This window comes from Raphanus sativus, chromosome 7 (assembly GCF_000801105.2).
Source record: "Raphanus sativus cultivar WK10039 chromosome 7, ASM80110v3, whole genome shotgun sequence".
NCBI lineage: Eukaryota > Viridiplantae > Streptophyta > Magnoliopsida > Brassicales > Brassicaceae > Raphanus > Raphanus sativus.
In genome coordinates, this window is record NC_079517.1 from 19,910,014 (window position 1) to 20,054,192 (window position 144,179).

General features: G+C 35.4%; 13 protein-coding genes, 2 long non-coding RNA genes and 1 pseudogene across 18 annotated transcripts; 8 read left to right on the forward strand and 8 right to left on the reverse strand.

The window, feature by feature from the left end:
- The first annotated feature begins 31,545 nt into the window (after positions 1-31,545).
- Positions 31,546-32,611, forward strand: LOC130498073 (zinc finger BED domain-containing protein DAYSLEEPER-like). Its single transcript, XM_056991418.1, has 3 exons — positions 31,546-32,031; positions 32,117-32,444; positions 32,529-32,611. Exons 1-3 carry the CDS (start codon positions 31,546-31,548, stop codon positions 32,609-32,611), a joined length of 897 nt encoding a protein of 298 aa, XP_056847398.1.
- A 669-nt stretch (positions 32,612-33,280) lies between these two features.
- Positions 33,281-36,245, forward strand: LOC108814810 (glycerol-3-phosphate dehydrogenase [NAD(+)] 1, chloroplastic). 2 transcript variants are annotated; one of them, XM_056990148.1, is made up of 11 exons: positions 33,281-33,686; positions 33,761-33,837; positions 33,926-33,998; positions 34,080-34,297; positions 34,381-34,488; positions 34,573-34,674; positions 34,755-34,875; positions 34,985-35,039; positions 35,128-35,176; positions 35,273-35,431; positions 35,904-36,245. In XM_056990148.1, exons 1-10 carry the CDS (start codon positions 33,482-33,484, stop codon positions 35,417-35,419), a joined length of 1,155 nt encoding a protein of 384 aa, XP_056846128.1. In that variant the 5' UTR covers positions 33,281-33,481; the 3' UTR covers positions 35,420-35,431; positions 35,904-36,245. The 2 variants fall into 2 exon arrangements, with proteins under 2 accessions (XP_056846128.1, XP_018442944.1); XM_018587442.2 differs by lacking the exon at positions 35,904-36,245 and having other exon boundaries at positions 35,273-35,668.
- A 357-nt stretch (positions 36,246-36,602) lies between these two features.
- On the forward strand, positions 36,603-37,507 carry LOC108816625 (protein VACUOLELESS GAMETOPHYTES). Its single transcript, XM_018589189.2, has one exon. The coding sequence runs from the start codon at positions 36,638-36,640 to the stop codon at positions 37,337-37,339; it is 702 nt and encodes a 233-aa protein (XP_018444691.1). The 5' UTR covers positions 36,603-36,637; the 3' UTR covers positions 37,340-37,507.
- Positions 37,508-41,731: 4,224 nt separating this feature from the next.
- LOC108815998 (probable transcription factor At1g11510) lies at positions 41,732-43,323 on the reverse strand. The gene has a single exon (XM_018588551.2). It carries the CDS (start codon positions 43,236-43,238, stop codon positions 41,967-41,969), a length of 1,272 nt encoding a protein of 423 aa, XP_018444053.1. The 5' UTR covers positions 43,239-43,323; the 3' UTR covers positions 41,732-41,966.
- A 2,518-nt stretch (positions 43,324-45,841) lies between these two features.
- LOC130498074 (uncharacterized) lies at positions 45,842-47,055 on the reverse strand. Its single transcript, XM_056991419.1, has 3 exons — positions 46,246-47,055; positions 46,041-46,135; positions 45,842-45,956 (listed from the first exon to the last, which is right to left on the reverse strand). Exons 1-3 carry the CDS (start codon positions 47,053-47,055, stop codon positions 45,842-45,844), a joined length of 1,020 nt encoding a protein of 339 aa, XP_056847399.1.
- A 4,140-nt stretch (positions 47,056-51,195) lies between these two features.
- LOC108831162 (uncharacterized) lies at positions 51,196-53,352 on the forward strand. Its single transcript, XM_018604724.1, has one exon. It carries the CDS (start codon positions 51,196-51,198, stop codon positions 53,350-53,352), a length of 2,157 nt encoding a protein of 718 aa, XP_018460226.1.
- Positions 53,353-54,658: 1,306 nt separating this feature from the next.
- LOC108831163 (uncharacterized) lies at positions 54,659-55,949 on the reverse strand. Its single transcript, XM_018604725.2, has 3 exons — positions 55,681-55,949; positions 55,535-55,616; positions 54,659-55,455 (listed from the first exon to the last, which is right to left on the reverse strand). The coding sequence occupies exons 1-3, from the start codon at positions 55,932-55,934 to the stop codon at positions 54,775-54,777; spliced, it is 1,017 nt and encodes a 338-aa protein (XP_018460227.2). The 5' UTR covers positions 55,935-55,949; the 3' UTR covers positions 54,659-54,774.
- Positions 55,950-56,054: 105 nt separating this feature from the next.
- On the reverse strand, positions 56,055-57,872 carry LOC108816324 (uncharacterized). Its single transcript, XM_056991258.1, has 2 exons — positions 57,024-57,872; positions 56,055-56,946 (listed from the first exon to the last, which is right to left on the reverse strand). The coding sequence occupies exons 1-2, from the start codon at positions 57,870-57,872 to the stop codon at positions 56,254-56,256; spliced, it is 1,542 nt and encodes a 513-aa protein (XP_056847238.1). The 3' UTR covers positions 56,055-56,253.
- A 2,829-nt stretch (positions 57,873-60,701) lies between these two features.
- On the forward strand, positions 60,702-62,183 carry LOC130497641 (uncharacterized). 2 transcript variants are annotated; one of them, XR_008936638.1, is made up of 3 exons: positions 60,702-60,901; positions 61,287-61,747; positions 61,828-62,183. It is a non-coding gene; the product is annotated as an uncharacterized LOC130497641 (long non-coding RNA). The 2 variants fall into 2 exon arrangements; XR_008936637.1 differs by having other exon boundaries at positions 60,704-60,901; positions 61,879-62,183.
- A 9,040-nt stretch (positions 62,184-71,223) lies between these two features.
- LOC130497642 (uncharacterized) lies at positions 71,224-73,523 on the forward strand. Its single transcript, XR_008936639.1, has 5 exons — positions 71,224-72,606; positions 72,715-72,836; positions 72,932-73,021; positions 73,116-73,201; positions 73,295-73,523. It is a non-coding gene; the product is annotated as an uncharacterized LOC130497642 (long non-coding RNA).
- A 21,417-nt stretch (positions 73,524-94,940) lies between these two features.
- Positions 94,941-97,148, forward strand: LOC108831164 (uncharacterized). Its single transcript, XM_018604726.2, has 10 exons — positions 94,941-94,967; positions 95,061-95,325; positions 95,415-95,514; positions 95,607-95,728; positions 95,819-95,903; positions 95,973-96,132; positions 96,204-96,400; positions 96,475-96,598; positions 96,678-96,887; positions 96,975-97,148. The coding sequence occupies exons 1-10, from the start codon at positions 94,941-94,943 to the stop codon at positions 97,146-97,148; spliced, it is 1,464 nt and encodes a 487-aa protein (XP_018460228.2).
- Positions 97,149-104,107: 6,959 nt separating this feature from the next.
- Positions 104,108-104,617, forward strand: LOC108808017 (zinc finger protein AZF1-like; annotated as a pseudogene).
- Positions 104,618-105,892: 1,275 nt separating this feature from the next.
- LOC108836288 (uncharacterized) lies at positions 105,893-107,070 on the reverse strand. The gene is made up of 5 exons (XM_018609463.2): positions 106,850-107,070; positions 106,538-106,635; positions 106,284-106,451; positions 106,153-106,195; positions 105,893-106,050 (listed from the first exon to the last, which is right to left on the reverse strand). The coding sequence occupies exons 1-5, from the start codon at positions 107,068-107,070 to the stop codon at positions 105,966-105,968; spliced, it is 615 nt and encodes a 204-aa protein (XP_018464965.1). The 3' UTR covers positions 105,893-105,965.
- A 101-nt stretch (positions 107,071-107,171) lies between these two features.
- LOC108818150 (putative pentatricopeptide repeat-containing protein At2g01510) lies at positions 107,172-109,908 on the reverse strand. The gene has a single exon (XM_018591036.2). It carries the CDS (start codon positions 109,794-109,796, stop codon positions 107,355-107,357), a length of 2,442 nt encoding a protein of 813 aa, XP_018446538.1. The 5' UTR covers positions 109,797-109,908; the 3' UTR covers positions 107,172-107,354.
- Positions 109,909-110,157: 249 nt separating this feature from the next.
- On the reverse strand, positions 110,158-111,786 carry LOC108818152 (probable ribosome biogenesis protein RLP24). 2 transcript variants are annotated; one of them, XM_018591040.2, is made up of 5 exons: positions 111,629-111,786; positions 111,411-111,514; positions 110,902-111,015; positions 110,659-110,795; positions 110,158-110,579 (listed from the first exon to the last, which is right to left on the reverse strand). In XM_018591040.2, the coding sequence occupies exons 2-5, from the start codon at positions 111,489-111,491 to the stop codon at positions 110,417-110,419; spliced, it is 495 nt and encodes a 164-aa protein (XP_018446542.1). In that variant the 5' UTR covers positions 111,492-111,514; positions 111,629-111,786; the 3' UTR covers positions 110,158-110,416. The 2 variants fall into 2 exon arrangements, with proteins under 2 accessions (XP_018446542.1, XP_018446543.1); XM_018591041.2 differs by having other exon boundaries at positions 111,651-111,765.
- Positions 111,787-133,633: 21,847 nt separating this feature from the next.
- On the reverse strand, positions 133,634-134,716 carry LOC108815685 (uncharacterized). The gene has a single exon (XM_018588210.1). It carries the CDS (start codon positions 134,714-134,716, stop codon positions 133,634-133,636), a length of 1,083 nt encoding a protein of 360 aa, XP_018443712.1.
- Positions 134,717-144,179: the final 9,463 nt, after the last annotated feature.

Sequence of the window (144,179 nt, forward strand, 5' to 3'; positions counted from 1 at the left end):
ACATATAGAAAGACATATATGAATAATACTAATGGGTTTCATTCCATTCTTGGTAGTAAGTTGTATATATTTTTCCTTATAGGGAGAGTTTGTGAATATCTAAAATATTAATACTGAAGTACAAATAACTCTGTCCCCTTAATTTTGCACAAATATTACCACTCCATGCCACTACCATCAAAACATAGTAGTTTTGTCTTAAATAGTTTCAATTATAATGACCAAAAAATCGTGGCCTTTAACTCCTTAACACCTTTTGTGGGCTTTAAATCAAAGACATGGCCCAGACTATTAAACCAATCTATTGAAAATATCAAAACTACTAAACCATTCAATTCACATATATAAATTAAACATCCAGCTAAATGATAACGAAAATTATTATTCATATTGAAACATACCTATAGAACTATATTAACATATTGTATTGCTTTTGGTGGAAATTATTTTAACTTTTAGTTATGATTCACTTTTGGTTTTGTTTCTAATGGTTTATATTTCGGTTTGTTGGTGAGAAAAACAAAAATTGGTTTGCAATATAAACCCAAAACGAAACAAAAATTGGTTTGCCAAATAAACCGCTTTAAATGTCATTAATGTACATTAATTAAACATTCCCAAACCAGTCCTAAATTTACAAAAAAATTTAAAAACAAATCGACATTCTACCTGTTTTCCTAATATTACGCTGCCTTAATCTACTGCATATTTTTCATTAATATACATTAATGACATTTAAAGCGATTTTAATTGCAAAGCACTCAAAGATTTTCCTAATTCTACAATATCAGAATATAACTATTCAAATATATTCCTAATTCTACGCTATCAGAATCAGAATATCTATCCCACTAATAAATGTATATTTAATTAATTTGAATATCTTTTGTCTTTGATTCTGATTTTAAATTGTAACTACCTAAAATAAACGATAGAACTTATTGACTTTTAACCTAATCTACGCCATTTTTCTCCACCAGTATATATAGGTCTTCATCTATTCTCCAAAATCATATTAAAAAAAACGCAAAACCAATAGCATGTCGAAGATAACAACTTTTGTTCCTTTCACAAAACTGAGACCATTCAAAGACAACTGGCGTGAGACCATTCAAAGACTATTTGTGTGGATGGGCTTTCATATAACAATTTTCATAACAACTTTTTTGACCCATATCCATTAGTTGTAATTTTTAAAAATCCTGTAATTAAAAATTATATTTAAACTTACATAAACAACTTATAATAAAATTGAGTCAACAAAACCCACAATAATATATTGATTCTAATAAAAATGGATATTTAATATTTTAAAAAAAATTGACCAAAAAAAAATTTAATTTTAAAATTTTATAATCAGATACTCAACAAACCGAACAAAATACACCAATATCAAAAATCAACAAATATGAAAACCATCAAATTTATGTTTAACATTTAATCATTCCAAACATACATCCGCGCGGGCGCGCGGATCCAAAATCTAGTATTTCTTTTTCTCGAAAGGACTTTTATAAAAATAAAAATATATATAGAAGAAACAGGAAATAAATAAATAGTTCAGAATTTTAGGTGTGAGCTCTTTCCTTTAAACTAAGAGATAATGCACAAACAAGGCAACAAGCCTTTCTTCTTTCTTCAACAATAAAAACATGGCTTACAACACCAGACCAGACCCTGCAAAAAAAAAGAGAAGAAAACGTGACCTTCCCATCCATGTAGAGAGAGAGAGAGAGAGAGAGAGAGAGAGAGAGAGAGAGAGAGAGAGAGAGAGAGAGAGAGAGAGAGAGAGAGAGAGAGAGAGAGAGAGAGAGAGAGAGAGAGAGAGAGGAGAGAGATTTAGTGTTTAGTGTATATCCAAGAATTTAGGGTTTAGTGTTTGGATTTTTACCCATGGGTTTAAGCTTTGTCCATGGTTTAGGATATAGTGTTTAGTGTTTATGATTTAATTTTTTGTGACGGTTTTAAAGTTGTTAAAAAATTTCATCTTTTTGCAGCTAATAATGTTTTTCTTTTATTTTAAAAACTTAACACAAATTATTATTATTTTATTTATTATATTTAAAAAATTGTACATTAATTCGCAAACTATGATTAGTTGGTAATTCACCCAAGAAAAATTCATGATAAAATATTAAACTAGGAAACATTTCCATATAAATAAAAATTGTGGTAGTTAAAAGATAATCGATAAATTAAAAGAATGTTTACATTTTTATATTTTTCAAAAAAAAAAGGTTTACGATGAAGGGGATACCAAGAGAGAGAGAGAGAGAGAGAGAGAGAGAGAGAGAGAGAGAGAGAGAGAGAGAGAGAGAGAGAGAGAGAGAGAAAACTACGATCCACTTACGCACTTATAATAATAACGTAACATGTAGTATATGAATTAGACATAATGATACATAGAGATTGAGAAAGAATTACAATATACTTATATTTATACTAATATATATAAAGGGGTAATATATGAATCATATGAATGCCCGCACGCATGATATGATCGTAATTACCTTTTTATCTTTTTCAAAAAACTAAAAGGTTTATGATGAGAGAGGGAGAGACTTATATGTGGATAAACCTAAATGAGTAAGATACAAAGATACAACGAGAGTGAAATATAATTACGATCCACTTATGCACTAATAATAATAGCTATACATGCAATATATAAATCATATCGATGCCTGCACATGCATGATTATTATTTCATATTTCAAAGTATATGATAATAATTTAAACCTCAAAGTTAAGTTGGTTGTGTAATGTCTAAAAGGCTTATAGTTTTGAACCACAAAGACTGAATGGAGAACAAATTTAGTTTTAGTAATACATAAAACATATGAATCGTATTTGAATAATACATATTTATATGAATAACTAGGGTCGGCCCGCCCTACGGGCGGGATATTATTATTGTGTAATATTATAAATGTATTATCGTATATTTTCATTGCAATTTGTATGTTTATATTCCTAAAATTTATTATTTAATGTTTACAAATTGATGAGTTTTGTTTTGGATTATATGTATTTTGGAGTATACGTAACTTATTAGTTACGTGGTTGTCCTTTTCTAGTTGTTATCTTCATTTGTCATTAAATTCTTTATTGTGTTTCAATATATTATTTTTTATTATTTATCTTAAGTATAAATGATATTGTTTTACTTTTGTATGAAGTGTTATTTTGTAATATCTTTTAAGATTCTTTTATCATTTTTCCCGTTGACTTCTTTTGTTGTAAAAAAATCAAATTTACTTTCTTTGCAGTTTTACTTTCTTTGCAGTTTTACTTTTATTTTTTTCGTTGATCTCTTTTATTTTAAAATAATTAAATTTATTTTTTTGGAGTTAACTAAACTTTTTAATATGATTTTTGCGATGATCAATTTAGGTATGTTCTACTTTTTTATTATGTCGGTATATATAATTTGATTTGTTTGTTTTAAGTTAACTAATTTCATTATGTTATTTTTGTTTGTTATTGAGTTATTTTACATTATGTTTTTGTGAGACTATGCAAGAATATATATTTTAAGTCTATCAAAATTGTTGATTTGAATTTTTTTGTTAAAATATTTTTTATCGATAATCTATTGTAACTATTATATTTTTTTTGGCTTTGTGTTTATTCGATTAATGAAAACATAATCGTATTAATTTTTATGCGGTCTGCCATTTTATTGACCATTTTGTCAATACAACAGTTGAAGCAAAAGTAATATATGTTTTATTGGTATTTTCTATTTGATTTATTTGGGAATCTCGTTATTTTCTTCTCATGTGGGTCTATATATGTAGATTGTAAATTTTTTAACTATGCTGATTTGTATGAATTTTATTTAATATGTCTATTATGTTGATTTGTTGAGCGTGCAAGTCGGTTGGTTTTAGATATTGGAATGAATACACAATATTCTTAAACTTTTACCTAATACCATGAATACAAAATATTCATTTATATATAGTGATAATATTAGATTTGAGTGATCGTCGCAGAGGAGTCACATTTTTGCGGTAACATCTTTCTTCCCTTTCTTTCGATAATCGTTGTACTATAACATTGGTCTTAAGTAATTGTAATCAGATAGATTTATCAATATAGTCATCAGAAATTTATAGACCTAGATAATCTTTTTTTTTTTTTGAAACTAAACCTAGATAATATTTGTCTTTGATAAAAAAAAAGATAACATTTGTCTTTATATAAATGGTATCCCTTACGTACTTTGTTATAATACCACAATCGTAGTGTAACATAAGTTAAATGCTGAGCATTAGACATACTAATTTACTTTTGATGTTACATTGTTACATGCCTCAATAGTTTTTTCATAGAGTCCAAGTTTTTTTTTGTTGATGAAGATTTTATTATAGAAATGTTAGATGACTGAATGCAGTTTAAAGATAAAGGCTTATAATACGTTAGTTATTTTACAATATTTAAAGAGTCTGCATTTTCACTGTTTATTGTTACAGTAATAATACAGTGATTAGTGCCTTAGTGTAAGGCTTAATGTTAGTTTTTCTTCTTCAAAATGTCCTAACGTAAATGTGTAGTGCCTAGCACACTCTCTCATGCCTTTTTGTGTTGGTTAGACTATGTGTCTATGAAAATATTGAAAGTTAGTGTTATTTCAGTCGAGGGTAAAATATACCTTTTTAAATGTTAAACTAAAATTTAAATAGTTCCTTCTCAGCGGTAATATGAACTTTAAATAATATTTTATAAGGAAAAGGTTTATCTTTCCAGTAAGAAAAGAAAAATAGAAACATAAGAATAATCAATCGCTAAGATAAACTTAACCCGTACGTTTAAATATTTCTTATATATGATCTTTTAACAGTTTATTTAATTACTCATTTATAGTTAAATTAGTAATTAACAGAAATAGAAACATAAGAACAAACAATCGCATATAGTTAAATTATAGCTATGAAGAAATGCACATAATCTACTTAAACACCATTGAAACATAAGAATAATCGCCAGTTTCAATAAATTATTGATTTATAAACTCACTTGTACACAGATGATACTCATAATTAACCTTATGCATAAACTCGGACAGAAGAAGCCATTGTTGATCTTCCAAACGATAACCAATCAGTTTAACTAAGCACGGGTGACTTAACTGCCCCAAGCAGTTGATCTCTGTCCGACCTCACAAGTCACAACAAATCACACAAACGGGTCATAGAATCAATCAATGAAAGTTTGAGATTGGAGTGACATAATAAAAGAACAAAGTTATGTGTACCAGCCATTCTTGGTGACCATGAAATCCATCAGAGATAAGACGCTTGACAACAACTATAATATCAATGCTGGATTTAGAGTAGTCTCATCGATCAATCCTTTAGTCAGAACAAAACCGCCTTCTCGGACAACCCAGTTTGTTCTGAAGTTCCTGGTTGCAAGTATGAGTTCGTTGAAGGTGTACGTAAAGCTCCTATCGTGCACTTTGCTAAGTATCTCTCCTTCTCCCTTATGTGCTGCTGCTGATGATAATTGATCACTCTAAAGATGAAGGTAGTAGAGACTATTGCTCTTATCTGCACAAACACACACAAAGGTTGACTAAAGTCGAAACGAAGGACAACTGAAAAAGGTGGAGACTTTTTTATTTAGATCACCTGAAGATTCTCACAAAGTTCATTCCTTTTCTGAGAACCATCATTAATAAACTGTAAAAAGATCATATTTGCAGAACACTAACAACAGAGAGAGCAACTTCATCCGCCCCTTGATCAAGCACCTCCTTCGTACAACATACATGGCTAAACACTGTGTATAAGGCATTCGAAAGCTCAGCATAATAAAATCAGGGATTACATTTGATCAAGAAGCTGCAAAATTAAGTAACTATTGCCAAATGTGGGGATGTAGTGGGGAGCATTAGAAGCTCGAGAATGAAACGATAGCTCATGTATATGACCGTTTCATCATTGATACACTTTCAATCTACTGCGTCATTTTTTACCCTTTCTTTCACACTTAATGGACGTAGACGAACCGGGCATTTGATCCTCTCTTGTAGCCATCTTCATCCCTCACATTTCGTACATCACCTGATCTTATCCCTAAAGAAATCATGATGAAAAAACAGCGACGCAGAGGAAGTACACAGAGGCGAAGTAGAGTCCGCCGTGATCTTGAATAGCAATGTCGTCATGAGCTGCGATCAGAGAACTTGACTTCCTCGAAGTCGGAACTCAAGCTAGAGCAATGGTAGCTGAGAATTGAATACCACATTGATTTAACACCACTACAGAGGAGAGCTGAGCAATGGAGGCGACTAAGAGCTTGATTTCAACGACGGAACAACTCAATCGAAACCCTAGGTGTGACCCGATGTCGGACGGCGGAGGAGGATAAAGGTTCGAGCATGTCAACGTACCTTTTTTAAGCTGGGCTTTACGAAGCTTTACACGGAATCAAAAGCCCAAACGAAGCTATAACCTAGTTAAATGAAACGATGAGTTTCGATAAAGAGGACAGGTGTCGTGCTGAGGATAAACGACTTGATGACGTGTCTCAACCAGGAGGGAGAGAACATTTTTATATATATATAGATACATAAAACATCTGAAGAACAAATTTACATTTAATAATACATAAAACATTTGATTAGATATTAGTAATATTTATACATAAAACATAAGAATCGTATTAATGCCCGGGCATTAATACGATTCGTATGTTTAAAATAAAAATATGTTAAAATCTTAATCTTATTTTTTTAAACATTCATCAATACTGATAAAATCTGAGAGAGAGAGAGAGAGAGAGAGAGAGAGAGAGAGAGAGAGAGAGAGAGAGAGAGAGAGAGAGAGAGAGAGAGAGAGAGAAAGATAAACAAAATGAGTTCGAGAGTAAGATGCAAATAAAGAAATATAGAACAAGTTTGATTACACAAAAAATTTACGTACATAATAATTTGATTATATATTAATAATATTTATACATAAAACCTATGCAAAGAAATATATAAGTGTGATTACACAAATATTTACGTACATATAATTTGATTAGATATTAATAATATTTATCTTACTCGAATTAGATATTATACACAAAATCAGTTCTTCTTACATGGTTCAACAAATACAGCCAAGTTCTGTGGAATCCTTACATGTTTGAAGTCAATGACCTACGAGGAAGGTATGTTATTATACAAAAATCATGCATATGAAAATCAAATTGTATAATAATAATTATATCTTTATACGCAAGTTCTTGCAAATGAATCAGAGTAAGATAAATCACACCAGTGATATGTATAAACTATTGAGACTATGGAAAAGGAAGTTTATGGACAAGCTTTTCAAACCTCAACAGTTAAGGATTTGTATAGACATCGAGCCATTCTCACTCCTACAAATGATGAAGTGGATAAAATAAATGATTACATGCTTTCGCAGTTGCCAGGTAACATGTTTTGTGTTTACTCTTATGTTCCAGTAAATTTTTACATGTCACTAAAATAAAGGATTTACATATGTTTCTATCTCAGTGACGTCTATGCCGTAAAATCAGCACCACCGAGATTAAACACCAAAAAAAAAACACACAAAACCCAAATTCCAAACTATATATATATATACTTTCTAATATTTTCAAAAAATTACTGATCTAACCATCTCATCCCGCGCAAGGCGCGGGTTACTACCTAGTGTTTATATATATCATAAAAACAAAAACCAGCCCAATATCTATGTGGATGCGCGAATCAGCCTCTAATATTATTTACCACAATAAGCTAAAGTAGTAAAGATGTACCCATTAACCTTTTGTTTTTCAAGATTTTATATATAATAAAAATAAAGACCCGCCCATTTGGGCGGGTTAAGATCTAGTTACTGTTATTGTTATGGAACTTATCTACTAGTTGGGTTCATGATTATTTGCGTTAAAATCTAATTTATTTGAGTTCATGATTAATTGTTCTGTTATTGTTGTTGTAACTATAATATGCATTTTCATGTATGAGTTCAGGATAAATCGTACATCTCTAAATCACTAAGGGGTTAAACCCTAAACTCTAAATTAGATAGGGTTCAAACCTATACCCTAAATCATATATGGTTAAAATCCTATACTCTAAATCACATAAAGAGAGAATAAGAGTTTTGTGTTTAACAAGTTAAAATTTAGTATGTAAAAAGTCGATTTGAGTGAATAATAAGTTATAGTTTTTGACTTAAACTTATACAAATTAGTGATTAATAAGCTAACATAAATGTCTATACTCTAAACCACTAAAATTGACTTGTTAAATACTACATCCTAAAACATGAAATCTACTTCTTACAAGTAAAAGTTTAAGTCCAAACTATAGCTTATTAATCACTCATTATGATCAGCTTAAGTTTATAATTTATTACTTATTGTTTGATTTCTTTGTTTTTGAAGCTACGTACCTTCAGTTTACAGTAGAATGGAAAGAGTCAACAAGTCTAAAACCAGTAATTATGGTCTAAATCCAGTAACTATTGCAAACTGATAACATATCTAAAACCAGTAACAATTCCAGAGTGATATAAAGTCTTAGTTGCAGTAACCAACACAATATTAAAAAAAAAAAAACAAATGAAAGCATTGCTAAATAGATCTTTCACATGTAGCCCTGTTACCTCTTTTTCTCTTGAGCTCCTTGCAATAAACATATCTTGTCTGCAACTGTCTGATATCTGCATTTTCTTCTCCTTCCTGCTCCTCTTCTTGTTTTCGAAGGTAGCACATTAGCATTTCCAACATCATCTGGAACAACTCAACTATCCTCATGAACACCTATTGGATTGATGTCTTCTTGATAAATTGTTCTTCATGAGGAAGTAGTGTGCATGTCATCCGTAAGTGAGTGTGGGTTTTGGCCTACTGTTAAAACAGTCTTAACGGCATGCTACATGGAATTTTTAGCACGTTGTATCTCCCACATAAGCAAGTTCTTCTATCCAAATCAACCATGCAGTTGATTGTATCTCCACGAACCAAAAATCGATGCTCATTAACTGACTGGACAAGAAATGTTTGTCCCTTGTTTATTCGCCTATCTATCTTCTGCTTGATGGAAATAGTTAAGGGTTGTGTAGGCTTCCTTTTTATTGCTCTACGTTCAAAGAACCAACGGGTCAGAATTTCTCTGATGCTATCCAACAAAGGATTGATTGGATACTCTCTTGGTGTGCGCAAATCAGAGTTTATTGATTCAGCCGAGTTTGTCGTCCTCATGTCATACCTTAATCCTTGAAACTGACAGCGAGCCCACTTTGTAATATCTGCATCTCTTAAATATTTTCCAATTGATGGACTGATATTGCACACAGCTTGGAATTGTTTCTGAAAATCGAAGACTTTATAAGCTTTAGAAGCTTTTGAAATCAATCCAACCATTCTTTTTTCTCTGTAATATGTGACAACATTATTCAACAAATGGTTAATGCAAATTCCATGTTGAAAAAGAGGGTAAACGTACTCAAGTGCCTTACCAATCGAGCTATTTATGTCTGACACAAAAGCTAGAGAACGCTTTTCCGCAACAACAACGTTTAGTTGTCTCATAAACCAATCGCATGAACGATCATTTCTGAGTCCACAACCGCAAATGCAATAGGATACAAGTTAGAGTTTCCATCTAATGTTGTCGTAACAAGTAATACCCCTTTTGTATTAGTTCTTCAAAAATGTTTTCGAATGGCTGTGTGAAAACCTCAAACTGATTGCCCAAACGAAACGAAGAGAAATCAGAATTCCCATCTACATCAGTTTCATAACACGTATGTGTTCATGGATTAACTTCTCTCAGCATGTGCAAATATTTCAGAATTTTTCCAAAACTCTTCTCAGGAATACTTCTAACAACATTAATTGCAAACTTGCGAGCATCCCATGCTAAGGATTTAAATATCTCGCATCCATGATCCATTCTCATAATCTGTATGGCATTATTAGCTTTAAGACCTTCTTTACACCATCATACATATGCATTATTAGACTGCCTATAGTTTTCGCAGAAGCTTTCCGACCACCATTTTTCATACTTGATACAACAAATGTATGATCTGCCACATATTTTTTAATGATGAAATATGTGGATCATGATAACCCCTCAACATGAACACTCCAAATATATGTTGTCAATATATTGGATATACCAAAGTTTTCTATCTGATTTCACAACTTTGTAATTGAACTGATGCTTCATTGCTGAGATTTTGACTGCTTCTTCCAACATCGATTTGTTTTGAAATGTTTCACCCGTCTTCACAACATCAATCAAAGAAAACCGAATACTTTTTCCCATGTTGTCTTCTTTTGCACCTAGACGACATCATCTTCTTCTTCACAGTCGTCTGAGTTACAATTGTCTTCAGCATGATTATCCAATTCAGATGAACTACCAATGCCATCTCGAGGTGAAAAAGAGGAAGGTTCACCTTGCTCTCTGAAACACGATTCAGATGCCTCACTATCAAGTTCAATGTTGTCCATGTTTCGATTGATAGGTGAAGTAGACAAATACAACCTTGTTGAAGCTTTTCCACTTGCATATGTAAAAAAAAATAACTTGCCGATCATTCCGATGATAACTAGGAGACAGTCTATCGTACTGATTAACTCCATAGGTAAGTAGCTTAACTCAAGCCCGACCAGGTTTTGGTCAATTCCATAATACTCAAAAGCCATATTATGTAGGTCTTTAAAGGAACTTGTCGATTCCACAACCAGTACTCTACTTCGTTTTTCTTTATCAACAGCAAATATGCATCCTTTACGGGGATCAAATTTCCACAATCCACAAAAGGCATAAATATGCATCTTCTCCAACAAGAAATTCAAATTTTTTTGGTGGATTCAAAAAAATAAAAGTAAAGATCATGTGATGAACAAGAAGAATACTATTAAAAATATTAACTTAAGAAACAAAAAAATTTAGTAAATTATAAATTTAGAATATATTCTTTTAACAGATTTTGGAGAGATTTAGGGAAATATACATTGCGAATTTGAGAGAACATACATTATGTTGCCATAAAAAGTAGATATCATGGTAGATTGTGTAACCCGGCTGTGGTAGGGTGGAGTATTTTGGTAGATATACCAAACATACTTTCGTAGAGTATTGGTCCATAGGCAGATTTTGTGATTTCGTGTTTGTAGATATATTAAGAAATAATAGTTAATGAAATCTACCGTAGTTCAGAAATTAGGAAAAATGGCAGCTGATTTATACTACGAAGGTAGAATGTGTAATCATTGGTAGATATTATGTTCTACGAGCTAGTAAACAGTAGATTATGTTTTCTGCAATCCGTAGATCAAAAAATGAAATTATTTTCTACTGATATTTAGTCAACCAAAATATTTTTCATATGATTTTTTTTGTTTATGTACATTTTGAATATTTTTCCATTTTTTGAAACTTAAAATAATTTATATGAATTTTCAAAGATGGCCAAGGGTTTCTTAGTCCAAAACAGATCAAAAAGGTTTATGGCAAATTGACAATATCATTATTTTTTTGTTCCGTTTTAGCAATTTTCTCAGTATTTTTTGAGAAGTTATGTAATTCGATAATCGGTTTGTCTTATTCATTCATGACCTCAAGGTCTTCTTTATATACAAGTCACGATCTCCTACTTCTAAGGACAAAAGGAAATCTAATACAATCGAAATAAGGAAATATGCCAAAAGATAAACATGATCGAGATATATGGAAATATAGCTTAATACCCCCCTCAAGTTGGAGCATACAAGTTTCGAATGCCCAACTTGTAATGAAAAATGTCGAACTCCTTTCGTCCTTGTGCCTTGGTAATAATATCTGCGAGCTGGTCTTTAGAGACGACATGTTTCGTTTCGATTGTGCCATTCTTGATATGATCACGGATAAAATGACACTCTGCTTCTATATGTTTTGTTCTTTCACGAAAAACTGGATTTCGAGTTAAGTAGATCGCGGACTGGTTATCACACATAAGTGTCATTGGTCGAGTGTGTCGGATGCCGAAGTCTAGAAGAAGCCCTTTAATCCATTTGAACTCGCGAACAAGCTCAGTCATTGCTCTATATTCGGCTTCGGTAGAGGAGAGAGCGACGGTATCCTGTTTCTGTGTTTTCCAAGAGATAACAGAGGTACCCATTTGCACGATCCATCCTGTCAAAGAGCGTCGAGTTAATGGGCAACCTTCCCAATCAGAGTCGGACCAGCCAGTTAGATGGATCGGAGGAGCTGCACATAAGAGTATTCCTTGGCCAAGTGTGCCTTTCAAATATCTTATAACGTGCACAGCAGCTTCCCAATGTGCTTCTTGTGGTTCCTGCATAAACTGCGTAAGGATGTGAATAGAGTAAGCTAGATCTGGTCGTGTCGCAGATAGATATACCAAACGTCCCACCAGGCGACGATAACGCACAGGCTCGGAAAGTAGTGGAGTCTTCGCCACTGCCAGACCATGTTTCTGATAAATGGGAAAACCAGCGGGTTTGCATCCAAGCATCCCGACTTCAGTAACAACATCAGTGCAGTACTTTCGTTGACATAAATAGAATCCTTCTGGACTGCGAGCAACTTCAAGACCAAGAAAATATTTCAGAGAACCGAGGTCTTTCATGTGAAAAAAAGCGGAGATATAGGATTTAAAATCTTGAATGGCTGAAGTTGAGTTGCCTGCAATGACTAGATCGTCAACATAAACTAGGACACGAATAGTAGAACCATTCTTCGTTGACACAAAAAACGAGTAGTCGCTGCGTGACTGAGTAAAACCGAAGGCACACAGAGCATAGGTTAGTTTGGCAAACCAACAACGAGGCGCCTGTTTCAATCCATAGAGAGATTTGCGCAGTCTACAGACTCGGTTGTCAGAATCAGATTGAAAACCAGGTGGTAACTTCATGTAAACTTCTTCGTCTAGGTCTCCGTGAAGGAAAGCATTGTGTACGTCCATCTGATGAACTTCATAATCTTGTTTGGCAGATACATCAAGGAAAATTCGAAATGTAGTCATCTTAGCCACCGGTGCGAAAGTCTCGCCGTAGTCGATACCTTCAATTTGTTTGTTTCCCAGTACAACAAGTCTTGCTTTATACCTCTCAAGTGTTCCATCAGCTTTGAGCTTGATCCGAAACACCCACTTGCAACCGAGTGCTATCTTTCCAGGAGGTAGTTCAACCAAGTCCCAAGTCTTGTTTAACTCTAACGCGTCGATTTCGAACCGCATCGCTTTCTTCCACACATCAAGTAACACTGCCTCTTTGTAAGAATGAGGCTCAACCATGAGAGTAAGAGCCGATAAATAGTTGCAGTGTGATTCGGAAAAACGAGCAGTTGTATAATAAGCTGAGAGAGGATAGACCATACCTGAGGACTGTGATGTAGAGAGAGCGGCGAGAGGAGTAAGGGTGACTGTATTTACTACGAAGTCTGCGAGGCGTGTTGATGGTTGCTTAGTTCGCAAGCCACGTCCTAATGCCGGAGTAGCTGTAGTAGTCGATGGATCATTGGATTCGGGTTGTGGCGAAGTTGGAGCCGAGATCATAGTCCAGGTCAAAGGTATATCAATCGTTGTGGAGGAAGGATTAGTGTCTTCATCTTCATCAGTCGGTATTGTAGGTAACGTTTCCATCGTTTGTGTGATAGGAGATGTTGTCGTGGTTTTTGATTTTCTTTCTAGGAATGGAAAAACTGTTTCTTGAAACAAGACATCTCTTGACGTAAAACATTCTTCTTTTTCCAGGTCGTAAAGTCTCCATCCCTTTTTGCCATAGGGATATCCCAAAAATACGCACCATCGGCTTCGAGATGCAAATTTATCTCCATGATGGTTTTGGTTATGTGCATAACATAAGCAACCAAATACGTGAAGCTGGTCGAATGCTGGTTTTCTCTTGTAGAGCATCTCGTATGGGGTTTTGTCGTTCAGGAGTTTAGAAAGTGTACGATTAATCAAGTAACAAGCTGTTAAAGCACACTCTGCCCAAAATTCAATAGGTAAGCCGGCTTGGAAGCGAAGTGCGCGTGCCACATTTAGAATATGTCGATGCTTTCGCTCCACCCGTCCGTTCTGTTGTGGAGTCCCGACGCAGGAGGTCTCGTGGATTATGCCATGTTCACGAAAATACTTGGTAAGGCACATAAATTCGGTGCCATTATCGCTTCGAATCGTCTTGATCTTTTGATTGTGTTGTCGTTGAACCAAGGCAACGAACTTTTGTAGTCTGGCGGAGACGTTGACCTTATCAGGCAGGAGATAGAGCCAGACTGCTCTTGAGTAATCATCGACGATGGTTAGAAAATATCGAGAGCCACAAAACGCGGAAGTCCGGTAGGGTCCCCAGAGATCACAATGAATTAACTCAAAAGAACAAGATGCTTTATTATAACTATTAGAAAACGAGTTTCGTGTTTGTTTGGACCGAAGACAAACATCACAACTAGATAGAGAAAGCGCAAGACTAGTAGATTTAAGCTTAACATCAGGTAGTAAGTTGACGACACAGGAAGATGGATGCCCGAGACGTTGATGCCACAAAACACCTTCGTCACTTGTTGTAGTATTGAAAGCTGCTGCAGTCTCTAAGCCTCGGAATAAATACAGTCCATCTCCCTCTCGTTCACCCACTCCAATCAGTGTTCTCGTAGTGCGGTCCTGCAAAATTACAAGTCTATCAGTGACTTGACCAATAAGAAAGTTATCGGTAAGAAGCTGTCCAAAGGAAATCAAATTCATATGGAAGCCTTCCACATAATACACATTCTTCAAGTGTATATGGGAAGTAAGTCGTATAGTTCCTCTCTGTGTAGTAATAACATTTGCGCCAGCCGGTAATTTGACTGAGAGAGGGGAAACTAGATGTATATCATGAAGTAAGTCGAGACGACCAGTCATGTGATGAGTGGCGCCTGTATCAAGGATCCAAACGGGATCATTGCTCTTACCGCTTAGACGATTTCCATCTGTGGTCCCTTTTGTCGGATTAAGAAGCTTCACTAACGTTTGCCACTGTGTATCAGAAAAGCCAGAGAGGCCTTGTCTATCGTTGTCGATTAGAGTCAGGTTGGCTGCTGCCGTGTTCGTTGAATCAACAATCTGAGAGGTGTTTGCACGTGGAGCTGTGTTTTGACCAGTCGTTGCTGCAGCTCCTTGTCCTCCTTGATAGTTGATCCTGTTTCGGGGTCGTGTTCCCCACCACTCCGGGAATCCAATAACACGGAAGCAGGAGGTAGCACGATGCCCTATTCTTCCACAGCTAGTACATGTAGTATTAGCGTTGAGGTTCGGAGGGCGTTGATAATTATTGTTCTGTCGAGATGTCGAGAAAGATCTGGTGTTCTCCGTTGAGTGTTGTTGTTGCTGCGATGGCGCTTGAGCAGCAAAACTTAACACAGCTGGAGTGTCAGTTTTAGCATTGAGCTGGACGGTTTCATTCTGGACGATCGTTTGATACACAGTATTGAGATCAGTGATTGGAATTTGTGCACAAATCTGAGATCTCACGGAGCTGTGAACATCATCTAGTCCATAGAGAAAATCGTGAACTCGAATGATTTCACGTTCTTTTTCATGAGCAGTCTGCAGGTCGCATTCACACTTGCCGCAGTTGCAGACTTTAGTTGATAGGCACTCAGCCATCGAATCCCATATTTTCGTGAGTCGTCCAAAATAATCTTCGACGGTAGATCCTACTTGGCGGTAGGTTGCTAGAGACGCACGAAGTTGCTGATAACGTGCACCGCTTTTGAGAGCAAACCTTTTCTTGATGTGATCCCATAGGTCTTTAGCATTGTCTTTGTGAGAAATATTGGATCGTAGTTTTGATTCGATTGTTTGTTTGATCCAGGTCACGAGAAGATGATTATTTGCCATCCAGTCTTCAAAGTCGGGGGAGTCACTCGGTGGTTTCGATATAGTGCCGTCGATGAAGGCGAATTTCTTTCGTGCACTTAGGGCAACACGAAAATTTTGCGCCCATTCATCATAGTTTCTTCCATTGAGCAGAGGCTGAGAAATAACTGCTCCAAGATTATCGTTTGTTGACAAGTCGTATGGAGAGATTGTTCGTCGTGTTGAGCTTGTGGTCGCAAGAGGTCCTGTCATCGTCAAGTTCGAAGTTCGTGAGTTTCTTGTTCGGGAGTCGGAGCTTTAGTTCAAGCGAGGTCGTGATCGAGGATCGTAGTAATCACTGGTTCGAGAAGAAAAATAATCGATGTCTCAAAGTCGTGGCTCTGATACCATGAGAAGTTATGTAATTCGATAATCGGTTTGTCTTATTCATTCATGACCTCAAGGTCTTCTTTATATACAAGTCACGATCACCTACTTCTAAGGACAAAAGAAAATCTAATACAATCGAAATAAGGAAATATGCCAAAAGATAAACATGATCGAGATATATGGAAATATAGCTTAATATTTTTAGCTTGAAATTATGTGATATTAAAAGTGTGATATGTTTTAATTTTGTTAGGGATGATGAAGTTATATCAACTGTTATTTTATTATTAATTTTCTCTGTAATAAGTATAACTTGTTTTCATCATTAGTATAAACAACACAAAATTAATAAAAGAACAATTTCCCTTTAAGTTGCACAATTATAGTTATAATAAATCATTTACGATGAAGACAAAAGCTTACAAGAATTTGAAGAAACCAACAAAGCAATATATATATATATATATAAATAGAGTAGAGAAAAAGTGGATGAATTGATTCCAGCATTATAAACAAGGGTCTCTCCATATGTTTATCCAACAGATAAAAGTGAAACATGATTAGAAATTCCATTGTCCAAAATATTCAAGAGCATCTTTTATAGAAGATTTCTTCGAGAAGTCTGCTAATACATAACATCTTAGCCGATTTCTCATAAAAATCTTCGAACCATAATGGGGAAACTAAATATTTTCAATGAAAGTTGACAGCTAATTAGAATTCTAATTCTCTGTCAAATATCATTAAAAACTTTAATTTTCCGCTTAAGTATTAATTTGGCAGACATCTTCATAGTTTTCTCGAGAAGTCTACTATTGAAATCCAATATATAGTTCTCAGATTTGAAAAACATGTATATCCAAAAATGTTTAAAATAATATCAAAAAAAAAAAAATAGAAAATATACATTTTAAGCTTAATAAGAAATTTATTTTTACAATTTAACATATTTATTTATTTATATCTAAAACATAAAAATTTACTCTATATTATTTCAAACTATATTTTCACAAATAAAATAATAAAACATATAATCACAATGAATTTGAGTTTTTATATTTTGTGTGTTTAAAATACATAAAAAACAAATAAATATATAAAAGATTTATAGATTTGTATCTTACTTTTTAGAGAGAAAGATAAACTAAAAAAATACACTTTAAGTTAAAATATTAAGAAAATAATCACATTAAACTGAATTTATGACATTATTCAGATGTAACACACAAAAACATAAATTTGCAAAGCAGAAGTCTGCTAGTGCGTTACAGCTTAGCAGACTACTAGAGCAGTATGAAGTCTTCTACTGAAGTCCTCGTACGAGATACTTCATATCTAAAAAACTTGCATATCTAAAATCATTAAAACAATTTCAAAACAGAGAAAAACTTTAAAATATAGTTTTAAATGGTAAAAAGAAACGAAACAACCACATTAGGTTGAATATATAGTTTTATTCGAATATAATACATGAAATGCACAAAAATATGTATCTAATTTATTTAGATCTCCCTTGTTAGGAGAGGAAGATGAAAACTAAGGAATGGAAAACCTGCAAAAATAAGATTAAGAAGTGAGAAAGATACATGAGATAAAAAGATGAGAAATTGATAGAAAGTTTAGTTTTTTCAAACTCAAGGAGATTAGAGAGAAATTAGAGAGTTTACAAGATAGAGACATTACAATTTTTGTTGAGGCAATTTAAGAGAAAAAGAAGGAATGTGTAAACTATAATGTATAAGGATAACATAATTATAACTAATTAAAAATTGGGGAGAAGATTTCTCAATAATTCTGCTAATGCATTATAGTTTAGCAGATTGCTTCAGAAGTCTTTTAGTGCATTACAGTTTAGCAGATTTCTCAATAAGTTTCCTAACACTAAATTTACTTTGTGTTCTAGAAGAATTTTAAAGAAATCTGCTAGTGCATAATTTCTTGTCAGATTTTCTACCTCTAAACCCTAAAATCAAATAGTTTAACTAGAGACTAACACTTCATTAAATATAAAATCAACTTATAAAATGTAATATATACAAAACTAAACTGTCATAAAAATAAACACTTCGTTAAACATAAAATCAGGAAAACAATATTTTAATATTCTAATATTTAACCCTAAAAATATCAACTTTACTTGAACATATGTAAACTCATGACTTATGGTCTATATTCATTCATCTATATAAATTTTATAATTTTATTTAATTTAAATTTACATGATTTAGAATTATTTATAATTAAATTATTTCATTTTATTTTCCATCAAAAATTTTAAAATTTTATAAATTAATTTTAAAATTAAATATGAGTAGATTTCCGAGAAAATTATCGTAGAAACATTTATTGTATCGAGAAGATTTCTCATAGTTATAACCGTAAAGTCTCTATTTTGTATTTAGTCGTTAGAGAATAATTATAATTTCACTATTATTGTCGGTCATTTTTGTATTCGATTAAATTTAAAGTATAAGTTTACATTCAAACTGAAGTATTGAGTTTTTTTAGCAAATAGTGTTTATTCGTTAGAGAATAATATAATTTCACTATTATTGTAGGTCATTTTGTATTCGATTAAATTTGAAGTATAAGTTTACATTCAAACTGAAGTATTGAGTTTTTTTTAGCAAATTGCCCTTCAATTTGTGTGTATCTTCTTTTTAAAAGACACGTTCAACAGGTATATTGTATGGGAACCGGATGTTAAAAATTCAAATATATCTTACTGTTATAGGGAAAAAAGATACGTTTTCACCACACATGTTTCTAGATGATACATGACTGGACTATATTCATCCATTTTCTAATATCTTCATCATTTTCTTTACTTAAAACATTGAAGTTTATTTACCCAGACAGTTATTCCACTATATATGTTTTCAATTTTGGTTGGCAACAGTGAACGTGTCAAAAGTTTAAAACATAACTCTTGCCTAAGCTACACATATAGGTCAAATTTAATATAAAAAAAGATTCCAAAATCTAACCCTAAAATACAAAAATATTATAAAATATGTTACCAAACCCTAAACCAAAGAATATCATGACTCACATGTGTTAAAAAAATTCAGTTTTATTAGATCTTCATTTATATCACTTACAAATGTTTATGATTACATATTTTCAATTTTTATGAATGATCTTCATTTATATCATTTACAAATGTTTATGATTACATATTTTCAACTTTTTTCCCATAAAACATTTTTTGATAAAATTTATAAATTATTTTTAAGATATACAATATGAGAAGACTTGCAGGGTGTCTTCTCACAGAAGACTTACAAAATCATATAAGACTTCCCAGTGTTATATTTTATAAAAAACATATTTTTTCTTTCTGTTTGGTCATAAATGGTTGGTTGTAACTTCACTATACTTTTGAGTTATTTTTGCATTTAATTGAAGTTAGTGTATACTTTTGCATTTAAAATCAAGTTTTATGTTATTTTTGGTAAATTCTCCAAAATTAAATAAGTAAATTGATGGAATTTTTTAAAGTTGTATTGATAAATAAATATATATATATATATATATTTTTTTGTTTAAAATAAAATATTTTTAGCTAACTAAATCACTAATATGGAAACAGTGTGCATAGCATGTCATTGAATACTCTACTTACATTCTATTTGAGTAGTTTCTAAATTTACATTAGTGGATACAATTATCTATTTTTATTTCATAGTTCATTTCATAAAATAATTATACTAATAATTAAGTAACTGTTAGTTTATATTTTTAATATTATGTTTATGTATGATTTTATGTCTTCATAAATATCTTTATAGGCTATCAATTATAATAAGGGAATTTTGCAAATATGACATAAAACTTGAAGTCAAATGCAAAAGTAATTTGTTTTTTGTTTACTGGAATTTTAATTTTTCATATTCACCCTAGAAGTTCAAGTTATTAACAAAAATACAGTTATTTTCTGTCTTTTTCAAAATAGTTGTGTTATTCTATCATCATTATCTTCCTCTTTTAGTTACAACATTGCCAATTTCATCAATATTTCAACCACCACGAACAACCAATATTAAGCTCTAAATGCACCTAAAATTGACATCTAAATCTTCGTATCCTTGTTTTTTACTCACACAAACCATTTCCCTTTCACTTTCTCTCTCATTTCATTCCAAAATCCAAAATTTTTATTTCAGAACTTATAAGCTTATTTGAGTTACTCAATCATGTTTTTGGTCAAGAATGAGTGGGTAACTTTCGTTTAGAAGTTTTGTGTACTTGGAGTAACTAAACATGAATCTTACCCGATATAAGAATGATGTTTGATTTTTTTTCAGATCTGTTTCACGAAGAAGACTTCTAGAGTGAATCATGCTAAATTAATTTTGTAGTTGACTATTTTGTGTGTACTTCGTAGAAGACTTCTCTTCTAACCTTTCTTTGTAACCAAAAAATATAGATAAAACTTCTATAGAAGTCATCTCTAATAAGCAGATTAGTTTTTCAGCTGGCCAAAGTATTCCAGATATTTGATTTTCCAAAATAGACTTCCGAAAAAGTCTTCTTGGGAAACCTTCTATAGTAGTCTTCTTACCATCACATTAAGTCTTCGAAGTGTCGAAAAAAGTCTGTGTGGGTTAGTTTTGCAATTGACAATAAATAATTAACATTTAGTATTAATCAGAAGACTTTATTTCGAAGTCTTCCTTGGTTTTATTTTGATATTCCGGTAAAACATGTTGTTTTGAAAGAAGTGTTTTCTTAAAAACTCAAACATGGTCAATTGCAAAACTAATCTACATAAACTTTTTGCGACACTTCGAAGACTTCTATAGAAAAGTGAAATATCTGCAAAATTCAGTCAATTGCAAAACTAACATGCTTATTAGAAAGATTTATCTGGTATTATCGAGAAATTAAAAAAAAAACAAAAGTAAGCCAACATTTACAAATGAAGACTTCTCTAGAAGTCTGCTCTATAAAACTTTGAAATTAAAAAGTTTGTAGTTTGGAATGAAATGAGATAGAAGGTAAAAGAGAAATTGTTTGTGCATGTAAGAAATACTAGAGTTTGACCATGCGCCCGCATAGGTATTTATTTTTTGTTCTTATATATTCTAATGTTTGATAATTTTACCAGCTTGATTTTTTTTTGCGTTCATGTTGTAGATTAATATGTTATTTATTTTTGATATTTGTGTGTCTTGTTCAATGCGTTTAGCTTCCGAATTATAAGAAATTTTGTTTTTTTCGTTCTGCGAGCTTCTATTCAATTTATTTTGATATATCAAACAATAAATGTAAATATTGTAAATTTAAATATACTTTTAAGATTTATTAAATTATTTTCTAAACATTTTGATTTAAATTTATATATAAAGCTCATATAGAGTTTAAATAAATACATGTATAGAGCTTGATATCCGCGCCGGTGCGGCTGTTTGTTTTAACTTGTATAATCATTGTTATCTTATAAACCATTGGTAGTTACTATATTTTATTAATTGAGATCAAACGTTATAGATTATTGTTTGATTATTATCGTATTGAATGTATTTGTATCACGAATAAATGATTACTAATACATCCAAGCACTAATATTTTTTTGTTTCTACTAATTTTATATTGTGCTCAAACCCTAATATTTAAAAGAGCAATTCTCTCAATAACATTTTTAAGTTTTTGTCACCAAAATATCTTCAAAAATTATTTAAAATATTTGAGAGAATATTATTAAAGGCATGTGATATATTTTTGATCAAAGTGGGATAAGATTAATAAAAAACCTTAAAGATAGCACCGGAACGTCACCGGAACCTCACAAAGCTACCGGATAGATAAGTGATCATGCAAGTTTTGAAAACAGAATATGAATATAGCGTTAATAAGATTGTTATGGTTAGTTATGATTATTGCTTTAAAATAGGAAAATATTTTGGAATTTTATTGATTTTAATTATGTACGTACTGAATTATTAGTTTAGATTTGGTGCACCGAAAATATCTTTTTTATACAAACTGACCAAATAAAATATTATAAATATATTTTGCATATTATACAAACAATACAGTTGTTCATACAAAATAGTTTCTACATAGTTTGAAGAACAACAGAAAATTAGAAAAATGTATTACACAAACCATACAACTGTTCACAAGAATAGTTTGTAAATTATTTGAAGAACAATCAAAAATCAAACAAAAAAAGAACAATTTATTAAAATAATACTTAGATGATAAAAAGTCCATGTATAATCACATACTTGAATGATCATGATTTGGTTGAATTATCATGATATGTATTGGATCGATTTTGTGGTAGGTGTCGCACAATTGGTATATAATCGTAGACTCGTAGTTAAATGAATTTTGATAAATTTGGATTTACTTTGGCAGACAATACCAACCATTACTAACCGCTAAATAATTGGTTTTCAGCACGTTAGTTTACGTTGGTCTTTGTTTAATATGTGGCTTAAATTTAGCTGGTTTATTAATATTCTAACATCTTGATATTAAAGATCAGTGACATTCAATTGTAATTGTTAAGGAAAATTTATGGTTAAATACTATTTGTATTTCAATTTTAATAGTTTAGATAGATGACTATGAAGATATAGATCTGGATTTAAGGTGCATTTGGAACTTAAAATTGATTATTTATAGTGGTTGATGTATTGAAACTGAGTTATCCTCTGTTTATCATTTGAGTATCATTTAAAAAGATGTAACATTATATTTTGTATTAGTTACATTTTAATCTTACTGAGTTGCCAACACTTCTTTACGTTACTTATGTGGCAACTTTATAATTAGTTTTGACAAACTTGGACCAACTTTTTATCCTCTAAATTTGTTAACGAGAGATAAAGTAATTGCTCATCTATCTTTATGGCTAGCAATTTATCAAAAAAAATTGCCAGCACTAAAAAGTATTTTTACACAGCTTGGTAAGATTTATATTTACGAACCACTGCCATATCCCTTATACTGAACCATAATATTAATTTTATGTTGATATAAGTCATGAAGAAATTTCAAAAAGAAGTCATGAAAAAATTCATAATACAACATTGTTCTGTTGTAAATTTTGTACTAAACTACCATATCTCTTATACTAAACTATTATAATAGTTGTCTGCATTGTTTTGTTAAGTTATAAGTTGTAATGCTCAAAACAAATTTGTTTCTAACTGTTTTATTATTCTGTAAGTTCTAATGTCATGTACAGAACAATATTTTTTTGGTTGAATTGCCTGTCAGTGCATGTCCAAAACATATATGCATGTCCAAAACATGTATGTTTAAATATAAGGATGATGGTGCAACGCCAAAACATGTATACATGTAGTTGGTTCATCAATTTTTGTTAATTATTCAACTATTTTTTATACTGGACTAGATAAAAATAATGGTCTCTCGATTTATTAGAAGATAATTAATTTTTATTAACTTAATGAGAAAATGTATACCAAGTAAAAAATCAATATACGTGACATACAAAATTGACTTCAATTTTGTATTTGGCTATTTGGCAATATATAACTCATATGTATTAAATAAAAATATCTTTCTTACTATCTTTGTGCCAAATTATATATAATTCAAAAGATATATTGTCATAACTAGATCCTAAAATGTAAGAAAAAAAATCAGTACATTTATGGCAAATATGAAAGTATATATATTCCAAAGATATTATTCTTTGGAGAAACTATATCAAACATTATACATTATGTTTGGTTTAGTACTTTGAAAGATGAGATCTATTTTTGTAACCTATATTTAGGTTTAACTATAAAACTAGATCATGACCCGCCCGAACGGGCGGGCTTTTTATTGTTTTGCAAATTCAGATTGTGTTTTTTTTATTGTAACGTAAGTTTTGCTATAAAACTTGTGTTTCGAATTTTTTGTATATTATGAAGCTAAATTATTGAAAATAATTATACATAATTTCTTAGTGAGTTTTATTTTATTTTGACATCTAATATATTTTCTGTAATGGTTCAAAACAATCTGTTATTTATATTAATGAATTGTCGGGTGATATTGTCCAGAAGCGGCTACAACTTGAAAAGTGTCAATAGTTTTCCACTCTCCAACTGGTAAGTCGCGCTGAAGACGGAAAATTTGATTCTTTTTGTAAGATGCTGCAATCTTTACACTGTACATAACAACAACAACTAAATTATATGATGAATACTATAAGATGATTACTGTATTCTTGTTCGTTTGGTATAGTCGACTGGTTGAAAATAATTTTGTGTATATATTCTAAAATTGGATCTGATCTCAGTATCGTTATAAGACACAATCAACAGTCATAATATAATCAAAGTATATAGTTTGTGTATATAACAGTCATCGCTAGAATATTAAAATTGGAGCATGTATAATGTATTCTTGTTAGTTTGTTATAGTTGACTGGTTGAAAATAATTTTGTGTATATATTCTAAAATTGGATCTGATTTTAGTATTGTTATAAGACACAGTCAACAGTCATAATATAATCAAAGTGTATAGTTTGTGTATATAAGAGTCCATAATCACACATAAGATGACCGATAAATTAGACAGAAAAGTGTATAGTTTGTGTATATAACAGTCCAAATATATATGATTTAGTATGTATGATAATTATTAAGATAATGACCACATGCTTGTCTAGTATGTGGTCATTATCTTAATAAGATGCATTTAGTATGTATATTTGGTATGTAATATTTGGTATGTATATATGATTTAGTATGTATATTTGGTATGTAATAACTACCACATTTAATAAGATGCATTTAGTATGTAATAACTACAGGTTCGTCTAATATAAGTTATGGTACGGTAGGTTAAATATGAAATAAATAGATTAGGCGTTAGTTAAGTTAAGGCATTTAATAAGATATTAGATTCTGACCCGCCTTTCAAAAGGGCGGGTATATTTTTGTTGAAAAATTATTTAACATAATGAAAATTATGATTTTTGATAAACTATATATTTTGAGATTTTTATGAAAATTATATTAATTTTATATGACTTATTTTTGTTATTTAAAATATAATTAAATTTTTGAAAACTTGAGATAATTCTGACCCGTATTATGATTTTGTTTATTTAAAACGTTGTTAAACTTATTTCACAGTAATTTTATTATTATTATTTTAAATTAAATAGATTGTTTTCATTTTTAACATGTTTAATATTGATTTTTGTTTGTAATCATATTACAACATTTAACAATAAGAAGTCACCACATATTTCTTTTTTATATTTTTTAGATATTTAATTTTTATATTTGTGTTTTTAGTTATTTATGTATTTCATTGTATAATATATATATTAAATGATTAATTATATTGAAATTTTCATTCAGAATCTATTTATATAATTTAATTTTCTGACTTTATATTTTCTGAGCGTAAATACATATAATAAAACACGTTAAAATGATTGCGAACTTTTTTTTTTGTAAACTAAATGATTGCGAAATTTTTAGAACTCATTTATGAAATCCTCACAGAAGCCATAATATTCTACTCATAGAGGGCTTGTATTGATATAATTGAAGATATGGTTCCAGTTGTTTTGAAAAAAACGTTATGGTTCGTATATGTTACTTCACACTTTTAAATAGTATTGATGCAACTGTTTATTTTATTTTGTATATATGAAAGTAGTTTTCTGAAAAAAAAATATGGAAGTGATGGGTCCCGATATTATAGGAGGAAATGAGAAGTTATAGAATACCATAGTCGTTCTTGGTAATATATCAAATGGCAACTGTTAATTTATTAAAGTAGTTCCAGATTTAAAAAAAAATGTTAAGTTGGACATAACTCATATCAATTGGACATGTTGAAGAATTAATAGTATTGATATATGAGGTCCATATTAAAAATTCCACCTAGCAAAAGTCACTATGTTTCTGTTTTAATAAGATAGATACAACAACACATTGATTATATTAGTACGAGTTTTTACAAGAAACACTTTTGCAAACTATGTATGATTTAGTACTTTGAAGTATGGGTGTTCAATTCAGTAAAAATCAAATCGAAATAGAGAAAGTGATTTGGATTTGGTAATACTATAAATTTAAATAGATGTTATTTTTAAAAACAGTGGTACATAAATATGGTTCAATATATTAATCGACCAAACCAAATAAACGGATTAATTAAAATATAGTAATATAATATGTGTATTTTATTTTATTGATATGATCTTGATATTTAAGAAATTAATTTGAATAATTTGTTATTTTTAAGTAAAGACTTTCCATTGACATACATTTCTGCTAAAATTTAGTTATTTAATAATAACATATATATTATTTGAAAATTTTAAAAGTTTAGATATGTTTTTTATGATAAAATAATCGAATATGAATTAAACATATTGTGAAATGTTGTGTATGAAATAACCGTTTTAAGACATACTAGGATGTGCGGGTATTAATTTTTACATTTTTATACATCGATATTCATTTTTAATAATTAGTGCTATACAATGTTGTAATGTAATATAACTAATTATATTCAAAAGATCTGGATCGAATCGGGTAATATAGTTATTTTGATACACTATCCGGACCCGTTTTAGGCATATTGGTTATTTAGATACTTTAGGTTTTTATACATCAAAACCAAACTTATCCAGATCTGAAAGGATCCAACTCAAAACCCATACATAAATTTATAATATTGAAACAGACCTAATTTAAAACAAAAAAAAACAATACTCGAAAGGAACAACTTGTACCTAAATTAATAACCAATTTTCATGCTTAATTGATTTTAATAAAAAAAATTATTTCTATGTGTTCGGCTGAATTAAGTGAAAATTTAAGTGACAGTAAAAATAGCACATTTTTATTATTTTAATTTTAAGTTATTATTTTGTTCACAAAAATGTCTTTGAATTATATTTTTGACTACGTAATTTTCAACGAATTGAAACTAAAATAAAAAGATGTTTTAATAAAACAAATTAAACCGAATTCTTTTAACCATATATAAAATCTAATTATTTATATTTTTGATTTTATAATTGGCACCAGTTTATATTGATTAATTAATAAATAAAAAATTCACTATTATTATTGTGGTAATATAATTAATGATGTGAATTATTGTTAAAGTAATATAATTAATGAAATTGTTAAACTAATTAAAATATAGAAATACAATTAATGTAATATTGGTATCCACGTTTCCAAATAATTTTAGTTTAGACTACTATTCATGTTTCCAAACAATTTCAACGAATACTACAGTTTTGATAATATAGATGACACCATTCAGTTATGAATTTTATGTTACAATATATAGATGGAAATATCATTACCAAAATTCTAACTCGTAACCAGGCCCGGCTCATATGCATGATGGACCATGTACGTCAGTTGTACATCACTTGGTTTTTGAGGGCCTTTTTTCTCTAAAAATGGACCTTAAATATAAAGGAAATTTTTGGTAAAAAAAATGGACACTGCTGGTAACCATTAAAGAAATATGCATGAAAATGAATAAATTAGAAAAAAATATATTTATTTTTTATTTTGATAAAGAATAATTGTAGTCTATTATTTTTAAAATGTTAAGAAATGTAAATGAATCATAGATAAAAAATATTCCTTGTAGATGATGCAAATTGTAAGCAATTCACTATTTTTCTCATTCCATTGGTCACAATTTAGAGCCTAAATAAAAATATTCTCCATTGGAAATTAATCCCAAACGAAAAAAAAGTTTTTATTTTATTTTTGGTAAACATCCATACTAGGAATGGCAAAAGAACCTGCGGCCCGCGGGCCGAGCCCAAAATAACTTGTGGTGGGGCGGGTTTGGGCCGTGATTTTGTCAACCCGCATTGTAGCGGGCCTCGCGGTACAAGACTTTTGCGGTATGGGCTTTTCGCGGTTTGGGCCCAAGAAGACCGCGGGTTAACCTAGTGTCCCGCAGCTTCTTCTCTCCTCATTTCGCTGCCGCCTGAAAAAGAAAAGAGAGAGATAGCGTGAGTGAGAGAGTGAGAGAGACGAGTCGGCACCGAGTGAAAGGGAGCTCCGGCGACGGCGAGAAGCTCCGATACTCTTATCTCGGGTTGTCAACTTCACAGATCAAGCTTGCATGTTCCGGAGAGAAGTTCTTGTTTCAAACTGTCAAAGAACTCCGTTTCCACCGTAAATCAAGATCCATCTCCGGCGAAGGCTTCTTCTGCGACGGTGACGACATGCATCTCACAGGTAATGAAAGATCGTTTTTATCTATATAGTTACTCGTTTTTATCTGATGCTAAAGTAAAAGCTTATATGACATGTTCTATTTGTTTGTTATTATGTAGATTCTGAACCAGAAAGCTATGTAAGACCGGTTCTAGAGATAAGGACATGGGACATTGTAGAGATGAAACTGGTAAGTTTCTTGTTCTTGGCGTTGAGATCATATTTTTTTCTCGGATTGTACTCTAACAGTTTTATTTGTTTGCACTTTTCAGGTGGTGAAATGTGGATGGTGTGACACCATTGGTGTCTATTAGGTTAGTTAAAACCAGTGTCCTAATGTGTTTTGTTTATGTTTTTGTTCTTGTTTTGTATTTGTCTCTGTTATGTTCAGTATCTGATTAGTGTTTTGTTTTTGCAGGTGAAAAGAATATATGATTGTAAACAAGTAGGCGGATGGTGGCGACGGTAAAAGCTGCTGTAGGCTCAAAACGATAGAGAAGGTGTTCACTTGATGTATGTTTTGGTCGTACACCAGCTTGGACCGTCGCCACCACCTGCCTCCTTGTTTAGTGAAAAAGATTTCAACACCGAGCTGCAAAGATCACCGAGCTGCAAAGATTGTAAGGTGTTACCACTCTGAAACTTTAAGCTTCTTGAATTATATAATAGGTTGATCCTTATTTGATGTCATTTTTTTTTCTCTGATATGTCTTTTCTTTTTGTAGGTGAAGAAGGAGGAAGCTCGTAATGACCGTGAAGGCTGGTGTAGGCTCAAAACGATATAGCATGTTAAGCTTCATGTTAACTTGATGTATGTGTTGAGCGCACACCAGCTTGTCCGGTTATTACAAGCTGACACCTCCTTGTTCAAGAGAAGAAAATACAAAAGAGATTTGAAAGCTGTGTAAGTTGTCTATAATTCTTAGTTTCATTTAAACTATCCTTGATTCACTCTCTGATTTGTGTTTTTATTTTGTATATGTCGAGATGATGAGTGATGGTGAACAAGGAAGGAGACTTATGGAGTTATGGTGAGCAAGGAGATGATGAGTGATGGTGAACAAGGAAGGAGGAGACCAGTACATACAGCAGCTGCTCCAGTATAGCCGCTTTAAGGACCTCAGGTTAGTAAGCTCTTTGTCTCTTAAACGTGTACGTGTGTTAGATAGATAGAACAATCTTGTTTAGCTGGATTTGCTTAGGTTATCGGATCACTGTCTTGTTGAGCATAGATAGATAGAACACACTCTTGTTTAGCTGGCTTGCATAGTTTTGCTGTGATCACTGCATTTGTTTGTCACTTGATGTATATAGGAATGTATATCGTAGTAGAAAGTGATTGGTTTTGGTGCTTGTCCTCAAGCAAGTTTAAATAAAATATTATCTAAATTTTAAAAACCCTAATAGGCTAAGTTTTAATTATATTATAATTAATTTAAAACTTTCCAAAATATTAAAAACCCTAATAGGCTAATAGTCCCACGTTCACACGACTTCATCTCCAAAAAAAAAACCTAACGCAAAACTTCAGAGAGACAGAGACCATGGGATCAAGGAGCGATTCAGAAGAGCAGTTCACGATGGATACTAACTACACTCCACCATCAACATTGGACTTCGCGAGTCAAGCTACTCTAGATGCTATTGCTGCGCTTGAAGGGAGCTCTGATCCAAGGGGAGAAGGTGGTGTAACTTCTAATGCTATTGGTGCAAAGATGCAAGCAAGCAAAAGAAAGGTGATGAGCCTTGACGATGAGACTGATGATTCTGATGTTGAAATCACTCCACCACCCCAAAAAAACATGGCTCGCAGAAAGAGCAGATTTGGAACAGCCACGGGGAAACCCATGTTGCAGTCCACAATAGATGGTGGCATAGGCTCGTCCTCACAGGCGTGTAGAAAGAAGAAGCCTGTACCTGTGAAATCAGTGATTCGGGGAGGGAGAAGGAAGCCATTGACTCAGTCGCAAAAGGGCAAAGCCAAGGCTACCACTCCGCAAAAGAAGAAGAAGGTCGAGGAGATACCAGACTTTGATGACTCATTGGAGGAAGAGGAGTTGGATGAAGAAGAGGAGTTGAATGAAGAAGAAATCGAAATGGACAATAGGCAAATATCAGATGTGTGGCCTGATTTCACGGTGGTCCACAAACCGAATGGGACGATGAAAGCTCAATGCAATCATTGCAGGAATGAGTATGCTTGGCATTCCCACTCGCATGGAACCAGTAGGCTGAGAAGGCATCGTTTTAGATGTAAGGTGTATCAAAGGAAAAATAGAAATCAGCAGAAGATCAATTTCGAGGGGAAGCTACACTCTGGCAAGTATGATCATACCGTCTTTCAGCAGATGGTAGCTAAGACGATAGTCCAGCATGATCTACCATACTCGTACGTAGAGTATGAGAAAGTGCGAGAAACTTGGACGTATTTGAATCCTGATGTGCAGACCATTTGTCGAAACACGGCTAGATCAGATGTATATCGACTATATGAAAGCGAGAGAGACGCATTGAGGAGAGACTTAGCTACACTTCATGGTCGAGTATCATTGACATCTGACTTGTGGACGTCAATAAAACGTGAAGGGTACATGTGTGTGACTGCACATTACATTGATCGGAACTGGAAGTTGAACAGCAAGATCATCACGTTTTGTGCTCTAGCGCCACCACACACTGGTATGAATGTTGCTATGCAGCTTCTTGAGTCGATGAAAGAGTGGGGAATTGAAATTTTTTTTTCTCAGTCACATTGGATAATGCTACAAGTAATGACTCGATGCAAGATATTGTGAAGTCCCAGCTAATGTTGACTGATGACTTGGTGTGTGGAGGAGAATTTTTCCATGTAAGATGTGCAGCTCACATACTTAACCTTATAGTGCAAGATGGGTTAAAGGTTATTAAAGGCGCTTTGCACAAAGTAAGAGAGAGTGTGAAGTATGTGTTATCATCTACATCGCGGGAGGTGTTGTTCGGAAAAGCAGTGGTTGCTGCGAATGTAAAAGAAACTCGGGGGCTGATATTGGATGTCTCGACCAGATGGAACTCCACTTACTATATGCTGCAAATTGCAGTAAATTACCGTAAGGCATTTGAGAAGTTTGAGTCATTTGACAAGTGAGGTTTTACAATGGCGCCCACAGCTGAAGAATGGACAAGAGCAAGTAATATCTGCAATTTTCTGGGGCCGTTTGCTGTGATCACAAAGATGATGTCTGGCACTAATTACCCGACATCTAATTTGTATTTCTATCAAGTCTGGATGATCCATAATTGGCTCCGGAATAATGAGGAAAGCGATGATGAGGTTGTCAGATTCATGGTGCCACCAATGAAGGAGAAGTTTGACAAATATTGGGATGATGTCAGTGGTCTTTTTGCAATGGCAGCAGTCTTTGATCCGCGATTTAAGCTATCAATTGTTGACCATTGTTTAGGGAAGCTTGACATGAGAACAAAAGATGTTAAGGTGAAGAACTTGCGTGAGAGGCTCAGCATTCTCTTTGAGTCTTATGACAAAAAATCGAAGGCAAACTCCCCTTCTACGGAGCCACGTGAGACGGTTCCACCCAAAACATGTGAGCCAGTGTCCACTGAAATGTTTGAGAACTACACTGTGAGTGTTCCTTTTACAAGTAACTAGTATGTTTATTATTTTTCATAATTGCAGGTCTTAGATATTTTTCTAAAAACTTTTATAGGATTTTTTTGCATTTCGCAAAGTCAGTGGTGTTGGGAGTGGGAAGACACCTCTAGAAGCATATCTTGATGAACCACCATTGGAAGTTTCCAATTTTAAGAGCTTGAATATTCTTGACTTCTGGAAAGATAATGCTCATCACTATGGTGATTTGGCTGGTATGGCTTGTGATCTATTAAGTATTCCAATCACAACAGTTGCTTCCAAGTCTTCTTTCAGTATTGGATCAAGAGTCCTCAACAAATACAGGAGCCGTCTACTCCCAAAAAATGTGCAGGCTCTGATATGCACTAGGAATTGGATCAGGGGATATGAATCATATCAAAATGGTAATTAATCTAGATTATCAAGCATATATATTTTTTTTTATGAATCAAAATGGCTTTTACTAACTTCAATATTAATACTTGCAGAAGAAGAAGTATTTGGTGAAGAAGATAAACCCCCATCAATTGAATCAGCTGTTGGAGATGAAGTGGAAGTTGCAAAAGTGTGATTTGAGTTGTTGTTTATTTGACTTACTGTTTCTTTTCATTTGGTGTTTTCAGTTGCTGTTTTTTTAATGACATTGTTTTAGTACTAGCAGCTTTGAATTGGTGTTAGGTTTTAATTTTATAAACTCAGAAAACAATAGCATTTGGTTTTTTATGAAATTATGAGTTATGTTTTCATTGCTTCAAAAATAATTGTGTCTTGACTACATTTGTTACTAGGGAAAATATTTGATACGGTGCATTATGTTTTATATTCATGGGAGTCAAGAAAATATTAAATTTAGTTCATATTAGATACGGTGTGGGAGTTAGATACAAGTTAGAAAGTTTTGTTTGATCATTTACAGCCTCTTACGAACTTATGTCCAAACATATTGCTGCAGAAATGGCAAAAGAACTTGCGGCCCGCGGGCCGAGCCCAAAACAATGCAGATTGAAGATAGCCCGCGGGACAGCCCGTTTGGTTCAAGACTTTAGGCGGGACGGGATTGGGCCGGGGTTTAGGAGTACCGCAGCCCGCGCGGGACTGGACCGCAATGTACCGCAACTCGATGAGCCCGCTCGGTTCGGGACGGGACGGGACGGGACGGGACGACCTGTTTGACATTCCTAATCCATACACCCCAAAAAAAATAAATTTTAGTAAGAAAATTGTAAATTAGGAAAACATAAATAATTATTGAAAGAAAAAAAAAAGAGAGAGAGGAAGAAGATGGGAACATAGAGGAGATCGCCAAAGATCCAACCATTCAATTCCAAAACATGGCGGCTTATAGCAATGAAGAAGGCATAACAGTTACTACACGTACCCTTCTCTCTCTCTCTCTCTGTAACGTACGTGTCCTCTCAAATCGGGTCGGGTCCTATCTTCAATGCGAATACGTTCCTCATTCTTCTCTATCTTCCTCCGTTCCTCCTCTTCTTCTCGTTTCTCCTCCTCTCTCTCCTCCGCTATGTCTCCAGGCGCTAATGGTGATCTGATGAAATCTAGGGTTACGGTCGTGGGCAGTGGCAATTGGGGAAGCGTTGCTGCTAAGCTCATCGCTTCTAATGCCCTCAAGCTTCCTTCTTTCCATGGTATTAAAATTGGAATCTTTGACAAAAGTTTAATTAATCTTTTTTTTTTATTAAAAAAACCAAATACGTTTCAGATGAAGTTAGGATGTGGGTGTTTGAGGAAGTTCTCCCAAATGGTGAGAAGCTCACTGATGTAATCAACAAGACCAATGTAAGCAAATAAAAACAAAAAAGGAATGATCTTGTTCTTGTTCTGTTCTTGATCGGTTCTGTAGTTAATTTCTTGTTTTCTTGATTAGGAAAATGTCAAGTATCTCCCTGGGATTAAGTTAGGAAGAAATGTTGTTGCAGATCCTGACCTTGAAAACGCAGGTCAGTGATAATGATGAGCTTTTACCCCCTTTATTACACGATGTTATGTTCTATTTTACATATTCTTGAAATCTGATGCAGTGAAGGAAGCAAACATGTTGGTTTTTGTTACACCGCATCAATTCATGGGTGGTATATGCAAGAAGCTTAAGGGTAAAGTAACAGGAGAGGTTGAGGCTATATCTCTTGTTAAAGGGATGGAAGTCAAGAAGGAAGGTCCCTGCATGATCTCTACTCTCATCTCCAAGGAACTTGGTATCAACTGTTGTGTTCTTATGGGCGCTAACATCGCCAACGAGGTTTCTTTTTTACATCGAATTTTACACGATCCAATGCATTATTATTGGTTGTGTGTAACTAATATTGTGTAGTAACAATGCAGATTGCTGTGGAGAAGTTTAGCGAAGCAACGGTTGGATACAGAGAGAGTAAAGAAATAGCTGACACTTGGGTTCAGTTGTTTAGTACTCCCTATTTTATGGTCACACCGGTAAGAAACTTTCATTCGTCTCCTAGTGTCCTGACATTCTCGGTTGTTTGAATGGCGGTAACAACTGTAAGGCTTTGTGTTAAGGTTCATGATGTTGAAGGAGTAGAGTTGTGTGGGACCTTGAAGAATGTTGTGGCTATTGCAGCGGGTTTCGTTGATGGTTTGGATATGGGTAATAACACAAAGGTAAGTAGTAGTACTTCAAACTCAAGCTTTTAGAGATCTCAAGGTATTTGCTTTTAAAACAACTCTCTCTCTCTATCTAGGCTGCAATCATGAGGATTGGTTTAAGAGAGATGAGAGCACTCTCGAAGCTTCTGTTTCCATCTGTTAAAGACAGTACTTTCTTCGAGAGCTGTGGTGTAGCAGATGTCATAACAACTTGCTGTAAGGACTGAAAACAAAAAACAATGACGAGTTATCTTTTTTACTGTTTTTTTTTGTCCATTGGTAAAAGTGATTGCTCTTTTGACTACTCGTTCACTGACTATTACAGTAGGAGGAAGAAACAGAAGAGTAGCAGAAGCATTTGCCCAAAGTGGAGGAAAAAGGTGTAAACCTTTTTGTTAATCAAATCGTCCAGTTTAACTACTTTTGTAGTTAGTGTTTTGATTGTTTTTTGTGGTGTAAACAACTCAGGTCTTTTGATGAGCTTGAAGCAGAGATGCTACAAGGGCAAAAGCTACAGGTAAACCACCAAATATTCTAAAGAAGAACCCTTTACTCTTTAGTTTAATCCTAAATATGGAAGCGGTTTCTCTTTGTTTGATTGCTTATATTGAAGGGTGTTTCCACGGCAAGAGAGGTCTACGAGGTCTTGAACCACTGTGGATGGATGGAGATGTTTCCGCTGTTTTCAACGGTTCACCAAATCTGCACAGATCGTCTTAAACCTGAAGCCATTGTTCATTACCGTGACCACAAAGCCTGATCACTCTTGATGGTACCATTCATCTGCAATGAATATTCTGGTGTGTTGATGTAGAAGTTTAACGTTTTTGTTTCTTTGAGAATGTTTTCTGGTGAGTTGGACCTTCTAGCTGGTTTAGAGGATCCTGTTTATTTAAAGTTTTTGGTCCAATTGAAATTTAATTTGCTTGGATCGAACACAGTCATGTGCTCAATGATGTAATCACTGAGTACTGAATTCGTTTATTAAATTTGAAAGATTCACGAACAATCGTTTCTAAGTTCTTTGTAAGAAAAAAAAAATTTCATAAGCTCTCCATCATGTGTTCTAAGTATGTTGCACAAATCATCTAAGCTGTCATTTAACAGTGATTCTCATCAGAAGGCTCTCTACACATTTAAATTTGCGTGAGCTTTGATATCATCCGTAGTATCAAATGATGAGATGCTTTTTCTTTATGCTATAGCAGCAGAACTGGACCAAACTTTTTTTTGGGTTATTACAGGGGATCAAGTAGCAGGGCTCGTCCCTAGAAGAGAGGATCCGGCACAATGTTGACTAGCTAACCAACATGCAGCAGCAAGTTAAGAAACTCCACATCCACATGCGCATGCACACTAATAAAGTTATTGGTTTCTCTATATAAACTTTTGGCTTTTAATATTTGAGCGTTAAACTAGTTTTAGAATATTTAGTTCCAGAATCCTACAAATAGGATCAAAGGTTTTTTTTTTTTGAAGTTAAGAGTTTGATTGTAGTGAAATCTTCATTTTGAGTTATGTTATTTGTCGTAGGAGTGAAGCATTGTAAATAATTTGACAATTAATCATAGCCGTCACCATGTCAACGTTATTGTATTTATCCCCAACTTGATAATGAAAAATCGACCGACTCCAAATCTTTAGTTCAATTGGTTAACTTAAAACATATAATAAACACTAAGATGCGTGAATGAGTTCGGAAAATAGCTCCATGCACATATAATGCATCTCTTGACTTTGAATCCCACAATGTGAACCATCTTTAGTTCTTGACTTATATTTATATATTGCATGTTATGTTAGTCTCCTAATTGGTATGTTAACCACTATAAACTACAACTTGGTCTTATAGTCAAATCCCAAACCACGACTCATTATCACTAAGTCTTCTCCCGCTTTCGTTATAAATAGTTCGAAACCCTAAGGTAGTTTCAACCACAAAACACCTCAATAACAAATCAAAACCACCAAAGTTATAATGTCTTCTCGACAATCGGTGAGGCATCCAAGTCACAACCATCCATTGCGCAGTCACAAATGCGAAGCAAAAGACGAAATCATCTGTTCAGGTTGCGATCTCGATCTGATTGGTGCAGCTTTCAAATGCTCAAAATCATCAGACTGCGATTACTTCTTGCACAAGTCATGTTTTGCCCTTCCACGTGAAACCAACCACAAATCTCACCAGCCCCATTGTTTAACTTTACTCTATTCCCCAAAGTCGACGTATACGTGTCAGGCCTGCGGTGAGTACGGATCAAGTTTCACCTACAACTGTTCGATCTGTCAGTACGATGTACATGTCGGTTGTGTTTCAATGCCTGAAACCGTGAGGCGTGAAGATCACGCGCATCCACTCACTCTTCTTTACAGTTCTCCTTATACCGAACCCGGTTTAGTTTTCACCTGCGATGTTTGTAAAGAAACCGTACCGGATAATCTCTGGGCGTACTACTGCATGGAATGTGATTACGGTACACATTTACACTCATGTGCGAGAGAGGAAGAAGAGGCAAAGAAAGGAGAAGGAGAAGGAAGCAAAAGCTCGGCGAATCAAGAGTTAGCTGCAATGCTCGAAGCTCAAAGAGAGATGGAGAATATGCAGATTGAGATTCATTTGGCCATGCAGAGTGCTTTGTTCGCGAAAAAAGCGAATAAGGCAGCTATCAGTTATATCTAGTTTTAAGAATTTGTGATCCATTTGGTATTATCTTCACTTTTCCAATTTACTCGTAATTTTGAATTTTTTTTTACTTGCTGTTTGCTTTTCCTTGATTTCGTGTTTCCAAGCTTTCATGTTGTTGTCCTTTTTATTTGTAATTAATAAAAGCGAAAAGTGTTGTTGCTTCCTCAACCCTTGGCCATGTGATATAAACATGTGATATCTTTTTCATACACTTATATATCTATACTTTAGAAACTAAAACACTGTATAAACCTTTGCTCAAAAAAAAAAAAGAAAACACTGTATAAACCATGCCATGATGATAATCTAATATTTCGAAATCATTAATTTAAAGTTAGGAGTTTCATTAGAGGGCTATATTCCATTTCCAGTTTTATACAACTCTGCCTTAAGAGTCAAAAAGCATCTGTAACTCTCCAACGTTGTAGTTTTTACCCTCCATCTTGAAACTGAAATTTGAATTTCAAGAATCTTTAGTTTCGGATGGTTAGAACTTTGCTATACATAATAAAAATTCAGATGTAACAAAAATTAAATAAAAAAAAACACCTTAATAATTATCCAACAAAATAAGAACACAACTTTGCTATATATCATTTCATGTACTTGTATATAAAGCACCATCATGTACATTGTTCATTAAGTTAATGAGAATATGAGTTTAAGTTCTTGAGCCCTTCTCACACCTTAATAATTATCCAACAAAAAAAAATTGAATTCCAAGCATTTTTCCTTGTAGAAGAGATACGATATTGATGATTTTTTTTCCTGTAAAGTAACTGCCATGACAAGTTAAGTCTGTTGTTTACATCTCATTTCACAAGAACAGTTACCGGAGCATGAGAACTGAAGCAAATAAAACATGAAGTGAACATTGTTGGCTAAAGGACAAAGCCTGAAAAGCATATGTCTTTATAACAAAATAAAACATATGAACAAGAGAAGCTCATTAAAGTTACTACCAAAGCTTGGGGAGTGTTATCAGAGATTAGTTGGACAAATTCATTTGGATGAATCTACTGTTGAGATTATCCTCTGAAGTTGCCTTGAAACGTGAGTCACATCTTCAACAGTCTGCAGTATAGTGCAGTATGATTTGTTCATGATTAGGCATTGTCTCCAAGAAATACTTGATCTTCTTACTCTGGCTCCCCATGTTACCATAGTATCACCAAACCTACATATCTTTAAAATCTTCACCCTACTTGACGATAGGCAACTAAAAATCTCCTATTCCTGAACAAAAAGTTTGCACGAGCACAAATAACCACTCATGATTTGCAATTTATAGTTAACTCAAATCATAAAGCAAGAACGATAAAGAGTAATGAAATACAAACCTCAAGAGTGTCAGCATATAGATAAAAGATATGCACACTGCATATTCCCATGATGAAATCTGTTGCGTTACCGACCATGATCTCGTTAGCCTCGGAGTAATGTATAGTACATCTGAAAAGCTAGCCTCATCTAAAAAGTGTGCCTTTCCATGCTGCTCGTCTGACATTCGAAGACAGATACGTGCTTCAACAAGCGAACATAGATTCACCTTTCGGATACTCTTCGGCAATTGTATCAGTAAAATTGAAGTAGACAATATTGGGAGTATCAATTGACACACTCTTTGCACTAGTTCCTCAACCATGTGACAACCGGAAAGTAGCTTAGTAAGCCCAATACCATGATTTTCATAACCTGCCTGGAGAAACAGAGTCTTAAGCTATGGGGAGGATATACATCATGGTTGTCATCAAGTTTTATGGTGGCGTTGATGTTAGGAGTTTTGAGGCTTCTAAGTCAAATGATAGTATAGTGGTAGTAAGTTGTCGAACCAGTTCTGAGGGATTTAAATGCAGAGAGAATGCAAGTATTTGCCTAATCTAAGTGCAATCAGTGATATGATGATTTCTAAAATAATGATTAAAGCTAATGCAAAGCAATAAAAATGATACTTTTAAGCTATTGGAAAGGAGAACTCATGGGTATAGGGATTTAGACTTTGGGTGATCAGGTTTCGAATTAAGGAATGTAAATGATGAATCAAACTATCAACCTTAAGCCTAGACACAATTCTAAGCAAGCTCTATGTCTAGATGAATGCTCATTTGCTAACATGTCTCAAACATCAAATGTCTTTGGTTGAATAACATGCAAGCAATCATTACTAACAAGTCTATTAGCTATCTTAGCATCTTTAACAACAAATCTCTTTGGCAAAGTACACTAAAAGCCTAGGAGAGTTGACTCAGACATTTCATCAAACACCTTTTGGGTGGGAAATGCCTAGAGATCACCCTTTGAGTGGCCTACTCAAATGATGCATTAAGATCACTCTACTATGCAAGGAACAAGTATGATCTACACTTAAAACATCCTAGAACTAACCTAATCACCCTAAATCTCCCTAACCCATGAATCCAAAAGTGGATTACTCACTAATCTCCATGATTCCTCTTAAACCCATGATGGATTTCAGATGAATCATATAGAGATGTAGAAAGAAAATTACAAGAACACAAGAACAATCAAAGCCAAAAGAGAACTTTTCTTCTTGAGAGAGTTTGTGTTCTTCAATAGATAAAAGATAATCTGCCAATGGTGGCTACAAAGAGAACTTAAACATTAGGTTTTTTAGTGCAAAAACGTGCACAATAAATTGCAAAAAGGTCCTTGAAAATAATAAAAATCGTGCACTGATAACGCGGAGCGACCTCGGCCAGTCGCTCCGAGAGGTCGCTCTGGGTTTCGGGAGCGACTTCGGGTGGTCGCTCTGCGGGGTCGCTCCAGGGTGATTTACGGATGTCCGAAGCGATAAAAAGGCGAGCGACTTCATGGCGTCGCTCTGATATTGAGCCTTGAGGTCGCTCCGGCTGGAGCGATGTCGCCTAGTCGCTCCGAGGTGGTCGCTCCGGTCGGCTTTGTCCAAAGATCAACTCTTATTCTTCTTTTGAGCTCCAAATGCATCCAAATGTCTCCAATAACCTCATGAGGTGCTCCAATACCTGATAGAGACATATGTATGCATAATGCAACCTAAACATGTCTAAATCCTATTCTATATGATGAAAATGCTTATGAATGAATGGTTAAAACAATGCAAATATGCAAGACATCAGGCGCCATATCCAGACATTAGTTTAAGCGTAACTAATGTCTCGCTCAAGAAAATCTTTGAAGGAAGCATAGATTCCTATGTAAGTGATGATGGGCCAAAGCCAAAGACTTTGCTAAGCATGACAGCCCAACAGGAGACACAAGGCAACAAGATAAGCCTAGAGCTAAAAGACAAATCAAGTGCTCTGCAATTAGTCTCCAACGGTAAAGTAGCAGCACCAACCTCATGCCGTACGAACCTCAACACAGCTCAGCAAGTCCAGCTATTCAATAGATTTGATACTCTTATGTGTTGACGTGTTGTGTAGTGTTTAACCTAGTTGTCTTATGTATATAAGAGCAGCTAAGGATATGATGTATCTCTTGAGTTGAATAAGATACAAAAGTTTATTTTCTCTCCAAGCTTCTCTAAAGCTTTTATGGTATCAGAGCCCATGGTGAAAGCCCAGCAGATGATTTCCCATATAAATAGTTGTCTACCTATGTAGCCTATAAAAATGGCCCATCTTGCTGTGGTATGTTCGAGATGTTGGGCTTGGGCTGTTTCCGTTGGACCGTTTCCCACCCACATCTCGAGAGGGGCTATTAGATGTGTCCCACATCATTTAAACACGAGGTCTTTGGGCAATATATAAGTGTGTGGTTACATCCTATTGCAAATCCATGAACAGAGTAAGATCCGTGACACCACGTCACAACACATAGAGAATCCAGTAAAATATGTAGATTGGATCATGGCTCTTAACCAGTTTTTACCAGATCTTGACTCTCAAGTCGTAACGAATGTTTACCAAATCTTTCACCTATTCTTACTAAACTTTATATATTAAGATGACTGAACAAAAACTTGATATTTTTTCAAACGTCAAGGTCTGGAGTCTCGTAAGAAGGAAAACATAAATTCTGATGGAGGTAAATGATGTAAACCTTTTACGAGTGCCGCCTCCATTAACAAAGACCTTCTCAATGCAAAATGAATAATTAAGGTGCTTTAGCCTAACAAAACTATGAATTTATTTGTTCCATTTTGTAGATTTTATTTTGTACTTTTGTTGAAATGACTTTTTATTAGCAATCTTCATTACTATTTTGAAGTTCACAACTCCAATGAAATGAGAATGTCTTTGGAATCTAGTATATATATATAAAACTAATTTTAGCTTGACAATGTGGAAAGTTTGGGACTTGAAGGAATCAACTATTTTGTCCATTGTAGAAAGAAACTAAACTAATTAATCAAATCTTTGCTAAGTCAACTCTTAGTTTAATCGTACAACTTGTTATTTTTTTATTGCCCTCCAACTTCATTCAGCAAGTGGATTGCAGGCTTAATTTCCGATTCTTTAATAATAATTTAAAATTTGATAGTCAACAAATGTTTCACCTATCATTATCCATAAAACCAAATCCCCCACCCCTCCCAAAACCAAATGTGAAATTATTCACCAAAGTACGAAAGATAAATTAAAAAGGCACACTCACATGAACCAATTTTAGAATAATAAATCTAATGGTCTCGTTGAGAAGCTTCAGCCATCTTTGTCACCGCATCATGAATAAAACGACTCTTCCGCGAGTAGAACCTGAGTTCTTCAAGCTGCAATGCTTCCCATTCCACCTCAAGTCTCTTCTTATCCTCCAACGAAAGCTTGCTCCAACCTTTTTTAGCAAAAAGATTATCCACACCGAAACGAGCCAATGCCTCAACAATAGAAACACCAAACTCTTGCTTCTTCACAGCAGCAGGCGCAACAAGCTTCAACACGGGAGGCTCAACTTCAATGGCATTAGACATGATACCATCACCTCCCCAGACAAACTTTGACAAACGAAAAGTCTCGAGATCGTGAGGTTTAGAAAACGCAGGCGCTTCTCCTCTCTTCTTCTCTTTTCCACGGTTGTTTTCAAACTTCTTTTTCAACGACCTGATCTTCTCCGAGAACTGGGTTTTAGTAGGAGTGAAGCTGAGAGATTGCTTCAAGAGCTCATATAAAGCATTCCTGTCATCAAAAGCGCTTGACCCGGTTTCATTTTGGTAGTCGATAATCCCTTGCAAAACCGTAATCTCGTCTTCCTCTGTCCAAACCCTTTGGAAATAGTTTTTCTTGGTTTCTTGAAAAACTGTAATCTTTTTGTCATCATCGTCTCCTCCTGAATCTGTCTTGATCCTCTTTGCTTCTCCTCCTTCATCCATCGTCTCAATAGATCTCTTCTTGGTGGTTTCAACCTTGTTGGAATCTGTGGGAGGTTTCACAGCTGGGGAATCAGCTTCTACTTCCGTGGTCTCGAGCTTTGGAGAAGTCTCCACCGGATCGGTTTCCGATTCAGAATCTGTCTCTTCTTCTTCTTCCTCAGACGAAGAATTTGCCGTGGGCACAGGAACCTTGCTGCTGGAATCTGGGGGAGGTTTCACAGCTTCTACTTCTTCCTGCTCGGTTTCGGATTCAGAATCTGTTTCTTCTTCTTCTTCTTCCGACGAAGAATTTGCAGTGTTAATGGGAGCTTCAACCTTGTTGCTGGAATCAGGTTTCACAACCGGAGAATCTGACAAAGAGTTTGCCGTGATTTTGGGCTTCGAGCCATCTTTGGAATCATGGACCGGCTCGGTTTCCGATTCAGAATCGGTTTCTTCTTCTTCTTCTTCGGACGAAGAAGAATTAGCGGTGGTCACAGGCAAGGAAGCTTTCACAACTGGGGAATCAGTTTCTTCTTCTTCCGACGAGGAAGAGTCATCTTCGTAGCTGGAAGATGAAGCAGTGGGCTCAAGATTCATTGTCATCACTTTAGGTTTGGGGTTTTTGTCTCGGGATTTTTTGAGGGTTTGAAACAGTGTGTTTTGGCTTCCTCACTCTTTTTTTTTTTATATAGAGTGAATACAAAAGGCGTCTCTCTGGTTTCCGTCGATTCGTCTTTACCGACCAAAAAAAACAGATGAAATTTACTGCAATATTTTCATTTAATTTATATTTTTTGAGAAATATAAAATTTTTGAACTAACCAAAATATTAATAGAAAGAGTTCACGAAAACAATATTTTAATAAATACATATATGCATTATATTGTCACCAAAAATATACATTGTTATGTAATAATTAGTTAAATTTGATTTTGAAAAATAGAAGAACTAGAGGAAAACATTAAATAATTTGAACATATATCCGTTATCGAAGTCAATGCTTTTATTTCTCTCAAAACTAATATGTTCCTTTTCCAAAAAAAAAGATAAAGAAAAAAACTTTAAATGAGAATGTTGACCAAGAGAAAAGCCTACAAAAACTATTTCAACTCTAATTATACTATTTTATATTAGTTAAATTATTAAAAGTTTATTTAAATTTAGTTACTCATCAGATTAATCAACAATGTGATTCTCAGTTTAACATATTTTAACCCTAAAACAGACAAAATCTCAAATTTATTAGAATATATATATATATATATATAAAATTCAATGATAAATTTTACATATTTAAATAAATAATTATTAAATATAATATAATATAACTAAAAATATTTTTATAAAATGAAATTTTAACTTTATTAAAATTTAAAATAAAATAAAATTGAAATAGTAAAACTAAATAAAAATAATATTTTATGATTTTTTTCGAACTGTTGAAGTGAAAATATTAAAATAATAATGTTCAAATTAATTAACTTTTTCTGTTGAAATAAAAATATTGTATCTAAAATTATTATTTATCTGCATTGCGCAGGAAAATTCATAGTGGTGTTGTAACTAGTAGGTTTGAACATTTTATTCGGATCCGGAAAAAACTGAACCGAAACCAATCCATAAATATCTGATTTGAAACTGGACTGAAAATTTATAAGTACTTAATTGGATCCAATGTTTCTATGGCCGAAATAATCGAAAACGATAAGAACCGACCTTAATAGACTAGGACCCAAAAATAACCGATACAAATTGATCCAACCCGATAAAATTGATTTATACCTACCTAAAAATGAATATCCAAAACTATGAATTTATTTGTTCCATTTTATAGATTTTAGTTTATACTTTTGTTGAAATGACTTTATATTAGCAATCTTCATTTTTGTAAGATTTTCAAAAACTTTAAATTTCAAATTAGGAGTTTAAACATGTTTAATTTAAGGGTAATTAATATTTTACTAGATTTTGGTTTCTGTCTATTCAGTTTCAGATTTTGGTTTAGTCCTTTTCTCCCATATTTAATTCTCAGAGTCTTTCTCCCATATTTAATTCTCAGATCATGAAAATGAAATGTTAAAAAGCTGTAATGTAGAACACAAAAAGCCAAAAATTCAAAAGAAGAAAATAAAACATAAAAAGAAAACGAGTTGCGTTGAAGAAGTCCCGACGTCCGGCGGCGCGTCCGTGCGCGTGCCGGCGCCGGTGACTCCATCCTTTGTCTGTTGAGTTTAGTTGTGTTACGGTGAGCGTCGATTTGCTGTCCATTTTCGATATACTTGCGGATCTGGGGCTAGGGTTTTGTTCCGAGAAGAGCTCGCGCGCGAGGTTTGAACGGACGCAAATCATCTCTCTGAATTCGCGGTGAGAAAACAGGACGGCGGTGTAGTGTGACGGCCATCGATTGTGTGAAGATATGTTACGGGAGGCGGAGGCTCCGTGATTTCCGCCGTCGCCGTTTAAGCTTCCGGGGGTGGAGGCGTCCTAAGCTCCACGCCGCCGGCTATCTCCGGGAGGTGGAGGCTTTTACAGCTCCATCGACGCCGGCCTGGGATCCAAAGGGTGAAGGCGTTCTTTGCCTTGTTCTGGCGGCGGGTTTGTTTCCGATCAACGGTAGGGTTTGTTTCTCTTATGTTCTGGTGGTCTCGATTGATGTTTCGGGGCTGAGCTCTCATCGATGTAAGAGAGTGTTGTACGAAGTGAGATGGTGATTTACGTGCGTGGGCTTTGTCTTTTGAGTGTGTGCTCTACAAGTGGTGGACGAGATTTCGTTCGGCGATCGATCTTTCCGATGCTATTAACACTCAAAGGAAAAGTGGGTACGGTGTTTTGGGTGTGGAGGTCATGGGCCCCGGTTTGTCACGGTGAGGCATGCTCCTATGGTAGCCGGTGAGAAGCGCTCTAGTTCCGACGTAGTATCTCCCGGCAGTGGCGTTGAAGCAGACGAGTACATGTGGTGTCGGTGAGACGGCCGAATCAAAGCGACGGCATCTCGGCGTGTCGTTTTGTTTCTAGGGTTTTAGTTTGATGGGCTTTGGGCCTTGTATGCTCTTATGTCACCCTGTTTGTTTGGGCTTCGGGTTGTAAGTCATTGGGCTTTGGTCTGGGTGTTTGGGCTTAGTCCCCACCTCTTTTAATAATAAAATTCTGATGGAAAAAAAAAAAAGAAAACGAGTTTCATTTAGAGAGAGAGATAGATATTCATCTAGTCTCCCTTGAGTTGCTTCATGTGAGAGCATCCGCTAACACTCTTGTAGTCAAGCTGACTCAACTCGCTAAGCTTGCCAAGTTTTGTTTCGTAGTTTTGGATAAGATCAAACCTATGTATAGTGTAAAAAGAAACATATATATAAATATAAAAAAACTGAATATGCTTTAAAAATTTCAAAATACTAGAAGCGAACCAGTAGGCTAAACACTGGAATGGAGAGAATCTGTCGTAAAATGATTGTGCTGCTGTCTCTAGCGTCTCTTTCGAACATTCTACATTTCCATGCGCCTCCAAACACAACATTAGATTAGATTAGATTAGATTAGATTAATCAATGAAATATAAACGGAACTAAGAATATTGTTCAATTAAGATTTTTATATATAAAGATAATATACCTCTCGGAAGAGTCTTAGGGTCTCGGTATCAGATGGAACAAGATGGTAATAACCAATACACATAAGCACTGTTGCAGTTACAAAAGCCCCAAAGCCTGACAACTTTTTCAGTTTCTCAGACACTTGTTTTGCTGTCATATCTCTCCTTTCCATCTCTTCAAGATTCAGTTTCCCGCTTTCGACCATCTTTGCTAATTTAACGATCCAATTTGCTCTGTACCCGAGTTTACAGTGCTTGTTTATCAACTCTTTGTCAAGGCTAGCTATTTCCTTTGCACTAGGGAAGTTTCCTCCTGCTTCTTTCTTGGAACTTTCCTTTGTTTCTTTGAGTACTCGTTTCCTTTTTTTATTATTTTGACTACTAGGCCTAACTGTTCCGTCAGCTAGCTTAGATTGCAATACGCAGAGGCTAGAAGCCATACCTAGTGTCCTCTCCCAAGTCGTGTTACACAACAAGATGGATTTCACCATATCTTCAAAGAGAAAGGGGGATCGGAAAATTCGACCGAAACCATTCTTCTTTGCATCCTCGTGAAGTTGTTGGAACTCGGTCACGTCACGATCGTCCTCAGTTGATATTCTCAGCATCCGTCCCACTTGTTTCAAGATGAGTTCTTCGTCGACCCTTGAGACATTGTTGATGCCGTGAACTTGGATCACAAGAAAAGAGAGAGTGCGAGGGTGAGAGATTGTCACACTGACAGAAGTGGAATTTGAAAGGGTCAAAGGTCGAGTTAGTGACTTAGATTTGGGGTCCCACACGTTTGGAGCCATCATGAAGAAGCCATGGTTACATACCGCTTTCTCCATGTCGAAATTTCTTTCGAACTCTTTTAAGTATAGTCTCAAATTCATCTCTTTGTTGCTTTTCAAGTATTTCTTCTGATTTTGTGTTTGAATAATCTTTGTCATTTTCTTTCTTTATATAGTGATTATGTTCCCTTTGCCTCTTCGTATATACAACTGCCTTTCAATATTTTGCGCTTTACCGAAACAAACACTAATTAGTTTAGTTTACTTTCCCAATGACACTTGTCCAGATTCAGATTCTACAAGCATGCTCCAGTCTCCAGATCTATCAACGTTATAACAAACACTATTACCTTTAAGAGATCAAGTGGAATGAATGGAAGTGGATTCATCAACGTCCTAAATTAAATTTGAGAGTATGTCACCTATAAATCATTTGCCATAGAAAATAAAATGATTGTTGATAACAGGAGCGGACCTAGAAAATAATTTAATATGGGGCATAATATATTTTGTAAAGTTTTATCATAAATCTAAACTATTAAAACTGAAATACATTTTAGAATTAACCCTTTTATCACCCTAATAATTACAAAATATGCCACTACATTAATAACAAAATATCTAACCAAATTAATGCATAGCTGATTTATCATATTAATAAGAAAATTCTATAAGTAACAATCGACATCCACCAAAAAATCTAAACTTCCTAACTAGATTATCTTTTTGTTATATGACAATCGATTAATATTGAAAAAGAGTACTCTAAACTGAAGCATGCCTACAATCAAGCAAACTATAAATATTAAAAACTTAATTAAGTGTTAAATCACCAAAAAAATATATCCTTCCTGATCTGATTACGTTTATGTTATATGACAATGGATTATTCTTACAAAAAGTAATATTCTTAATTATATTAAGCCTAACAATCAAGAAATATATTTTTTTGAAACTTTAATCAAACAGTATATATATATTGCTTACCTATTACTTCCTTCTACAACAGAATCCACCATTAAAGTCACGTTAAGAAAATGTCTACCAACAAAAGTTTTACACTTCTGAAAAAATATTAAACCTTACAAACCCTAATATTATATTATTAATAAAAATATAAACATTTATATATTAACACTGTCAAAATAGAACAACATTATCATAAAATTATGTAATATAAAAATTATGTAATATAAAATTTCACATTGTAAAAAAATAGATTTGAACATATTTTCGTATTAGTTAAATATATATACATAGTATACCCGCACGGGTGTGCGGGTCAAAATCTAGTATATATATTAAAATAATAGATTCTGGTCAAATTAAAATAATATATATTAGTTAAATTATTTATTAAAATTTTATGTTATGTTATATTATAAAAAATACTTTACACTTTTAAATTTTATTTTTATTTTTGAGTCAAATAAAAAGATAACTTTTTATAATGTTAAATATTTAATATCACTAAAGTTTATATTATATATAACTTATATATGACTTTATTATGAAAAAATATTCATTTTAGTTATTTTTAATTTAAATATTGGAAAATAAAAACTTGGTAACAGTAATATTTAAAGTAAAACTTAAATAAAGTAACATTATTTTGAAAAATAAAACTAATACTAAAGAAAAGGAAGAAAATAAAAATTTTCTATTAGGTAGTAGAGAACTAAAGAAAAAATGATAATTTGTTTTATGGAAAAATAACTAAAACTAGATTTTGATCCGCATGCCCGTGCGGGTGTATATTTTTATAAAAATGTTGTTTTCATGTCAATATTAGAGTTGGGAAAAAAATCTGAATCAAAAAATTGAACCGATCCCGATCTAAAAAGAAATACAAAACCCGGACCGAAATTGATTAAATATCAAAATTTTGATATTTAGATTACTGAAACCGAATCCGATCCAAACCGAAGTATTTCATATACATGATGTATTCAAAATGGATTTATATACTTATATATATATATTATTTTCTTAGATTTAGTGTATATAAAAACATCCAGAATATATATGGTAGTTATAAGTTAGTTTAAATAATTTAAAATATATATAAATAGTCAAATTTTAATATCTAAAATAATTAAAATATACTCAAATCACCAAAATACTTAAAATAATTATTAATTCACTAACCGAATATTTAAATCAAACCAATTTATGTGTTAAGTTCAGGTATTCTGATATATGTTATTCAAATTTATATGTAATATATTATTTTGTTTATATATTTTCAGAAATTTAAAGTGTATAATGAATTTTAAAAAATAATTTAAATGAGTTATCCGAACAAACCCGTAAAGATCTGAATCGAATCCAAACCAAAATTTAGAAATATCCGAATGAGACTAAAATCTTTGACTCTGGAAATCCGAAACCCAAATAGACCCAAACCGAACCTGAATGGGTACCTCAAACGCCAACCCCTAATTCACAATCTACTTTTTCCTATAAAAACACAACAAACATATAATTAATAGTATTTACACATACTATCATATACATAATCACATATATTATATTTTTAAAATTAATGTGAAATATAATACGAAATTTGACTTTGTATTGTATTTTTTTATATATATTAAAAACATTTTTAATAATAGTATTGGAATATATATATATATAATCAATTTTTGATATACATCCATTTTAAATTATTATTTTGATTTGATTTTGGGTTTGTGGCATTATACGTTGGGTTTGTGTTATAATAAAATGAATATTTGTATAACTGATACTTCCATATACCGCTTGTTCAATATAAATAGGTACGTGGAATATATTGGTTATAAAGAAAATTAGAATTAATAAAAAAATTGATATCATATTAGGAAATGAGATAGCTTAAAAATAGAAGGTGTTAAGTAAAGATTGATATCGTAATATAAGTTGACGTGATTGAGTAAATATAGGAGCTGTTATGGAACAGATTTAATACCGTTAAGTCTGTCACATATATTAATTAGGATGGTTTAGTAATGTTTTAAAAGGATAGATATTTAAGGTCAATGGCATGCTATTGTAAATATTAAGGAAAAGTTAGAGTTAATTTAATTGTACTTCAATTTTAATAGTTTAGAAGTTAGGGTTAATTCTTAATTGTACTTCAGTTTTAATAGTTTAGATAGTAAAATATAATAAAAGAATCTGAAAAGAGAAAAAAATTCACGGTTTGAATTTAAGAACACATGGGGCACTAAAGACTATTTTAACCAACTGAGCTGACAATTTGTAATTGAACATGTAGAATTTTTTTTCATTGAGCCTGTGGCACATGCCCCACCTCATTAGAGCGTGGATCCTCCCCTGGTTGATAATAATCAAACATTCTTATTCCGGCAATGTATAACGCAGTCGTAAAAAAATTCACAATTGAAAAATAATGAGAAATCCCATACCAGTTTGAGTAAACACTGACATGATTATTGTAGATTTAAGGGAAATTCGGAAAAAGAGAACTAAAAAGCTATGTCTTTGTCCCCTTAGAACAAAATCAATTTTTTCTACTTTTGGACTACTACTACCCTTCAAAGTTATAGAAATTCATATAAATTAATTTAGAAAGCCAAAAAGTAAAGAAAAATATGAAACATGAAGTACTCAAGTATGTGTATATATAAAAAATAAAATTTTTATAAAAAAATATTTGGAATAACAATTTGCAAAATGATCTAAAAGTGTAAATATATCAGATTTACTATCTACGGCGTTTCAGATTATGCAATCTACTACAACTACAATGATCTACAAGTTGTAGACTGCGAAATACACCAAAAACATATAAATCTACATAGGCAGAGTACTTAATCTATATTCTATACACTTGTCTGAATAACTGGTAGATCGTAAGCCCTAATAAATGTTCTTATGTCTTCCTTCGAAGAATATTCTTTCTTCTAAGTTCTCATTTGTCTACTGTCTCGGTATTGACTATCTACCTATTCATCCATATTCTACCAGTTGTAGAACGTACCTTCTACCGGATTCGTAACCAAATCCTAAAATCTAGGAAATAAGTGTCACAAAATATTACCTAAATCTATTAAATCTTTTTTATTTCCTTTTTTAAAATTATGTTCCCTAATTTTCAGTTCATCGTTACCAACCACTGTTTAGAAAAAACGTGTTCCTTCTTCTCCTTTTCATAGTTCTTCTAAACTTTTGGCAATCAAATCTTCAAAAATGCAAATCTATGTCTATTCTGGTTTTTGGAAATCATCGGGAAGAAACGGTTGGAAATTTCATATTGATGAAAAAAATGGAGGTAGATTACTTACTTTGGACACAAGCAAAACTGTTGAGTACCTTGGAGTTATGGTTTGTGAGGAGTTTGGAGTCGATTTAAACATGGTCAATATCGAGCTGAGCTACTTACCTTCTGATTTGGTGAGTAGCAACGACTCACCACCGGTTTTCATCACCACTGATCGGCAACTGAAAAACTTTCTTTCATATGTGAAGAACCAAGCTTCAAGGAGATTATGTGTGTGTATTCGATCTAAGGTCGGATCTAACATGAATGAAGAAGCTGCTGAGTCGCCTAACAGAGAAGAAGAGGCTATGTCGTATGAACTTCCAGATGCTGTTATTGATTATCAAACCAAGCCTGAAGAAGATGAAAGTGATGATGATAACGAGCATGCGATAGATATGATCACTGGAAAGTATGTCCGTTTTTCTCTGGTAGATGTTGTGAAAAAGGATCAACATTTTTCTAGCAAAACAGCTTTGAAGGCAACAATGGAGATATGTGCAATGAAACATAATTTCGACTACAAGCTTGTGAAATCGGATAAAAAAATTTGGTACGTTCGTTGCGCGGACGATGATTGCACCTGGCGTGTGCGTGCAGAGGGTTTAACGGGTTCTTCATATTTTATTATCAAAAAGTATGTACCTGATCACACTTGTGCTCCGTCATCAAGGAACCATTCTGTTCGGACAGCTTCATCAAAAACAGTTGGCACTCTCATTATGCACAAGTATGAAAGTGTGAAGGAAGGGCCAAAACCTAATGATATCATCCAGTTAATGCGTAATGATCATGGAGTTGAGATATCCTATCCTTTAGCATGGGAAGCACGAGAGTATGCAGTGAATGTTGTGAGAGGCATTCCGGAGGAAGTTTATGGAAAAATTCCTAAATACTTGCACATGATGAAGGAAGCAAATCCAGGATCACACACATTTTATGAAACTGACACCAACGGGAGATTCAGATTCCTCTTCATCTCATATGGTCAGTCTATTCGCGGTTTTCAAGCTGCCCTTCGGAGAGTTATTGTTGTCGATGGGACCTTTTTGAAGAGTAAATACAAAGGAGTATTACTGGTTGCTACTGCTTTAGATGGAAACTCGAACCTATATCCTATTGCATTTGGAGTTGTCGACTCAGAGAATGACCGCGCTTGGGAATGGTTTATGAGACAACTTAATGTTGTTATTGATGATGATGAGAGTTTAGCTTTTGTGTCTGACAGGAATACCTCTATCGCTAAAGCTCTTGCGAAAGTGTATCCGCATTCTCATCATGGAATTTGCATTCACAACTTGCTGAACAATGTTGTTACCTATTACAAGGGGAAAGGTGTCGCTGGTTTGGTTGCAAAGGCTTCTAAAGCTTACCGAGTTGCTGATTTTAAGAAGATTTTCACTGCTATTTACTCAATAAGTCCTGCAATTGGAAAATATCTGGTAGACGCTGATGTGCAAAAGTGGGCTCGTTGTCAATTTCCGGGTTACAGGTACAATGTTAGGACCACTAACCCTGCTGAATCAATAAATTATGCGTTGCGGTCGCCTAGAGAGTTTCCAGTTATACCTTTGTTGGAAAGCATAAGGGAGATGATGACTCGATGGTTTTTCAAACGTAGAACTAAAAGTTCTAAGCATACAAAACCACTGACCATTGCTGTGGAAAAGAAGATTGATCGAAGGATTGAAAAGGGTAAGAAGTTTCAGGTTTTCCCAGTTAGTGATGACAGGTTTTTGGTTCAAGGTGACACTTTTGAATGTATGGTCGACTTGGTCAGACGCACATGTTCATGTGGGAAATTCGATCTGATGAAAATCCCCTGCAGACACGCCATCAAAGCAGCTTTTAGTGTAGGGATAAGAGCACACACACTCACTGACGACATGTACACCACAGCTTCATGGAGATCGATTTATGCGGAAAGCATAAACCCTATTAGTGTCCCTAAAGATGCATGGATTGTCCCACCTCACGTACAGCAAGCGGAAGTCCTTCCTCCAGAGACTAGAAGAGCTGCTGGTCGGAGAAAGAAACGAAGATACGAGACAGTTGAAGACAAGATCCGGTCATCACAAGGAACTTAACGCTCTAAAAGTCGCAAATGCAGTCGATGTGGTGGTGTAGGTCACAACAGATCGACATGTGATAGAGCAATATAGGATTCAAGCAATTTCGTCTATGCAAGTTATGTTTCAGAGTTATGTCTTTTATTATCTTTGTTTCATGTTGAACTCGATGCAATTTCGTTTTATGCAAGTAATTTGACTATGAAGAGAAGTCTTAAGTTAGTATTAAGATTTGATCGATAAATAGAAAATAAAAGTGAATATCAAATTGATTCGATCTTTGACAATGTTACTAGAGTCAGAAAACCATAACAACATCAATCTGATTTAGAACAGAGACATAGAAGACTGAGAACAGTTCCTACACATCCTACATGTCCCGAATTCTTATGCTTCATAACTTCTTCCTCCACTGTTTTTTTCAAGGAACTTCTCAGATTTTCAATTTCTTCAGCCATTCTCGACTGCTGCTCATTCATCCTTTGAATCTCATCAATCAGAGCCTCGTCGACCCACTTAAAAAGATGATTTTCTTTTTTTCTCTGAATCGAAAAAAAAAAAGAAAACGTTTACCAATCTCACATCTGAATTGCAAGAAAGAAAATAAAAAATCAAAACTTTTCAGGATTACCTTTAAACCTATCTCACATCGGAAGAATCTTCTGTATGAGTTCTCCTCTATTTTAGAAACAAAAGTAACAATCCCCTTCCCACACCAGCATGTGGAAGGAATCCCTCCATTGTTATTCATGATCGGAGTTTTGAGAAGGAGAAAAAACAGAGATGAGAAATACACGAGGAAAGGTAGTAGGATTTCCGAGGATTGTGTTTATATAAGTTTATTTTTAGGGCAAAGTAGGGTTTTCATCAGGTCGGGTGTTTAGGGTAAACTTTTATGTGTTTTGATTACTAAGTTCTGTATTTGTACTGATTACTGAGATTCATAGCATTTTTAGGTTTGATCGTGTATAGCTCAGCTTAGTTTGACTTAGGGTATAGTTAGGAGTTGATATGTTGTATGGCTTAGTTAATTCATTTAGGGTATAGTTAGGGTTTGCCTTGTTAATATTCATTTAGGGTATAGATAGGGGTTGGCTTAATACTTACGTGCCTCCTTTATGTAAGTTTGTAATAAGACGTTATTAACAATAATTTGAAGTAGTGCAGTGGTTGACGTTGTAGTTAGAAGTACCAAGGTCATGTATTCGATTCTCCCCTTCTACGTTTATTTTTCAAGAATTTTTATCCTACACTAAGCAGTGGATCAATCGTTCCTAATTGTATTAGTTTGTTCCAAATTTTCCTAATATTTTCAGAACCAAAATAAGAGTCAAAGAAGAGATTCATAAACAATGCTAAATAATAGAGTTTACAGTCAAATAAGAGTCAAAGAAGAGATTCACATATACACTTGTTAGACAAGTCATAACAGAAATAAAATCATAAAATGGTAACCGAAGACCGTGTGGTAGGCTTCGGAGGACAGAACAGTGCCATCCGCGTTAAGAGCACATGATCATTAGCTGCTTCCCATAGGTCATAAGCAATCTTCTGTCGAGCTTCCCGAATGTTGTCGTCGTTCACCAAGCTTAAGTCCAAGCCTAGAAGATGTGCCTCAATGTGCTTCAATGCATATACACCACAGTCGCTGCTACTCTTGTTTAGGAAAGGCATTGGAGCGTAAGTGACAGCATATGGCTTGACAACAAGTCCCTTCTTGTTTGAAGACTGCACAGCTTTGACAATTCTCGGGATGAGATGGGAAAATGGCTCTAACTCCCTGTTGTGTTTCATTCCCGCATAGTCGAAGACCAATATTGAACGATTAACAAAGTCGACGCACATAGAGATCCAGTGGTTACCGTACACAAGAAGAGGCACATACATCCGGTCCACATCAAGATCCCACATTAGTCCTGTTCGTCCGTCAGCAGGAAGTTCACCTATTCCGTAATTGTGGAGCAGTCCTTCCACCTTGAAAGTTTTTATGTCGTTCTTGATTACTTTGTAAGAATTCTTCATTTGGTTACTGAAGAGACAGCTCATGAAGGCTACTTTGGATATGTTCCATCGTCTCAAAGAAGTCTTCTCGCGAAATAGGTACAGCATAGCATCAATTTCCTGAAAAGGTAGATACAAACAGAGTAAGTTGGTGTGTTGGTCCCAAAATGGCATCAACTTGTTTAATAGAGTAACTTACATAATTCTTTAGCCACACATCAGGTCCAATTATACGTTCTGCTAACTCCCTTGTGTAAATAGAAGGTCCAACTCTAAGTTGCCTGCGATGCAAAACTCAGTTAAAAAGCTGTTGAATTTAAACATAAAGGGACGCCAAAGACTTACTGCTTCGAATTTGAGCACCACTCAATCAGTTTAGCCCATGAATCCTCAGGGACAAACACTAACGAGTAGTCCTCGTCGTTCACACAGTCCTCCGGTAATTCCATATCTTTGAGAGTGGGTGTTGTCCAACCGGCAGGCTTAACTGTCCGTAATGGAGTAACCGATGGTGTTTTTTGAGAGGGATCAAAACCTTGAACATATGATGCTTGAGAAAGGTTTCCCATGGCAGCTTCTAAATCATCTTGGGTCCCCATCTCGTCACTTTTCGATGAAGGTTCCCCACGGGTGGTAGATGGTTGAGATAAATTCTTCAAAAAATCCATCAAATCTTCAGTTTCAGGCCCCTGTTAATAAAACCAAGCATACATAATTAAGAAACAATGTCATCATTGACAGAATAGAAAAAGAGTCAATTAAACAAGATGATTACATTACAAATAGTCAATTACACATCGAGGCATAAGTTCAGCAAGCCGATTTTAAAAGCAAACAAAGAGGACATTCTGAGATATTACAAAGCAAACTAGGAGACGAGAATATTACAACAAAAGACAGTGACATAATACAGAAGCTTCATTTTCTGGTTACCTTTCTGACTTGCCGAGGGCTACGACGAACCGCAGTGTCATCAACCTTGCCTTTGCCTTTCTCATTTGCTATTGAAGGGCATGGACTTTGTGATTTTTCTTTGTCTTTCCCCATTGTTGCTGAAGGAGAAGGAATCTCAGATGCTCTATCTTTTCCAACTGTCTCTGAAGAACCCCGAAGGTGAGACACAACTTGGTTGAGTTGAGCCATCTCTTTCTCGACTTTGTCAAAACGCTGGTGGATCTCCGTCTGCACCACCTCCTTCAAAGAGTTGAAACTAGAGGTGAACAAACCTTCAATGAAACTCTTCACTTCACTGGAGATACCACTGTTATGTTCAGCTGCCCGTTCACAAAGCAGTTGCTTCTTTCGAGCCTCAACACCAGGATCGTTTAGCAAGCGCTTGCCCCTCTTTGCAACAACACCCGGTTCGGCTACATGTGTATCTGTCGCATCTTCGACCTCTACATTCGCTGCATCTTCTTCTGAATCAGAAAGATCCCCATTTGGAGGCAGAGGCTCAACTTCCCAAACAAATTCTGTCCAATCTTGTTTGGCATTGATCAGAGCAACAATACGATCGATTCTTTCATCTTTCTTCTCATCTTCCCTAAAGAACTCGTCCATTTCAAACACATCATCGTTCCCAGTAGCAGAGATAAATGGGAACAGCTTCCCCTGTCAAGAACAAACCAAACAATCATGTTAAATTCTCTTATTACTGAACCGAATATAAAAAAGCAAAAACAAATTACCTTATTAAAGTGGGACTCTAGGCTGATGATGTCTGCATAGGAAACTTTCCCACTTCCTTTCCAATTCCTGCATCTCACTTTGGTCATGTTTTTCTTGATCTTCTTACCCACCATACTGCCAATGTCTGGGATTGCCTCCATGACCCATATCTGAAACGCATAGGAGAATCCACCCAGCACGTAACTCTTCTTGAGATGTATATCTGTCCTTGCTTTCATCATTGATGCAATCAGCTCATCATACGCGACCAGACCCCAAGGATACATTCTCATCTTCTCAAAATCCATCACCAAACGGATGTATTCATGAGGGATAGACACTCTTGAATCCTTCGCTAGGAGGAATCCATGTATAATACACAGATACACTAGCCTAAGCCTGTCCACATAACTCCACTGGTTACACTCTTTAAGGAGCTGCGTCTTCAAACTAGCTAAGTTCACCTTCCGATTTTTCTTCAGCACATTGCTCCAAAACCCCTTATCATCCTTCCAGTCACTGAAGTCTATGTCGGGTTCCTCTTTGAACTTCAATCCTGTCACAGCATGAAACTCTTGCGCAGAAAACCTAAGAGGCCTCCTCGCAAATAGAAACCACAACTCGTGAAGCTTCGAAACCTTGAGCTGCTTGCATAAGAAGCTGTGAATGATCCTCCCTGAGTAAATGAGCTTGTTCTCTATGATTGCCAGAATCGGACTGAAGACAGGATCTTTCAAAACCTCGTCATACTCATCCTTCAAAATAACCTTCACATCGTCCAGCATTCCACGTCTACACGTGTTGTTGATCTTATCAATCTGGGGCTCAGCTCCTTCTGCAAGCAAGCGTCTTGGAAACTGGTATGCCATGCCTATAAAACTTGAAAGAAAAAACTTCAACTTGTTAGTAATGGTAACATTGTCAAATTGACTACTCGGTTTGAAAATTCAAACTACATACAAACCGGATTGAAAAGAAAATATAACTCAATCTCACAATCAACACAACCTCAAACTACAATGACAAGCATGAACGTAAATTGATTTTTTTTTTAAACAATTCAAACACTTCATAGTACATAGCGAACATATAACTCCATCTCATCCTAGTCTCTCTTAGCCAATATCATGCATCAATTAGAGTTTCTACTACATTCAACATTTTCATAATATAGATGCATTTGATGAACTATATAAAACTTTAAAGAACAATCAAACTCGATCACAAACAACATATAACTCAAAATTTAACTTAACACTCACAATGAATTGAAACACTAATTAAAACCAAACTCCTAGCAGTAAATAAATCAACTTAACATGTTCAATTGTACACAAGAATGACCAAAGAGATCATAAGAAGCAGAAATAAAATCTCAAAATCCATCAATTTTATACTCACTATGAACAATACATGCACATCAATATATAGCCAATACACGCACACGCACATCAGAAAAAAATAATCAAAATCGAAAAGGGGATCTCAAACCCTAACCTTCGATTTTGGGGAAAGAGGGACCGAGATTGAAATAGAAGACCGTCTTGCTCTTATTTGGTGATTGAAGCTTTGAATTTGTTCTTGTCAAGTCCGATTTAAGCTGTCGGAGAAAAAAAAATTAGAGTTCATCGAGAAGGAGGAAAAACAAGGAGAGAAAGAGAAAAATACCAAGAAGGGAGAAAGGATGAAGGAGAAAGAAGAGATGTCACGCCGGAACGGAGATCCTCGCCGGCGAACGAAGACGCACCACCGGAGATGATGGTGAACACGGGAATCGCCTTTCTCGACTCCGTCGGAGAAGTGGGGGGAGAGAGAACACAGGATTAATGATTTTGTTTTTTTTTTTACTTTTTACTATGGTTAATATCATATTAAAGATATATTATATTTATCACATTTTTTTTACTTTATTGATCGATTCATAAAACTATATAAGGGGACTTATTTGGGTTTTCATTATGGTTTGTTCTAGTGGGACAAGTATTAGTAAATTTGTTCTAAGGGGACAAGGTCTTAAGCTTTTAGTTCTCTTTTCCCAAATTTCTCTAGATTTAAAGTAAATATGGTTGAGAGAAACCAAAAAAATGATTGTTTTGATATTACATATAACTAGGGAACTCCCCTGCGCGTAAATGCGCGTGAAATGTGTTTTTTTGTTTGTTTGTTTTTTTTTATGTTTTTATGTTTTTAATGTTTTCATCATGTAAATCATTAATTGTTCCAAGTTTATTAGAATATATTAGAATATTTATTAATTTTTGGACAAATTAAATTGTTTAATATATGTATAGAACAAATGTGTGTAAAAAATATATTTATGTAATTAAGCAAAATGTTATGTAGTGAATTGTAAAAATAAATAGTTCTTTGATAGTGTAGGAAATTAAGTAAGAAAATCGTCTTCAATAATTTTTTTCTTTTTTTTCTTTGTGGTCGTTTTAGTGAACTTGTTCTTTTTTCCATTGAATTTGAAGTGTCTTTTTTTATTTGTTGTGAATTATTTGTTGTCTTAACTATTCTTTTTTTTTTGTTTTATCTGTTTTATAAGTATTTATTTGTTTTGTTCCTCCAGCATCATTTTTGTAATAGTTAATATTGCAGGCTGAAAAATATAAAAGAAAGTTTTTAAACATTGTGTATAAAATATATTATCTGTTAGTATGTATAAAATATTATTTATTCACTATACCTCTTCTTTATTAATTGGGTCGCCAGTGATTTCTGTAACTGTTAATCCTGCTGAACTTGAATTATAATTAAAGGATGTAACTTTCACATTGAATTTGAAAACTTGCCCTATAAGTTTTTCTGAGAAGTATGAGATAATTGCATTATCACTTGAATCATTGTATGATTGTTCCTGGTTGTTAGCCATTTTATATATTAGGTCATATTTATACAGTTCCAAAAAAAAAAAAAGGTCATATTTATACAATATATTTTAAAATTATTAAAGATATTACACTTGCGTGAAAGTTAATCAAGTCTGTTGCCGATTTACCCATTATTCTGGTCATATCTTTGTTGAATGTGGTTAATAATGCTGAATCTGAATCATCTTCAACAATAATTTCAAGCTTATACCTATTTAATGTGATTGGTATTAATAAATAATTATAATATTATTTTTAAAAATTTGATAACCCAAATTCCTTCAGTTACCGTAATATGCCAATAATATCTGGCCTCTTGCATTTTCTGCAAATAAGTTCCCCACCTTTTTAAAAAGTATTTTAGCACAATGATTACGAGATATGTAATTTCATCCATTTCTTGAGCTAATTTCAATAATTTCCCCTCAATAGTGAATTCTTTTTCCTGTTAGTTATTTATGTAAAATAATTGTGATATTAGGTATATAGTTTTGAGTTTATAATAATTTAATGCAAATTTTAATTATTAAATAAATTCAATGATTTTGTTACCTCAAACAAATCTTCGGCTATGAAATTTAATATGTCTAATATTTTGACAATGGTATCATTTTTGTTCCTCGAACTGCTTTCTCCCTTTTCTTGTATTGCATGAGTTCTGTAAAAACAATTAAGTAATTTCTTTGGTACCTTGTAGTTATAATAACTTAACTATCTATCTAATCTATTAAAACTGAAGTACAAATTTAAATTGACCCTGATTTTTCCTAAATAATTACAGCTTATGCAACTAGCTTAAACCGACAAACACTAAACCAAACCTCCTAAATTCAATTGTTTTATTTTAAGTGATAGACTCGGTGTTGATAACGTAATAGTACTTCTCCTTCGCAATAAACAAAGAAAAAAGTTTTTATCGGAATCCATCCAATTTCTTTGATTCAAATGAGTGTTTTGGCTTCTTCAATCATTTTGTGAAAGAAATATTTGGATGTCAGGTGCGGTTGATCGATAAGCAAGGCCATGTAAGTGTATCAGATCTATCTGAATCCATCTCATGCTATACCTTTCGATCCGTCAGTTTTCTTTCTAGGGTTTCACTAATTAGGTTTCAAATCATGGGAAGTGAAAATCTCTGCAATTTACTTTTAGGGTTTTGCTATACATGAACCTCAATTTCAGTAAATACATTATCTGAAAGAGCAGTGATAAGAAGAAAGAAACTTTGATTATCAGAATTCAGAAAATGAGAACACAAATTGGTTCTTTGATGTGCGCTGATCTGATCTAATGGAGGAAATAGTTCGACACTAATATCCGAGACTTTGAGTTTGAATAGATCGACGATATCTCTTTACACGTCCTTTGATGCTGTTGTTTTTGTTGTTTGTTAATACATGGGTCCATTAGGCATTAGGTACTAATATCCTTGGTGGGAAGAGAAGGAGATAGTCTCAGAGGAGAGGAAGGCGAAAGGGCTGTGTCCTCTGACGCTAAACGAGGCGGCGTCAGTTCTAAAAGCACCAGGATTCAATAAAAGTTGATATACATTGCAGTTGGTGAGGTTTATGGGTGCGAGCATACATTGTCTGTCCTAAGAGAAGCATTCCCGAATCGTCAGTCTACCAGTTATGGTTTTCCTAACGAGTGGTTGGTCGCGTCTTTTATTATATGTGCAATTTTTCTTTTCTTTTTGCTCTCACATGTGAAACTTATAGGTAATGAAATGCTAAGCAGTAGGCAGAGTTGCAACAGTTTCAGAACCATACGTCTCAAATGACTGCTCTAGATTTCATGGTGTTTGTGGATTACAACACTTTTATTCCCATGTATGATGGAAACATGGCAAAAGCAGTGGAAGGCCCTAAGATGTAATATTAAAACTGAATCCATTCAATTTTCATGAAAACCAACAAAGTAGTGCTACGAAAAAAACATATTGAGTTTGCAGGTATCTTGGGTTAGGAAAACAATTATGTTTGATCGCAAGAGGCTCTTGCAGGTACTAGACTTATATCACAACAAGAACATGGGATCAGTTTGCAATAGCTGTCATGGAAGCCCACGAGAGAAGAACATGAGCACCAACACATCAAAGAGTAATTTCATATAAACTTAAGAAGGAAGAATACTTTTATGCAAACCCTTGGGAATGTCTTTGTGAAGGTACAAATTGCCACAATATATTTGGTCATAGAAATTCCAGTTTAAATGTTGCAAGTCATGTTTTAGTACATTATCTCATTGCCCTGAAAGAGGACGAGATGAAAAGAAACTGCGTATAGTTCATTCCTTGAGTTTTTTTTCTGCAGAGTTGCTACATGAGTCCAATAAATTTGTTGTCAAAGAAAGTATATCACTTTAGCTGGCTTAACATCCAAACACAATATAAATAATGAAAACATGTTCAAACATTAAAAAATGTTTGATCATTTATAAATGTTATACACCCGTGTGGGCGCACGGATCAAAAATCTAGTCTTTATTTAATTTAAAGTTTACCTTGTTTTGAAAGACTGAACAGTGTTTATTGGATCATGTTGATAAATTTTTGAAGCTCAGGTTGTATTTAATTAAAGATATCCTATTAATCATGTTATGGATAATTTATTTGTTGTTAGAATTTTGTTATAATTAATTTAAAAGTAAGTATAATATTTTTATTTCCTAACCTGAATATGTTTTAGGATTAACACTTGTTATTATCACTGTTTCACCATATGCTTCATTTTCTTTCATCTGTTTTTGGTATATATCTACCATATTGTCCCATATGGAAATACATACTGTGTTCCCTCTGTTTTTAAGGTAATAAATATTTTCATGTATTGTTTGAACAATGTGATTAAAACTAATAGAAATTTTATTTTAAGAATAGGAATAACATCACTTAAGAAAAGAGATAGCCTGGTATATAGGTAATCCATCTCTCCTTTAAGGAACTGAACTTTGACATCAGTCTATGTTAAATATTTAAGTAAAAAATCATAAGTATGAGATTAATTGAGGATTGTTTTAAATAGGGTAAAACCATGTAATGAAAACATGAGACAAATCACTTAGAATAAAATTAGTGAAAGCTAATGCATGTTTTAAAAGCCTAAATAATTTACTAAATCATATCAGTAAGAAAAATATATTTTCAAATAGTAAAATAATTATTCTATTTTAGAGTAGGATACTAAAAAAAGTAAAATAACTGGGAAAAATTATTTAAATTTTATCTTATTTACTGCATAAACTATTACTCATGATTAAATTAATTACTTACCCTTATATTTGCAGGTCTAAGTTAATTCTTCTTTGTCCAGTAATAGTAGCTTCTGTATTTTAACTTTTCTTCAACAATAACACCAATAATATTGTTGAGGTCAAAATCGGTCAAGACGAAATCGATGTCCGATGTTGGGGTCAAAATCGGTCAAGACGAAATCGATGTCCGAAAATCTCGGAAAAATATGAAAGATGTAAAAGCAACCTCGAGAGACTAATTGTTAATCGAGAAACCTTAAGAAAAAAATTAAGTTCGAGATTCATCGTCTCGAAATCAACTGCTAGAAACATTTTCTACACAAGGAAAAAAACCTACGGAAAACTAAAAACGCAAAGAACACGAACGCGCCGAAGGAATCGAGCAGCCAACACCGGACGTGGCCGTGGCCGCCGGGCGGCTAGCCCCGTGATGGCCGTGGCCGCCGGCGGCTAGCGCCCGTGCTGGCCGTGGCCGCCGGGCGGCTAGCCCCGTGCTGGCCGTGGCCGCCGGCGGCTAGCGCCCGTGCCGGCCGTGGCCGCCGGGCGGCTAGCCCCGTGCTGGCCGTGGCCGCCGGCGGCTAGCGCCCGTGCTGGCCGTGGCCGCCGGGCGGCTAGCCCCGTGCTGGCCGTGGCCGCCGGCGGCTAGCGCCCGTGCTGGCCGTGGCCGCCGGGCGGCTAGCCCCGTGCTGGCCGTGGCCGCCGGCGGCTAGCGCCCGTGCTGGCCGTGGTCGCCGGGCGGCTAGCCCCGTGCTCGCTCGGGTCGTCGGACGGCTAGTCTTCGTGGATGAGTTCCAAGCCTCCGGGTCGCCAGAAATCCGTGTTTCACGACTCTCCGAGTCCTTATAAATAAAACTCCTTTTTCTGTTCCGGGATTTCTGAAAACCCCTAAGACGTCAACGGATAGGAAGACTTCGTATAAAACGGTGATGGTTATCGTACAACACCATTCACCTCAGCAATGGATCGAAGATCTTCCGAAAGACTCGACATCCAAGTAGGAGCATCCTTCCAGAGAAATCGTAGAAAAACAGCGGAAGCCCGGAATGCGGCCCGAAAGGGACCAACTCCGATCGGACGACCAGTTTACGATTTTCTAAAGGGATAGATGCGACGGTTTACAGTTATCTTCGCATGGCAAGATAAATGATAAACTTCCGAAAAGATAAATGTCAACTTTCCAAAAAAATAAATGTCAACTTTCCCGATAAACACGAAAGCCGACGAAAATGGAAAAAGTCTAGCCCACGGCAGACTCAGCCCACCAAGGATAGACCGTCATATGGGAGTATATAAGCAATGCTAGGAGCAGAGGAAGGAGGATCCGAAATCAGAGAGAAAAACCACTCCAGAGCAACTTAGAACTTAGGCGCTTATTTCCTTTTTAGCGAGCTGCGACTCAACTAGGTTAGATCTAGGTTTCGAGACTAGCGACGATCGACAGCTCTTACAGCCGAGATCTCGACCTGTTGTCCAAAACGTTCTCCGCAGATTTGGAAATAAGATTCTTTCTTTTTGCTCTATTCACTTTACGCATTTATTCTCGAATTAGACTTGTTTTAACTTTGTCGTGCGTGGCCCAGCAGATAGCCGGGATCCTCGGGGAAAACTAGGTCAACTTAGTTTTCCTACGTTTTAACTTAATTAAAATCGACAGTGCGAATTTCGGTTCCCACAGTTTGGCGCTAGAAGGAGGGGGATTCACGGCTTTATCTTTCTCGCAACTACGCACGCCCAGTTAAGCATGTCTGTTGACGCGGAAAAAGACAAGCAAACACACGACGGACCAGCCGTCGATGTCAACGCTGAGAAGACTCCTGACAGAAACGTATCGACGGTCACTGCCGAGGCAAACACCGCGATGCTGGACCAGATGAAGGAACTGTTCGCCACCGCCCAGAAACGGTCGGAAGAACAGGAGAAACTAATGGCTTCACTCGCTAAACAGGTCAATACCTTAACAGCGAAAAGCAAACTCCCGCGCGGATCCACCAAGGTGAGGCGTGTCAGGAGGCTGGACTTCGGACCTTCCGAAGACCAAGAAAAAGATGCCCCGAGAAAATCCCCGGAACTCGTCCCTGACGATACCACTCCGACGGGGCAGAATAAAACGACGGGAAACCTTCCACCTCCCACAAGGGACAACGAAGGAGACGACGTCGAAAGAATCAATCTGGATATCAGCGATCAATCGGATCCGTCCGACGAAGACGCCGACATCCACCACCGAAGGACCCGAAGTCAGTCAGCTCGACTGGCGGCAGCCTTCGAAAAACCCATGACAGAAGAGGAAGAAGACCTCTACTGGTCAGAGCAAGAAAGGCTGGCTGAGGACCAAACTCGGGCCTATCGCCGCCAGCGTAGACAGAAGAGCGCAAACGGCACCAGCGAGATTCACGATCTGCGTGAGTACATCGCCAAAACTGCAGCCGAGGTGAAAGCGGTAAAATCGCAGATTCACCACGCGACCAGCACTGCCCCGAGATCGACCTGCTCCTCGAGGAGTCGAGAAAAACCCCGTTCACCTCTCGAATCACGGAGGCGCGAGTCTCGGATCCTGGGAAAATAAAGCTTCCCACCTACGATGGAACCACAGATCCAAAGGCACATCTGCAGTCTTTCCAGATTGCAATGGCAAGGTCTAAACTTCCGGAGCGGGAAAAGGATGTCGGCTGCTGTCTCCTGTTCGTCGAGAACCTCAGAGGTGCTGCGCTCGAATGGTTCTCACACTTGAAAAGAAACTCCATCGGAAGTTTCCGCCAGCTTGCTTCAGCTTTTCTGAAGCAATTCTCCATGTTCATGGACAGGGAAACTTCCGACGTGGACCTTTGGAGCCTAATTCAAAAGGAAGACGAACCGCTCCGCGACTACATAAAGAGGTTCAAACTCGTGATGTCCAGGGTAACAGGCCTCAGCGATAGAGTCGCCATCGACGCCCTGAGGAAGAACCTCTGGTACAAGTCAAAGTTCCGAAAGTGGATTTCTTTGGAAAGGCCACGCACCATCCAAGATACCCTCCACAAGGCAACGGATTTCATCATCATGGAAGAAGAGATGAAAATCCTAGCACAAAAGCATGGACCACCGAAAGCATCCGGCAAGAAGAAAACCTCTCGTAACGACAAGTACGTCCACCACGAGGGGGAAGACGTCCAAGGCGAACATAATTACGCCGTTAATTCCGAGCAAGGAAGGACCTCCGGAAACACCTGGACGCGGAACTCGTACAAGGACAATTCCAGCTGCGAGTTCCATCAGACGAGAGGTCACTCCACCGCCAACTGCAAAGTCCTCGGCGCTAGACTCATTATGAAGCTGCTCGACGGCAAACTAGCAACGGTCAAAAGCATGAAAGACCTGGTCCTAGATTCTGACCGACCGCCGAGGACCGACGGAGCCAATCCCAATAACGCTCCTGGAACTCAATCGGGCGAAAAACGCGAACGGAGACAAGACGGCGAAGGAAACAACAATAACCGCCAGAGGATCAACATGGTCATCGGAGGATCGCATTTTTACCAGGACTCTGTGTCGTCGATCAAAGCCTACGGACGGAAGGCCGAGACAAGCCCCGGATGGTGTCCGGAGGACGACATTCCCAGTCACGCAATCACTTTCGAGGAACAGGATACGACCGGACTCGATAAACCCCACTACGATCCTCTGGTCATCGACTTGGTGATTCAAGATCTCGAAGTCGGCCGCGTCCTCATCGACACAGGAAGCACGGTCAATATCATGTTCCGCGACACTCTGCAGAGGATGAACATACCCCTCGGAGAAGTCATCCCAGAGCCAAGACCACTAACTGGATTCTCGGGCGTCACATCCATGACCCTCGGAAAAATCAGACTCCCGGTCATGGCTAAAGAAGTCACAAAGATTGTCGAATTCGCGGTAGTGGATAACCCGGCTATCTATAACGCCATAATGGGAACTCCTTGGATAAATGCCATGAAGGCAGTCCCGTCCACTTACCATCTCGGCGTCAAATTTCCAACACCAACTGGAACAGCGGTAATCTGGGGAAGCCAAAAACAGTCGCGACTCTGCTTCCTAGCCGAACATAAACTTCGCAGCAATCGGAACGCCCCAGTAGCTAACCCGAAGCGAACCAAGAAGAACCTGAGTACCTCCGAGAACTCAGCAAAAAGCAACTCGGATTTATCCGAACAGGCCACAACTCAGGATACTGGAAAAATCCTTGAGTCCGTCGCCGAAAAAACGGATGATCCAACTCCCGACGCGACCGCCGACTTAGCTGAAACAGTCAGGGCGCCAGAAATCGTGGAGTAATAACAACCGTGATAAAAGCAGAACTACGAGATGGCTTGATCCTCGCAAGAGGTACGTAGGCAGCTCGTCGCAACCCGACGAGTTCAGCTATCCCCCTCGCCAAAAAGGGGGGGGAGATGGAAACGGATATCCTTGTACTCCCGCAAAAACACTTTTCGCATGTAGTCTACATTATAAATAAAAAATCCATTTGATTCAAACGCTTACTCAACGCATAAACATTAAGGAAAACGAAAATCATATCTTTAAGGAACGCGAGACGTCGTTAGTTCCCAAAAGGTCTCGATTCTCCATTCTCCTCCAAACAGTCCATCCGCGACTCTAAAAACTCCACTAAACAGTCCATCCGCGACTCTAAAAACCATTTCCGTCGATTGGCCCCGACGGAAAAATACAGAAACGTTTCACTCAATCAAATTCGTAGTCCGGCTTCTAACGAAGTCCTTTTGCATCCGACAAGGATATCATAGCGCGCTATACAAAAAATCCAAATTTTGGTTAGCTCTTCGTAAAGGAAGTAGCTCGATTCGTACCCAAACGAATCATATAAGCCGATAAGCACTTCGCAGATTCTAGAACGGTACGAGTCAGGTCAAAATCGCAAACAAGCAAAACGAAAGCCGATTTGTCATCGCACAGCTTCAGTCCGAAAGTAGACCTAGGTCTTGCCCTAAACCCGGCCTTGCTGGTATCTAAGACATCTCATAGGCATAAGTATCCAGAATACGAGATCCCAAAATTTGCCTCTTATCGCTCACAAACCTAACGTTCACTACAAAGTGACCTACGGACCTAGCGACAAAAAAAGAGATTGAATGCGAAGTGACTACGCGTATTCAAACCCTCAACACTTGACGAAAGTATAAATCAAAACGCATAGTTCATAAAAGACATTTATAACAGGATTCAAAAGCCACCAACGGCCGATCCCGAAAAACATAAAGTCACGCGACCTCCTAGGGGTCGCGACACATACATACAAACGGCCACACTTGGCCTATCACAAATCATAATCAAATGCATAGCAGTCGGTTAGAGATATTCCGAACGAAGAATCGGGCTGGTCGACCTCTTCACCCCCGTCGCCTGCATTTGAACCTTCACCTACATCCGCCGTATCCTCCGAGACTTGGATAGGATTCCACAGTTCTCGAATTCTCCCTTCAATCGGAGGAACAAAAGATTCGGCACCGGCACATATCCTCATCGAGCCATCCATCGTGGCAAGTTCGCCGGAAAGAGAGAAGTCCTCACGCTGCATCTTGCTGAGGGTACCGACCGAACCACGGCACTCCCGAAAATCACCTACAAAGTCCTGAGCCTCTTTATATGCTTCGAACTCGGTAGAAAAAATTTCGGCCCTTCGGTTCATCTCGGCGGCGGCTTTTCTCCGTCCGCTCCTTTCCGCACGAATAAGGGCTCGAGCCTGGACCTTGGCTTGCCGGCGATTTTGCTCCTCCACCTCCAGCCGATACTTAGCAAATTCCCTTTCCGTTTCCTCCGCTTTGAAACGGGCCAGCCGGGCAGTGCGGAAACTCCCATCTATCGATGCATTCCACACTCTCACGGCCTGCAAAGAAGCCGAGGTCAAATAAAAAGAAAAGTGGAGTTACTCAAGTTTCAAAAACAAACCTCGTTGACCAAACGAGCGCCCTCCGCAGTCACCTTGTCCCTTTCCTCGTTATCTAAGGACTCGTCACGGGAAAACGCCGGAGGGAGTTCATCAAAGAAGTCACCCGGGGGAGGAACATCCCGACTCTCTGAGGTAAAGCCAGGATCATATCTCGGCGGCGCACCATCTCCCGACGAAGTCTCGAAAGCGATCCCTTTACCCTTACGAGATCTCCGCCTCTGCCTCAAAGGGGCAAAAACGTAGGACCTATCATTCACACAGGGACGTGTACCACCTCGCGATCGGTGAAGCGCAACCGCCTCTCGAATCCGGTCAAGAGTAAAGGAGTTCCAGGAACAAGGCCTCGACCTAAAAAGATCCCTCCTGACCGAAAGATCGGAAGGAACGTGCGCGAGACACCTGTTCTCTAAAAAAAAAAAAAAAAAAAAAAAAAAAAAAAAAAAAAAAACACGTTCAGTATTCGCCTTTCGGATCATAAGAGAGGAGATGCGACAATCTTACCTCGCTGGTACAACCATTCTGTCGGGAATAGATGGAGAAAGCCTTCCTCGACAGACTCTCCGTCTATCCTCACAAAAAAGAAACGATCGGCATAATCCTTGGCGTGCGAGGTGACTCCATTGATCACCGAAAAGTTGGTCCTCGCCTTCATGGAGTAAACTCCATTGATGCTCGTCGCCTTGGAGTTCCATAACCCTTCGAAGTCGGCAGGGCTAAGGTCTATCCCTAACTCGAAACTCAAAATCACAACGCCGAGCCAGCTCTCCAAAGCTGACACATTCAGCTGGCTGATTGCGATTCCGAAACGGTCGAGGGCCTGAACAAGGACCCCAGGGATTGGGAACCATAGTCGACATTGCGTCAAGAACGCCTCGTAACAAGTAAAGTAACCTTCCGGAGGATGCTCCGAACTCTCATTCCCGCAGGGAATGCGAAACACAACTCCCTCCGGAACCCCATAAAACTCTCGAAGAGTTTCGAGATATTCGGGGGATACTTCGCTCGGTGAGTCAACTTGTCCACGCGCCCTCAGAGGTCGCCGGGGAATCGGGATCACGGGAAGGGGAGCATCAGTGCCAAAGACAGCGTCGCAGTACGCGTTCCTGTTGATCTCTGAAACCTCGGGCTTCGGATTTTCTTCCTCAGCATGAAAACTATCCGAAGACGAGTGAGACTGCCTCCTCGAGAATTTCGATCTTGAAGTCATTCTTTGCTTAAAAAATAGAGAGAGAATTTGCAAGAGAGAGATTAGCTTGAGAATCTTGGGTGAAGTAAAAATGGTAAAGAATTCACAAGTACTTATAGGCAAAAATTTACTATTCACCCCGACCTTCGACACGATTTCGTCTCCATTCTTTCCTCATGAACCATACCGCAAGCTAGGATCTCCAAACCCTACGATTCCTAGCTAGCTGGGGGGCTAACTGTTGGGGTCAAAATCGGTCAAGACGAAATCGATGTCCGATGTTGGGGTCAAAATCGGTCAAGACGAAATCGATGTCCGAAAATCTCGGAAAAATATGAAAGATGTAAAAGCAACCTCGAGAGACTAATTGTTAATCGAGAAACCTTAAGAAAAAAATTAAGTTCGAGATTCATCGTCTCGAAATCAACTGCTAGAAACATTTTCTACACAAGGAAAAAAACCTACGGAAAACTAAAAACGCAAAGAACACGAACGCGCCGAAGGAATCGAGCAGCCAACACCGGACGTGGCCGTGGCCGCCGGGCGGCTAGCCCCGTGATGGCCGTGGCCGCCGGCGGCTAGCGCCCGTGCTGGCCGTGGCCGCCGGGCGGCTAGCCCCGTGATGGCCGTGGCCGCCGGCGGCTAGCGCCCGTGCTGGCCGTGGCCGCCGGGCGGCTAGCCCCGTGCTGGCCGTGGCCGCCGGCGGCTAGCGCCCGTGCCGGCCGTGGCCGCCGGGCGGCTAGCCCCGTGCTGGCCGTGGCCGCCGGCGGCTAGCGCCCGTGCTGGCCGTGGCCGCCGGGCGGCTAGCCCCGTGCTGGCCGTGGCCGCCGGCGGCTAGCGCCCGTGCTGGCCGTGGCCGCCGGGCGGCTAGCCCCGTGCTGGCCGTGGCCGCCGGCGGCTAGCGCCCGTGCTGGCCGTGGTCGCCGGGCGGCTAGCCCCGTGCTCGCTCGGGTCGTCGGACGGCTAGTCTTCGTGGATGAGTTCCAAGCCTCCGGGTCGCCAGAAATCCGTGTTTCACGACTCTCCGAGTCCTTATAAATAAAACTCCTTTTTCTGTTCCGGGATTTCTGAAAACCCCTAAGACGTCAACGGATAGGAAGACTTCGTATAAAACGGTGATGGTTATCGTACAACACCATTCACCTCAGCAATGGATCGAAGATCTTCCGAAAGACTCGACATCCAAGTAGGAGCATCCTTCCAGAGAAATCATAGAAAAACAGCGGAAGCCCGGAATGCGGCCCGAAAGGGACCAACTCCGATCGGACGACCAGTTTACGATTTTCTAAAGGGATAGATGCGACGGTTTACAGTTATCTTCGCATGGCAAGATAAATGATAAACTTCCGAAAAGATAAATGTCAACTTTCCAAAAAAATAAATGTCAACTTTCCCGATAAACACGAAAGCCGACGAAAATGGAAAAAGTCTAGCCCACGGCAGACTCAGCCCACCAAGGATAGACCGTCATATGGGAGTATATAAGCAATGCTAGGAGCAGAGGAAGGAGGATCCGAAATCAGAGAGAAAAACCACTCCAGAGCAACTTAGAACTTAGGCGCTTATTTCCATTTTAGCGAGCTGCGACTCAACTAGGTTAGATCTAGGTTTCGAGACTAGCGACGATCGACAGCTCTTACAGCCGAGATCTCGACCTGTTGTCCAAAACGTTCTCCGCAGATTTGGAAATAAGATTCTTTCTTTTTGCTCTATTCACTTTACGCATTTATTCTTGAATTAGACTTGTTTTAACTTTGTCGTGCGTGGCCCAGCAGATAGCCGGGATCCTCGGGGAAAACTAGGTCAACTTAGTTTTCCTACGTTTTAACTTAATTAAAATCGACAGTGCGAATTTCGGTTCCCACAAATATCTGTGTTTGACAGTAGTTATATATGTATACATTCGAAATTTTTAAAGTTTTTGCAGGTGGATATACAACTTACCATCATATGATAAATTCTTGTCAGCAATTTTCATAAATTGATCATAATCACAAAACTTAAATTTCTCGAAATTCATTATTATACTCTCTTCTAATACCGATGTGATTGTTGAATTTGCATTCAAACGTATAAGAAAAGAATGATCTGAAATTTTGTAAAGTTCACCAGCCCTCCATACTTCGAAATTATTGAACATGTAAATTTTGTCCTCTATAATTTTAAAAAAAAAATTAATCAATGTGACGTGCATATATTGATCCCATAATTGTTGATTCCTATATTTTAATTTTTTCATAATATATTTAAATAGTTTATTTATTTCATTGAAAACTTTACCTTTTCATCCAATAGTAAGAAATTTATACTTATAATGTTTTATTCTCCATGTTTCATTTTGATGTCTTGAAGAAACTTGTATGAAGGTAGTTTGATTCCTTCCATATCCATGTTGTTTTTAGTTTGAACAGAAGTGCTCCCTTTCTCATTTTATAGAGACCAATTGCTGTGAACCATTGTGTTGGTTTGTGCAGGTATGTTCGTGTTCTTGGTGTGTTTTATCTACATATCACTGGCTCTGACGTTGATGTGTATTGTTACCTTGAGTCTCTGTACAATGACTAAAGGAAAGTGAGGCAAAAGCAATCTGATGGGAGTAAGTTTTAGTTTTTTTTTTGTTCAATGGATTGAAAGTGTTGATTAGTTTTGTTCACTGCCGAGTTTTTTTTTATCTCTTTGGGGTTTGGGTAGGGTTTGTGTTGACACATGTGATGAAGTCATTGAGGAGCTTTTAACCAAGGACTATTCTTGTGATATTGCAATGCCAGATTTGAAGAAAAGGTTTGTTCTTTTCAAATTTAAATTGTAGTTGAATGCGAGATTTTTGTTTTTAATGTTAATCTGTTAATGTGATGATATGTGTACGCTGGAAAAGAATGGTGCGTTGGAGCCGAGGACTTTGAAGAGGAAGAAGAAAAGGAGGAGAATGAAGGGATGGCTAACGGGTCTGTAGATGAGAAGGTCAGTGCTTTTCACTCTGCAGTAGTTTGTGTTTCTTCTGATTTGAGTTTCTGCTTAGCAGCTCAATATTGATACCAACTTCTTCGTTTATAGGATCATCAAGTCAAAGAGAAAGAGAGAGGGATAGGAGACGTGATAGTCATAGCAGAGTTTTAACAGTTTGACTTCAATGTTTTATTCTGCTAAAAAAAAGTTTCCAATGTTTTGTTATTTCTCTATAATATAACAATGGTCACCTTTGGAAAAAATAAACATTTCTGGTGTGCTAAGGTGGAAAGCAAAGAATTCACCCCGCTTATTAGTGAAGATTCAATGTTCAATAGTCGTTTTGGTCAGCCGTGTGAAGTATTTGTTATTAAATAACTTATTCTCTCCTTCATAGAGGAAAGATATTACTGGCATCATCAGAAAAATTAAGCCGCTGATGTATTAGTGACAAATGCCACATCCTAATAGTGTCTCTAGAATATCTACTAAGACTGTAAGTTTATCAAGGACTGTGAGTGTACGGGCGTTTAACTTTTACCCATAGAAGAAAAAAGTTAATGGATTATGTAAGAACTGGAAGTGCAGCTTTTCATCATTACAAAGATCTACACATTGCCACGTAAGGTTTGAAAACCAATGTGATTTTTCAGGTAGAGAAAGGTGGGTGTTAAAATCGGTGAGATTTTTAGTTAAAGTGTGCATTTGGAATAGGCTACAAAGGTATATTACCATATCTAAACTGTTTACGATGTTCATGTTACGCACATGGACTTATTAGTTGATGATGTTTGCTCTAAATCTTAAATCAATATTATTGTGACTTACACTTGATGAATAGGGCAGAGCGAGCTGGACAGATTACCGGTATCAGATTCTCTAATGCTGGTTCTGCCATTCACCATCTCCTTTTCGCAGATGACAATCTGTTTATGTTGGAGACATCGATAGAGCAAAGCAACAAGATGCAAGATATCCTCAAAAGATATGGGGAGTTTACGGGGGCAGGTAGTCAATCTGGACAAATCTTCAATTACTTTTGGAGAGAAGGTTGATGAGGATATAAAGATGGCGATACATGCCCGGTTGGGAATAAGAAATGTTGGCGGCACAAGCTCTTATCTTGGATTACCGGAGTGTTTTAGTGGATCTAAAGTGGACATGTTGAATTTTGTCAAGGAGAGAATGAAAGTGAAATTCTCGAGCTGGTTTTCGAGGATGCTATCTCAGGGGGAAAAGAAGTCCTAATAAAGTATGTTGCTATGGGAATGCCTGTTTATGCAATGAGTTGCTTCAAGCTTCCAAAAACGACCTGTGACAACTTGAATAGTGCAATGTTTAGCTTTTGGTGGAGCTCAGTGGAGAAAAAAAGGAAAATCCATTGGGTCAGTTGGGAACAAATGTGCCTACCGAAGCAACTGGGAGTTGTGGATTTCAAAGACATCCATATTTTTAACCAAGCCTTGTTATCCAAACAAGCGTGGACACAGATGAATGAGCCCAATTGCCTCCTTGCCAGGTTCTTGAAAAGCATATACTATGAGGGAAGGAATTTTGATGATGCCGGAATTGGGAAAAAGCCATCCTTTGGATGGAGGAGCATCTTATTTGGGAAAGAACTTCTGGACAAAGGTTTCGAAAGGATGATTGGCAATGGAAGGAAAACTCTGGTCTGGGCTTCTGCTTGGATAAACGATGGTGTACGACTGAGAGCTCCACTGATGAAGAACCACCTCATTGACATTGACATGCATGTCTCCTCCTTGTTGGATCCTAGTACAGGAGAGTGGAATATTGAGATCCTGAATGAACTATTTTACCCTGAAGATGTCTCACTAATTCAAAAAATGAAGGTGACACCAGAATCGGAGGATTTCAGTGTATGGAAGCACAACAAAAGTGGAGCCTATTCTACAAAATCTGGGTATTGGTTAGGTTCTTCTACGACCAAATCATTGGTTAGAGTTGCTGCAGAAACTCTCCCATCTCTGAATCCACTGAAGGAAAAATGCTGGTCCCTTAAAATCCCACCTAAGCTGAAGGTCTTCTTATAGAAGTGTCTCTCCAATGCTCTCTCTGTGGCAGAAAATATTGCAAGGAGAGGCATGAAGGTAGATGAGAGGTGCCAATTATGTGGGGAAGAACCGGAGACTGCTAACCACATCCTTTTCTCATGTCCCCTTGCTAGACGGGTATGGGCTGAAGCTAATGTACCTATGAGACAGGGTGGCTGTCACCCGGTTTCCATATTTCTAAACTTTCACTATCTCTTAAAGCTGGGGGGAAGACAGAAGAGTGGAATTAGAAGAAAAATGCAGGTTCTTCCCTTGGCTTTTAATAGAGACTTTGGAAAAATAGAAATGGCTTCATTTTTGAAGACAAGATCTATGAAGCCATTGAAATTGTGCACAAATCGCTTGAGGACTGGAGAGATTGGTCTCAGGCTCAGTTGGTGGTTGACCCATGTGTAGTCTCTGATCAGTTATTTCTGGTTCATGAAAGGTTTCCGTGGGAACCATCAACAGAGGGGTGGTTAAAATGTGACATTGGAATCCACTAGTGCAGTCACTACCTCGTTGTAGGTGTGGCTTGGATACTAAGACATTGGATTGGAGTGGTGCTTTTACATAGTCGATCTTCCTTTGCAAATGTCCAATCCAGACTTGATGCCAACGCAACTGGGTGGATCTGGGCTATTGAGAGCATGTGTAGCCTGCGGAAGAACAAGGTAATCTTTGCAGTGGAAGCTTCAAATCTTCTGGGAGCAGTCATTAGGCCTCCTGCTTGGCCATCTTTTAAGTGGATCTCTCGGAAGATTATTGGCTTGTTGACAGGGCTTTGTCTATGGAACTTACACAGCTGATCGCTAGGAAGGCAAACATCCATGCTTTCTTGATTGCCAACAGTGTTATCTCTGAGAATTTACATCAATCATATGTTGCTTGTGGTCATCCTGTTTGGCTAGATTTATTTTTTTGTTAAGGATCCCACAAGCTATTATCCCTTTTTGTTGGAGATTGATTGGTGGGAATTCCTTGTGACTAGTTGTATGGGTTATGATCCCTCTAAAAGTATGAATGAAAGTTTATTTAGCGTTAAGAAAAAAGAACGGTTTGGGTGGTTATCTAAAAAGCCTAAATCCAAACCGCCATTTTTTAACTTATATATAATTTCGTTATCACACCATCTCTGTTTTAGATATATTTGTAACTGAAGATGAGTGATTATTATCGCCGAGTTATGCAAGAAATTCAATTAAGGGCGGATGAAGCGCCCATTATTTTACCTCCAGCTATGTCCGCTCAAGCCCTGCACTCTAATCGCTTTTCAATTGTAGGTGTTCTTGTTAACCCATGGAAACAGAGCATGAAAAGGTTGATAAATCAGATGCCTTGCATTTGGGGATTAACTGATGTGGTCATAAGTCGGAAGATTGATAGCATGATGTTTCAGTTCGTGTTCCCTACAGAGGAGGCCGTTACCAGTGTCATGAATAAAGGGCCTTGGTCCTTCTCTGATTGGATGATTGTTTCCAAGCGATGGGATGCAACCGTCACGGAGGAAGATTTAAAGATGATTCCTTTTTGGGTTCAGATTAAGGGAATCCCTCCCCATTATCTTTCAAGAGCAGTAATAGAGTTTATTGGAGAAGCATTGTGAAGTTATTGATGCTGAGTTTGAAAACTGGAGGAGCATTACAGAACATGTTTGGGTCCTGGTCAACTGGAACATTGACAACCCACTGCATTTTAAACGTAAATCTCAATTCGCTGTAGGTGAGATTTCTATGCTGTCCTTTCAGTATGACGGACTTGCAAATTTCTGCAGTTTGTGTGGAATGTTGACACATGATGAGAAGCAATGTTCTCTGTACATTGAAAATGATGGTAACCAAAGGAGAGACTACGGTAGTGCCGGCGGTGTGACTGGTCCTATCATTGATGAGAAACAACAAGTTCTTTCAAAAGCATTTTCAGGAAGAGGCTTGTGTGCGGGATCGTCTGGTGATGTTTCTACTTCCTACTCTTATATACCTCCTATTGATTGTGATAAAATTGCTGAAAATTTGAGATATCTGAAAGAAAAACTGGGTAAAGGGAAGTTACCTATGGGGGTGAAATAGAGTCCAATAGAGGGTAGTGCTGAGCCTAATAACTGCTTGGGAAATAGTCATTATAATCCTATTTCGGGTAATGAGAATGTATTTAAGTTATGTTTATACTGTTCAGCGGTTTTATTCTAGTTTTTTCAACGGCTGGAATCCATTCTAACGTTTCTGTGTATGCAGGGTGGACTGTGTGTGAAGGAACAGAGCCAATGTATTCACCTATGGAAAAACGAGTTTCTGATAATTTAAATGAAGAATATATCGTTTTGAAACGAACCATAAGAGGTGTATGTGGTGTTAAACGCGAGCGGAAGGAGTATGATGATGATTCTTCAATTGTGCTCTTGTATCCTGGGAGTAAGAAAGAAAAGTTGAAATTTGGTGATTCGGGCAAAATGAGAAAACTACCATATTCAGATTGTGTTGCAGGGCAAGTTTAGGATTGTGGGACTTTCGGGAATAAGGTGGTCATAAACACAAAATTGAAGCTTGAAGATTGTGAATCTGTTGATTCCTCTGAGTAGACAGAATGAAAGCTTAAAATAGATTGTTGTGTATTTCAAATACTAAGATGTTTCAGTATTTCAAGTTTAGGATTATGTTGTGATGTTATGTAAACAATAATTGTTTTTATTATGTTGTATTATTAAAATAAGGGAAATTTGGAAAAATAGAACAAACTAACTATAGTTTTGTCCCCTTAGTATTAAAAATAAAATCATTGTCCCTGTAGTATAAATATTAATGAAAACCCAATTTAGTCCCTTCTAATTAACTTTAAAATACAATTAAGATTTAATTATAAATAAAATAAAAAATAAGCAATTTATTAAAAAGTAAAAAGGCACGTAAGAAATAAAAGAAATAGAATCCTCGCCTCCGACTCTTTCAATCTTTCTCCATGGAAGAGGCCATTTGGGTGGAGCCCTCGACACCTTCTAGCCATCATAGTTCGTCGGAGAGCTTTATCACATCTCTTCTTCGTCCCCTTTTTTCGTCTCTCCTCTTTAAACGCCACCGATTACAATAACTTTGTAATCTCATCCGGCTACAATCGGAGTTGTTCAAGCTCGGGACAAGCTTCTTGTCTCTTAGAAAGGACGATTAGACCACCTCTCGCACTTTCGCTGGTGGTTTATCCAAGTTTTTCCACAACTGCCCTGATAATGCCTTACAGCTATCACTCTTTTGTTAAAAACATTGCTTGCCACATGCTGGATCACTTTGAAGAAGCTCGTTCTCGTCTAAATAATCCAATGTGTTTGTTTGCTGCAGATTACTATGTCTGGAACCTCATGTTCTCTCTTGCAAAGGCTTGGTGCTATAACGGTATGTGGTGTTCCTTTTTTTAATTTCTTTCTATGTGATCTCAGTTACACGCAATAGTTTGTTTTAAGGGCTGATCGTTTCTATATATCTTTTGTATTTGTTATGCAGCGCAATCGGACTAAGCTGTTTGCTATTGGCACAACATCATCGCTGGTGAGCAAAACATATATCTATCTAAAAGGGAAAAACACAAGTCAGAAGATAGATAGTTTTCCATAAACAATTTTCCTAGACTCTGTTGCACATTTCACATTGTGTTTTCTACACTTGTTTTGACTCGAGGAATATGTCTCTGTTTTGATTTGTTTAGGTTGGTACTTCTGTTACAAATGCATATATAAAAGCAAAAGGAGCCGAGGATAAGACTTCTGAAGGTGAAGTCAAGACTGTTCCAATAGTCTCCAGTGGAGACTGTCCACAAGTGTTGCATATTGTGTTTACATGGCAGTTTCTAGCAACCTAAGGTAGGTAGTTTCTTTCTACCAAACAAACTACACAAGAAGTCTTTAACAAACAAAGGCTTAGAGATATACTGCATTTTTAGTATTAGATTGAATAAAGTAATGAGGTATGGTTTTTGAAATAAAAAGGTACCAAGTATTGGCTGGTGTGGTAGAACAACGTCTCTTGGAGCCAATGCTACACCAACACAAACTTGCACCTAGTGCCATGTGTTTCGCTGTTAGAACTGGCAACACTTTCTTGGGTTCCTTATTGTAAGTCTTTTTGTAAACATACAAACCTCTTTTTTACTCTCTGCTCTCATTACCTTTATTCACATGTTCTCTTTTTGTTGTTGGCTCAGATGGGTGTATTATGCACGTCTCATAGGTATCCAGAAACCTCATTGAAGAATCAGAAGAAGAACATGATGAGTTCGACCAGACATGGTCTGCTTTCAACTTAAGTATACAAAACTACTTTTGTCTTCATTCACGATTGTTGCTGATTTTTGGTTATTTGGTCATATTTTCTACAAAACTAGTCGATGATTCCATGCAGACCAAAGCTATTTTCACAGACTTTATGCATTTGGGGTTTGAAACCTCTTTGATTCCTCCATGTGGAGAGTTGGGATTGAATTGCTATTCTCACTGTCTATTTTCACTGCAACTACAAGTAATACATCATATCAAATAATAACAGATTCAATACAGTCTCACAATAAATCATTGATCATTAATCATATGGCTTAAGCAAGAACTTCATCTTAGTGACAAGCTCTTATCTTTTTTTTCAAGCTCTTATCTTCACTTCTAAAATGTAGGGGAAATTTTTTTTAAAAAGAAATAAAAAAGATTTAATAGATTTAGGGAATATTTTGTGACAGTTATTTTCCTAGATTTTCGGATTTTGTTACAAATCTGGAAGAACGTACATTCTACAAAGGGTATAATATAGATGAGTAAGTAGATAGGGAAGAACGTACATTCTACAAAGAGTAGAATATAGATGAGTAAGTAGATAGGGAATACTGGTACTGTAGATAAAAGAGAAGTAGGAAGAAAGAATATTCTTCTGAGGAAGACATACGAGAAATTAGTATCTCTTATGATCTACCACTTATGCAGAACATAGCATATGAGGTACATTATGTATCCTGCCTTCGTAGTTCCTAGTGTTTCTGGTGTATTTCGCAGTCTACCTAGTGTAGATCATTGTATTTGAGGTAGATTGCACATTCTAAAACGCCGTAGATGGTAGATCTGATATACTAACATTTTTAGCCCATTTTTGAACTTACTATTCCAATTTTTTTTTAATGAAATAATATTTTTCATATATGCACATGCTTGAGTACTTCATGTTTTATATTTTTCTTAATTTTTTGGCCTTGTAAATTAATTGATATGAATTTCTATAACCTTCAAGGGTAGTGATAGTCCAAAAAAGACAAAATTTGATTTTGTACTAAGGGGACAAAGTCATAGTTATTTTGTTCTATTTTCCCAAATTTCCCTTAAAATAATATTACTAATTCCTAATTTTTTCTATCATCACTACTCAAGTCAAATGTTAGGGAACTTAAACTTTGAAATTAACAGAAAGTTATTATATATTTATAATCTATAGAAGTTCGATTGAACTCTGAAATTATAGTTAAGTAAAAGAACACAGAAATCATGATTCGTCAAAGTCTTTTCACATAGGTTTCTTGGCCACATTTGTTAAGGTTTTCAGATAAGAATGAATATCCAGTGGTGCTACTGGAGAGACAAACTTGTAATAGACTTTTTCTTGGCACGAAGAGCTAAGAATTCAGTTCCCGGTCCTCATATATTGTTGTGTAATACAAGAAGCAACCTGATCCATAGTCTACCAGATTAAGGATATTTTTCAACAACTATAACCCACATTACTATCACTTAGACTCGTACTTAACATTTGATAAACAAATACGAATATGAGCCTATGATACATGTGTTAATGTTGACAGGGAGGAGCTACCTTTTGCATCTGTCAATGTCCACGCTCAGAGAGACCTCCTGTGGTGACGCCTTGGAATTCAGACATGGTTTATTATACATTCAGAGAAGAAGGCCACTCAGAGGAGAAGAGCAGAGAAAGCAAAAAGAGAGTTTGTAGTTTTGGTGATGAGATTGGGAGAGAGAGATAGAGTTAATATATAGCGGTTGAAAACTAAAGGGTTAGCTACATGAAGAGAGAAACATTCAAGTTCTGAGGAATGGTATAATAATGATACATATCAGCTAGTAATGTTATTTTTAAAATTACTATAATGTTGTATAGACGGTGAATCAACTTGAAACCAAGCAAGTGTTTTTTTTTATTTTGACTATAACAAGTTTGGTATTAACGTTTTACGCATAATAAATGTGTAAATGTAGAATAACTTTAGATACAGTAATCCAAGGTTCTTTTGTTTTGGACAAAGATTACATGACCGTGGTTTAAACAGCTTGTTAGCATTTTCTACAAATATTATATGATTACAATTATCGTGAAAACCAGTTAGCATTTTCTAACATATCTGGGTTTCAAGTGACTCAGCGTTTAAATATACTGTTGTTATTCTTGTAACTGTGTTTTCGTGAGCTAGCCATGTTGTACAAAGAATCTAAAGAGATATACAAAACATACAAAGATGACGCGTCATAAATACTGTAATCAAAACTTAATGAGCCGATCAGCAATTACGGTGTCATGGCATGTTCCGATGAAGTCGTCAGACTCGTTGAGAAACTCACCATCTATCAACCATAAATATGAAATAGAGATGGGGAAACGAAACCAGGAAAACCAAATTTAATCCGTAAATAGACAGAAACATTGACTAAATAATTATTGCCTTAGTTAATCAAATACAGTGATGGTTCTCAACGAATCAATCATTGTAATGGTTCTTAGTTTCAGAAAAATTGATACTGTAACTTGATATTCAAAAAAAGGTTCGAAACTTTCAGAAGAATTGCAATTCTAAACAATACTTCATTGGAGGAGGATGTCAATGGCGATTGCAATCTAAGGGCATCAACAAATGTTTTAGTCACGAAAGCTACAGATGAAATCAAATCTTATTGATACGATATTTTCCCATTCAAAATTTTTAATTTGCCGAACTGATTATATTAAAGCAAGAATAAAATGTTGTATGGCGAATTGATTATTCTAACCGTTTTTATGCTAATTATTAATAATAGTTGTCAAAAATACTTAGAAGAAATACCTAATTTGAATTTGTTATTCATATGAAAAGAAGTTGGCGATGTAACATATATTCCTTTTTTATCCTAAAATAATGTAACATATATTTGTATTTATATTGGCAATTCATATTTACATAATGGACAGTAATATCTTATCTTTAGCCCATTTTACAATACATTCTCCATCAAATTTATGACCACAATCTAGAGCTATTATTTCTGATCCCAGAACAAAATAGTCCAAGCAAATAACACATTGAGTGCTTTCACAACTAATCGTTCCACATGGACACACAGTAAATATATCAGCACATAAAGAATCCACTGTATATTTATTTGTTGGAATGAAATTAACTTCAGTATCTGCTATTGAATTATGTAGTGCTATGTTAAGTTGAGTGGTTTCTTCGTCACTGTCAGAGTTTGTATTCAAATATTCATCAAAAACCACGGAATGTGGTAGACTACGGATACAAAATCTAAATCGTAGGAGATTCCTAGGACCATATTCAGGAGATGATGTAATATTTCTTGCTATCATTATTGCGTAGGTAATGTATGATTGAAGATGCGACTGAACTAATTCCAGTAGAGATGAAGGAAGATAATAAATCATCTTTTAATGGGCATTGTCCTTCTGCTATGAATTCCTCAATGTCGAAAGTGTACGTAAACCCTACAGTTTCTCTGTTCAGTTCTTGATTAATAACTGCTTCTATTATGATCTTCATATCGCCTCCATTTTCTTGTTGTTCTTCCACTCTATAATCAAAGAGAGGAGACATAGTATTGGCTTGAATCCCTTGAAAATAAAGTAAAATTGTTAACATATACATCTTATTAAATTGTAAAAATGGAACTTATTGATTTTATGTATTTTTTGGAGAACTTTTAATATTTTATATGAATTGAAATTCGTCATCTTAATTTTTTGGTGATAACTATTTGACTCGAGAATTTTTTTTTGTAGATTTGCTATAGGAAAAGTAGAGTAATTTGGTTACAAAAATATGGCTTTATAGATTTAAGGAAAGAAGGATTGAGTAAATAATCAACTTTGCCCAAAAACTGGCTTGACCATTATCTAACACCGTCAAAACAGAGGATTAATATATTTTAATTGTGATCTACGATTTTGTCGTTTGTGAATTGACAAGAAGTGAAGGTAGGATGTGTGGTTGCAGAACGGTGACGCATTTTTCCGTGTCGAGAGTTAAATACATACAGATGTCTGACAAATTGCTGGCATCGATCTTTGCTTATTTTACATTATATTTTTTGTCGTAATAAAAAATGAAATTGTCATTTCTTAATTAAATAATTGGTAATAAAAATTACAAAATTTAAATTGAATTTATATTGAGAATTCATATTTACATATAGGACAAAATGGCTTGTGCTTAGCCATTTCACAATACACTCCCGATCAAACCAATGGCCATAGTCTAGTTTTACTATTTGTGATGCAATAGCGAAAGAGTCCAAGCATATAACACATAATGTGCCTTCACTACTAACTGTTTCACATTGGCATCCTGAATATATTTGGACATTCAAAGAATTCCTTGTAGATTCACATGCTGGAATGAAATTGATCACATCATTTTGCAATGATTGTTGGATTGCTATGTTAAGCTGTATGTTTTCTTCTTCACTGCTTAATGCATCTATGATCGAGGGTCTGGGGGGACTTTGAAGAAAATACATAAAGCGTAGAAGATTACAGTGACCATATTCAGGAGATGATGTAATATCTCTTGCGATCATGGTGGCACTATACATGTACGATAATGACGTGGCTATGCTTATTTCGCCAGAAACGAAGGAGTAAAATAAATCATGTTTTAACGGTCAACTAAATGAATCATTTGTCATCATTGGTAATATCCAAAATCAAACTACGAACAGAATCGTGACATAACTGTGATCAATCTCCATACATATTTTCACCGTCTATATACCGGTAAAACCTATGTTGTTTCTGAATTCCATATTCTTTGCTACTTCACTGGAATTTCTTTCTTCTTCCTGCTACTGTTAACGGCACACAAACATAAAGTTTCACATGTGCGGGAGGACGTAATATACGTACCACCCCCTCTTGTTGATGAAACCTGGTGTTTCGCTAAGGTGTTTGTTTGGTATTCGAATTAACAAAACTGTGATGATTGGTTTAATCTAAGGTCTTAAGTATTTGGGTTTTTTATTTTGCCCTTACTTCTCTCTGTTTATTTAGGAGGCATAATCATTTAGAGGTTTTTTTGTGATCTCTTTCGTACAACAGGAAATATTAATGTATATCCGTTTTACCATGCAAAAAAAATTGTAACGTCTATCATTATCTTAAATGTAAATATAATTACGGTAAATACATACATCAAGTTTCAAGAACTGAATATACAAATATCGTTATTGTATACCAGAGAATAGAAATTAAAAGTACTTACAATAAAAACATAATCTTGTTTGTAAACGTAAAGGTTAATAGTACAGTTAACATAGATTTTTAATAATAGTAGAATGTCTATATAAAAAGCAAAGAGAACACACAAAACCTGCATGGTTAAACTCACATTCTAGATATGGACAATACTAAGTCCCTTCAAATACGCCATGCCCACTGTGACAAAATTGTAGAAATGTCAATTCGATTTCTTTGGCATAGGAAGTGACCACACTTAAGTTGTTGTTCCAGTCAGCTAATCCATCGTCAAGCAATTCCTTTCCAGATTCTGGTAATCCAGAACACACCAAAATGAGAGCATTCATCACTATTGCTTTTTCATCACCAAGGTTTGCGGCCCTCTCGATGTAAAAGCATCCATTTTGTAACTCACCATATACACATAAACTTTCTAAACCATGAAGATAAAGGGCTTGCGGATTATCATCCTCAACGCAGTCATGGAAAAAATTGACATTCCTAGAAATAAGGTGACTGTTTTCAAAAACCCGAGATAGATCAACGCGTTTCCGAAATTCAGAGTTTAGAATTGTGTTTCGCCCTTCTTTTCCAGTAGCCAAAATACTGCCAATTGATGTTAATGATGAATTACTCAGTTTAAGAGCAATTTCAACTTTAATGTCATGGGGTATATGTGGTAAACATGTTGCCTCATAAACTTCATTAGGAGTTGAAGAACCACTTAAATAAATATTGGGATAGATAATCAAAACATATTCATAATAAGTTTTTTTGTATATGCTTTTGTATATTCATTAAGTAGTTTTTACTTAAAAATATTGTTAAGAAATATAATTTTACATTGAATTCCAGTTATAATTTTAGTAAAGTACTCCGCAAATATTAGGAAATTTTTTCGGAAGACACTAAATAGTTCTTTTACTAACGTATTTTAAAAATTAATAAAATAAGCACCATGATACCTTGAAAATGTAGGGACAGATGGTGACAAAAATCCATCTGCAAATGACTTGTTCTTGAGTTTTTTTCTTGACTGAAGGAAGCATGTGCAAACTCTCTTTTATAACATAAAACTCACTGCACCGTATTTGTTTTTTTGGTGGGGTTGAAGATGATTCCTGTTGAACCGTTTCAAAAAATATTATAATGGAGTCGATGGGTTTAGAGCACATGAACGGTTGCAAATATATGTTTTATAAAACAGTTTAGAAAGGTTGCTAATTTACATAACCGTTTTTTTAAAAAAAATTAGTGTATTAATAAATTTATAACAAAAACATTTGGCAAGTTCAAATTATAAAATTGCTCTTAATTATTAAAATAATATATATAAATAAGTAGATGAAATAATATTAAAAAATCTGGTGGTTAGTGTTGCGTTTAGCAGAGTAGAAAACAACTAGTAGTATTAACAATTATTTACAATAGAACACATCTTTTTATATGATTTATATATGAAACGGATAAATATATGTCTGTTGTACTTTACATTACAATCAATTTTAATAAATTACTCTCTGCTTTTTATTTCTTGAGAAATACTCCCTCCGTTAGGTAATATGTGACGTTTAAGTGTTATTTTTTTGGATCAATATAATTGACGTTTACGGAATCCCAAGCAAATATTAACAAAATATGACTTTGTTTACCCTCACAACTGATAATTATATGAAGCCAATGTTAACATTAAACACCAATTGAAAAGGCTACAATAGAGATTACATTGTTTTTCTTAATCTGAGTGTAAATCCATGGAACGTCAAATAATAACAAACGGAGGGAGTAGTAAATTGTTTATGATAAACAATAACGATATAAAGGATAAAAACAGTTAATCTGTAGCCAACAAAGTAAATAATTCTCACGTTTATAAAAAGCGGATAAATTATTGAACACATGTAATACATAAACTGTGGCGGTAGTAATTGCGTTTGGCGGAGTAGAAAAAAATGGTATTACTAACTATTACTTTAAATAATTCTGAGCTTTGTTAGGATTAAGACAGTTGCTCAAGAAAAAACTACTAATTTTAATAGGACACATCATTTTATATGATTTAGAAACATCGGTGCCGTTTGGCCAAAATAATATTTTGGTGTAAACCTTTTTTTTAAACATAATTTGGTGAAAACTTCCCCTTGATATTCGTTCTCGGGACGTCAATTTGCTACGTCAATTTGCTGATTCACAAAACTCATTATTTTCCTATTGACTTTAAAACGCACATCATTTTGTATTAGTTTGTGATTTCCTAAATACAATTACAGATTCAACCTGGAAACAATATACACCAATATTGAATAAAACTGTTAAAATATGTCTGTTGTACTTTATATTACAATCAATTATTAAAAAAAATGTATTCATTTTTCTAAAATAGTAATTTGTTTAACCTAAACAATAACGATATAAAGGACAACAACCGTTTACATGTAGCCAACTAACTAAACACTTCTCACAAAACTTATGACCACATGGAATACATAAAAGACTGATATTTTACATATGATTCTAAGCAAATCATACATGTGACGTCGGCCTTGTCTTCCCCCTTTTTCCCCAACAAACATTTCTTTTTCAGTGATAAAATAGAATCTTCAGAAGCTGGTGTTTGAACATATTTGGCAATATCAAAAGACTCTTGAATAGTCTGTTCTTCAGTCAAAGTAGAGCTCACTGCACAAATATGAAGAGATAAATACAAAGTAACATTTTGCATCAATGAGTATGCTGGAAATGACGTTATTTCTTCACCTATCATAATAAGACTGCTTGAGATCCTACACTTGCATCAATTATTCAACACCCTCATTTAGCAATGACATATAAAAGTTTGTTTTATCAACAGATGAATCTTCATATAAAAAAATCCACAAATTAAATTGAAACTGGTACATAGAAGGTGAGGTAGAATTTTTTTTTGTAAATCTTGGATTGTAAGATTATCAAACCACCTTTTTCAACTGATGAAAGCCCGTATGTTATATCAAATGTGGTAACTGTATGATCCATTTTGTAAAAATAAATGAATCTGAAAAAAATCCAAACCTTAGTTAATAAAGTAGTCAATAAATAAACAATATAAAAGATTATTAACATAACAACTGTCTGTAATGATATTATTCATCACTAATTATTAACATAAAAGCAGTGGTGTATATAACTGTCAAGAATATTCTCACTTTGCACCACCCAGTATTCCTAAGATACTATTAAATATACTTGAGAAAAAATTGAAAACAATCGTTAATTGCATACCATTGAATGTTTCACGATGTAGAGTTGTTATAAAAAAGTATATGAAATCGAGAAGATTTCAAATTGAGTTGAAAAGACAAAGAAAATGATGTCTATGTGGTAATGATAAGTGCTTATATAGCGAGTAATATAGTCCTTTTGAAAGGGTGCTATTTAAAAGTTACAATTAGAAAATAGCGGTTACAATAATAACAACTCATTTAAGAACTTTGATTGTATAACATTTTCTTTAGATTTGCAATTTTGTAAACAGTAGTGTAATGATAGATATTTTATATTTCACAAATTCCTAGATGACAATGTTTATTTCATGTGAATAGAAATAAATAAACTTTCTGATGTGTTTTGAAAATTGACCAGAAAACAATGTTTATGAAATTTTAAAGCAGCTCCATGCGAAGAAAAAAATACAAATTTATATAAGCAATATATTCAATATTATATTTCTAAAACTAAACTTATTGTGAACAGTTTAAATAAGTTTCTTTAGACATTCAAACTTTAAAACACATCATTGTAAACTATATTTAAAACAGTATTTTCACTCCACTTTTTTGTTTCAATTTGATATAATTTAACATCATGCACTGCACGTATTGCGAAAGTGAAATATTAACATCATGCACAGAGTTAAATATTATATAACATCATGCACAGAGTAAAATAATAAGAAACCATAGAAATTATTGTCCTATAAAATTAAGTTAACGGGAGGGTATCTTAATAGGCTATCAAAACTAAAAAATGTGAAATATACAAGAAATTTACTATCTGATGTTAACAGTTTAGATGATAATTTAAATCATAATAATAAATGTGACCAGTAATCCGATAACTTTTAGTAAGAAATAAATGTGTATTATTTAAATATTATTAATACTTCCTTGTAAACAATATTACACACTGTATTTTTAGTTTTTTTATTTTTAATATTTTGGTATATCTTTAAACCATGTAAAGAGGTAACTCGAGATAATGCAACATACAATTGTCCACGAGTGAAAATAGGTTTTGGAAGATATAAGTCAACTCTACCGAGACTTTGACCTTGAGTCTTGTTGATAGTGATTGCAAAACATAGACGAATTGGAAACTGTTTTTTTCTAATAGTAACTGGAATCTTTTCTTCCGTTTGAAAAAGGGAAATCCTCGGACGTAAAATTGATTTTACAGATTTATGACCAGTAATAATTTGTTCTTCAATTATTTTATGCCCTAAACGTGTGATTACGAGTCTAGTACCGTTACATAGACCATCTCTTTGGAAAATGTTGTGAATTAGCATAACTACTGAATTAACTTTAAGATGTAACTTGTGTTGGGGGAAGTTAGAGAAGTTCAAAGAATTCAAATATTCTATCGGATATGTAAAACTGAAGTCTCCTTCTTCATATTCGTTATTACTAACAGAATCTACACTTGAATAAATATGAGATTTTCCTAGAAGCCATTTCAATATTTCAGCATTAATTATATCTATTGTATCATTATGTGGGCTTAAAATTGCTCTATCTCTTAAATAGTCTATGCTAGTATAATTCTCTATAAAAGAAGAATATACATGTTTTGCTAATTCCGTAATGGGTTCTTTGTCTGATGTTAACAACAAACTATCGTCAACATATATATGATCTTCTACAGAGTAATTTACATTCTTACTATTTTCTTTTGGAGCTGAACCATCACCAATTGAGAGGATCCATTTCGAAAATTCAACTTCTAATCTTTCAATACGTATTTTGTGAAAGCACAAACATTTCAACAAATTGCCACAAATAATAAAGGTTAATCGAAGACACTATGCTGTCTTGCCTCGTACCTTGAGCAATAATAGGTAAGGTTTGTCTAAAATTACCTCCTAGCAAAATTGTCTTACCACCAAATGGTTTAAGGTGTGACTCAGCATCGACTTTTGACATGATATCTCTTAGTGACCTATCTAGCGCTTCAAATGCATACTTATGTGTCATTGGTGCTCATCTCATATAATCAGTTTTGATTGAATCAATAGATCAGCCAATACAGTTCCAACTGTAATGTCACATACCGAGTCATCAAATAAATTTAAAGGAATTTTGAATCGTGAATGAGCAGTTCTACCGCCGGGTAAAAGTAATGCAGCAATTCCAGAAGATGCAACAGGTATTACTATTTTTTCTGACCTTAACTTATTAATAATTGTGTTATAAACAAATGTCTTCCCCGTGCCTCCCGGCCCATACAAAAAGAATATCTTTCCGCTATTATTATTTACTGAATTTAGTACAGCTTCATATACTTTATTTTGATCTTCATTAAGCAAGGTAAATTGTTCGTTAAATGAATCATTTAGACATTGTATGTCTAAATATTCTGTCTTAGCAAGAAGAGTGTTAGATATGCGTGTGGTAGAACGTTTTTCAATTTTTGGTAGATCTGAATATTGAGAGAGAGTCTGATCATACTGAAATAGCAGCAACTAATTTCAATAAAGGTATAAGTTTGTACTTCTAAGTCTGTTATGACATATTCCATGAAATTTAATTGTCGTCTTTGTTGGTAAACTATATCTTCACTCATAAATTTCCAGAATGCGTTCCATAGTTTCAGTGGACTTAACACCTCACAATGGACTAACAACATGACAAGCAATTCGCGTAACTGCTGAGGGGTTGTCCATGATGCAGCCTCTGTCATAGCATCATGCTATTCTTCATCCCCTTCTAGTAATCCACGAGCAACACATGATTCCTTAAACTTTTTGTATTCTTTACCATTTACAGTTAAAATATCTTTAAAGCTGGTAGGTCCTTTCAGATGGTTGATTAAAAACCTTAGATAATATAGTTCACATGAAGACGGATGAACATTATAGAGTCTTCCAATAGATTGACCTATTTTTCTTTGGTCCAAGTATGCTCTGTTTTATCCCACACATATTTACTTGGAAATTGAACATAAGTTAGCTTCCTTGCATCATGGTCAATTCGATTTTTTTATAAATAAGCCATAAACATACTTGGGCGAAACTCACAAATAGACGCTACTTGTTGTAAATCAAAGGAATCATTAAATAGAGCTGGTTGTTGGCCTGGAAGATGAATGCTTAATCTTTGAACATGAGGTTGTTGGTGATGAATCTCAAATTTAAAAATCCTCCACATTGATTCGCAAGCTGAAACATATCGGCAATCAAGATAATTTTCAATCTCATTTTCATCATACTTCACATGGTCAGAATTTTCAGAAATGGCACTCGGTTTGGTTCCCAATACAATTGTCGCCTTATCTACCCCTTTTGTAATATATTTGAAAAAGGTATTAGACATCGCTAGTTTTATTGCAAAACTCAACATTTATATGAGCTTCAAATTGTTTTAGTAGATCTAAATTGTGAGGAACAACATATCGGTTATCTAATTTATTATTACCTTTCATAACATAGCTGGATAATATATCCATAATTTTATAAATAATGTATCCATTTTCATCAATGCATGAAGAAAGACAAAATGGTCGAGGATATTTTTTGTGCAAATACCATTTTTCATACAAGAATTATTTGGTTTATTTATTCCACATGGTCCATGCATCATATCATATGTTGCTCCACTAATTTATAACCCTCATGATCATTAATTCTATCTGGCAACTCAGCTGAGACAAATTTATCTATGTCATTAGAACATACATTTTCACGGCCAGCTTTTAACCAAACGAGAATGTATGCATGTGGAAGTCCTCTTTTTTGAAATTCTATTGTATAAACAACTGCAAAATTAAAAATAAAATACTGACAATTAAATTTTAAATACGAATAGTAGGATACAAAATTAACAATAAATACTATTATATAAATACTTCCATTAATTTGTCCAAAGAAAGACTTTTTCTTTACTAAAACCATTAATTGATCCAATTTCATATGGAACACCCGTGACTCAATATCTGGCATATCATTAGCTGAACCTTCCCCAGATAATTTTAAATACTCATCTATTTCACTCCATTTGGGATTAGCAGTCATAGTAATAAACAAATCTGGATTTCCATAACAACGGCAAAGAGCCATTGCATCCTGATATTTTTCAGCCGCATATCTTGGACTACCAGTAATTGATGATGGCAATATAATTCTTTTTCCCAGGCTACTGGAGTCATGATCTCCCCTTGATAAAGCATTTTTAACATTATTATAAACATCAGCTCTTATTGCTTTATGATTAGGTTTGACAAATGTAAGTCAGCTTACTTCAATAGATGTAAATGCATCTACTACATATTGATGAAATAATCTGCCGCTTCGGGTAATAGTAGATGCTTCATTATTTCTACTCTGTATACGATGCATATAGTATTCTGTCATTTTAACGTAACCACCATTTTGATTTGACTGTGATCTTTGGACATAGGGTATTTCATCATAAAACCCAGTTTCTCCATATGAAAATAACAATGGATATTGCAAAAACATATAAAGGGGATGAGTAGCCAATATTCGTTGCAGATTTCTTTTTTTATGTTGAACTAACACATCTCGTTCACCCATGGTGGTGGAAAAATCACCAATTATTAGGCCTTCATTAGCTGATGGTAATTCATATTGCCTTTTCCGTTTATCATATCCTACCAAATGAATCTTCATTTCGGCCATATCACCACTCTCATATTTATCCCTCGCTCTTCTAAATATTTGTGTTAGTACATTATTATCATCAATCATTCTAATTAGTGATGATAACATTTGTGTATCTACTGATTCTTTTGCTTCTCGGTTCATGATTGAAAGTCTATTTTTATTTCATTAGATGTGTCATATATATACAATTGTAAGAATTTGGGTTTCTCACCATCAATAGGTAAAAGGGATCCAATACTGTGATAATTTTCACCATGAACTTTAAAGTAAAAAGGACCACCAGAATTTAATATTGAATAATCTATGTCAGCACCCATCGAACACATGAACAATAAAGAATTGAACACTCTTATAACAGATTTTGCAACACTTGTGGGGGTTCGCGAATCTTGGGTAATTTAATACGTCCATGTTTACAACATATAGTAAATAAAGGACGTTTGGTTAACCGATCTTCTTCTGTACTTTCAGGAAACCATACTAATGCATTACAATCACCACACCGCATTAGTTGAGAAGGCAGTTTATTACTTTTAACCATTAGTTCTTTATCTACTTTACAATAAATTAAAATAGTTTATAAGAAAATTAATAAAATAAATTATTATAATTTTTAAATTTAGTTGTTAAAATATGATAAATGAATCATTAATACCTTTGTGTGTTTGTTTATAGTCTTCATATTTTCTTTTCCTTGAATCTAATAAAAGGTAATGGTTAAACCATATATTTATTTAATAATTACATATCTAAACACAGAAACAAAATAATCAAACTTCTAGACAATTCCAACTCATTTGTTTTTTTTCCCTATTTTCTTTCCGTATCCAAAACCATGTAAACATATTCTGAATAGTGATTAAATAATTACTTAATACATATAAATAACTAATTTTTTAAAAAAATCATTACTTGTGTCATATATTTTTAAGGGTCGTCCTGCAAAAAAAGTAAAATTTAGTTAATAGTTTCTTATTTCAGTATGAAGAATTATTGAATTCATATAATTATTTTAACTTTGTTCATTAAAAAACTTTGGTTGCACAATTTTATCCATGTCTTTAATGGATTCATCATAATGAACCCATTCCATCATTTGAAATAAAACTGTTGAAATTAGTTTTCTGAAGACCCGACATTTCTATAATTTACGTGTTCCTATTAAATATATTCCATTACAATTGATTAATTATTTATTAAAAATAACTAAATTTGCATTCACAATCTATACTATTAAAGTAGCTGACACTTTTGGAACTTGCCCCTGAATATTTTTTGAAAATGCAAAACAGTTCTTATTATTTACAAAACTGCACATTTCATTTAACTTGATTTTAAAAACGGATTGGGCTACGGAATTTGTATAAATGGGCTTCAAATATCTACCTAACCCATTTTCGATTTTTAAACTAACCCATTTAAATTTTTACCCTATACCCTAAAATCTAATCTAACCCTAAACCCTATACACAAACCATCCAACCCTACGCTAATGCACTATTACAGTCGAAAATAATTTTATGAACCATAACTCAATTGAAATTAGTCCAATAGTAATACAAACCTATTATTTGTTAACCTATAGTCACATATTTGTTTTGTAGACCATTCAGAAAAGCATCAAAAATATTCAAACCAAACAATGTCAATGATCAAATACACGGTTTTGTAATGTCAATGATCAAGCATCAAACATACACGGTTTGATGTTCCAATTGGAAGTTCGGGATATTTGTTTAAAATATTGCATTGAATATTCTCTCTAAATTCTATATTCTCTGTAATTGTTACCAACTATTAATTATCTATATAACACAATATAGAAACAAATATTAAAAGATCTTTCGATTTAATGTCATCGATTCAAAAGTAGGAACATCAAAACAGAAATTTATTATATTGTGGCTGCTTTACGGGATTATCACGCACAAAATCTCATATATGGTAACTAATTAATTAAACTTACCAATTTTTGAATCATAAAAATCAATTCGTTTACCAATCAAACCCGAAAAAGATCACCGAATATACCACGAGCATTAATTAATTCTATTTTCCAAATACTAATCCTAAAATATAGTCTAACAGTAAATAATATCCCCCAACTTTCTCCCCAAGTATCTCCTAAACCTAATCACGTTACTTAAAATGTTCTATATTATAAATAACTAGCACCATATTCCTATTCAACCTCACTTTTCCAATCAAACCTACGACAGAACAATGGCTGCTAAGATGCAAATAAAATCATCGAGAGGTTCTAATGATAAGGTTGCCGTAAAAACACCTGGTTTGTTCATGTCAAGGTTCTACACGCTTGGAGACAAACCATTCAATCAGTTGATACCATGGAATTCGTTTTGGTTGATGAGACTGTAAGTGTTCTTTTTTCTTATGAGTTATATCTTAATTCCATCGTGAGATTATAACTACAGACTTATATTTTTTTTTTCTGAAACACTTTTAAGGGACGAAAAATCCATGCAACATGCAAGAGGACTTACATTGAGAGTAAGGGGAGGCTTCTTACGGTTGGTTGTTGGCGCTACATCCAGAATTTCCAGGTTTCTCCTGCTGGTGGAGCGTATCGAACCACGAATCATGCCTGGAAGATTGTTTTCAATCAGAATACGTCCATTACCCGATCTAATCATTCTAACGATGAGTTGTACCTAGATTTGGTCGACTTTCAGACGGTTTTGTCTGGAACACTTGATGACAATCTACTAATTGGTAAGACTCTATGTACTAAATTTTGTATAGAATGATTGCATATATAACCTAAACTAAAGCTATAAGTCTCCTCTCAAACCTTTTGCTAGATGTTCTGGGTCAAATTGTCGATTGTGGTGAGGTTGAAACTATCCAGTGTGCCGGGGGAAAGCAACGTAAAAAGCTAGATTTGACTCTAAGCAACATCAAGTAAGTTACCAGATTATTTTTTTGAAAAAATCTATGCCATTTCTACAAAGCATAAATATATCTTACCAATTAATTTGCTCTGACCTTCGTAGTGATTCCCAACTGCCTTGCTGCATATGGGGCAACTTAGCTGAGAAACTCCATTCTGCAATTAACCAAGAAGATGGAACGGTTACTATGCTGCTGAGGTTTGCTAAGGTTGGGAGGTTTAGAGGTATAAAATCTAGATTGAAATCGTTATCAGACACTAAACTCGATGAGAATTATTTATATACATTTAAATCTCTTTTTATGTACCTTATAGGAGACTTGCAAATCTCCAATGCATTTGATGCATCCCAAATGCTGATAAATCCTCCAATACCTGAAGCTGAAGCATTTAAAGCTTTGTAAGTTAATGTTCTTATTCTTCTCTTCTACTAAACATACTACTGATATTGCTAATGTGTTTTCGACAGGATCAGTGGTGATGAGAAATCTCTAACATCGTTTATGAGTAATGAGGACAGTCATGAGGACAACAACAAACAAGTTTCGCTTTCAGGGAAGCGAGGAAATCGTGATAAGTGGTTACTCTTTCCCTCTAAGAGCATCCAAGAAATGATAACATCAACTCAAGTATGATTGTTGTTGTATTCAATATATATATTTTGGCTATACATATGTGTTAAATGGCATTGTTATTGTAGATTGATAGATGCCTGGTGAGATGCACAATGTACGCTATTGATATGGATTGGTCGTGGTATTATTTTGGATGTCAAGCTTGCAACAAAAAAGTGATCAAAACAGGAACCCAAGTTAAGAAAGTGAATGGCCAAGAGATCGTCACTCATAGTTGGTGGTGTGAGACTTGCAAAGACACTGTCTTCGAAGTTTCACCGAGGTAAAGGCATTTTAAATTATTTTAAATGAACGAGGCTATCTTAGTTTTATACTTATATCATCTATTTTTGACAGATTCTGGCTGCACTTGATGATCAATGATGATACAGGCGTATCAAAGATAATGATCTTAGATAAGGTTGCTAATGGGATTGTTTCTGAAACTCCAGAAAAACTTTTGAATGGAAGCTGGGATGAGGTATTTAGTTGTGAACTAACATGACCTTATCGATTGCTATATCTTTTTTTTTAATGAAATTTGTATAAATATTGTTCAGCTTGAAGATCCTACATTAGTTCCCGAATGTATTACTGATTTGATTGGCCAAGACTTCACCTTCGGAGTCTATATTGAGAAAGAAAATGTTGCCTATGGTTCTGAAATTTATAAGGTGGGGAAAATCTACAAAGACAGAACGCCCTTTGATTCTAATGTAATCACTACTGGTCAAGACAATAAGCCTTTATCAATTACTTGTGTTGATGAGGTACCATTATCTAAACTAATATCTATATATATGTACTCTTCTCTGTTGTTTCTTCTTAAAACTATTTATTAACTCCATGTGATATAGGGCTCACATGACATAAGTGAAAGTCAAGAAACTGCCGATGCTATTTCTACACCATCCAATAAGAGAAAAGAAGAGGAGACTAACGAGCAGGGTGATCTATGTTCGACATCAAAGAAGCCATGCACAAGGCTTATCAAGTTTGAGAAGGTCGAGCAGGCTAAGAAGAACGATTGAAGACTGATTTTGAAACGTTTTATTTTCTCTTGAATTTCAGTTATCCTTGCTTTTCTATTTAGAAATACTTATTATTATGGTTTGTGTTTTCCATCATTGTTAACATTGGTTTTTTTATATTTATGTTGGAGTTTTTGCTTAATTGTTATTTTCTAAACCGTGATTCGTTTGACTATTATTCAAATACACAACTATTGTCTTTAAAAAGCTTAAAATCTATATCATTGTTCAGAACAATTTGTTATTCACGAAACAAAGTATCCCTCCTTTATCATAAAATAATATTTTAACCTGATGATATGTCAATCAGCTTTTCTTTTTTAGACATTGTGAAATATGCAGTTTTACTTTATGTCATATAAAGTTGATGTATCAATGACACACTTGTGCATCTCAAGAGGCATGCACCACAAAACGATTTTCAACATATTTTCTCACCTCTTTAAATACCACTCTCATTACCTATTCCTCATCACTAAATTTTATCTTTTGGCTTTCCTCTACACTATATGTTATCAAGCTAAACACTCAGAGTTCTACTTCTTCCTCTTCTTTCACAAGAATCGCACTTTTACAGATGAGTTCTCAAGGTTCTGTGAACAACGACGACATCGTTAACAACAACGGTGATAACGGTGACTACGACGATTACCTAAACCCGCAAACGCACACCTATTTCAGAAACCTAAACCTGCGTTATTTTGCTTGCTGTCCAATCGAAATGATCGATAAAAACAGAAAGCTCATGGAGCTTTGCTTGGAGCATGGAAATCCTGAGGCTCACTACATTGAAGGTCTTATTAAATACTTCGTAGACAAAGACAAACGCAAAGGTGTTTACCATCTACGCCAATCGTCCATAGGCAACAATGACAACGGTACGTTTCTCTTTGGTTTGATAATGCTTTCTCTAGGTTACTATCCTAGGGGTAAGAAGTATTTGGACAAACTCAATTGGAGAGAGGACCCCATTACGTCGGATCAATGCTGGGAAAGAATCAAGAACTCACTGCTCTTCATCCCTATTGAGTACGAGACCCGCTACTATACTAATATGGTTAATCTCCGGCCAAGCTGCCATCCCGAAGATAACATGGCTTTGGTGTGCACTAAATGTTACTACTACAAGAGGTGCAAACTCTTTTATCAATTTGCTGGAAATGCAGTCTAAAAGGGCGGTTTATGTGGTTTATCTATTCATCTATGCGATAACTATCTTTATGTATTATGCTATTTTCTCTATGTAATCTTCCTTTGCATGTGTTGTTCTTCAAAGTTCCGTTAAATATAGTAGTTACCTTTGGGTTTTCCTATGTTTATCTATTTATATGTGAAATGATCAATGTATTTTGACTTATTTCTCTATGTTTAATATGTTAGTTATCAGTATCTTTAAAAGTCGTTTGACTATGTTATTATTTGTTACTATAGAGATATTGGAAAATGATATTGTTTTTAACACAAGTATAAGTGAAGTTATTAATATCTCCAATAATAAAAGTTGTTACCTAATCAAGATACATTTAAATAAAATAAAAGATTTGTTAGTTATAAAGGATGTAAATATTGGAGATTTACGAGATTTCAAAGTAAGAGAATATCCTCTAAAGCTCTATGCACGCAATCAATCCTTATGACCTAGATTTTGAGTCTCTATATAATATAGCTTTATACACAACTCACCGTAAATAAGAGAAGCTACTATGGCTATGGTTACAAACAAAAAAATAGATATGTTGAACAATATCAAACCATATAAGGTTGGTTGGAAGATTGAAGTGAAAGTAATTGAGTCGTGGGTACAACCAACACGGGATGCTGGAGACCACACAATTGAGTTCATTTTCGAAGACAAGATGGTATTTCTTCCTTATCTATACTATTATTTTAGGCTTATTCATTGTAGATCTATATCCAAAATACGATGTATCATTTTTTTGTTATTTTAGGGATTCAGAATACAATATACCTGTAAGAGTGTGTTTGCAGATCGTGTTAAGAATTTGATGGTTGGTCACTGGAGGTTAGTGGAGAATTTCACCGTCGTTATGAATGTCGGACTTCGCAGAACAACAGCCCATAAATTCAAGCTCCAAATCAGAGATATTACCATCGTCACGGACCCTTCTCTGACAACCTGCGAGGTATTACCTTAGTTTTTTTAGTTCTTGCTTATTAAAAAAACTAGGATTTTTCTCATAGCTATTACTCATATGATGATTTTGTTTTCTAGATGATTGACCATAACAAAGACTTTCATTATGGAGGTGTTTCAACCCCTCCTCCAGCTAAGCGTAAGAAAGGAGATGCTGATCTTAATGATATGAATTCTCCAGCCAAGAAGTTATGTGCTAAGAGTGAAATCTAGCTGCAGACGAGGAAAGATGATTAGTTCATATTTTTGAGATTTTTTAATGTTTTCTCCGGTCCAGTTCTTTGAATTTTTTTTATCATACTTTTAATCAATAAAAATTTTTTTCCCGCAATCAATCCTTAGTACAAACTAAACAATTCTACCATGTCCAAAGACTATATATGCTAAGCAAGCATGCTGATAAAATATATAACAATTTTACAATACTGATAAAATAACTTTGATAGTGAATATTTTGCAATATTTCATGCTTGGGACCACCACTTCAGCTCTCTCTTCCTTTTAAACCTATAATTATAAATTAAAAAACACAATGTTATTATTCAATCGAAATAAAAATCAAAGAATGTAAAAAACAACAAATCATTCATTTCAACGGAATATTCATTTCACATATCAATAGAAGTTGAGTAATTAAATATTGACTAAATTAATATTGAGTAACACGTCTAATTAAAAAGTAAGATACTAAAAGATTTTTAGAATTGTTTCTAAATAGTTGATTCCGAAAATATACTTTCTTTAGACGTTTTTGAGTAACTATATATTTAGTTAGATAGTAAAAGATTTGTGGGTGTACCGGTTAACCTATATTCTGTCAAGACATTACTTAACTACTCATATCTACACATTTTACGTCATTTAGAGTGTTGCCCAGGCTTCCAATGAGGAACACGAACAAAGAGGTCCCTTCAGGACGAAAGAATCTTCTATCAGCACAAAACAGAAAAAGAGAGAGAACACCAAACACAAATGAATTCGAGAACACAATGACACCTACAGCCAACATGAACAACACTACAACTTATGTGTCCCTGAGCAAATTATTTCCTAGAATTCTTTCTGATATATCCAATATTCATCTTCAATCTAGACCCTCTCCATTTGGTATGTGAACATTTTATTACTACCATGGCTATATATATAGTTTACAGAATGACTGCATGTGCTTTATTGTTTATGTTTCAGATAATGGGAACCAAAGGGATGATAATGCTTTAGCAAAAGATTTAAGAGCACGTCTGATAAGAATCTATGTGAGTTTACAATCAGTAATGTCGTTATATGTAATAGAGGTTTGAAACCACCTTTTTGACACCCTGTTTTTTTTTTAAATTAGCCCAAGCAAGCAATCAAACTAATATCACCAACATGATTGGGTTAACTGATTGTAATTCTGCGGCTCTTAAGAGAAAAAGATCTACAACAACATATGTGTCAGACAGTACACCCATTTCTTTTTCCGGGAATAAGACAGGTTCCAAACAAGGAGTTCTGTCTGATATTACTAATATCCTTCCATCCACTGTCAGCACCTTACCGAACCTAATTCAGACACCTTTTACCAGTGGTTCATGTGTATCAAAAATATCTACTCAGGGTATTATATAGAAAACTAATGTATACCTTATTCAGTTGTTTGCCATTTCAATTGTTTGAGAGGGGGACTAACTTCTATTGTCTTTTACAGATAAAGGGAAAGGAAAACATTGGAACTACAGTTTGACAATTGTCTAGATGATTCGTCAAGTGAAGATGAAGAGAATCAAGCATACCAGTACGACTATGAAGGTGTAAAAGTCTTATTCATATTAGATGGTTTTGGATACTGTATTTTTTAAAAAACATACAACTATAAATTGATCTTCTTTTATATTTTTTTGTTATGCAGAAGATTGTGAATTATACAAAGATCAATTTTATGACTGCAGTAGCGAAGAGAGTGACTCAAGTGATGGTGAAACCATAATCGGCGAGTCAACGTTATCTCCAGATACTGATCATTGCTCACAAAATGTCTTGCCGAAAGCGACTTCTTCATCTACGCGTACGCGTATTAAAAAACGTGCAACTCAGAAAGAATATGGTATTGTGTATTTCTTAAAGTTTACCTAGCATTTTTTCAAGAGATTTTACTTAGGTGTTAGCATCTTTTAAGATTAATATATCTTCATTACCAGGTTACATTGATGATGGTGATCCTACACACATATGTGAACATTGTGGAGCTATCTTGTGGTATGGTGAAAGGTTGAACAACAAAAAAAAAAACCAAAAAGCCAAAGTTTTCTATTTGTTGTGGTCAAGGACAAGTCCAACTTCCTCTTTTAAAGGAATCAGCACCTACATTGCAACAACTACTTTATGGGAATATGATGCAAAGAGTAGATACTTTCGAGAGAATATTCGTCAGTTAAATATGGTGTTCTCTTTTACATCGCTTGGTGATAAATGTGATCGATCAGTTCCAAAAGGATGTGGACCTTTAAAAATGTTTGTACTTCAAGAGGAAAACTATCATTTAATGGGAAGCTTGAAGCCTCCTCCAGGAGACCCTGCTAAGTTTGGACAACTATATATTGTAGACACAGAAAATGAAGTTGCGAACCGTGCTTCTATTATTGGGTATTACTATTTCCACGAGTGATTTACATGTATTATGACTTGATACAAACTTTGTAATACTGACTATTGTCAAACGTTTTTGTTTTGCAGAAAGTACAGAAAATCTACAGAATCCTCTAAAAAGGAGAACGTTCGAAAGGAAGTAATTGAGATGTTACTCAAGATGCTAAATGAAGTGAACCCCTATGTGCATCAGTTTAGATCTGCTAGGGAGAGATTCAACATGAATCCGGAACAAGCATTCCATATGCGCATTGTTAGCAGTCGTGAGAAAGATGGAAGGACATATGACACTCCTACAGCCTCTGAGGTAGCAGCATTAATTCCTGGTGATTTCAATTTGTAATTTATTAGTATAAATTTTACTTAATTATTATGTTTTTCTTTTTTTATATAATTAAAGCATTTATAAATAAATTGAAATTGTTATTGAAAACTAAAAATCTCTATTTTAAATTTTAAATTTTTAAAGAATTTTATATTTTTAAAATTATTTATGTTTTGAAAATTTTATTAAATTACAAGTTTAATGTATTACTCATCATTATTTTCTAAAAATTAACAAGTCTAATTTTGTAGTCATCAATAACTTATCAAACAATTATTAAACATGAACAACAAACATATAACTCGGTTACACATACTTGATTTATAGTTTTGTAGAAATTAATTTTAAAAGTAACTGTACAAATTATTTTTTCTGCAAGTAATTGTAAGTTTAATTAGTATAGATGTAGTCCTTAATAAATATTTTAAATTTTACAATACAAACATTTTGTTTAGATTAAAACGTGTTAGACACCTCAAATTTACTTCTAATAACAAAAAACAATTAATACACTATATATATATATTATGTCAAAACAAATTTGTTACAAAAAAAAATATTACGTAAAAAGGAAACATACCTGAGGGCGGGTCAGGCTCTAGTTTACACTTAAAAATGGTTAATAAAGGTCTCTAAAACTTTTGGGATACTGTTTATTCGGTATATTATTAGATATGCATAACCTGAATTCTTTGTCTCCCATCCATTACGTGTGTTATCATGTAATTGAATCTATCTTATTAAAACAGAAACATTCTCTTGGACTTAACATTTATTTCGTAAGTTTTTAAATTAAATACACTTTTATACTTTATAGTTAAACCTACATTAAATTATTAATGTTACTTTCTTTATACTATTATCCATGTTTCCAAACAATATACTTATTTCTTTATACTACTATCAATGTTTCCAAACAATATATTTTTTTATACTTCTATCAATGTTTCCAAACAATACAATAATTAATCTTAGTTATTCTATATCTATCATTTTCTCTTTAAAATTTTGTAGAAACGTCATAATTTCATAAATTGCAAAATAATAAACTTTAAAATTTGGATTATAAGATTACAAATTATGAAACTATTATAATTTAAATCAAATTAGATTATATATCGGTCATCCAACAGTTCAATCGGTTAGTCTCGGATTTTAATGATTTTTTTTAATATGAATATTTTAAAAACCTAAATTGAATTGTCAGATCTTCGGATTAACCGGTATAATCACAATCGGGTTGAATTAAAAAACATTGATTTAAATGCAAAAATATTCTAAATACACTCTTTAAATTTACCAAAATATTTGTTATATTATTACTGAAATTTTTCATCGTAAAATATTTTGCGCTTCCAAGCGCCGGGTCAAAATCTAGTAAAATGTTAATCTTAAAAGTAACTATTACCCCTAACCTAATTCACTGACATAACTTTATCTATATACATTTACTCACAAAAACAGCCACCATTATTCAATCGCTCTATCAAAGGTCTTGCCCATAAAACAACTACCGGAAAAACAGAGCCATCACGAACCGTCTAAACACCACCGCTGATATATTCAATTCCTGTCCCTCACGCTGTCATTATTTTAAGAAGCGACGGCCATAGATACTTCATCCAGATATTCAATGGTGTTGTAGCACTAAGGCGACAACTTCATCATTCTTTAGACTTTCTTATCTCCTAAACGCATGCTTCAACCTGGTGGAGATCATACGCCTTAACAACGTTGAAACAGAAATAATTGAGACAGATCCTTTTTCTGACATTTTTAATGTTACCAAATGTGTAGGTTTGATGTTTTTAGAATGTCAGATTATGGCTTCCGTAGTTAGTACGTGTATAATTGGTTCTCCAGACTCTCAATTCTCCGAGTTCATCCACCGTCACGGCTCGGCCTCTTCTCCAGTTTCATGAAGAAATGGAGTCGGATCATCTCGTGCAATGGGCTAAGAGAAAACGCACCAAGCGACAACGTCTTGATCAGAATCACCACACTCAAGAACAACCCACTCCTTCCGAATAAGTGTATCTCGCTCTTTGTCTCCTCATGCTCGCTCGTGGAACCGTCATACAGCCTCCTCTTACTCCGCCTCTTCTGCCACGTCACCCGTCTTCCGTTCACCGAGATTTCAAGTGTATGTTCTGTGGAAAGTCGTTTACCTCTTACCAAGCCTTGGCGGGACACAAGACGAGTCACCAGAAATCACTGGCGAATAAAGTTGACGTTCCAGGCAGGCAAGCGCCGTCTAATAGCAACAGTCAGAGTAATGTTGTTTTTAGCGGTAATGGTACTGCTACTAACGGTGATAATCAGAACAAAAAGATGGTCTGTGTGTGGAAAGTTACTGAATAACATGTTAACTATTGCCCCTAATCTATTTCTCTGTATTAAGATGAGAACTAATTTATAATCATATTATGGAGGAAATAGGATCGAGAAACCCTGTTCTGTGACCTAACATATTATATGTTATTTTTTTATTATTATTGGGGTTATAGAAACTTGCTGTCAAAGACAAACATGAACAAAAAACTAACCTTTACGACACGTACCCGCAATGGTGTATCTCCCGTACTAAATCAATATGAGCGTGAACTCTTGATTTTGAGAATTAATGCGTTTAGAACCAAGAAAATTTTATAAATAAGTTGCTGCAAAAAAAGTTCAATATATATATTCAAAAAAAGGTGCATCTGTTTAACTAAGAGATGTGTCTAACAAGTGTCACCAAAGAATGTATCAGTTCAAATAAATGATGACCATACAAAAACATGAGTATTTTACTACTGAAAAGTTATGAATGAAAATGTATGATTGAGCTTTTCAAAAGATGTGTTCTTTTAAATAGATGTCTTTTGAAGAAGAGTTGTCAAAAAAATTCATGACATCATCATACATAATAGAGTGATTTGTATCCATTAAATCTAAAAATGAAACAATTCTAACTTTCGGATGCAATTTTATTTTCCTATAAAAAAAAAGATGATGTCATAGGGGAACAAAAAGTGGTTTGCTATTATATATAGATATCCTAAGAGAGGGATATTTGCTAAGAAATAAGGATATGTTCTAGAAAAATTCAAATCATACAAGTTATATTTATAGATCAACTTGATAGGACTATGAAAATATTTCCTTGTGACATAATGTGGTTTTGACTTTGATGAATATTAAATGCATTTTAAGAGAAAATGACATTATCAATCGAACAAACATTCTCATCATATTCTGTTTATTCTTCTTGCTCTTGACAGAGATGTTAAATGCAAACTTTTGGTGATAATTAGTTAAACAATAGCTTTAAGACCTAGTCTTTTATATACCACAAAGAGAAAACGTTTAATTGGTAGTATTTAATAGTATAACATCTATCTTCAGGTAACATTTGGATTGCTCTAATTATTGTGAAAACTTTAGGTGGAAACAGAATATACGAATTGTTGTTTCTTCTTATAAGCTCTTTGCCTCTGTGCAGGCCTGTGTTGTTTGTTGATGTTTCTCTTTCAGATAAACGGTTCTGGTTCCATATATATGTTTCTGTGGGATGGTATGTGTGATACACGTGCAACTGAAGGGCCCATTGTGGCTGATTAAAACAGAGGGAAGATTCACTTCATGCACCAAACATCATACGATAAAGGTTTCTTTTCTTTTTTCTTTTATAAACAAAACTGTATCTGCTTATCGCAACAATCTTTTCTTAACATGACTCATTACTATTCCTAATCTTTTTCTTCCTCGACGCAAAGCTACTTGGTCCAATCTCTATTGACATCCTCTTTGTTCTGTAGAAGAGACCAAACAATTAGAGGTGAACGTTAAAAACCAATCCGCAATTTTGTATATAAATAATATACAGAAATAAGATTGTAAATGTATACGTTTACCTTTCTGAGAGCTCCTCAGATTCTCTGGCATCACAGAGAGAACCTGTAGCAAAATCAGATGCAAATCTAGTTTATGTTTCGATGCAAAGATGAACATAGAGCCAAGTCAACAGCTAAAAGAAAAGAGGTACCTATGCAGTTTTCGTCATCACTCTCCTGTTCTGACTCTGAACCAGAACTTGACTTGAGCATCCAAAATTCTGAATCATCGGAGTCAGTTTCTTCCTTAACGCGTCTGTGTTTGGTTACTTGTATTTCCTCTGTCTTTCCGCTTGTTCCAGCTCCTCTTTCCATTTGCTCTATCAAACACATCAACACCAAAACATTAAAAGTCAGGAATAACAAAATACAAGATGTCAATGAATCTGATATCATGTTCATTGACCTAATTTGTGTAGAAATCTCTTCCCATTCACGTGTTTCCAGATATGTTGCTCGTTCTTGTTCACAGTATCCCCAGTAAGCTTGCACACGAGCTTCGAACTAAGAACATAGCCAAAAACAAGGAAGAAAGGTCAATACTTTTATGCTGAGAATATATAACTTAAAAGCTTTAAGATTTTTAATCATAACGATGCACTGGCACTAAATACACAGCTTAAAACAAGCAAACCAATGGTTTCAAGAAAACAAAACTAACCTATGACCTCATAGACAACTAAAAGCTAACATAATCCAACTATAACGGTGGGCAAACCGAGAAATTAGGCACTGCGAGAACATGTTGAGAGGAGATTTCCCATGAGATAGAGCGTGATCAATGAGTCCCAGACGACACCGTTTGTTACAAGCGTATGCTTCTTCGTCTCCGGCTACAACTTCGTGACCAGTCTCCACGCATCTGAGCCGTCCGTTTCCTATATCCACGAAAGTTGGTGAGCCAAGCAGACTCGCCGCCCCTACTTCCGCTTTCTTCATTCTTCCTCCTCTCTCTCTCGATCCAATTGCTCGTTCTTCTACGGTTAAACTCAGAAGCACAGAAGCGTAACAACTTCACTTAAACCGGAGCTGAACCGAACTGAAAAAGAAAACCAATTACTACATCGTAACACACGGTTTAAGTCCAAATCCACTTTGTTTTTACATCGTAACAAAGATTCCAATGGTTTTACATTTGTTCTCTCGAGTCAAAACTTTTTAACTTTAGTTTGCAACTTTGCACACACGCAAACGTGAGGTTGTTGGGTGTAATGTTGAGTCAGTCACCAGTAATCCCCACAAGAACAGAGCCCATCTCTAAAGTGATGGAATCTTCTTGAATCCCTTATAGTTATCTCCCTCTTTACAACCTTGGATATTAGTTTTATCGCAGCATGGCAATCCCTGCAGGCTCTCAAGTTCTTCATCACAACGATCGGAGACCCTTCTGGTGTACTGATAAGCGCAAACGCAACGGCTAAACGTTCGCTGTGGAACTTAAGCGACTCGATCTTCATCTGCTCATCTACGTCTTGTCCTACACAACTTGTGTCAGGCTTGTACCCTTGTCTTTCAATCTCGCCCGTCAGTTCATCGATCTTCCTCATGATCTCATCTCCTCTCGGGTGTCTCTGGTCATTCGATGAGAAGTAGTGAATCTTGTGGTTCACTTCAACCCAGCTAGAAGCAGTAACTTTCTTGATCCCCCGTTCACGCATCGCTTTCTTGACAAGACTAACGTTTTCCCATTCCCCTGCTGTTGCATAGATATTTGACATGCTTACGTAAGCAGCAGCGTCCCTGAGCTTCTCCATACTGAAGAGTTTCTCTGCTGCTCTCTCAGCGAGGCCTTGGTTCTTGTGAATCCGGCATGCGTTCAACACTGATGACCACATGATCTCATCTGGCTCAATGGGCATTTCCTCCATCAGCTTCTCCGCTTCTTCAAATCTCCCGTTCCTGCACAGCAAATCCAGCATGCACGCGTAATGTTTCTTTCCTGGAGTGATCCCGTAGATACGAGACATTGCCTCGAAATATTTGGTTCCTTGTTCAACGAATCCAGAGTGACTACATGCAGTCAAGACGCTCAAGACGCTTACAGGATCTGGCTTGAGACCTGAGCGAATCATCTTCTCAAACGCATCGATCGCTGCTTCTCCATCTCCGTTGTCAGCGTAAGCTGAGATCAAAGCATTCCAAGAAACTCCATTCCTGTCAGGCATCTCTTTGAATACTTGAACCGCGTCTTTGATAGAACCACACTTGGCGTACATATCAACAAGTCCAGATCCGGAGAAGACGTTCTCTGAGTTCCCTGACCTTATTACGAACCCGTGGAGTTGTCTCCCAAGAGACAAAGAAGCGAAACCAGCAGAAGCTCTCAATACAGTAGCGAAAGTGGATTGGTCTGCTCGTAGATTCGCTCCTCGCATCTTGGTGAACAGTTTAAGACCATCTCCATGAAGCCCTTTCTGAACATAACCTGAGATCAGAGCCGTCCATGAAACAGTGCTCTGTTGTGATAAACTATCGAATATCAACTCAGCTTCCTCAAACATCTCACACTTTGCGTACATATCCACTAGAGAGTTTCCGACATGAGGGATCGAATCAGCAGTAGCCACGATGGCCTGGCAGTGCACCTGTCTACCCATCTGCAACAATGACAAGTTAGCTGCAATACTCAGAACAGTAGCGAAAGGGAAGCTTCTGCGTTCAAACCCCAAACACTGCATCTCTCTGAACAGTCCCAAGGATTCCTCATACTGCTCAGCCTGTGAATACCCTGAGATGACCACATTGTAAGAAACAAAATCCAACTCAGGCATCTCGTTGAAAAGCTTCCTAGTCTCTACAACACAATCATGCTTGGAGTAGAAATCAAGAATCTGATTCCCGACAGCCACATCACTAGAGAATCCACTAGAAACAGCTAAACCATGGAGTTGCTGACCAAGAACATAATCACGTAACCCAACAACGGACTTGAGAACACCAGAGAAGGTGAAATCCGAAGGCTTGTGACCCAACTGCTGCATTTCGAGGAAAAGACGAACCGCCTCAGTGTACAAACCATCCTTCTCGTACCCTGTAATAAGCGTGTTGAACGTGACAGAGTCCTTCTCTTCAATCTGCTCAAACACCGCACGTGCCAAATCACGCCTCCCTATCTCACAGTAAGACTTAACAAAGACATTGCAAACAGTGAGAAAAGGGCTCCTATCAAACCCTAACTTGACGGCAAAGGCATGAACCTGCGCCACAGCGACCGCGTCGTCGCACCCTGGTAAAAGCGTGGCGAAGGTGACATGATCAGGCAAGGTGCAAGACCTGCACATCTGTCTGAAAAGCTCGAAAGCTTCGTCGAACCTGTTGTTCGCAGCAGCGTAGAACCCCATCAAGATAGTCCAAGAGACCACGGTTCGATCCACCATGGAGTCGAAGAGATCTCTGGCGGAGGAAACGTCACCGGACTTGACGTAACCGGAGATCATGGTGTTTGTGGAGACGGTGTTCTTGTGAGGCATTTCGTCATACACCTTGCGTGCAGAATAGACTTGGCCTCTACGGAGGAAGTCTTCGAGGATGTAATTGGAGCGACACGTGTGTGTGTTGAACCCGGTTTTGATGATGCGAGCATCGATACGAGGTGTTTGGAGGAAGCGGAGCTGTTGTAAAGTGGCGGCAAGTGTTCTTCTTGAGCGGGGGCAATGAAGTTTCATAAGAATCGAAGGGTGTTGGTTTTTGAAGAGAGGTTAGGATTCAGATTGGTGAAGCTTCTCTCTCTCTCTCTTGTGTGTTTCGGAAACAACCAATTCGAAACTCTCTTGTGTGTTTCGGAAACAACCAATTCGAATTACCAATTTTTTTTATATCGAGAAAATTGCATTAGAAAACCTTCAAATCATTCACTTTTGCATTTTAAACCTCTAAATTATTTAACTAGAATATTTACACTATATAAAGAGTGATTTAACATATGCCTGAGGTAATTTGGGTGCTTTGGCTCAAATAAGAAAATTATAAAAAAATACTGAAATATATTCATCCTCACATCAATAGCGCAATTTGAATACAGATTCATGTGACTATATAAATACATTGATTGAATCACTCTTTTTTTTTTTCTAACAATGATTTTATCTTCTTTTTCTTGGCAACAAACAAAAAGACCAAGAAACAAAAAAAAAAGCACAAAATCGGAATAAATAAAAATGACGTTCCAGGTAATAAACAATAATACATTGCAAATGAAAACAATCTAAAACTCTCCTTTTTTCTTGAAAGGGCGACGACATAAGCATCAGACTGAAGTGATATTTTTTGAAGAGTTTCCACAGAATCACTCTTCCATGGCTTCGTTCTGAACAGACTTGTTTGTGGAGACCGAAACTTTCATCTTCTCTGAATCTTGTTGGTGAGAACCTGGTGCTTTGATCAAACTAATGTGCTGATCTATCTCCTTGACTTCACTCTTGAATATCTTCTGTTTGTTTGGCTTCAACCTAAGTCCCACACAACAATTACGACCAATCATAATCACAAATCAATCTCATCCCAAGGATAATGAAGAGATATGTATACCTCTTATTGATGTGATCAGCTTCTCTTGAACTTCTGATCTTATCAATCTTCTTAATGGCCTTGAGAGTATCCTCTGTAACGTTCCTATCATATCTCTCAGGTCTGTTTCTCTTCTTCTCAAACTCAAATGTTTTATCCTTTTTTGGTGTTTAAGGAAGAGAAGCGTGATGGTCAGAGACGTGTATCTAAGAGAGCTATAATGGTTTCCTTAATTGAAAAGAGTATTTGGTATTTAAGAAGTACCTGAGTCATGTCCTTTCCGTGTGCAGCTCTGTAGGCTTTAGTCCACTTCACTTTACGAGGGTTCCTCTTCATCTTGAAGTTCTTGTGGCATTTAGACCTACAGAACCGAAAAATCTGCAAAAGGACAAGACACCCATCTTATATACAAAAACTCATAAAACAAATAAGGTAAGAACTGACCCTGAATTCTCAAAGAGTAAAATAGACAAATTCAAAGCTAAACATAGTCATCAAAGGGAGCTAATTTTGAGCGTGGAAAACATGACTAAGAAGTGGAGTAAACCCAAAAGACTTGAGCAAATGATTTCTAACCAAATAATATTTACCTTATTTTCTCTATCTCACAACAGAGAAAACAGACCAAATTCTAGCTAGAGAGAGCCAAATTACAAAAAAAAAGTGATAAACAGAAGTATTTTATGTGTGTTTAAAGCCAAAATGTTAAACCAAAAAAAAGACATTGAAAGATACAAAGTAATGTGATTATTGGGCGGGCAATTGAGGTAAACCTTAGCATCGTTGCGGACAAACTGAATACCATGTCCTGGATATATCGTAGAAGAGCAGAACCAACACTTGACCAATCTCATCTTGTCTCCTTCTTAAAAGTTACCTACAAGAACAGAACACAACAAAGAAGCTTCAGTCAGAGAAAAGTTTCAATTTTGTATCTATCTATCTATTGGTTTCGCTATCTCAATACTTTCATCACGAGACGAAAACAGACCTGCAAGCTATACTAGACTTACGAGAGCCCTTTCAAGTAAATTTAGGGTTTCGCTCAGAAACTCGAGACAAAAGGAGGAGGAGTCCGTTAGTTGTTAAGAGAGACGACGACGATGCATAGACTCTCACTAGGGTTTCTTTATGTTAAAAAGTTTAAAACGATGCTGTTTTAATAAAATAAGTTCCACTATATTTTAATTTAGGCCCAATAATAGTATGCACACTATTTATTGTGTATATCGGCCACCAAACCAAACCGGTCCTCCACTCATTCTTCTTCTTGTTTTCTTTTCTAGATTTATTGGTGGATTTAGCACCAGCCACTAATGCAAGAAACTGGCCTCTTCAGATTCACGCCTTCATAAAGGTTAAATGAAAACTGTAACGCACCCGACCGTCTACGCTCGCTCTTTTGGTATGTGGATTCCATCCCGTTTCAATGGTTGGTCCTTTAATTTTTCGAAAAACTCGAAATCATTTTTTTTTGTCCCTTCAATCACCACATGATCTTTCTTTTTGCTTTGATCTCAATTTTATAAAATCGCGAATCAATTCGCAACAGATCACTCATCATCCCACTACTTCAGGCCAAACACATTTAACTATAGAGTTTTAAATGTATGGTCGATCGAAAAGGTAAGTTGATTTTGGTAACATAGGTAGCCAAATCAATTATCTTAAACCTTTCCAAATATCACAATTTAGAATCTTACAAAAATAATATGAAAAATAAGTGACGTAATCTTTTTTTTTAATGCTGATTTATTATGATATTACAATTATTAGAAATATTACATAACCTGGGTAATTGCATGTAAACCTTCTTTCCGCCGTCTAATAAATCGCGCTTTCTCCGGGATTTGAAACCTGGAATTGAGATAATCTGCAATAAATTGCATAGTCTGGGTATCGAACCCCAGACCTGGGTGTAGAAGCCTTTAGACCTTAACCATTAGGCTAAGGTGCTTCCACACTGACGTAATCAAAATCGTGATAGAATTTTTTTCTATGTGGTCTACTTTCCAATTCTCTGAAAGTGGTAAAAACTCTTATGAATACTTCACTAATACAAAAATAATATATTATATTATAGATAGTTTACCTATATAGTTAACAAGCTTTATGCAGCAACTAGTGAAGGTACTTGGAAGAATTTTTCAGCAACATTTACTCATAAAAAAGAAAAACTGATTATTTATTATGTTTACTTCAGTTTTTTAATTGGTATTTCTATTTTAAAAAGATTAAATATAATTAAAGAACCAAACTAGTTTAAAAATACAAAAGTAATACTGTTGTTGACAAACTCCTATTAAAAGATTGTTCATTGCATATTCTTTTATTTCTTGTGTTTATGATGAATCTTGGGCTAGTAAAACAAATGCAGTTTGGGGAAGAATCTGTAGTATAGATATCCAGATGGAATGACTGGACATTTCTTCCAGAGCTATTGGAGCATTGTAAAACTAAGAGTTACTTAGAAAATTGAGCAGTTCTTTGAGACGAGTGTCCTCTCAAAATGATGGAATTTCACACAGTTGTGTTTGATTCCAAAAAGTTGAATTTTAATCATTGCTGATGTCAGGCGAATTAGTTTGTGTTAAGATGTTTATAAAGTCGTTTCCAAGATATTAGTAAACATGATTAAAACCTTTTTAATTTAATCGGTGGCGCCTAACCAATCTACATGGGTTGCTGACAGAACGATTTCAGATGACATCTTAATTGACCATGAAGTTGTCCATTATTTGAGAACACAGACTGATTTTTAAAGATTCACAGAGTTAAGATAGACACATCCAAATTGTTTGATAGAATGGAAAGGAGTTACATTAAAGCCTTGTCAACAGCTCTACGATTCATCTTATTTGGATTAGTTGGATCATGTTCTGTATTTCTTCAGTTACATATACAGTTATGATCAGTGGTCAAGTTTTTGAGATGATTGAACCTAAGAGAGGACTCATGCAGGGTGATATTCTCTCCACATTTTTGTTTCTTCTTTGTATTGAAGACCTCACCTATCTCAGGGCATGCTTAATCAATGCAGTGCCGTCCCAAAACTTTAAGTGGCTTAAAGCCTAACAAAAAGATGTGGTCCTATGATGTGGTACTTATCTAATGTTACCTATGAAATTATTTAAAACATTAGGAGAGGTCACCTTGAACCCTAGATGGAGAAGTAAAATTTCCATGACTTAACCATCTAAGCTACTAACAACTTTGAAAATTGTGGCCCAGATTTTGTATTTATTGTTGGAACTCGTTTTTGACGAAATGGTTTAAGACCATTTTTCGGTATGTTTCAGGACGAAGACGTTCGTCGGAATAACCGAATATTTGACACTATGAAGTAGTGTACTCGTATGTCAAAATCAGAGTTGGTTTTGAATGAGAAATGGAAGTCCAAAATGAGTTTGGCTAAATATTAAAAATTAGCAAATGTCATATATTGGATATTTGGGTTTGAATTTGTTAGTTGGATATTATGTCCATTACTTATTCATGACTATCTTTATGTTTGTATAAACATAAAATGCAAACCCAAATTAAAAGAAATATTATTTATGTTTGATTTGGTCAAATATATAATATATTCTTTATTGCTAAGTCATTAAAAATTGAGTCAAAAGGAATTAAATTTTCTTAATGACAATATTGATTTTTTGACTTTAAGACTCCATTACTCTTTTGTATGTTATGGCTTCTCAAAAGCATAATGTGATGTTTTGTATTTTCTATATAAAGGCTTGTGAGCCATTTAGAAAATAATAGAGTGAGACACACTTGAAAACCAACAACAAATACAATTCCTCCATGTTATAGTGATGTTTTATTTTATTTATTTTTGTGTCTTAGAGTACAACACAAAATTAGTTTCGCCAGGCTTCTGATAGAGTGACGCAAATTCAGAAGATTGTTTGCAGTTGTATCCTGGGACTCATTACGTTATCGAACCGTCGCACTACGGGACGTATTTTGAGTTAAGGAAAGAGATAATATCTCGCCTCTGCAGTTGTATCATCCTTTTCTTACTCTTTGATATAGTATTATTATTTTTATTTTTTACAATATTCAGTAATCCGTAGTTTATAAAATACGGTTCTATCAGTCTTAACTCAAAAATATCCGTTTATTGCTTTGCACTAACCGGACTGATTATTGTAAAAAGTATTTGTTTTGTAAGAACAGGTTGACTGATCTTTGGAAAAAGATGCCGGTGTCAGATCTATAGGATTATTTCACAATAATCTTCCTGCAATCTTAATTCTGTAGATTTTTTGTTTGTATTATTATACTAACAAAACTGATTATCTTGTGAAGTGTTTTATTATGAAAACAGGAATTGGAGATTTCATGGTGATAAAAAATCTGATTACTCCATCAGATTATTTTTGTTGATGATTTCTATGGGGATAAAAATTCATTTTTTCTCATTATATGCACTAATGATATCTTATTTTTGTTTTGATGCAAACAGGATCTCCATCAAGTTAGAACGTTTTTTTAATTGGTCAAAATGTGTTATTGCATTGACTTGGTTAAGATAATTAATTGCTTTAATTATCAAGAATGATTTAACGTTTTTGTTTTCTTCTTTCAGATTTTGGGATAACTTAATTTAGTTATTAAGTATGTTGACCATGAGAAAATAAGAAGAAATTCAAGTTTCAAATATGGTGAAACCATAGTTATAAATAACATTTTGATTCTTAAGGGATCATGTTATATGAATGGAAATGAATTTCGTGAGTCGACGCCCCAAATAAAAATTGGGAGAGGTCTGCCACATATAAATCGTTTGCCATAAGAAATAAAATGTTTGTTGATATTGATCAAAACATTTGTATTTCGTCAATGCTTAAATGCATTTTTTAAAAAGGTTGACCATGCAAAACCAGTGAGAATTTTCAGACCAATATGACTGAAACTGACATGTGTATTGTAGTTTCTAAAGTCAATATGGTTGAGAATAATCATAGAAAATTGTGGTTTTTTATGGTAGAAAAATATCATGTAATGATATGTATATTTGCTAAAAGCAAAAATATGTTTTGGAAAAATTCAAATCATAGAGTTATAAATCAATTTGAAAGAACTATGAAAATAGTTGTATCTAAAATGCGATTTTCTGAGAATGAAATACATTTTAAAGAAAATTATAACAATTTTTTGAAATTGTTTTTATTATTCATTTAAATCTAAAAGAGTTGTAGATTAATCTTCTAAGCTTTTAAAAGATGTTAAATGTAAATATGTATGTTTTTGAGCTATCTCAAGAAATGTGGGGGAAGCTTTGCTTACCATATAAAGTCATTGGCAAGAGACCAAATGAACTTAGTGATAGTTATCAAACTATGATTTAAAAAAAAAAAAAAAACTAGTGTCATACACTGAGTTTTGTGTATAATGGTTAATTGTATCTTAAAAAAAAAGGATGACAAAAATCATTAAACAATTGATCTCGACTAATCTCAAGAGATTATGTTCAATATGATGACAACCTAGGATCCTGTTATTAAAGGTGTGTCATGAGATCAAATTGTAATATCATCAAGAGGAATGGGTTTAGCCTATGAACTAAGATGAGGTTTGGCGGTAACTCTACTTATCAGATTGGAGATCCCAAGAAATAGGTTCAAGGAGACAACTAAGTCAAACTAAGTCTGCCCAAAGCACTGTAAGACTTCGGTCTATACCCAGTTCCTAGGATGATTAAACAGTGCTACATGTAAGGAATAGAGGATAAGCATTTGCTTTTAATGATTTGTGCCAATTGTTTTGAGATATGAATGGAGTAGTACATGATATTCCTCTAAACAAAACTAATGGCAAATCACCTTGTGGGTGTGAAATGGGGCCGTTTCTAGGAGAATAAAATGGCTATATTCTCTAAAGTTCACTCATGATTACCAGGAATGTTCACGGCCAAAATGAACACAATAGAGAAATTAGTTTTGTGAGAGAATGAAACTGTGTTTTGGCTATTGTCTAGGTTTACACCAAAGCCCGGGAGGTTCAAGACATCATGGCCACCTCCTGGCCGAGTAAATCCGATAGCTATTAACAATGACTGGTTCAAGGCTGAAAAATTGCTACCAACTCATCATGCAGTGAATTTCTCGTTTGTACTCTCAAAAGTCCGTAGTTGAGTGTTGTTGAGTCTTGTCGAGTCTTGTCTAGGGAGTCAAGTCTGTCGAGTCGTCTAGTGTCTAGAAGCATTTCTATTCATGTGGGGGATTGTTGGAACTCGTTTTTGACGAAATGGTTTAAGACCATTTTCGGTATGTTTCAGGACGAAGACGTTCGTCGGAATAACCGAATATTTGACACTATGAAGTAGTGTACTCGTATGTCAAAATCAGAGTTGGTTTTGAATGAGAAATGGAAGTCCAAAATGAGTTTGGCTAAATATTAAAAATTAGCAAATGTCATATATTGGATATTTGGGTTTGAATTTGTTAGTTGGATATTATGTCCATTACTTATTCATGACTATCTTTATGTTTGTATAAACATAAAATGCAAACCCAAATTAAAATAAATATTATTTATGTTTGATTTGGTCAAATATATAATATATTCTTTATTGCTAAGTCATTAAAAATTGAGTCAAAAGGAATTAAATTTTCTTAATGACAATATTGATTTTTTGACTTTAAGACTCCATTACTCTTTGTATGTTATGGCTTCTCAAAAGCATAATGTGATGTTTTGTATTTTCTATATAAAGGCTTGTGAGCCATTTAGAAAATAATAGAGTGAGACACACTTGAAAACCAACAACAAATACAATTCCTCCATGTTATAGTGATGTTTTATTTTATTTATTTTTGTGTCTTAGAGTACAACACAAAATTAGTTTCGCCAGGCTTCTGATAGAGTGACGCAAATTCAGAAGATTGTTTGCAGTTGTATCCTGGGACTCATTACGTTATCGAACCGTCGCACTACGGGACGTATTTTGAGTTAAGGAAAGAGATAATATCTCGCCTCTGCAGTTGTATCATCCTTTTCTTACTCTTTGATATAGTATTATTATTTTTTATTTTTTACAATATTCAGTAATCCGTAGTTTATAAAATACGGTTCTATCAGTCTTAACTCAAAAATATCCGTTTATTGCTTTGCACTAACCGGACTGATTATTGTAAAAAGTATTTGTTTTGTAAGAACAGGTTGACTGATCTTTGGAAAAAGATGCCGGTGTCAGATCTATAGGATTATTTCACAATAATCTTCCTGCAATCTTAATTCTGTAGATTTTTTGTTTGTATTATTATACTAACAAAACTGATTATCTTGTGAAGTGTTTTATTATGAAAACAGGAATTGGAGATTTCATGGTGATAAAAAATCTGATTACTCCATCAGATTATTTTTGTTGATGATTTCTATGGGGATAAAAATTCATTTTTTCTCATTATATGCACTAATGATATCTTATTTTTGTTTTGATGCAAACAGGATCTCCATCAAGTTAGAACGTTTTTTTAATTGGTCAAAATGTGTTATTGCATTGACTTGGTTAAGATAATTAATTGCTTTAATTATCAAGAATGATTTAACGTTTTTGTTTTCTTCTTTCAGATTTTGGGATAACTTAATTTAGTTATTAAGTATGTTGACCATGAGAAAATAAGAAGAAATTCAAGTTTCAAATATGGTGAAACCATAGTTATAAATAACATTTTGATTCTTAAGGGATCATGTTATATGAATGGAAATGAATTTCGTGAGTCGACGCCCCAAATAAAAATTGGGAGAGGTCTGCCACATATAAATCGTTTGCCATAAGAAATAAAATGTTTGTTGATATTGATCAAAACATTTGTATTTCGTCAATGCTTAAATGCATTTTTTAAAAAGGTTGACCATGCAAAACCAGTGAGAATTTTCAGACCAATATGACTGAAACTGACATGTGTATTGTAGTTTCTAAAGTCAATATGGTTGAGAATAATCATAGAAAATTGTGGTTTTTTATGGTAGAAAAATATCATGTAATGATATGTATATTTGCTAAAAGCAAAAATATGTTTTGGAAAAATTCAAATCATAGAGTTATAAATCAATTTGAAAGAACTATGAAAATAGTTGTATCTAAAATGCGATTTTCTGAGAATGAAATACATTTTAAAGAAAATTATAACAATTTTTTGAAATTGTTTTTATTATTCATTTAAATCTAAAAGAGTTGTAGATTAATCTTCTAAGCTTTTAAAAGATGTTAAATGTAAATATGTATGTTTTTGAGCTATCTCAAGAAATGTGGGGGAAGCTTTGCTTACCATATAAAGTCATTGGCAAGAGACCAAATGAACTTAGTGATAGTTATCAAACTATGATTTAAAAAAAAAAAAAAAACTAGTGTCATACACTGAGTTTTGTGTATAATGGTTAATTGTATCTTAAAAAAAAAGGATGACAAAAATCATTAAACAATTGATCTCGACTAATCTCAAGAGATTATGTTCAATATGATGACAACCTAGGATCCTGTTATTAAAGGTGTGTCATGAGATCAAATTGTAATATCATCAAGAGGAATGGGTTTAGCCTATGAACTAAGATGAGGTTTGGCGGTAACTCTACTTATCAGATTGGAGATCCCAAGAAATAGGTTCAAGGAGACAACTAAGTCAAACTAAGTCTGCCCAAAGCACTGTAAGACTTCGGTCTATACCCAGTTCCTAGGATGATTAAACAGTGCTACATGTAAGGAATAGAGGATAAGCATTTGCTTTTAATGATTTGTGCCAATTGTTTTGAGATATGAATGGAGTAGTACATGATATTCCTCTAAACAAAACTAATGGCAAATCACCTTGTGGGTGTGAAATGGGGCCGTTTCTAGGAGAATAAAATGGCTATATTCTCTAAAGTTCACTCATGATTACCAGGAATGTTCACGGCCAAAATGAACACAATAGAGAAATTAGTTTTGTGAGAGAATGAAACTGTGTTTTGGCTATTGTCTAGGTTTACACCAAAGCCCGGGAGGTTCAAGACATCATGGCCACCTCCTGGCCGAGTAAATCCGATAGCTATTAACAATGACTGGTTCAAGGCTGAAAAATTGCTACCAACTCATCATGCAGTGAATTTCTCGTTTGTACTCTCAAAAGTCCGTAGTTGAGTGTTGTTGAGTCTTGTCGAGTCTTGTCTAGGGAGTCAAGTCTGTCGAGTCGTCTAGTGTCTAGAAGCATTTCTATTCATGTGGGGGATTGTTGGAACTCGTTTTTGACGAAATGGTTTAAGACCATTTTTCGGTATGTTTCAGGACGAAGACGTTCGTCGGAATAACCGAATATTTGACACTATGAAGTAGTGTACTCGTATGTCAAAATCAGAGTTGGTTTTGAATGAGAAATGGAAGTCCAAAATGAGTTTGGCTAAATATTAAAAATTAGCAAATGTCATATATTGGATATTTGGGTTTGAATTTGTTAGTTGGATATTATGTCCATTACTTATTCATGACTATCTTTATGTTTGTATAAACATAAAATGCAAACCCAAATTAAAAGAAATATTATTTATGTTTGATTTGGTCAAATATATAATATATTCTTTATTGCTAAGTCATTAAAAATTGAGTCAAAAGGAATTAAATTTTCTTAATGACAATATTGATTTTTTGACTTTAAGACTCCATTACTCTTTTGTATGTTATGGCTTCTCAAAAGCATAATGTGATGTTTTGTATTTTCTATATAAAGGCTTGTGAGCCATTTAGAAAATAATAGAGTGAGACACACTTGAAAACCAACAACAAATACAATTCCTCCATGTTATAGTGATGTTTTATTTTATTTATTTTTGTGTCTTAGAGTACAACACAAAATTAGTTTCGCCAGGCTTCTGATAGAGTGACGCAAATTCAGAAGATTGTTTGCAGTTGTATCCTGGGACTCATTACGTTATCGAACCGTCGCACTACGGGACGTATTTTGAGTTAAGGAAAGAGATAATATCTCGCCTCTGCAGTTGTATCATCCTTTTCTTACTCTTTGATATAGTATTATTATTTTTTATTTTTTACAATATTCAGTAATCCGTAGTTTATAAAATACGGTTCTATCATTTATAATATGTGCCTTAAGCTAATGCTTCACTTGCCTTAATAAAGGGATGGACCTGAATCAATGGCATCCAATCCAAGTCTCTTCTAGTGGTCATTTCATACATCATTTACTATTCAAAGAGGATAGCTTATTGTTCTTCAAAGTGAATGAGGCTAAATGTGATCAGATGCAGTCTATCCTTACCAGATATAGGAATTTAAATGATTAATTGATCAATGTTTTAAAAAATTCAATAACCTTTGGTGATTAAGTTGAGGACGGAAAAAAAATGTAGATCAAAGCCAGTTAGGGATCTTCAATGAGGGTGGTGAAAGTTCATACCTTGGACTTCCAGAATGTCTTAGCAGATCAAAGTGGAGATGCTAACCTTTATCAAAGATATAATGTATAACAATTTTTTTGAACGGTATTCAAAATCTTCATTCCAAACTGGAAAATAAGTCATGTTAAAATCAGTGACAATGGTTTTGATAGTATTTGCAATGGTTGTTTTCAAATTACCTACGAGTACCTGTGTAATTATCTCATGTGCGATGTCAGCCTTTTGGTGGAGTTTTGTAGAACATAAAAAGAAGATTCATTGATTGAGTTGGGAGAAGGTTTGTCTTCTCAAGTAGCTCGGAGAAATGGGTTTAAGTAACATTGAACTTTTCAATCAACCGCGTATTTTCAAACAAGCCTCAAGACTTCTCAAATAATCATGTTTGCCTCTTTTCCAAATTTTTGAAAAGCAGGTATTTTGTTGACTCTCCTTTCTTGAAAGTTGGTTTGGATCCAAACCCTTCTTTGGCTAAAACGGTATTTTGTTTGGAAGAGAGCTTTTGTCTTTGGATTTAGGAGAATGGTTGGAACATGGGAGATCACAGGTATATATGGTTCAGATTCTTTACATAAAGAGAAAAAAAATCTTATTATGTTAATAAAAATCGGTGAAGAAGACTTCTGAAAAAATCTGCTAGTGCATTACAGTTTAGTAGATTTCTTCTAACCCTAAATTTACCTTATACAAAAGAGTCTACTATAAGTTACGTCTTGAGAGACTTAAGAAGTCTTATGCGTCTAAACCCTAAAATAAAATAGTTTAACTAGATATAAATACTTCACTGAACAGAAAATCAACTTATATAATATTAATATATACAAAACTAAACACTTTATGTCAGATTTTGTTTTTAAACTAAAATTCTAAAACCTAGCCCTAAAAATATCAACATTACTTAAACATATGTTATCAAACCCTAAACAATGGCCAATCATGACTTACAATATATATTAGACTTTGATCCGCACACCCGAGGATATATTTTTTCAAAAATATATTACTATTTATTTTTCATGTCACTATTATATATCATATATGTGTCTAATTAATCATAGTACTTACCATCATATAAGTAATTATATAATTAGTACATTAGACGTACCATTATATAAATAATCACATATATTATATTTTTAAAAAACCTAATGTGAAATATAAAAACAATAATCTGGACTTTGTAATGTATTTTCTTATATATATTGAAAACAGTTTTTCTTATGATGGTTATTGGAAATTATTTTAGTAAAAATCGATTTTTGAATATATGAATATTTTTGAATCAATTTTAATATAAATAAATTTTAGATTATTATTTTGATTTGAAATATGTATATAAAGTTTTAATTTTATTTTATGATTATTTTAGACAAAAGATGTTTAAGGTAATTATATTGGACTATCTTCATATATTTTAAATCTAGTCGAGATTGATAGTTTATCATAATATAAATAACATAAGTCCATTACTTTTTTAATATACTGCTATCCTTGTTTCAAAACAATATAATGTTAAACTGAAATATAAAAATCATAATTTAAGTTGATGTTTGAATTTTTATTGTATTTTTTATATATATATTGAAAACATTTTTTATAATAGTTATTGGAAAATATTTTAGTAAAAAATATATGCGTATTTTTGAATCAGTATATAAATCATTTAATTATTAGATTTGACATATGTCTATAAAGTTTGATTTTTTTTCTATGATTATTTTAGACAAATGATTTTTTTTTTTTTTTTTTTTTTTTTTGTCATCAACAACACAGACTCATATAGACTCTGCACACCAAACTGGTAGTTCCGCATCCATGTGAACGACGAAAGACGATTGTTGTCTGGCACTGCGCGCTAAACGATCCGCCCTTGTATTCTCCGTTCGTGGTACATGAATAAGCTGTGAACTTTGGAAGCTACTTTGTAGACTTTTAATATCCTCCAGATAACTTGCAAACGCTGGCCACTCCTCTGGTTCCGAAACCATCTTCACCAACTGAGAACAATCCGTTGCAAACGTAACCTGAAACTGTCGTAAATTTCTCATACACTCCATTGCCCAAACCAAAGCTTCCACCTCCGAGTGTAGGGGTGATATACTGGCTCGAACATTTCGTGCCCCCATTAATCCCTCGAATCCCTCTAAAGTGCTATACCAACCCTGTCCCGAGAAAGAATCCTTATCCTTCCACGAACCATCAATGAAACACCATCTTCCTGGAATTGTGATAGGTTGATGTACCTGGTGCGGAAGATTTCTTCTTACATCTAATTCTTGTGCCGCAGCCCACATGGTAGATTCCGTTTCTGCCAATTTTAGTGTATCCAATGCATCCACATCCAGATTACTAAACACCTTATTGTTCCGTGCCTTCCAAATATACCATAGTATCCATACAAATTGATGATCATTCATCTTTGGGAGAACTCGCCAGAACAAATGATCCATATTTGTGAACAGTGCTTCCGTAGGAAAGATATATGGATTTGTTGGTATCTTTGATAGTGCCCATACCTGCCGAGCTGGAGGACACTCAAAAAATACGTGGTTTAATGATTCCTCAGCGTGCCCACATCTATCACACTCAATATCCCCATGCAACCCTCGGGCTTTAAGATTCTTTTTCACCGCAATACACCCTGATACAATCTGCCATAAAAAGTGCTTCATTTTTGGTGGGCACCTCACCTGCCAACAATGGGCTTTCAAGCCATCCACTGTCGGGCCAAAGAGAAGTGGCGGTTTTCCTTTATCTGGGTAGACCCTTTCCACCTCGTAGCCTGATTTAACCGTATATCTTCCATTATTAGTAAAATGCCAACCATCCTTATCTTCCATGTTATTTTTGCTGAGTGGTATACTCTCAATAATCTTCGCATCCTGCGGGTCCACCAAAGCCCGAATGGCTTGAGAATTCCAAGTCCTAGACCCCGGAATAATAAAAGAATCCACCGTAAGTTCCGGAAACAGATTGTTTTGATTTTTGTTTGCTGGTCTCGGGCGAGTGGTTGGGAGCCATGGATCATTCCATACTGAGATAGATGACCCTGTTCCCACCCTTTTGATTAGTCCTTTGCTAACCAGAGATCTAGCTGATACGATACTCCGCCAGCCATATGACGGGGAGTAAGAACGTATCGGTTCCAGGGGTGAAGCGTTCCTGAAGTACCGACCTTTAAAAACTCTTGAAAAAGAGTATTTGGCTTGTTAATTAGCCGCCAAAGTTGTTTTCCAAGCATCGCCGTATTAAAATTCATAATATCCTTAAAACCCAGTCCGCCCTCTTCCTTAGGGAGACACACCTTATCCCATGATTTCCAGTGTAAGCCTTTAGTATTTCCTCCAGGACTCCACCAAAATTTTGCAACTGTACTCGTTAACCTTTTTACCGTTGTCTGTGGTAGTCTATAACAAGACATCACATGATTTGGCATAGCCGTGACCACTGACTTAATAACGACTTCCTTTCCTCCTTTAGTGAAATATTTAAAGGTCCACCCATTGATTCTGGTATCTAACCGATCTTGTACAAATCCAAATACTTGGACCTTGGATCCGCCTATATTTTCCGGTAGACCCAAATAAGATCCCATACCTCCTATATTTTGTATTCCCAATATGTCTCGCATTTCCTGTCTCCTGGCTTCTTCTATTTTATGACCAAACTGAATTGACGATTTTTGAAAATTTATCGATTGCCCCGAAACTGCCTCATAGTCCTTTAAAAGCCTGAAAATAGTTTCACATTCCTCCTTTTGTGCCTTACAAAAGAAAATACTATCGTCCGCAAACAATAGGTGGGATATTGATGGGCATGCTCTCGCTACTTTCATTCCCGTTAATTGTTTCCCTTGTTCCGCTTTCTTTATATTTGCAATTAGTGCCTCAGTACACAATATAAACAGGTATGGGGATAGTGGATCCCCTTGCCTAAGACCCCTATGTGGCGTTATAAGCCCCTTTGGCTGCCCATTTAGCAGTACTTGATACTGAACTGAGGATATACATTCCATCATTAGTTTCGTCCAATGTGGATCAAAACCCAATTTATTAAGTAATGCTTGAATAAAATCCCATTCCACTCTATCATATGCCTTACTCATATCCGTTTTTATCGCCATATACTTGTTTTGACAAGATTTATTTGTCCTCAGCCCATGAAACATCTCTTGTGCAATCAGAATGTTATCTGAGATCAACCTCCCCGGTACAAAAGCAGATTGTGTTTCCGATATCAACTTTGGTAGACACACTTTCAACCTCTCACATAATACTTTTGATATAATCTTATAACCCACATTGCAGAGACTAATAGGTCTCAACTCTGTCATCCTAGTAGGTCTCTCCGTTTTCGGAATCATGCAAATATTGGTAAGATTTAACTTTGGATTCATTTCCCCTGTAGCTAAAAAACTATTCACCAGTTCCACCAAATCATCCTTAATTATATGCCAAGATACTTGAAAAAATAAAGCAGTCATTCCATCTGGCCCTGGTGCCTTTTCCGGATGCATCATAAATAAAGCTTGTCTCACTTCCTCCTCCGTTGCAACCCGTAAGAGCCGTTGGTTCATCTGGAGGGAGATAGATGGTGTTATTTCCTCCAGAAAATTATCAAATTCTGAAGGAGCAGTTGAAGTAAATAGATTTCCAAAGTAATCCACCGCCACCTTTTCCACCCCATTTACGTCCGTTATCCAATTTCCCGATTCATCATATAGACCAACGATTCTATTACGAATTCGTCTTTGCCTTGTCAGAGCATGATAAAAGTTAGTATTTAGATCCCCTGATGAATACCACATATTTCTACTTTTCTGATGCCAGTACTCCTCTTCATCCTTATACGCATCCTGCAGTTTCTTGGAAATGTCTATAATCTCCTCTTGTGTCCGAGAATCATCAGTTTGTACTTCTTCTAATGCTTTCTGAAGATCTGCAATCTTTTCTTTCCCATATGGTGGATTATTCTTTCTCCATGCCGCAATCTCATGTCTACAATTACTAATTTTGGATACAATATCTTGTGAGGATCCATTACCATTCTCCTGCCATCCCGAGGCAATCGATTCCAGCAAGCCTTCCTGTCCGATCCATCGTTTATCAAACCGAAATTGTCCTTTTGTTCTACGTACTTTATCCTCAATAAAAGCAACTATCGGTCTATGATCAGAACCTACCATCCCTAAGTATTCCGTATAGGAAACCGGAAAAAGAGTATGCCATTCCTCATTGGCCAAGGCACGATCCAGTCGGCATCTGATCATAACAGCCCCTTTACCTTTTCCTCGTCTACCTTGCCATGACATTTTGTTTCCCCTTGCCGGAAATTCTAATAAACCACTATTCCTTATCATATCATTAAACGGGATAAATGAATTAGCACTCCTTAAAGGTCCTCCCTCTTTTTCATGATTACCAGTTATTTCATTCAGGTCCCCTATTATAAACCATGGTTCCGATCTTGCGAGGCCGTATCTTGTCAAGCGTTCCCACACTTGCTCTCTCAGTTTCTGCACCGGATCACCATATACAAAAGTTAAAAATATCTTTTTACCCAAGGTAATTCCTTCCACATCTATGATCCTATTACTCGTATATAGCACCTGAATTTGGAACTCATTATTATAAAAAAGCGCTAAACCTCCGCTCCTCCCATTCGGATCCACTGTCACCAAATTGTCATAGCCAAAATGAGCCTGTAATCCTTGAATAAATTCTGCGTCTTTTTTTGTTTCCGAGAGAAATAAAAAATCTGGTTTGTGTTTATGCCATATTTCAGTAAGATAGCTCATTGTCCACTTACTTCCAACCCCCCCCGACAATTCCAGCTGAGAACTTTCATAAATTTTTTTTTTGAAAGAGCTCTAAAGAGCCAAGAGATACAGATTTACCGATATCATAGTATCTCATAGACGCCAACAAAACCAATATCCGATGCCTCTTAAACCATTTAGTTTTCTCAAAATTATTCCAACAATTCGTTTTATAATTCCACCAGATATAATCATCCGTCAGATCAATCTTAGTACTCGTCCACTGGTCAGAATATAAATTCATATTCTCTACAATGCAACTATAATTAAATCCCTGTAAAACATAACAAATTTGAGCCCAAGCCCTCTGTAAGTGTAGTCTCACCAGTACAGTTAAATAATACGAACCAAAAAACTCGTTAGACATCCATCTCTCCATCGTTATCCTTCCAAAATCACATACTGCATCTAAAATAAACAGTTCCCACCAAACTTTCTGCCATAGCTCTTTATCTCCTTTTAAAGTTAAACCCCATTGTTTCCAGAAACTCCAATCAAACCAACCAAACTCCGATCGTTTAGTGCCCATAGCCAGACCATATTTTCCACACAAATGAAGCCAAACACAATTTACAGAGCAGTCTGTGGCTCCTGCAGTTCTAACATCAGACCCAAACGAACACCAGAAAAAAACAATCTCATTCCAATGCTGGAGTTGAACAAAGAGATTGCCAACTAAACAGATAGGAACTACATCAACAGAATCAAAACCACAAACCCCATAAAACTCAACAGAAAAATAAATGCTCATAGAGCTTATTATAATTGTAGAACACCCCCCAACAAGAGCCTGCTCTTGTTGTTTAAACTCAGTAAAAAAATAAACTCGATCCATAAAACTATGGCTTTTGATGGACGGCAAGAAGGTTTGCAGCCTTGCTCTCCTGTTGTCCCCTAGTCTCTCCCACCCTAGTTCCGGTTCGAGCTGGAGCCCTCTTGCGAGGGGAAGCCAACGCCTTAGCACTCCTCATCTTTGAACTCGCTACAGTGCTCGAAGTAGACTTGAAAAGCCTCTTCTTTGTCGACTGCTTGAGTGCCTCATCCCCTACTTGCTGTTCTTCCTCCTTATCCTTCACCGGTGGGATTTCAGTATCATCCAGAGCCGCATACTCCTCCATCTCCAGGTTCAAAGCGGCCAGCTCCTCTTCCGTAGGTTCCGGGAGATCTCCCACCACTTCTAAATCCTCCCATTCCATTATCTCATCTTCGCCTCTCTTCAGATTGCCCTCTACCAATCCCTGGAGCTGCTTAAGCCCACTCTCCATCTCAATAGGATCTGAAACGACTTCATTTTAAAGCTGACCCAATTATATAGTTTCTCATAATATAATGGAATTTTAATTTTCTTAATAACATAAGCCAATTATTCTTTTTCTTAATATTATGCTATCCATGTTTTCAAACAACATTTTATTTTATACTGCTATTCATGTTTTAAAATAATTTTCAAATGTACTTTAATTTTAATAAAATTTAGAAGATTTATTCATCTAAATGGAAAATAATTCAATTTTTAAATTTAAATTTAAATTATTTATAATTATTTATACTTACGTGAATTCAATTTGTTTTTCATCAAAATATTTTTAAAATTTTTATAAATTAATTTTAAGATTAAACTAGATCATGACCCATGCAACCGCTTGAATGTTTGTTTTTAGTTTTATGTACATATATATTTATTTTAAAACATTAGTGGTATACATTTTTAATGTTAATAGTATATTTAAAATTTTACATGACTATTTAAAATAAAATAATTGTATTGTTTACATATTTTAATTAATCAATAGTTTAAAACCGCGACATGTATTTGTCGTTTATTATTATATATTTATCATATTGTAGAATTTATTTACTGAATAAATTAATTTTTTTTTTTTGACAACAACTGAAAAACTAACAACTACGAAGTATGCGCGCCGGACTCAGAGAACCAAGCCAGAGGCATAGTGTCGACATAAAACACAGCTGAAGGGGAACGTCTAGCACCTCGTGCCAGCCTGTCCGCCACTTGATTTTGCGCCCTTGGAATATGTCGGATTGTGAAAGTAGGGAAGAAAGTCTTACTGCGTTGAAATTCCTCCAAATGTGTAGCAAAAGCTGGCCATTCTCCAGGTGATGACACCATCTTCACCAATTGAGAACAGTCCGTTGCAAAGACTACGTCTGAGAAGTTGAGAACCTTCATACACTCCATAGCCCATATCAAAGCTTCACATTCAGCATGTAAAGCGGATAAGCTTCGGCGGAGACTCATGGTGCCCATCATCTTCTCGGTTACTCCATTTTTCCTGCAGAACCAGCCTTGGCCGGTAAATTTGTCGTCTGTACTCCATGCACCATCAATTAAACAGACTCTAGAAGTCTCTACAGATAGCCAGTCAGACGACGAGTTATCAATCGAACCAGGATTTGGTATCATCTTCTGGGCATCTGCCCAAACTTCCGCTTCCACTTCCGCTCTTCTAAGTATCTCCTGCGGATCGTCCGTTTTGTTAGTATAGATTTTATTATTTCTATTCTTCCAAATATACCATAATATCCAAGAGAAAGAATCAAAGTTATTATCTCTCGGAAGTCTCCAAAATAAATAATCGAAATTCGAGAACAAGGACGGACTGGGAAAAAATCCCGGGGCAGAAAGTATTTTCGACAGTGCCCATATTTGTAACGCTGGCGGGCATTCAAAAAGAATATGATTAATGGATTCCTCCTCTGCTCCACATAAACTACACCGTAAATCACACGTGATACCTCGTGACCTTAAATTTTTTGCCACCGGCAAGATTCCCTTAATGGCTTGCCAAATAAAATGCCTTAACTTAGGCGAACAATTCAATTTCCAAGTATAACTTAATAATGCGGTCGTGTCTGGGCCATAAGGAATCACCTGAGAATCTCTATCTGGAAATTTAGATTCAATCTTATATCCCGATTTAACCGTATATTGACCAGTATCTGTGAACGCCCAGCCAGAAGAGTCTGGTCTACCAAAGGGACTGATTGCCAAACCTTGAATGAGGATTACATCCTCTGGATGGATATATGTATTAAGCAAATCCACCTTCCAGGAACAACTTACCGGATTGATAAAAAAGTCCACCTTAACATCAGGTAGGTCCATGAGTTGATTTTTTGGGGTTGCTGATCTCGGGCGAGGAGCAGGAAGCCACGGATCTGTCCATACAGAGATGGATTTTCTATTTCCTACTCTTTTGATTAGCTCTTTATTAACCAGAGATCTAGCTGAACAGATACTTCTCCACCCATAAGATGGGGAGTAAGATCTGTGTGGATCCAACGGATCTGTATTACGAAAAATATCGACCTTTAAACACTTTTGAAAACAGACAGTCTGGTTTGTCAATCAATCGCCACAACTGTTTTGCCAACAAAGAAGTATTAACATCTTGCAAATCTCGAAAGCTCAAACCTCCTTCAGCTTTATGTTTGCAAACTTTGTCCCATGATAACCAATGCATTCCCCTCTTATTGCCACTACCGCCCCACCAGAAGTGGGAAATTGTCCCTGTGATTTTCTTAGTAACTACCTTAGGTAATCTATAACAAGTCATCACATAATTTGGCATTTCCGTGGCTGTGGAATTTATCATAACCTCCTTTCCCCCTTTAGTGAGAAATCGAACCGTCCAACTATTAATCTTCTGATTAATTCTCTCATTAACATAACCAAACACCTGTGTTTTTGGTCCTCCAAGCCTTTCTGGAATTCCCAAATAACTCCCCATTCCACCTATTTTGTCAATTCCTAACTGGATTTTAATTTCATCCCTGATATTCTCAGGTACCTTATGGCCAAATTGCAATGAAGATTTATCAAAATTGATTAGTTGCCCAGAAGCCGTCTCATAATCCTTAAGTAGTTTAAGGATAACTTCACATTCCATTGAATTTGCTTTACAGAAAAATAAACTATCATCCGCGAAAAGGAGATGGGAGATCGCAGGACTTCCTCGCGAAACTTTTAGCCCCGTTAATTTTTTATTCCGTTCTTCTTTTTTAATATTTGCAATTAAAGCTTCCGTACACATAATAAATAGATAAGGTGACATGGGATCCCCCTGCCGCAGCCCCCGATTTGGAACAATGCATCCTTTGGGCTGGCCATTAAGCAAAACTTTATACTGTACCGAGGAAATGCATTTTAAAATCCTGGAAACCCATGTAGTGGAAAAACCCATTTTTAACAATAGACGCTCCATGAATGCCCACTCTACCCTATCATAAGCTTTGCTCATATCCGTCTTAATAGCCATAAACTTCTCCTTGCAAGCATTATTAGTTCGTAACCCATGGAACATCTCCTGAGCAATAAGAATATTATCTGAAATAAGTCTCCCTGAAACAAAGGCAGATTGTGTTTCCGAGATTAGCGCCGGGAGTAGGCGTTTTAACCTCTGACATAAAACTTTGGAAATGATTTTGTAAGCCACATTACACAGACTAATAGGCCGTAACTCCGTCATTCGGTTCGGGCGAACCGTCTTAGGGATAAGACAAATATTTGTCAAATTTATTCTATCATCAAAAATTCCTGATTGCAGGAAATTATTAACCATTTCAACAACATCCTGCTTAATTACCGACCATGATTGTTGGTAAAAAAGAGCCGTCATCCCATCCGGTCCCGGTGCTTTCTCCGGATGCATCATAAAAACCGCAGTTCTTACCTCCTCCTCCGATGCCGGAGCCATTAACCTTCTGTTCTGGTCCGGAGTTACTGTGGTGGGTATCTCCTCCAGAAAACCATCAAAATCTGACGGTGAAGTCGATTGAAATAAATCCACAAAATATTTAACTGCCACCTGTTCAATCTCTGCTTCCGAATTTGTCCACACCCCTGCCTCATTGTATAAACCACTTATTCTATTTTGAATGCGCCTTTGTTTTGTTAAAGCATGATAAAATTCAGTATTTCGATCGCCAAACATATGCCAATTATTTCTACTTTTTTGTTCCCAATACAGCTCTTCATCTCGATAAGCCTCTTTCAACTTACGCATAACCTCGAGGACTTCCTCATACGACTTTGTCATATCAGTTTGAACTTCCTCAAGAGCTTTTTGTAATGATGATATTTTTTCTTTCCCATAAGGGGGATTATCCTTTCGCCAGACCGAAATCTCATGGCGACAGTTAGAGATCTTATCCACAATACTCCCTCTCTGGCCACCTCTCCGCATCGTCCACCCTCTTTCTATAGAATCCATAAGACCTTCGCCTCCAACCCATCTCTTATCAAATCGGAATTGCTTCCAAAATTTCATGACCTTGTCATCAATAGTGGCCACAATTGGTCTATGATCCGACCCAACCATGCCAAGGTACTCCACAAAAGAGCATGGGAAAAGGTTATGCCATTCATTATTCCCCAAAGCCCGATCAAGACGACATCTGACTGTATGTCCTCCTCTTCTTCCCTTCCATGAAAGAGTATTACCTAAACTCGGAAACTCCATTAATCCACAATTTTCTATCATATTGTTAAAAGACACAAATGTATCGGCATGACGTAAAGGCCCTCCATCTTTTTCATGGTTTCCATTTATTTCGTTTAAATCTCCAATAATGAACCACGGTTCATCCCTAATAATACCCATCCTCGTGAGCCTCTCCCAAACCTGATCCCGAAGGCTTTGATTTGGTTCTCCGTACACAAATGATATAAAATCCGCTTGCCTTTATATTCAGTAACGATATCAATAATCCTATTGCTCGATGATATTATATCCACTTTTAAAGAGGAATCATAGTATAAAGCCAGACCTCCACTTCTGCCTCTCGGGTCAACAGTATGGAGGTGGGTATAACCAAAATGAAATTGAAAGGATTGAACAAAATCAAACTGTTGTTTCGTTTCAGATAAGAACAGAAACGTCGGCCTATGTTTTGTCCAAATTTCCCGGAGATAACTAATCGTCCAATGGCTTCCAAGTCCTTGACAATTCCAGCTTAAAATTTTCATTTTCCAAATTATAATTGACAATAGAAATCCGAAGCCGGTTCACAATACCTACTGTTCGGGACAATAGAATCCTTATTAAAACTTCCATCTCTGTTAGCAACAAATTTTTATTACTCCATTTATCCAGATGCATCGTATCATCCCTAAAGTGTCTCCCTTTTATATTATCTTGATCCCACGAATGAAACCTCTTTTTTATAAATTCGAGTTGTCCCATTTAAGCCCCACTTTCCACTTACGCAAAATTTGGATTCACAAGTAGCCTCCATAAATTTTCCTCCAGCATCACATGAACGTTCATATGACTTGTCACGTACTAACTCAAACGAGTTATAAACACTCACACCATAGTAACCAATCTAAAGACAATAATTGTCCCAAAAGAGACCTGTCATTTGCCTTTGCTTCCATTTCCACCTAGTCTTATCTGCAAACCCAGTTATTGTCGACCAACTAGAGCAACAATAACCAACAAAAGAGCCATGATTCAATACCATAGAGCCGACAGCCTTTGTAAACCTATACCCATCCCCATAGATACGTACACCAGCAGTACTAGTTTCCCATCTTTGCAGGCAAAAATTTAAATCACCATTCCATAACTCATGAAACCACAAGCATTGCATCTTACTAATAGAAAAAAGGAGAGCAACAACCCTACATTTCGGGTCAAACAAAGGACAAAAACCAAATTCAAGCAACTGGATTTTATATATCAATCCAAACATTATTCAAATGATAATTAAAATAAGGCACCACTCTAGGATATAGATTCCCTAAAGCTAGTTACCTTAAGGCTTGTTTCCAGCCTTCTTCCCCTCTCCATTCTTCACCGGTGCTTTAGCAATCTTTGTCTTCCTTGGAGATAGCAACTTGTGCACTAGGCGTGTCCCCGCAGCACCTCCACCAGTCCCACCCTTGGCTCCTTTCTTCTTTGTCGCCTTTGGTCCAGCTCCCTCTTCATCACCAGTAGGGATTGAAGCAACCTCAGTATCCTCGTTCCCCACCCCCTCTGCAACCAGAGGCCCCATTTCCATGTCCTCCATAAAGTCTGGAACTTCACCCTCTTCCCACTCTTCATCCAGAAGCTCAGAATCCGACAATAGCACTCCTTCCACCACTAAATTCGCCTCATCCAATGGGGAGATTTGTTGCTTAGCATCATCCACAACATCCTTTGCTTCCCCTGTCACTTCTTTCAACTCCTTGTCTACATCCACTTGTCTCTCTTCCACCTCCTTCCTGTCTTGTGATGTTTCTCCTTCTTCCAATCCCACCATTGCCACAGAGTCCTCAAAAAGAAGAGCTTTTCGGGTACCTGAGCTCCCCTCTTGCTTCCTCGTCTCTTGGCTCTTCCTTGGTGGTTGGTGAGCACCTTTAAAAGCATCCATCATGAGCTTCTGAGGATGAGGAAGCGCATCCCCTGCCCCATCTCTTAACTGTTGCACGCCTCTTGTGTTGATAGCAAAACGCCTCTGGTCCTCCCTGGGTGCTCCATAACCATACTGTCTACGAGGAGGTCCTTCTCCATAGCCACCTCCAAATTTTCCCCTTGTGCGCCCCTCATTTCTATATGGTCCTTGTCCCTCTCTAGCAATGCCCTTCCCCTTGATGTCCTCCTTGACACCTCTGGTTCGTGTATCGGCACCTCCCACATTACCTTCACCATTTCCAACTGCCGCTTTGTAACTTAGTGGTTTCGGCCCATGATCAGAGAGCGGTCTCTCCTCCTTAACCTCTTGCACCTCCTGCACCTTAGTTGGGCACCGTGATTGATCATGTGTCAAGCGAGCACACAGCCTACAAAAACCCACCAGTCTATCATATCGCAGATTCACCGCAAGCTCTACACCTTCATCAAAGTTCACATCCATTGAAAATACTAGTGGTTTGTAGCTATCCAATTCTACATGCACTCTACCTTCCATCAAATCAACATCACCATGGACTAGCCCAAGCGCCTCCCCCACACCACGAAAGGTTGAAGCCGCCTAGAACTGCATTGGAACATCCAATACTCGAACCCAAAACGTGATCCGAGAGGGGTAGTTTGGTTCAAGAACTGGCTTCCACCAAACCATGGAGAGCATCCAATTATCAAAATGAAACGGCTCCATCTTCAGCACTTCAACAATGTCTTCTTCTCTTTCAAAATCAAATCTGAATCTTCCCAGGCCCAAATCGGTGCCAACCACATGTCCCTCAATTTGCCAAAACCTTGGCAGCATGTATAGCAGGTTCCTCATGTCTTGCTTGGGGGGTTCATGCACCGCCCTATCAGTGTCTTGGCATATTGAGCAATGATCTCTGTGTTGTCGAATCGAGGGACCGAAATCTTAATCCTCGGCTTGGTTACTTCCACCATCTTTCCACCGGACTTCGTTATCCACTGTGATTGAGACATAGTCAATTGACCAACACCAAAGAAACCAAAGGTAAGCAAAAGTATTTGAGACCAAAAATGAATAAACGTAAAAGCTAAAGAACTGTGTGATAGTACAGCAGACTTTTTCCAAAGACTTATAAATACTCCTAAGACCAGAATCAGAATGTCGCATTCAAGATCAATCCTAAGATACACAATCGCGTTATTTTTGTTAATCCGAAACCAGAAGAGATAATCTGTAGAACCTATTCCCATAAACAAGTAAAGCCCCTTCCAAATATGATTCGCCAAATCAATTAGGGCCATTAAAGCAGCTTCAAAGAGGAGATATAATCTTGGCAAAAATGGCCATATCTCAAACGAGAAAATCAACCAGTGATCCTTCAAAATTATCAATCGTGGGAACACCCATATCAACAGAGAGATATCAGAACACCTTATATGGAAAGAAAAATCATACCTTTTACTCCATAAGTGAAACCTATCGATATTCATTTGATTCCCCGGGATTTTGCCATAGCAAATATTCCAATCCCATCCCGATTTCCAGATCCTCCACATAGAGACGAGATTCTTTGAATCCCCTCGTAATTGGGCCCTAATCCTCTTTCGTAAACCATCCCAATCCCATCCTCCACCAAACCCCAAATCAGAGCTCCCTAATCCATTCACAATCGATACCAGGTTGACCGGGATAAACTCGCAACCCAGCTCCTCCTTAATCCCCATAGAGTCCCATCAGTAGCATAGATAAAACACGATCCAAAACGGATCTGTCAAGTAACCATCGGAATCCCGAGTCTTCGTCATTAGATCGCCATCATCGTCGTCGTCGCCCTAGGAGAGAGAGCGTTTTTTTCATCTTTTACTTTGTTTTATGGAATAAATTAATATATGCATGAAACAACATATTTTAAAATTATTTGTATGAAATTTATGCTCAATTCTGAACCGCCGACCTTCAAAGCCGAATTTCCCTTTAGCATTATTTTATTTTATCCATTTTAGATAATATAAAATTGTATTATAAAAAATATAAGATATATCAATTGATACATGTATTATTTAGTTTTCGAATGTTAAGTCGTTATGTCATCATATTATATTTTAGAATAAATATTTTCTACTTATGAACATAAAATTTATAAATTTATCAATTTAATATAAATTTATCAATTTAATATAAATTTATCATATTTAATTCAATAAAATAATTTTATTTAACACCAATTATTATTATATAAATAGAAAAATAAGATGTAATTTTATTTCCATTTTATAAACGATAACTAAATATATATTAATGCATAATAATAATGCATTGCTAATTACAAAATTAGTTAAACTATTTACATTACATTTTTGAAAATTAAGATATTGTTAAAATATTTCTCAACAGATTCTTAAGAATTTTTAATATATATTTGTATTTATTTATTTTAAAATGAAAAATATAACGATTAAAGTAGTTACAAAGATTTTATGTTATTAGCTTTAATGAAATACATGTTAATCTTTATACATGTATTATATGGCTTGTTAATGTTAACCTGTGTTACCAACATATTATATTTTGAACATAAGTACATATGAAAAGAAAATATATAAATTAATATAATTTTTATTAGTTCAATATAATATTTTCTCTTAATATGATTGATTATGATCTCTATAATATTATTTGAGAAGTCAGTTTTCTATGTGTTGCGTTCACGTTAAATCTCATGATGGTTGATTACATTGATACCCTTAATGAATTAAAATATTACATTTAATTACTTTTTTAATTAGTTTCCTTTTTTTTAAAAATCATATTTATAAAGTAAATATACTATAATAAATAATTGTTATTTACTATCTAATCTATTAATTTAGGGATTATCTACTATTTGAAGTTCTCATTTAAATTTTGGACTCTTTCATAATTGTTGCTAGAATATATCATGCCTCCTATACAATGCAACCTACCAACTTAAATTAAACCAAATCTTAACCAACATAGATTAGTTAAACCTAACCAGTAACACTTTTATAATATTTTTGGTTAATTTCTTAATATAATTAGATCATATAAAACTGAACAACTCTTAAAACAACGAGTTATATATCATTCTAGACATAAGAGAAAAAATATCCGACTCATTTACAACGTAAGCATACAAAGACCGTGTATGCTTATGCTCATTGATCTTCAAAAAACCAAATAATTGTGGCATAGACCAACATAGGCTCATGTTCGTATCACTAACTTTACTTCCATATATTTACTCTTCACCTACATCATATCACAACATACACAGTTATGCAAGAATATGATTTTTTTTTCAAAAAACCAAATAATGGTGGCATATGGTCAGTAGACTTTTTAAATATGTTTTTTTATATATTACATTTTACGAGACTATATGTATAAGTTTTTTTTTTGAAAAATGGCATAACTATGTGTATAAGTTAAAAGGTAAAAGATGTGACAAGGCAAATTATTATACTAAAAATGAAAGAAGATTAAATACAAACTAATAACAAGTACAGCATAAATTATAACACTATTAAATTCTATATATATTTAATAAAATATTATATATATATGTCTAATATGTATATATTATATAAATGTTACACAAAATATATACAATATTATATACACATATTATATATACCATATATTATTAATTGAAATTTGACAAATCAATTTCCGCCCTTTAGGGCGGGTCCTAATCTAGTTTAATTTTATAGTTAATTTATAATTTGTATGCATAATTTATATTTAGTCGTTTTTGTTGTTTTTACAATCATTTTGGTTATCACTTGAGTATATTGCATTGCATATATTTCTCTGAATTTAACTATAATATTTCTTATTTTAAATATACTAAAATTATAATTATTTTTTGTATTTGCATTTACGTTGGTTATTATCATAGATATATAAATATATTTGAAGAAGATTATGTATAACTTAAGATATATTGTGCTTAGAATGAAATAAAAAATGAACTAAAGTGTTTGATTTCAAATTATATAAATTAATATAATGATAATACTCTACATTCTCATGCATATATATAAATTTTACAAAAGAATTAAATTGTAAGAGTTGGTTAATATTTTTTTTTCATTTATAAATATGTTTTGAGTCATCGTATAATTTAACTTTATAAAATAAATTATCATTAGGTTTATGTTAAAAAATCAACAAATAACAAATTATTATAAATATTATAAAAATATATTTACACATTTAAGATGAAAAACTGAAACTGATGCGATAAATAAAATCAATCTGATTTGGTTTAATAAAAATAAAAATAATTATAATTCAATAAAATCTAATATATGTCACCTTGTTCACAAAATTAGTATATAGACTAATAAATTTTATTATATAAAAAAACAAAAGGTAAAACAAAAATATATTATTTTACAGTAATTTTTATATTTATACATATAAATTAGGGGATCTTTCAAACCATACCAATAAACTAAAATAAAATATTAATTAAATTCTATCATTTATTTATTTTGAAAAACATATATGGATGAGATTTCAAAATATTATTTTTATATTTATTTATGTATTATGAATTGATCAACAATTGAATTTATTTTTCTATTTTATTTTGAAAACAATATATATATAATACTATTACTAATATATATTTATATATCTAAGCGAAAACCAATCTAAATGAAAATCACAAATTATTCAAAACTATAATTTATTTAGAAAAAAAAAATCATGGTTGAATTCAAAAAATTTGATGTTATCTAATATACTAAAGTGATAATCAAAATAATCTTATATTATATATCCAAAATCACATGTATAACTAAAAGAATATAATATTGTTTATAAAAATTAAAAATAATTAAAATTAAAATTAAATTATTAATAAATTATTACCATATATTTACTTTATAAATATTTATACTCGTGCATGAGCACGGGAGAATCACCTAGTTATATAATAAATAAAAAGAGGAAATTATTTATATTTTTATTTTATAAAATAAACTAATGTATAATAATATTATTACGAAATTAGTAAAAGTATTACATATATTTTTAAAAATTAAGATCTTGTAAGAACTTTTAAACAGATCTGTGAGATTCTTTTTTTAATATATATATATTTATATTTAAAATAAAAGATATTATGATTACAGTTCAAAGATTTTATATATTATTATTTTTAATAAAATACATTTAATAAAAAAAAATTTAGTCCAAGTTAAAAAAAAAAATTAAATTATAGTCCAAGTTAAAAAAAAATCACACATGAAATAGGATATATGAGTATATTTCTCGAGAAGTTTTTTTTTTCTTTTGCAAATGGCTTTCATATTAAAATACAGAAGAAAAGAAAAAGATACAAGCACTAAGCTTTAGTGTTTGGGTATCAGCCCATTTAGTTAAAGAAACACATATTAAGAACTAATCAAAAAACCCAAAGCCCTAAACCAAAGGGAGGCCCTTAGAGATTTGTCGATGGTTACGAAGGAAGAGAGTTGGAGAGACGATCAAGTTATTGAGAAGAGAACCACCGCTGCATCAAGAGAGAAGCCTGGCGAGGCCTGGATTCCCTGAAGCTCTGAATCTGGTTGCGAATCAATCTGTCAAGGAAGAGCAGAATGGCATCCACCGATCGGATCACTTGCTGATGGATGCACAGGTTCCTCTCCCTCCAAATAGAGTAAAGCACAGCCTGCCATACCAGAAGTGTTAGTCGGCGCTTAGTCTTGTCTCCACGTAGTTGCTGCAACCGAGTGATAGTATCTTCCCAAGAGCCCGTCGGCTGGAACCCACATCGAGTCGCCATCCTTTCCCAGTCTTGGAAGCTGAAGGAGCATTCAAAGAAGAGGTGATCACGAGCTTCAGGACCCGAATTGCACAACACAGAGACCGGATCAACCTGAAGCCCCCAACCCACCAGTCTGTCCTTTGTAGGACATCTATTAAGCATTAACAACCAGGTGAGAAAATTGTGGCGCGGGATCCCATAAGAGTTCCACACAATCTTCGTCCAAGGCTGATTCGCAACTTCTCCCTTGAGGTAAGTGTAGACAGAACCAGTTGAAAATCTCTCCATTGCTCGACCATTAACTTCCCAAGTATATGAGTCATGGTGTTGCGTTAGAGAGATAGTCATTAAATGTATCTGAAGCGCCAATTGCTGTTCTGTTCTTGCAGGAGGCAGTGACCAGTTACCATGATGATGTAGAGAAGCTAATGTAGCAGTTGCTGGTATCCCTAGTCTCGATGTGCTACCTTGGAGGTAGGAGTTTAGGCAACCAAAAGGCAACCAATTGTCAAACCAGAAGCTAGTAGAGAGCCTATTTCTCACCAAGCGCTTAACAAGAGGGTAACAGAGATCTCTTAGTTTTTATGAGCTTCTTTACCAACCAAGAATGAGTAGAGCTTGGCTTTATCTTCCAAAAGTTGCTAAGGCTACCTTTTAAAATAACTTCTTTGAAATAGGTCACCCAAACCGAATCCGGACGAAAGAACATGAGCCAGATCAACTTCAGTGAGCAAGCCGTGTTCCAGACAAGTAAGTCCTTTATGCCCAATCCCCCTTGTTCCTTTGTGCGCGTAACAGAGTCCCAAGCCACTCTTGCAAAGTGGTGACCATCAATTGTACCAGTCCAAAGAAATAACCCACACAGAGAGTTGATCTTGTTGATGCAGGCTTTCGGTAAGATGAACGAGGAGCACCAGAACGTATTGATTCCCAAGATGACTGTCTTTATCAAGAGCAAGCGCCCCGCAAACGATAGAGCTTTGACCGACCAGGAGGAGAAACGCGCTTTAACTTGCTGCAGTAAAGGCTCACAGTTCTCTAAGGATAGCTTCTTAGTACAGAGAGGGACCCCAAGATACTTCATAGGTAGTGATCCATGATGCATTCCCGTAGAAGCCTGTATAGTTGCTATTTCCGCTTCTGAGAGACCCGAGGCAAAGAAACTAGTTTTTTGGTAACTCACCGCTAGACCTGATCGAAGTTCAAACTCATGCAGGGTCTGCAGCACAGCTTGAACGGAGTCAATAGATCCTTCTATGAAGATAAGCAGGTCGTCAGCAAAGGAGAGATGAGTCAGCTTGATTTTTTGACAGTTGTGATGGTACTTCATGCTTCCAGTCGCAGCCATCTTGTTGAGCATCAGAGAGAGGCAGTTCATGGCAATCACAAAAAGGTAAGGCGAAAGAGGATCACCCTGCCTCAGCCCTCTCCTCCCTTTAAAATAACCACTGACCATCCCATTGTAACCGATTGTAAAGTTTGTTGTGCAGATGCAAGCCTTTAGCCAACCGACGAAGAGCGGAGGCAGTTCAAGAGCTTCCAAGCAGGAGAAGAGGAAATCCCACGAGAGGGTGTCAAATGCTTTGGCAATGTCCACTTTCAAGGTAATCTTTTTCTTTCCTTTATCCTTGTGATACCCATTCACTAATTCACTGGCCAGAACAGTGTTCTCCATTAGCAACCGGTCCTTGACAAATGCAGTTTGGCTCGGTTGGATTAGATCAGATAGGATAGGCTTTAGGCGAGCTACCAGCAGTCTAGATATCACTTTGTAAATAGTGTTGAGACATGCGATAGGTCTATAGTCAACAATCCGAGAAGCACCTGTAAATTTAGGGGCCAGAGCTAGGATTGTGGCGTTAGTAGTAGCAGGAAGGAAAGAGGAGGAAAAGAAATGAAGAATAGAGTTGGTAACTTCATCCCCTAAGATCGACCATGAAGCCTTATAGAATCCTGACGTTAGACCATCAGGCCCAGGAGCCTTATTGGGGTTTAGCTTAAAGAACATTTTCGTGATTTCCTCCCTCGTAGGTAACGCTAACATCTGAGTTTGTTGCTGCAGAGAACAACGAAAGTGACAGAGAGCATGGAACCATAGCGCAGGCAAGTGCAAGGTAGGAGTAATGCAGTGAGAAGGCCCAAGCACCATTGAAAATGAGCAACTGCATGAAGACTCATCTCCAATGGGTCAGTAATAGTGTCCCCTGATGCTAACAAGAAAGAGCGGATAGCATTGTAGCAAGCTCTAGCCTGGCAGACCCGAAAGAAGTAAGTCGTGTTCAGGTCCCCTTCCCTCAGCCAGTTGATTCTTGACTTTTGCCTGAAGTAACTCTCTTCCAACAGCCGCAGGAATGTCCATCTCTCATGTAAGGCTTTCTCCTCTGCAAACGTCTCATATGATGGGGATTCCAATGCAAGTACCTGCGCAATCTGAAGCAAACGGTTAGCCTCACTCACTCTTTCTTGAAGATTTGAATAATTCTCTCTATTTAGTGTTTTTAAAGAGTTTTTGATATTCTTTAGCTTCCAGCAAAGAGTCGTTAGCGTTATAGCCTCACTTCCAGCCTGAAACCACGCATCTGAAACCACCTCGGTGAAGTTAGGGTGCTTAGTAAGGTAATTGAAGAAACGGAATGGGTGGGTACCAGCTTGAGGAAGAGGAACGGCTAAATCAGTTAGGCAAGGGCAATGGTCTGAGAATAGTGGAGGGAGGAAGGAGGACATGGCGTGGGGAAACACAGAGGTAAGAGGCGAGTTTATAAGCTGCCTGTCAAGCTTCTTTGCAACCGGGTAATCATCTTGCTTATTTGTCCAGGTTAGGTGCGTGCCTGTATATCGGAGATCACAGACTCCCATCTGATGGAGGCAGTCACGAACTGGTACATTTGGGCATAGTTAATGTTCTCAGATGCAGTGACATGCTCAGAGCCAAAGAGGACTTGATTGAAATCCCCACCAATCATCCAAGGGGAGTCTTCAAGGCTAAGCGAGGCATGTAACTGCATGAGCTCCACCCAGAGATCATTCCTCTCATCACTCAAGTTTGAAGCATAGATGGCAGTATAGATGAAAGAAGGCTGTCCTGGGATTAGCAGCTCACAAGTGATGGCTTGTGCAGATTGACCAATGACACGCAGCTTCAAGGGATCCCTCCAGATCAAGATAATCCGACCATCTTCATCACAGCTGTGATTGGAGGTATAATTCCAACCTTGGCATAGGGTAGACATTATTGGGGCTAGAGAAAGTTCTTTTATATGTGTTTCAAGTAGAGCTCCGAATAGAGGTTTATGGCTATTGAGCCAACTACACAAAGTCCGATGTTTGACCGGGTCATTTAGACCACAGACATTCCAAAAAAATAGTTTGACACTCATTGAGAGGGTAAAATTGGTTCTCCCATAATAGGAGTCCCTGAGTTGTCAAACATAGTAGCGTCTAAAGGTTGAAAAGGGTTAGAAGAGAGGGTAAAATTTGGTAGAGTAGCTGGAGGAAAAGGGCCCAAAGTAAAACAAGAAGAGTTAGAGATTGAAGGAAGGGTTAATTTAGAGGTTTCATTTGGAGGGTCAGGGTCTTTTGTGGGGGCTGGAGGGGAGAGGGAAGGAGATGATCTTGCTCGCTTAAGAGAAGGTCTCACTCCTCGGACCGGAGAGGAGAAAGAGTTTAATAAAGGGGGTGGAGCAAGATCCAAACGGGGTTCAGGGAGGGCTTTTTTATTGGGAGGAGGGCGGGTTTTTTTCTGAGGCAAGGTAGAGGAAGAAGTAGACTGAGAACCTATAGGAACATAAATACTCTTTTGGCCACTTTTAGAATTCTGTCCCTGAGGTCTTACTGATTTTTTAGGAGTATTATTGATCGGCTGTTTTCCTTGTGCTGCAGGAGCGTCTTTCGGATCAGTTGGTGGCGAGTAAGTGAGGCAGTTTTTGATTATATGACCCAGCTCATGACAGTGTGAGCAGGTGGATGGAGTCCACGGATAGTCCGCTTGCACTTCCACAACTTCACCACTCTCCCTTTCAAACTCAACAACCCTTGGGAGTGGCCGTGTGAGGTCAACTTCAACTTTCACATGAGAGAAGGTGAGGCTCACCATGTTAAGCGTAAATTCATCTGTTTTCTTTGGATCTCCTATTAATCCAGCCACCAAAC

What these genes read in the sequence shown, in the direction of transcription:
- LOC130498073 (XM_056991418.1), top strand. Translation starts at nt 31,546, where the DNA reads ATGGCGCCCACAGCTGAAGAATGGACAAGAGCAAGTAATATCTGCAAT. An exon ending in AAATGTTTGAGAACTACACT is followed by an intron (nt 32,032 to 32,116) that starts GTGAGTGTTCCT and finishes AAACTTTTATAG; the next exon opens with GATTTTTTTGCATTTCGCAA. An exon ending in ATATGAATCATATCAAAATG is followed by an intron (nt 32,445 to 32,528) that starts GTAATTAATCTA and finishes TAATACTTGCAG; the next exon opens with AAGAAGAAGTATTTGGTGAA.
- LOC108814810 (XM_056990148.1), top strand. Translation starts at nt 33,482, where the DNA reads ATGCGAATACGTTCCTCATTCTTCTCTATCTTCCTCCGTTCCTCCTCT. An exon ending in GCGCTAACATCGCCAACGAG is followed by an intron (nt 34,298 to 34,380) that starts GTTTCTTTTTTA and finishes GTAACAATGCAG; the next exon opens with ATTGCTGTGGAGAAGTTTAG. An exon ending in AGATGTCATAACAACTTGCT is followed by an intron (nt 34,876 to 34,984) that starts GTAAGGACTGAA and finishes TGACTATTACAG; the next exon opens with TAGGAGGAAGAAACAGAAGA.
- LOC108816625 (XM_018589189.2), top strand. Translation starts at nt 36,638, where the DNA reads ATGTCTTCTCGACAATCGGTGAGGCATCCAAGTCACAACCATCCATTG.
- LOC108815998 (XM_018588551.2), bottom strand. Translation starts at nt 43,238, where the DNA reads ATGACAATGAATCTTGAGCCCACTGCTTCATCTTCCAGCTACGAAGAT.
- LOC130498074 (XM_056991419.1), bottom strand. Translation starts at nt 47,055, where the DNA reads ATGGAGAAAGCGGTATGTAACCATGGCTTCTTCATGATGGCTCCAAAC. An exon ending in CCCTAAGACTCTTCCGAGAG is followed by an intron (nt 46,136 to 46,245) that starts GTATATTATCTT and finishes TTGTGTTTGGAG; the next exon opens with GCGCATGGAAATGTAGAATG. An exon ending in TTCCAGTGTTTAGCCTACTG is followed by an intron (nt 45,957 to 46,040) that starts GTTCGCTTCTAG and finishes CACTATACATAG; the next exon opens with GTTTGATCTTATCCAAAACT.
- LOC108831162 (XM_018604724.1), top strand. Translation starts at nt 51,196, where the DNA reads ATGCAAATCTATGTCTATTCTGGTTTTTGGAAATCATCGGGAAGAAAC.
- LOC108831163 (XM_018604725.2), bottom strand. Translation starts at nt 55,934, where the DNA reads ATGGGGACCCAAGATGATTTAGAAGCTGCCATGGGAAACCTTTCTCAA. An exon ending in TGGTGCTCAAATTCGAAGCA is followed by an intron (nt 55,617 to 55,680) that starts GTAAGTCTTTGG and finishes TTTGCATCGCAG; the next exon opens with GCAACTTAGAGTTGGACCTT. An exon ending in ATGTGTGGCTAAAGAATTAT is followed by an intron (nt 55,456 to 55,534) that starts GTAAGTTACTCT and finishes CTACCTTTTCAG; the next exon opens with GAAATTGATGCTATGCTGTA.
- LOC108816324 (XM_056991258.1), bottom strand. Translation starts at nt 57,872, where the DNA reads ATGGCATACCAGTTTCCAAGACGCTTGCTTGCAGAAGGAGCTGAGCCC. An exon ending in TAGAGTCCCACTTTAATAAG is followed by an intron (nt 56,947 to 57,023) that starts GTAATTTGTTTT and finishes TGTTCTTGACAG; the next exon opens with GGGAAGCTGTTCCCATTTAT.
- LOC108831164 (XM_018604726.2), top strand. Translation starts at nt 94,941, where the DNA reads ATGGAATTCGTTTTGGTTGATGAGACT. An exon ending in AAATGATAACATCAACTCAA is followed by an intron (nt 96,133 to 96,203) that starts GTATGATTGTTG and finishes TTGTTATTGTAG; the next exon opens with ATTGATAGATGCCTGGTGAG. An exon ending in TGAATGGAAGCTGGGATGAG is followed by an intron (nt 96,599 to 96,677) that starts GTATTTAGTTGT and finishes AATATTGTTCAG; the next exon opens with CTTGAAGATCCTACATTAGT.
- LOC108836288 (XM_018609463.2), bottom strand. Translation starts at nt 107,070, where the DNA reads ATGAAGAAAGCGGAAGTAGGGGCGGCGAGTCTGCTTGGCTCACCAACT. An exon ending in TCGCAGTGCCTAATTTCTCG is followed by an intron (nt 106,636 to 106,849) that starts GTTTGCCCACCG and finishes CTATGTTCTTAG; the next exon opens with TTCGAAGCTCGTGTGCAAGC. An exon ending in TCTGAGGAGCTCTCAGAAAG is followed by an intron (nt 106,051 to 106,152) that starts GTAAACGTATAC and finishes TCTCTTCTACAG; the next exon opens with AACAAAGAGGATGTCAATAG.
- LOC108818150 (XM_018591036.2), bottom strand. Translation starts at nt 109,796, where the DNA reads ATGAAACTTCATTGCCCCCGCTCAAGAAGAACACTTGCCGCCACTTTA.
- LOC108818152 (XM_018591040.2), bottom strand. Translation starts at nt 111,491, where the DNA reads ATGAGATTGGTCAAGTGTTGGTTCTGCTCTTCTACGATATATCCAGGA. An exon ending in TTGTCCGCAACGATGCTAAG is followed by an intron (nt 111,016 to 111,410) that starts GTTTACCTCAAT and finishes GTCCTTTTGCAG; the next exon opens with ATTTTTCGGTTCTGTAGGTC. An exon ending in GCTGATCACATCAATAAGAG is followed by an intron (nt 110,580 to 110,658) that starts GTATACATATCT and finishes TGTGGGACTTAG; the next exon opens with GTTGAAGCCAAACAAACAGA.
- LOC108815685 (XM_018588210.1), bottom strand. Translation starts at nt 134,716, where the DNA reads ATGGATGTGAACTTTGATGAAGGTGTAGAGCTTGCGGTGAATCTGCGA.